The following is a 121,896-nucleotide window of genomic DNA, read 5'->3' as shown; positions in this document are numbered from 1 at the left end:
TCCATCAGCTACCAGCCCTGTCGCTTTACAGTCTCAGGGTCAGCAAAACCAGTGCTGCCCAAAACTGGCCCTGAGCTGCTGGCTCTTGAGAAAAAGGGGAGCTGCACAGTCCTGAAACACAGTCACCCACCAAGGTACATGTGAGCGTGAGTGGATAATGTCTGATACTCATTAAGTGTTGAACTGACGGTGATTGGGGCATACTCAGTAAACACTAAGGAGATCAAACCAATCCATCCTAACGGAAATCAGTCCTGAATATTCATTGGAACGACTGATGCTGAAGCTGAAGCTCCCATACTTTGGACACCTGATTCGAAGAACTGACTCAATGGAAAAGACCCTGATGCTGGGAAAGACTGAAGGCGGGAGGAGAAGGGGATGACAGAGGATGAGATGGTTGGATGGCATCACCGACTTGATGGACCTGAGTTTTAGCAAGCTCCAGGAATTGGTGAAGGACAGGGAAGCTTGGCATGCTGCAGTCCACGGGGTCCCAAAGAGTCCAACACAACTGAGCGACTGAACTGAACTGAGTAAATAAAATTCATTCAAATCATCATAGCCTGGCTACTAGGCAGTTTAAAGTCACACCAATTTCTCACATTCCTGCTGGATGGTGTGGCCCAGGCTTTGGGGGAAGACCTGCTTTTCTGCTGCAGAGACGGTTCTCCCCTGTGGTGCTGGCCCCAGGACTTGCTTCAACCTCTTTGGGTGAGTCTGTGCAGGAAGCCGGCGCGGGGATGGGTCAGCCTCATGCCCTCCGGCCTCCCTGCCCCTGCCCAGGTCCACAGCGGGCGTCAGTTACGCCTGGTCAGCCTGTTCCTGCTTCTCAGACGAGAATCAGAGCTGATGCTTGGGGCTCAAAGGAACCTTAGCAGCGCCAAGAAGCTGGTGCCAGACGGTGGGCCCAAGCTCATTGTACAGAAAAGGGAAGGCGGCGCTGCCGCCGTATCACCCCGAAAGCCAGTCCGCGCCTTCCTGCATTGTCATCAGAGCCCCGCGCACAGGTACCTCCAGCAGGAACTCAGCCAGAAGAAAGGGAAGGGCTTGAGTCCCCGCCCGCCACCCCGAGTCCCCGCCCGCCACCCCGAGTCCCCGCCCGCCACCCCAAGTCCCCGCCCACCTGGCCCCGCCCCCGAGTCCCGCGGAGCCCCGCGCTGCAGAGAGAAGAGCTTGGCCAGGGGGCGCCGGGAGCGACTTCCCGCAGCGAGGAGGGCCGGCCCCTCCCGCCCGCCGCACGTGACCTATGACCCCCACCCCCTCCCGGGAGCGTCTGAGCGGCCGCGTCTCTCCGCTTTGTTCGAACCCCTGCGCTCTCGCGGCCCCGCTTCCCTCGCCGCGCTGGGTGCCCGCCCGAGCGGCACCCTGCCTCCCGAGATCCGTGCCTGAGGCGCGTGTGGCGTGTGGACCGGGCCGGGTTCTCCCCGGAGCCGGAGGAGCAGAGAGGAAGCGCCCGCGGCTATGTCGTAGTCTCACTGCGGATCTCTCCGCCCTCAGCTGACGAGCTCTCACGAGCGCCAGAGGAACCGGCCAGAGGGTCCATCGTCCGTTAACGGGGCGACGCTCCCAGGCTTGGGCGCGGCTGCTCTCGGGGCGCGTCCAGGAAGAGCGCCTGCCGCGGGCGCACGGCCGGGGCGAGGCCCGATGGAAGGCGCAGGCTCCTTGTCCGATAGCCGCGCGCTGCCCGCCCGCTCCCTCTCCCTCCCAGCCCGGCGAGCACCAGCGCCCGGCGTCCTCCCCGCGCAGCACTCGGCCCCGGGAGGGAGGGAGCGAGGGCGTGCCCCGCACCGCTTCTGAGTCAGTCGCTCCGGGAGGCGGCGGGGGGGGGGGTGTCGGTACCCTTCGGGAGGCGGGGGGCGGGGTGCAATCCCGCCGTGGCCGAGCCTCTGCGGGAAGCCGGCGGTTGTTGCTATGACGACGCGGTGATCAGCCCGCGGACCCGGCCGCTCGTGCCTTCTTTCACACCGGTCGCCCTCAAGAGCAGCTGAGCTCACGTGTCTGACCTCTGAGGCTGCGTCCACACAGGGGCCAAGGAGAACTGGGAGAATCAGGATCCAACTTAGACAGCCCCTTGGGTACACGTCACCCAGCCCCCTCGTGCCAGTCCTAGGGGATGGGAGCGTGGCGGCGTCTCCGGGGAGGTGGCGGGGAGCGGGGAGGCCGCCCCCCGCCCCCGGGGACAGAGTGGAAGCAGGATGAAGAGACAGAGGTCAGGGTTTTCCCCACAGAGGAGGGGCAGAACGCTGCTGTCCCCTTTCAGGAGTCAGTGGACCCTGGGGAGGGCCTTGACAGCAAACAGGCAGTCGGTGCTGACCTGGGAAGAGAGTTAATGTCCAAGAAGGAGACCCCATGGAGCCAGTGATGGAGGGACAAGCTCCTGGGGGCATCATCGTGTGGGTGAGGCCAGAGGAACACAGGGCAGCACCTAAGAGATTGAATTCAAAGCACTGATTAAAATGCTTCAGCGTGAAAACTCAGTCCTCAGGGTCTTCCCGTTAAAAAGGGAGATAGAACATACATAATTCCTTTTCACAGAAATCAAGCAGGGTGCCAAGAACCTAGGAAGGGTGCTTCTTCCCTGCCTGCCAAACCCCTCCCCATGGCCATCACATGTCTCCAGACCTCTCAAGGTCTGTGAAGGAGCCAGTAATCTTGCCAGGGGCACAAGGTTCCTATCTGCCCACGCCCTCCACCAGCACCTTCCATTCTCCCCAGTGACTGGACCAGGACTGGCACCGTTTTCAGGCCAGGGAGACAGTGGAACCACCAGGAAGCAGCCCAGCCAGCATGGAAATAAACGTGTTGTCCAGGCCTTTGTATGTGGTGTTTGCTGCAGCAGCAATACTTTGATGCCATGAAATGGGTGCCAAGTAACAAACACTTCTATATGAGGTAAGGGTGGGCTGAAGGCTCAGGGAGCCCGTTAGAAGCCCGGATGGCCAGAGGGACCGCTGGACACAACAGCCCCCTGGGTTTGGCCACAAGTCCAGCTTTCCCCTTGTCCTCCTCACACAGGATGAGCCCGGTCTCTATGGAGGCTAATTTAGTTGGATGACGGTGCCTTACCGCCTCCCCCGACCCCTCAAGTCTGAACTTACGGATGGTCTTTGAAATCTTAACCGAGCATGAAGCAGATGGCCTCAGTCTGGCCAGGCGGGACCACGGGTGTGGGCGCCACCCTGGGCATTGGAGCAGTGGCTCTGGGGATGGGGCAGGTAGGCAGGGTGGGGGCCCTGCAAGGGGGCTGTGGTGTCTTCCCACTCGGGCTGCCTCCCAGCGTCAGGCGCCCTGGCTCTTCCCATGTGTGGCTCCACTTTCCCCGTCTTCACTTCCAGGACCCAGCCCCGGCAGTTCCTCCTGTGCCTGGGTGCTGGGGACCCAGAGGCTGAGCCACGGCGTCTGGAGGGGGAGACCCTAACTGCACTTCGAGGGGGCTGGAAGTCTCCTGGGGTCACAAGCAAAGAGGCCTCCACTGGAGGAGAGAAAAATGCACAAGTTTAGACAAAAACGTGCAGCCCACACTGAGGCAAACTTCTTGTTTGGCAAGTGGAAGGGCCAGGAAGAGCCTGAGAATGACCCTCCTGCACCCTCTGGAAGCCCCCAGGCCCATTAAGCCCATGGCTGTCTCCTCTGGGGCCACCTCAGGATCTGGGTAGATTGACCCAGTCCAGGTTAGAACCCACACGTGTGTTCACCCAGAGCGCAAATCACTACAGCCCAGTCCACAGCGCAGGCTCGTCCATAGGGACAAAGCTGAGGACAGAGGCTGCAGGCTTGGACGTCCTTTGTCCACCCTCTGGTAACAGAACCAGGGTGCAGGCTTGGGGTCAGACATGCCCCCTTTTGGGGCACAGGCTCAGCACCTTGGCCATGTCCATCACGAAGCGTGGTGACTCATTCCTGAGGGCAGCACAGGAGCAATGTGACATCAAAAGCAAAGGCAATAGAAGCAAAAACTAACAAGTGAGACTAAGTCAAAAGGAAGAACTTCTGCACAGAAAAGTAAGCCATCAATAAAATGAAAAGGCAACCTACAGAAATAGGGGAAATATCTGTTAAGTCATACATCCAATAGGGAGTTAATGTCCAAAATATATAAATAACTCATCAAACAGCAAAAAAAATCCCAAATAATCCAATTTAAAATTGACCAAAGGATCTGAATAGACATTTTTCCAAAGGAGACACACAGATGACCAATGGGTATGTATGAAAAGGTGTTCCACGTCAATAGTCACCAGGCAGGTGCAAATCAAACCACAGCAAGGTCTCACCCATGCCTGCTGGGATGGCCCTCAAAGAGACAGCAAACAAGTTTAAGTGAGGATGTGGAGAGAAGGGAAGCCTCATACACTGTTGGTGGGAATGCAAACTGGTGCAATCACTATGGGAAACAGAAAGCTAAACAGAACTACCATGTGATCCAGCAATCCCATTTCTGGGTATTATGTGAAGAAAATAAAAACAATAACTCGAAAAGACATCTACATTCTCACGTTCACTGCAGCATCGTTTACAATAGCTGATATGGAAGCAACCTAAGTGTCCATCGATGGATAAATGGATAAAGAAAATGATTAATAGATTAAGGTAATGTGAAACATTAGTCATTAAAAAAAACCAAAATCTTACCATTTGAGATAACATGGATGGACCTTGAGGGCCCTGCTAATTTTTCTTGTCTCACTTACATGTGGGACCTAAAAACAAAACAAACCAAACCAAGTTCACAGATACAACGAGCAGACTGGTGGTCGTCAGAGGCAGGGGTGAGTGGTGGGTGGAGGTTAAAGTAATTAAGACCTGGGGATGTACTGTATAGTATGGTGACTAACAATGCTGTATTTGAAAGCTACTGCGAGTAAATAAATGTTAAATGTTCTAATCACAAAAAATCATAGGGACCATTTCAGAATACACGTGTATCTAATCTTTACACTATACACCTGACACTACTGTTACTTGTTGATTACAACTCAGTAGTTTAAAAATTGCTTAATTCCACCTCTTAGGAAACATAAACCTCCAGGGAAACAGCTGGTGTCGGCTGTGGCATCCCATCAGCACAGGGGCTGGAGCCAGAGAGCAGCACATAGCCTGACCCTGCTTTCGGTGACACAGAGCCCACCAGCTGCCTGCTTTCTTTTCTGACCCACTGCCGGGGAGGCGTGTCTTCGGGAATCTGAACTGGGTCTCCTCTGGCTGCCCAAGACCCAAGGCCTGCCGACATCCGCAGGGCCCATGAGGGCCCCTCCCAGCCAGCACTGTCACCTGCCAGGTGCTGGGTGTGTTCCTCGGCCCAGGGGTTGTTCCTCGCGTGGAGGCCCACTGGCCCCTGGGTCGGCCAAGTGGGAGGCATGTGTGCATCTTGCTGATCTGCTGGCAGGTCCCACCGAGCAGATCAGGGAGCTTGCACTTCAAGTTCTAGGGGGGCTGGCTTGGGGACCCCACTTTGAGGACTGAGCATTTCATAGTAGGACGAGGATAAAGGTTAGGGGTGGGTTCGTCTGTCTGGACCAGGACCCCGAGGTCAACTGGTCGGCAGACAGGTGCAGACCAAAGGGGTCTGGATGTAGCCTCACCCCCTGGCCCCACCGAGCCCATCAGACCAGCCTCCCCAGGCTGGGGTAGAGCTAGAGCTTCAGCATGGCCCCAGGGGCTTCTGACAATGTTGAGCAGCTTGAAATCAGTCGATGCTCAGGGCGCTGGAATCCTGTCCACAGGTGTGTGTGTTCATCCCATGTACACATGAGCGTGTGCAGGCTCCACGGTTGTCTTAGGCAAATTCAGTGGGTTACACCTGCTGTGGACAATACCTACTGCACTGAAAAAGACCTGGTCTCTGAACAGACCTTGGGGAGGCCCAGAAGCCTGAGCTACTGCAGGCGTGGGATGGCTCCAAGGGATCAGCGTGGGCGCAGGCTACCGCTGAACTTTGGGTCAAGTCCGTCACAGTTTCTGAGGCTCACTTAGGATTTGAACATGATGGTCCCATCTCTACCCCAGGTGACTTTATGTGGGCATCTCCTGAGACAAGCCCATTTAACAGAAGAAACAGAAGAGCCCAACACAGGGATACTTATTCTCGTGGTAAACCTTGGATTTAACGAACTGTGTCCTTACCAATACTTGCCTGAGAGCCCACCCTGCAGGCTGACAACTGAGGCACGGGGCACAGCACTCCCACTGCAAGGACTTAGGAGACGATGGAACCCGGACTTCATTCTCACGACACACATGGGATCAGACAAAATACTATTTTTTTAAAAAATGCATTCTGGAAAATTATAATTTTAAAAAAGTCAAAAGAAAACCCAAACAGTGCCTAAATCTTTATTTTTCATAACCTACATTTTTTCAAATTAGACAGTTTTACACTGAATGACACAAAAGGAAACTTAAATTACCAATAGTTTACACATAAGCTTGATTCCAGTCTTAATGAAAAAAAGTAGAACAGAAACAGAAGCCCTGGCGAGGCATCCGTGGCCCTGTCCTCCTGCAAGCTGGCGCCACGGCTGCTCCTTCAGGCCCACTGTCCACTGCTCCTTGGACCTGGATGCACTCTGGCCACGCCTGCCCCGAGGCCGAAGCCCCAGTGTGGGCTCCACATGGCGCTGTGGTGACCACGTGGCAACATGACACATTTCTTGCCACACTAGCGACCACCAGTGGTGGTTACAGGAGGGCCTGATCAGAAACAGCACAACACGGACTCTCAGAGAGCAACGACTGTGCGAAATTCATGTGAAACAGGGCGGGGCTCTCCCCCACATCTCTCCAAACGACACTGCACAACTGTCCGAGGAGAACGCCGTCTGTGCCGCCGTCTCTGACTCTACCTGAGGGACTGCCCGCAGAGAGGTGCTACGTGGCAGGAAGCCAGACACCCCCGTGCTTTCTGAGTGGAAAATCTCAGGAACCTCAGAAAGGCGGGGTTGGGGGGCATTAGATGGCTATTTGGCATATCACCCTTGCTTAATTAAAAAGGATGCAATAAAAATGACATCCAAGTGAAGTCTGGACTCGAGGCTGCGGGAGCGGAGGCCTCATGTGACCGATGGGTCACACCACTTGGGGGCGCGGCTGCCATCACAGGGCCACACAGTGCGGATGGCCCTCCAGGGAGGAACCTGCTGCTACTGAAAACCAGTGTCTGGGCTCCACAGGGCGTGGACTTCGGGGCGACGTGCTGCATCGCTCCCTCCTCCAGCAGCCACATCACGGGGTCCTGGGCCTCTCCAGCTCTTCCTATAGCATGCACTGGTTTCGGTGGAATAGGTCAATCATTTCAAACTCTCTTAGTCAGCAATCTCACGACTACAATGAAGTAAATTCCCTGCTCCTTTCAGGGGCCTCAGAAACATGAGCACCGTGTGGGTGTCCAGGCCTTTGAACAAAGACGCTGCTCTCCAGGAGACGGGCCTGCTTTCCTTCGCAGGCGTGTCATGCTTATTAGCCATTTGTGATTCTAAAGAGATTATTTTTCACTTGCAGATCCTGCCAGTTTCCACTTTACAGATTATATTTTGAAAACGCTTTCACAATTAGCTGTGATTAGTACATACTTAACATACTTTAAGAAGAGCATGAAAACATTCGAAGGTTTTAATCAGACTTCCATCTCCCTTTCGCAGCAGCAAAGAGGCAGAAATCAGTTCAACACACCAGTACAAGAGAAAAAGAAAAAAAACTTCAACAAATTAAAATAATATTCAAACCACAACATTGAGTTTATCTACATCCAGGTCAATAGTAACATTTATAATATATCAATTTTTATCAGATTTTTCTCTTTAGGGTACCTTTTTAATATGTTCTGATTATTTACAACTGTACAAGCAAAGCACACACTCCCAAGTGCACATATTTAATACAGTATCGACTATTTGCATTTACAGGATTTTTCAACAATCTGAAAAAAGATCAACTGTGTAAGATCTTCCAAGTAAATTACAAACACGACTGCTAGTCCTTCCTACAGTGCTCACCCAGTGACACCGTGACAGCAGACCCCACTCATGCCAACCCAGGCCCATCTCAGAACTCTTAAGCTGTCCTATACAAAAGTTAAGGCAAAGTCATTTTCAAGTTTAAATAAAATTCAAGTCTTTAAATATTGGATGGAAATAATCTCTTAAAAAAAAAACCCTCAGTCTTATTAAATAACATTTTGTGGAATAAACTGTATGGTTACATTTAGCAGGAAATATTCTTATTTTAATGTCTGCTGCTTAGAATACTTAAAGAAAAAATTTAGGCATTTTAAAACAAAATAATTTATGTTAAACTTTATTATCAACTGCTAGCTTTAGTGCATGCGTGTTCTTGGAGAGCAGCACTTGGAGAAGGGATCACTGACCCTGTCTTGGAGGTAAGGAGAGTGGGCTGGGACCCTCCGCCACCAGAGGGCACCACGACCGCCTCCCCCACGATCCGCGCTGGGCCGGGAGGACCTGGGGGGCGGTGGCTGGGAGGACCCGGGAGGGGGGCCGGAAGGGCCAACTGCAAGCCAGGCTCCACGCCCTCCACACCTGCTTGCGGGAGCAAAACGGCAGGGTACAATTTCGCGGTAACATGTCAGTGGGCTACAAAGTTTATATTTCATTTGAGTTCTATTCACAATGTGCTTTGAGTTTATCTTACATAACAGCCACTTGAGACTAGAGTGAGGAGCTGGTTACTTGCTGGCAGGACAAGAGGGCTCTCGGGGCTGTGCAGGCTTACTCCGCCCAGTGGACCAAAACTGGACTCTGCTTAGAAAATGCTAGAACCACCTGTTAGGCTTCCGAGTGAAGGGCAGCTCCCAGGCCGGCGAGCCCCGCCCGCTCCCCCAGGCTGCGCTCACAGCATCACCTCAGTCCTCCTCCCTCGGTCCTCAGCTTCACCCAGCGGCCTGGACATCGCAGAGATACGCACTTGCTAACCAGTTATTTTAAAAAATGAAGTAGCATAGTTCCGCTTAATTTAGAAAAACTCACTATATATATATAGCTTGCATTCATAGCCACATGGAGGCTTAATAAAAAATATCAATTTGTTAGGATAAATGCATTTTCTATCCTGAAAAAAATCAGACTTATGCATCACCTCCAGTTAAGCACCAACCTAAAATAAGGTTTATATTAATTAAATCCTGAAAAATAGATTTTTTTCAAGAGGGGGGAAATCCGACTCATAGAAGAAAAATAACTTGCAGGCACCCTGTGGGCCTCATCTACACTGCAAGCTCCTAGCCAGCGGCTCACTCACGTCCGAGCGGGACAGTGCCTAGTTGTGGCGACCTCAGCTCCTCGCAGCCCTCCCAGACCTTGGTGCTCACTGAGGGGGCCTGGGTGGGGGGCTCTGTTCTCTGTGCGGACGCCGCCCCAAGCCCGGGGGTGACGGCCGGCGGCCCAGAGGCCTCCTCTGGTCTTTGGGTGGTCCTGGGCTGGACTTGGGGGCGGGGGGCTCTCTCTCCGTGACCTTCCTCTCTTCCTTCCCACAGCCGACCGGGTTTGGCTTCTGTTCTTTCTGGGGTTGCAACGGGGAAGACGGCGGCTCTCTACTTGTCCTCTGACAAATCTCTGCGTAGCTGGGTTTTCGCAATTCCTGGGAAACGGACAACTCTGGGGTTAGTGTGATGACACATGAGAATCAGGCTCACAGAGTCCGAGGTGCAAGTTTCCAACTGTAACCACGTTCAGAAGTATCTTAAATGAAGAGTTCCTGCATTTCAATAACTGAGTTTCCCCTGGAGCACAACTTTCCCTCCAAGACACTCTACAAATACTTTGTAAAAATGGATAAAAGGATAAAAGGCATAGAGAAGAAGAGTGCCGACTGAACTCCTTCCAGCCTCTGGCCTGTGGGGACTTCCGAGGCACAGACAAGCCCAAAGAGGCGGCAGACACCAGGCAGCTGCAATAATGAGAGCAGCAGTTGCTTTTGCCGGCCACGTGGCCTCCGGGACTGGGGAAGAGGATGGCCGGCCTGTGGGGGGGGCTGGAGGTGTGATGAAGGAAAGTCAGAGGTAACAACTTAAAAAAGGGGAGGGGGGGTTTCTAGGTAAGTGGAAGCATGAAGGCTAAATGACAGAAGAGGACACTTAAAAGTCTGTCATCTCCATCAACCATTTGTAACTTAAAAATGAAAGGAAGAGCAGTAGGGTGGGAGACGGGGGGGCCCTCTGATCCACAAGGCACAGGAGCTGGAAGCCGTGGCTCCTCGTACGATGAACAGCCACAGCGGTCAGCTGGAATTATCACCCAAGGCCTGGGTACCCTGTGCAGAGGGCCTGCTGTGCACGCGCGTGGCCGTCCCTTCTGGGAGCCCCTGAACATCCCCCCACCCCCGCGGGCACGTACCGAGGCGGCACCGTTCACCTGCACCGATTTACTTGCAGTGGTGTTCAGGGCCAGGGCGGGAGGTGGTCTGTCCACACTTGGGGTTTCCCTCTGCTTCTCTGCCACCTTGGCGTCCCTGGAAAGACGCCACCGGGCACACGCATGAGTGGACATGAGCGGGCAGCCCCGTGGAGGGCACCGGGCATGGGGCCCCGGGCACGGCCGGACTTACTCGGGCAGGCGGGCAGGGGAGGGGGTGCGCTCGCAGGCTGCGGACACGGCACAGGGAGCTGAGGGCTCTCGGGGGGGCACCGTGGGAAGAGTGTTCGTGCTGACGTCTGCATTCAGGCTCTGAAACCACGAAGAACAGTTCATCACCGCATAGAGGCACGTCCAGCAGGTCTCTGTCAATGATCTTAAACACACAGTGATGGTGTCCGCCGTCTTCGGGAGCAGGCGTGGGCCGACCCCGGGCAGAGTGGACACTGCAGCTGCCCCTTCTCTGGGGAGACCCTGCTGGTCTCCAGCCTTCCTGTGTGTGCGAGCACAGCGGCTGGTACACCCACTGTCCCAACAAGGACCAGACTGCACTCATCTGAGCTGCCGGCACCTGAACTCTCACATCTATGGTGCAGAGTCCCCAGCAGAGTCCAGCACGGCTCGGCCTCGCAGGGACATCAGCGCACAGCTCCACAATGACTGAACCTGAGCGCCTTGAGGGGTGAGGGTGGCAGTTCCCACCTGAATTCACCAGCAGCCCCTTAAAGCTGATCTGAACTCTCCTGACTCAACGGGAAGCAAAGAGACTTAGTCCGTTCGTTTAAGGCAGACACCTGGAGATGGGCAGTGACCACTCAAACACACAGTCATTTGTTAATTAAAAAAGGCAATAGAGCAAATAAAGAGCTGGAAGGGAGCCTGACTGCAAACAGGCCTTTTCTCAAAATCTCGTTCTTCAAAGCAGATAGAAAGTTCAGAAGTGAGAACTCTGGAGGGAACAGCACTGCTCTCCCCACCCAGGAGAACAGAGTTCAACCCCTGGGTCAGGTAGATACCTCTTCCTGGATGAGAGAATGGCTACCTAGGCACAGGGGAGGTGGTGACAGCGACCCGGGGGCCGTAAGAACCATCTCTCTCACGATTTTGTACTCAAGGGTGGTGGAAACACGGGCGTGGAAATGCCTCCTTTGTGTAAAAGCTCCCTCACACCCAGGGCACGTGGCGTGCTGCTGTGCTGTCAGAACCTGTCCCATCTGAGGCCTCCCAGGGCCCTACATGTCACCAAGGCCTTCTGCTGAGAAGCAGGGACATGGGCCCTCCCAGCTGGAATCAGGCTCAGACTTCTTAAAAGCAGCAATTCTTTACACAAGATAAATTTCGCACAAACTTGAAATGTAAAAATAATTTTTTTTTAAAGCTATTTTTGAAACAGGGTAGAAGCCTGCTTGTCCTGCTCCTCTGCCCACCTCAAGGGGAATGGGGTCCATGTGAAGCTAGGACTGGCTGCACCAACTCTGCCATCACTCCACGGGGCACTGACACCTCAAACATCACTATCTGGAATTTAAGGTATACAGTAACGTGCAGGGCACATCAAGTTTAGTAAGTGCTTCTCTCTAAAATAAAATGCGGAATCCTCTCAGTCTCGAAGGCTAAAAACAGGAGCAGTAAACACGCACCAGTATGAGACAAGTAAAAAGACCTGGCTTACAGGGCACCATGACCCTGCCTGGCACTGACGGGCTCTGCAGGGCTCTCCAGGTGCAGATGCTGTGGATGGGGTCTGCCAGGCAGTGCCTTCCCCAACCCAGAGTGGGGGATTCTGACTCAGATCCGGGGGCAGTAGGTGGTGTGATGGTGGCAAGGGGAAAGGACATGGGGGTGATGGTGGTGAGAGAGCCAGGCTGAGAGCTCAGCGGGGTGCTGGGCGAGGCGTTCCGGCCCCCCTGCCCTGATTCTGGCAGTAGCGCGGTCCCTCTACTGTTGCCGGCAGCAGAGCCACAGGGAGCGCCTGGGGCCCACGGTGCTCGTCATTCCCAGGGTGGAGTCACTGCTGAGGAGTGATCCCTAGGAGGTCACCGACAGCCCCCCGTATTACAGTAAAGTTGCTCAGGCTTCTGGTTATTCATGTAGATTATTCAAAACATGTTATTTCTGGCATGATTCAGATTTTTCTTTTTTACTCTGCTGATTTGGAAAATGAACGCAGGTCCTAAAAAGCAAGAATAATGACGCAACCTGCATTTCTATAGCCCAGCAGCACAGGGCTCTTTTCTGACCCTGCCGCTCAAAACCTGGGAGGTCACTTGCCCTCCATAAGCCTCTTCCACAAGTGGACACAGCATGCCTGTGAAGAGCAGGGGCAAGCATCAGGCTCGGACATCTTACCCTTTCTTTGGATGTTCCTGCGAGCAAGCCAGACAGCCTGTTCTCAAACAAGTCCTCCGTCTTCAAATGCCCCGCTGCCCCAGGCAGTGGGGGAAAGCTGGACAGGCCTAATTCGAAGCTGGGGGACGGCGGTCTGGGTGGCGTTGGAGACTGAGTCTGACTCCTCTGAAAGAGAGGAACACGGTACAGTTGCCCAGGGTGGCTGGGCAAGAGGGGCTCAGAAACACCTCCCTAGTCTCTGAGGTCCTCAACCCTGCCAACGTGGTCACCTATCAAAGGTCACCTGGTTAGGCAGCTTCATCCATGAAAGTGGAGCTGAAAAGGCAGAATGAACAGCAGGGCTCTGCCAGCCACGCTCAAACATGTGGTAAGAGCTGGGTGTGTGCGACACCCAGATCTCCAAGCAGCTGACACAGACCAGTGGGACACAGCAAAGTCCCAAGAGCCTGCATCTTGACATTAACCTTATTCACCTCCACCAAGTTCTGTGTTACCACAGCAGAATCTATAATCTAAGAAATAGAGGAGAAAGTAGAAGAAAACAAAAGTCACGCTCTCAACTCTGTATAACTTATGTTAGAAATTTCACAAGGATTTCCATTAAAAAAAGTTCAATAGAAAAGGGAGAGGGGGTTTTAGTTATCTGAAAATTAACTTATTGAAACCCCTAATATTTTTAAATCAGCATGTAAAAGCATGGTATTTAATAAGAGATTCTATCACACTCCCTGACTTCAAGAACGTAAACTCAGCATAATACTCGAGTAAAACTTTTAAGTCCAAGACCTCAGGAGAAAGGCAGCGATGTATTTTTTTACTGGAACGCCCCTAGTCAGCATACCAGCAGCCGTTCTGAGCACCCAGCTCCTGAGCTGAGAGAGATGGGGCGGAAAGGGGACATGAGCTTACACTGGGGAGAACACAGGTATTTTTAGCTGAATGGTGGGCTACTTGTACAGGAATCCATGTTCTCCTGGGGCTTACTTCACAGGAAAGGCCACTATTTCCCAAAAACTTAACACCAACAGGTATCTCTACAGAAGCAAAATCTAGAGAAACTGTGGTAGAGCTCAGGAGCCCAGGTCAAGGATGAAATCAAGCTGACCACTGCCCGAGTATGCTTTGGGCCTCTGGCCGTGTCTCCTCCGCGGCACTGGTGCCTACAGGCCGCCAACCTTGCTGCGCCCGTGCCCTCCGAATCAGGCTGCACTGTGCCCTGCAGCCCAGCACATGCTGGGTCATCCTCACCTCAAAGCAATTTTCAGAGGCTTCACTTTAAAGCTCTGCATGTTTCTGAGGTGAACCCAGCTTTTTGAAAGACGAGCATTTCTAGGAAGGAAGACCTGGCTTTTAGGACCAAAGAGGCAGCGTTTGAACATTTTTAGAGTCTGAATGGCTTTAGGTAAGGCATGAGTGCCATCCCTGGTCCTAGGGAGCGTGGCCTAGCCTCCAGTTCATGTCTGCCACCTGCCTCCAAGCTTCTCAGGTGCTCAGAACACCCAGTGTAGCGACAGGCTCACTGTCGAATACACACACCTGCACCACGTGCGTGGGCATCGGAGTGGTTCCAGGCGTGAACACACAGATCAGGAACACGACACAGAACGAGACCGGCACGGCGATAGGATACATTTCCCCCTGGAGATGATACAGTGAGCAGGGGGATGACTCCTGTGGGGTGACCGGGATCTCAAGAGACAGATGCCTGTTCTGTTGGTCCAAATGTACAGGAATTCATGCATTCCAACTGGAACCGACACAAACTGCCTTACCAAAGGAGTCACCAAAAACTAGACTGAACTGACAAATATGGTAAAATCAGGATGTTCACTTATTACCAATGAGCACTTTCTAAACTCTATGCAAATAAAAGCTATGTCCTGTAAGGGGAATGCATAACTCAATGGCTTGGGGAACTGCCTCAGGGTCTTCTCCAGCTTCCAAGTGAAGAGCTCTGCATAGAGAGCCCACATTCACAAGAATACTGCCCACATTGCCAGGTGCTCGCCCCCATCAGAGCCCTGCAGAGTGTCACCCAGAGGGAAGCTGCTCAGTCACTAAGCAGACACAGTCACCCCTGTACGCCCATCACTGATTTTGGGTTTGTCCTGACCGTAAGCTACAGTAGAAGGCACTGTGTAGAATGCTTTCTACACAGTGGGTACAGAGTAAAATATTTTGAATGAAAAACACTGATGAGCTAATTCCTACATGGGAGACGTTCACTCTGCTTGTCCAAACTCATGGTCCCAGTGATTTCAAAGTACACCACTACCTGGTTACCTGCACAGAAAGCACCCATCTTGGATGCGTGTGGATAGACCACACGTGTGCAAGGCGCCCCTGGGTGCACCTGTGTGTTGCACAGGGCACAGAGCAGCCAGCGGTTTCTCAGGAAACCAGCCATCACCTCCTCTTCAGAGCATCAAAAGGGGCCATTATCACCCAGCCGACACCACATGGCGAGAAAACCGCAGGACCACGTCTAAAAGCTCTTTCTCACACCTTCGTCAAACCTCATGCTTGTTCAGTGTAAGCGGGGTTGAAACGTCAGGCAAAAGCGGCAGGGCTCTGAGGTACTCACTGTGAACTTCTCCTCCCGCTTCTTCCGATAACCAAAGGAGCTCTTCCTAGAGAAGAGGAAAGCAGCAGACTGTGACCTTTTCCACTGGAAACAGATTTCACGGAGCACAGTGTGTGCATGCACGTTCAGTCTTCACGACTTTGTAATCTACTACAGATGCTTTAGATTCTAAAATCCCAATATTTTAAGCAAAACAAAAATTTTATAATAAAGAAGTAAAAGTGAGGTCTAGATAGGGATATAAAAGAAAACATTGATTTAAATTTAGAATTTTTGTTATGATATGAATATTCGAACATCCATTCAGCTGGAGTGGCAAGATGTGTAAAATCCAACATGGAGCTATAAAGGTGAATTGTGAAAAAAACAGCAATGACGATCCATCGGATTGATCATCCAAAGGCACAGTACCCAGGCCCTGGTCCACTCCCAAGCCCCCAGCCCTCACTCCACTGAACCACACGGGGCTTCCTCTCCTGTCTGCCAGCCTTTCACTCCATGGTTCCCAAGTCATGTTTCCAAGGTTCAAGGTCTAAATTGCTGGCTTCAGTGCCCTTCCCCAAACTCAGCTTAAGCCCAGCAACCTTCCGAATGGATGTCACGCAGGCCTGAGGGCACCAAGACACTTCACTGCCCTGACGGCTTCCATGGTCTGACAATCCATACAGCTGCCCAGCCAGGGTCGACACGTTAATGACCAGGACCCAGGGTCTGGCCCACCCTCGGTTCCCACGGAACCATGTCCTGTCACCACAATGGGACCAGCCAAGTCTCTACTCTAAAAGTAACCCTCTGAGTGACTATACAAGACCTTGGATAGCTATAGCCTTCCCTTTGATTTTCTGTGAGGGACATCTAAATTCACGGAATTTGACACGACTAATAGTTTTAAGTAGTGCCCACAGTACCTGTCCAACAGAAATCATGAGCACTCACCTCCCTCTGCCTAAGCCCGGGGAGGACTCGAAGCTGCTCTGTTCCACGCGCCCGAGCCCCACGTCTCTCTTGGCAAAAGCCGGAGGGTTCTGGAGCCGAGCTCGCGGCTGAGCCGTCTGCCTCACTTGTGGGCTGCGCACACCGTTCATCAAGCGGTCAGCAGTGAAGTTAAATATGGAAGGACTTTCCAGCAGCCCAGGCCCCCTCTCTGCACTGGGGATGGCATGGCGCAGGTGAGACTTACTAGGATTCCTGCAGACGAAATGTTTGTGCACGCTCAGTTCCCAAATGATCATGGTGTCAGGAAACAGGTGTGCCAACACAGAAACAGCTGAGCAGAAGTCTGCTCTCTACTTAGGAAAAATATTAGCAACGATATGTCTGGTAAAGCAAACCTAAACACAGCATCAATGTTCTGCGTGGCTGCAGCTACATCTGAATGAAAAGCAGACATGCACAGAGGCAGTGCACCCGTCCCCACGGGGCGCCAGGGCACGCACAGCAGGGAGCTCCGTGCTTGAGTCTCTCACCCCAATGGGCAGGGCTGCTTGTCACACCCACCGTCAGTGACCAGGGCACAGCCTCTCTGCTTAGTGTGACCACTGAGTATGATCACACGCACCTGCTAGCCTTTGGCAGTGCACAGTGTGGCAGCAACCTCCTGTTACAACACTGCAAAGACTGCAGCATTCCCCTTTCACAAACTTGCCTGCTCCTTGGAGGATACTGTCTGAGTGAAGCCAGAGGAGACGCGGCAGGTTTGAAGGTTGGAGACGTGAACCCATTTATAAATCCAGTATTTGGAAATGGCGTTACCTAGAAAACAGACTTCAGGTTGGTTAAATCTGGTAGTGGATGTTCACATCACACTTGGAGCGCTCACCGCGGAGAAGAGCGCTGGGCAGGATGACTGCCAATGGCCAAGGTGTCCTGAGAGCCCACAACAAGCCCTGGGAATCTGCCTCACACACATGGAAGGGAGCACCTGCCCAGAAGCCCACCCCCTGACCCCCACCTCCCTCGCTGAGCACAGGCGGAACACGGGACCCACTGGCTCGTTTCCAGAGTCCCAGTGCCCAGGCCAACACCCCCACTGCACCAACACCAAGCCAGCAACTCCTCGTTCCTGGTGACTTCAATAAAGTCCATCAGAGTCCTCAATCCTAGGGACAGTCAAGGATCTGTGTCATAATCATGGCCTCTGAGAGGCTGTTTTAACCTCACCTGCATGTAAGTCTTGCTCTGAGTATCATATTTTCAGGTCATTCATAATTATGCCCCAACTCACAATTCATGGTAATATACTATATACAAATATACTAACATATTATGTCAGAAAAAAATTAAACAGGGTCAAAGTATCCTTAAAAGAAACAATACTAAATATAATCTTAAAATGTAAAAAAAGCCTAAGTGCAGAATTTTAAATATCAGCCAATTGTTTTAAAAAATATAGTCACAAAAATAAGATAAAACTTAGTGTTGAAATGGTTCTTTTTAAAAAAAGATGAAGAGGGATCACTCCAGTTTTCTGGATTCTGAACTGTGGTTTCAAACACTTTCTGTGTAAACAACATTCCTTGATTGATCCAAGGCACTTAACCCCCAAGTACCACGCAGTTCCCGCCTACATTAAAATGAAAGGAAAAGTAAAAAAAGCTGGCGATTCCTCTTAATTAGAGCCAACTGAAAGCTATAATAATAGGATAACTAGAAACAGTTCCAGAGAAGGCTATGGCACCCCACTTCAGTACTCTTGCCTGGAAAATCCCATGGACGGAGGAGCCTGGTAGGCTGCAGTCCATGGGGTCGCGAAGAGTCGGACACAACTGAGTGACTTCACTTTCAGTTTTCACTTTCATGCATTGGAGAAGGAAATGGCAACCCACTCCAGTGTTCTTGCCTGGAGAATTCCAGGGACAGGGGAGCCTGGTGGGCTGCCGTCTATGGGGTCGCACAGAGTCGGACACGACTGAAGCGACTTAGCAGCAGCAGCAGCAGAAACAGTTCAAGATCAAAACAAAATCATTTGAAATTTTAAAAGAAAATGAAACCAACAAAAGGGAAATTAAGAGGGAGAAAGATGCAGTGAAAGCTGTGTTAGCATCTCTGAAGTTCTTAGAAACATACCCATCATACCAGAACTAGATTCTGAAGACTGTAAATCATGGAAGAACACTTGAGATGAATCACTTCATAAGTGCCATTTTACACGTAAAACTATGGAATTTAAGTAAGTGTGCTCAAGAGTTTAAATAAAAATAAACTGGTTGCTAAGGCAGCTGGTAACACAACTTGTTGAGAACTAACTGGCCCCACCTCGTTGCTCCTGCTCACAATGACACGACCTGTTTTAGAGCAGTTGCTGGGTCTCACATGGCCCAGCCAGACCAAAGGGACCAGCCACTTGTCCAGACTACTGATGCGGAGGTGAAGGACAAACGCAACTAGAGACAAAAGCACACAGTAGGCATCCTCTGGAGCAACCATTCACCCGAGAGTGATAGACACTGCCACAGCCCTCGTTTGCAAAAAAACCGAGCATCGGCAAAGCACATTGAAGCCTGCCATCCGTCCTCCATTGTTCAGGACTGTCACAAGCTTAGGAAACACCACTTTCCCCTTCAAACCACGTCCCACTGCACCCCTTCTGTGCTCAGAAGGACCCAGCTATCCCACAGCTCATGACCACATGTTGTGCTGCTCTCAGGGCTACATAGCTAGGAGAGGAAACACATAACTGCTGCTGCTAAGTCGCTTCAGTCATGTCCGACTCTGTGCGACCCCATAGACGGTAGCCCCCCAGGCTTCCCCGTCCCCGGGATTCTCCAGGCGAGAACACTGGAGTGGGTTGCCATTTCCTTCTCCAATGCATGAAAGTGAGAAGTGAAAGTGAAGTCGCTCAGTCATGTCCGACCCTTAGCGACCACATGGACTGCAGACTACCAGGCTCCTCCGTCCATGGGAGTTTCCCGGCAAGAGTACTGGAGTGGGTTGCCATTTCCTTCTCCGAAACACATGACAGGAGGGAGGCAAATGGGCAAAGGATGGGGACTGCATCATCAGCGATTTCTTCAAGTTTTTGCAGCTCTTTATTTATCTTCCAGTGAAACTGAAAACCCCCCACGGAGTGTCAAGGCCCATTTGACCGCACCACCAGAACAGGCATCAACCTAGAGGAAGGTCTCTACCGCCAGCCATCTGAACTGGCGTTCCCCTTAGAGGAAAGTCTCTATCACCCGCCATCTGAACTGGCATCCCTTTAGAGAAGGGCATCTACCGCCCAGCGCACCAAGGGTCTGCGACAGGAGCTCCAGCAAGGCCTACTCACCAAGGGCGGGTCAAGATAGCTGTGTGTCGCTGACCACGTCTGGGGAGCTATCAGGCTGTACAGAGGGAACTGCTGCTGGGGACTATAGACTGGAGGTAAGTAAAACGACGCCGTGTAGCGCTGCTGTGTGTAGAGGCTCATGTCCAGAGGCCTAAAGCCATTCTTTGGCAAAAACGTGTTTATAGCTATTGCCTTTGCCTTTATCCGTGCCTGTGTGAAAACACAGAAGTTTCTGTTATTAATTGAATACTTAAGGACACTGATCTGCAGGTAAAGCGTAACCAATGGTCTTGCTTACCTTAATTGGTTTTCCTTGAAAGGTTTTGACTTCTTCTCTCAGATATTTGTAAGCCTGAGGACAAAATCATCCATAATACCATTGCGTTAATCTTATAAGATGAACCTACAATTAATTCAGTACCTCAAGTAAGCAATTATGTAGTCAGAATATGGTGGATAGGACCTAGAACAAGGATTCTTCACTTTTTTTGGGTCATGGATTCCTTAAAAGACCTGGTAAGACCTATGGAGCCCCTACCCCAAATCCTCAAATTAGTATGTTATAAATTGATTACCCATCAATAAAGAGAAAAAAGGAAAAAAATTCTCACGAGCAGTATCTGTATATAATTTAAGTGTTGACAGAAAGCACACAGCATTTCACAGACCCTAGGCCAGGAGTCCTCACCCAGGAGAACACCAAACTCCTAAGTAATAACCCCATGGGCACTCAGAATCACATGGCTCGGCGTTGCGATGTTCAGAAGTCACTGCTTAGGCAGCTCCTTGCTCATCTCCAAGTTCTCCTATGTAGCTCTGAGGGCTCTGCATCCCCCGAGTCGGCCTCATGCCATGTTCTCCACGCTGGTGGGGGGCTGGAGAGGCGGCTGCCGCCTGCTCCACACACCTGCCTTCTCTCACCTCCCATCACCCTGCTTCTCCTGGTCCCTCTCTTTCCCTCCATTCAGATAAAACTTGTCTTTCAGGCTCCTCTCTCTCTCTCTCCTGAAGGCTCTGCAGGCTCACTATGCACACCTCACACTCCATGGCTGTTCCTCTACACAGGCAAGTGCTTCCTCTGAACACGATGCTTCCTTCCACGGCAGGGAGCTGTCTGAACTCCTGCCTCCCACAGGGCTCCTCAATGCCTTCTCATGCACCTCGTAACACAAGGCTGCCCAGGCAATGTTAGACTTAGGTACAAATTTCTCAAACACTTTTCCAAATATTGAAATCATTCTCTGTACAGAGATAAGAACAGAACCAGTTTTCCTAGGCTGCCCGTGTTACATGTCCTTAGAAAATAATGCCTATGCTCTGCACACTGTTACAAAACTGTCTACACACACACACCTATTTAGGATTTCCCTGCACTTCAGGTTCACTGCACATGGTGACTGGAGCTGTGAAATTAAAAGATGCTTGCTCCTTGGAAGAAAAGCTATGACAAACCTAGACAGCATATTAAAAAGCAGAGACATTACTTTGCCAACAAAGGTCTATCTAGTCAAAGCTATAGTTTTTCCAGTACTCATGTATGGATGTGAGAGTCGGACTATAAAGAAAGCTGAGCACCGAAGAATTGATGCTTTTGAACTGTGGTGTTGGAGAAGACTCTTGAGAGTCCCTTGGACTGCAAGGAGATCCAACCAGTCCATCCTAAAGGAGATCAGTCCTGAGTGTTCATTGGAAGGACTGATGTTGAAGCTGAAACTCCAAAAGTTTGGCCACCTGATGTGAAGAACTGACTCATTAGAAAAGATCCCGATGCTGGGAAAGATTGAAGGCGGAAGGAGAAGGGGATGACAGAGGATAAGATGGTTGGATGGCATCACTGACTCAATGGACATGAGTTCGAGTAAACTCTAGGAGCTGGTGATGGATAGGGAGGCCTGGCATGCTGTAGTCCATAGGGTTGCAAAGAGTCGGACACGACTGAGTGACTGAACTGAACTCACAGCCAATCGTCACCCCTGTGCCCACACTGAGCCCTATCGTGTACTGACTGCAAAGTGCTGGTAAACTGCACTTCACAGAGGGTATGGGGCAGGGGGTGCACAAGGAAGAACTTACCTGTTGTGCATCAGCTTCTGTTTCAAATGTAATAAACCAATTATCATTATAGGCAAATTCACAGTTTATAAATCTCGGTAAGTTATCTCCTTTAAATAGTGCTTCTACTTCCTACAGGAAACAGAAGTTAGAAATTAATTCTCAACTGTGCACCGTTTGTCTTCACTAAAGAAACACGAGGCCTGTTCTTAAGGACAGACGCTGAAAAGACAACCCCAGCTCACCGAAGTCCAGGGCTCTCTCGGTGGCTGAGGCATTTGACATAGCTTCCAGAATTACCATTGCCACAGGAAATAAGCTCACAAACCACTGACAGCTCTCCCAAACCCCAAGAGACCAGTAATTAAATTAACGGGAAAATACCAGTAGGCTAACAAGGACACAATTTAGAGTGGGAGAAAGGTAATTTAAGAAATCAATAAATGAGCTGGACTTTTGAGACTAACCAGAGTTACCTTCCCACATAAGATAAGTACAAACAAAAGATAAAATATATGAAATAATGGCTCTCAGACAGTGTACCTTGGGCTGTGCGGGACAGCATTCTTTAAGAAGAACAGGTACAGATGGTCTAAGAGCACCTGACTCATGGGTGGGGCTTCCAGGCTGTGGTGCCAGGAGGGTGGGCACAGGCCCGGTACAAAGCTACAGAGCTCAGGGGGTTCCCCCAGGGCTCTGTGCTTAGGACACAGTGACTTGGAGTGGAGAGAACCACCCCCCGCCCAAGTTCTCCAGGATCAGGGAGAGTCTCTAGCAGCCGGAGTGGAAAACGGAGCTCACTAGGGACCACAGGCGGAGCCCTCAGAAAGCACTGGCCCAGAGTGAGGCCAATCTGCTCCCACGGGTTCAAAGTCACTGAAGTTGAGTCGCAAACAGCTCAGGAACATGCACAGGAAGGAGCACAAAATACTCCGTACCCAAGAAAGTAAAACCCCCAACACCTGGCATCCATCCCAAATTTGCCAGGCGCACAAAGAAATAGAAAAATATTACCTACAGTGAAAAAAATCAACCACCAAATTAGACTGAGAAACGCATGGATACTGGCATGTTGGCTCAAGTTGAGCACAAGCCACACTGGTGTGCACAGCACCCCTCACCGTGAAAACACTTGCTCTGAGAGTTGAATGAATGTGTTCTCTGTCTCAACTTGGTGGTTTACTATTTTTACTTCAAAATGAGTAAGTATTGAAACCTTTTTTCTTTCTAACTTGTAAATACTGAAGTTACCATAAACTCTATTTTTTTTTTAATGTAAAATGTACAGTGAAATCTTGAGACCAAAAAGTGTTATAGTACGTATTTTTGGTTTCAAATACATCTCCCTAAAAATCATAGAACAAAGGAAAAAACATGCCCCTCAAAATCCAAGCGTCTTTCTGAGGAGAAATGACTTACTTCTACAGGGGTGGACTCAGGTATCTCACGTAGTATCACTATGCAACGGTTCTGATTTGGCCTCACTTTCTCTCCCTTTTCATCCACTTGGACTAAAGGTAAAGCTGTAAAGAGAAGAGAAACGGATGGTACACAGATATTAAAATAAATCCACCATCTGCACTCCACTGCGACGTGATGGAGATATTCCAGCAGGACATATACCATATTGCCAGGCACATTAAAGAAAGCTGTACACAATGGGGAAACCATCAAATCTGTGACAATTTAACACATAACCTATAGAAAGGTTCAGACCAATTTCACGTGTTACATTTAGGGGCTCTGGGGAGTCCTGAAGGAGTTGCGATGGAAGAAACTCTGTGACACAGGCCTTCCACAGCTTAAACTACCCAAGCCCATTACAATGCAAAACAAAGGCTTTCTCCTTTCTATAAGTCCCGTCTTCTTACAGCTTAATTCTGAACTCAGAGAAGCTGCCAAACACTCTTCCCTCAGCCTCCCCTGGTGATGGATCTTCCTCGACCACAGTCCACCGTCAAAACAAGGGTCAACACTCCCAGCCAGCATGGGGACAGGCTCAACTCAGGTATCATTAGCTTTTTACCTATCTCCTTTTTGTTAGGTTTTATTTTCTGGAGTCACTCTATTGAGAGTCTACCACAGGCAGACTTGGGTCACCACACAGTAACATCACAATCAGGGCCCAGAGCTGTGTGCCCCTGTGCAGACACACATTATCATCCCCAGGAGTGGAATCGTCATTTCATGATAGGTTCACTAATTTGAGAGTATGATAAGGGAATACTATGAAAAAGTTCAGGCTAATAAATTAGACAAGCTACATAAAATTGAAACATTCCTTAGCACCAAAGCTCAAGTTTGAGAAGTAGCATCTATGAGAGAAGAACGCTCAAGGCTCACAAGGTTTCTGGAAAATCCTACCAAACATTAAGAAAGAAATAACACCTATGCTAAACACTTAAGACAATACATTCCAATCCAGCCTATGAAGCCCAAATAAAAATACCAATAGACTCTTTTGAAAAACCAAAATGTTGATTCTGAAATTCACATGGAAATGCCAAGCACTTAGAAGAGCTAAGACCAAGCTGGAGATTCACAACTACTCTAAGAATGATGACACAGTGAAGCCAGTACCATCTGCATGCTGCAGCAACGGCATCAAGACAGACAGATGGAGGACAGATACATGGCCCAGAAAGAAACCACCAGGGAGTTTACCCCGACAACTGGCCAAAAGGCAGTGCCCTGGGGAAAGTGGAGACTTCTCAATAAATGGACTGGAATGGCAGCACATGCACATGCGAGCGGGTAGAGAGTCCACACCACATACAAAAATCAGCTGACAATGGACCACAGACCTAACAGTGTAAGCCCTAAAACTACGAACTTCTGGGAGAAAACCCCAGAAATGTGACCTTGGATCAAGCAAAGATTTCTTAGGTACAACACCAAAAGCAAGATCCAAAAAAGAAAAAAATTAATAAACTGGGCTATATAAACAATTCAAAACTCTACTTTTCAAAAAACACTATTAGGAGAACAAAGAGAAGCCACAGACTGGGAGAATATATTTGCAAACCATATTTCTAAGAAGGACTTAAATATAGATCACATATCTCAAGTTGCACACATACACATGGCCCTCAAATCTCAGCTGTAAGAAAACTAAAAAAATAAAAAGAAAACAGAAGTGAAGCATCTGCATAGACACCTCAGCAAAGAAGCACCTGAAAGATGGCTCGATGTCATCGGGTGCTAAATAAATAGAAATTAAAACCACAATGAGACCCCACCACACACCTGCTAAAAAACCTAGAATAGCCCCTCTGTGAAGGAGGCCTTGCAGGGGCACCAGGAGACCCTAGGCAGTGGTGTCTGTAACCCTGACCATGGTAAAGCTTTTGCTAGTGCACACAGGATGATCAACTCAACCGTACCCTTTAAATACATGTAGTTCACGATGTGTCAATTATATCTCAGGACAGTGGCTTTTAAAAACAAATAAAATGGTAAAGTTGTGGAACCTCTGTCTGCAAAGTGCACCAGGAAGTTCACACCTAAAATATCCACCCTCCCTGAATTCCCATGGGTCTCTGAAGTAACCGTGAAACTTCCCTTTGACATCGCCAAATGTCCAAGAAGTAACTTCATTCACAATCTGCTGTTAAGGAACAACACAATAATATATCACCAGTACTTCAGCAGGAAGCAGGAATTTGAAAGAACTCCTCTGATAGGGCATGCTGATTCACATGCACGCTCCTTCACCCTGAAGAGCTCTTGACTGCACCTTTCATTCACACTCTTCCCGCTAGCCCGTTTGACTCTCAGCACCCATAACGTAGGATACGCCTGAGGCTGTGGCTCCACAGCACACTGACGCCCAGTGCAACGTGCGCCTCACCAGACTGTCAGAAAGTCTCGAGGGTGACAAAGGCACCACTTGCTGTCAAGTCCTGAGCACCAATGGCTGTGCCTCTAACTGTCACGCTGGCCAGAAAAATGCCATCTGGACCATGGACGACACAGCCTGGACTGCAGTCCACTTACATCTCAGCACCTCGACGATCAGGTCCATGTCGGTGCTGAGCTTCTTGATGTGGTCCAGGTTAGCTACTGTGGTGATTGGCACGTACTGGTCACTGTCCATCTGCGATATAAGGTACATGTCACTAGCAAGGTTCTCCCTGCAGAAAGAAGACAATCTTTCTTAGTTCACAGCTTTTTAAAAAAATTTTTCACAGCTTTATTAAAAGGAAGCTTCATGAGAGGAATGAGTGTGTACGATGTGTTCTGTTATTTGCCATCTCTCTGACCTTGGGTCAATTTTGTCAGACACCTGGGAAAGCAGAGAGAGCAAGTGTACTGCACTTTATACAAAGTCAGTAAGCAAGTAAATCTTTATAAAAATTATTTCTAGCTTATCTTTGTTCTAAAAAAGTGTTTGAGAAACTTTTTAAAAATAGAAACACAACTTCTTAAAGTAAGGAAACCCAGCTGAGAGAATAAGAAAGTAAGAAAAATGTGAAAAAGCCAAGAAAAGCTGGTGCCCAGAGTGCTTGTGGTTCGGACTGAACAGCCGTCAGAAAGGCTATGGCTCCACCCCTGGCCTCCCAGCTTCTGCAGCAGAGGCTGGAAAAGCAGGAAAGTAACCAACAGCATAACCCATACCATCACCTGTGAGACTGACTATCTACAGCCCCACCCCCGAAGTCTGATTCCAGGAGCAGGGGATGGTGATAGGAGACCTTGACTTCCTACAGATGGAGGTACAGACACAGATGTTAACATGTGAAGTACTATATCTATACAGAGTACCAACACACAACACCTTAGGTACCAGGTGCTGGAAAAACACTACCATCCTTACCTAGACAAGCAGAATTCCAATGTCTTTTTAAGTACTTCCCGGGGGTCTTCCTGGCTTTCTGGTTGAGATTCATTCCCTCCTACATAAAGGCAAAGGAAAAATGGCTTAAATTCACCAAGCACTTGATTCAGTATAACAATTTTAATGGTTTCAATATACATAGTAATTTATCTACATCACAGCAAATATTAAAAAATTACTTTACAAGGAAATCATATAGGCAAACAAAATGAAACAAAAAAATCCCTTACCCCTCAAACAAAAATAGTTTCAAAAAATAACCTGAGGAGTAAGATTTATTAGCAAAGTTTAGCAGGTGCTTTTGTCTCAATTCAAAAAGGATTTTCAGGTGACCTAGAAGCAGACAAGATGCTAAAAATATAACAAAATATAAAGGAAATAAAGTAACTAAAGAGTTTGTAGACAGTACTATATAGATTTGCATGGCATAATAATAAAACATGCAGGATTTTCTAACAAGAGACACTTGCATTTTAAAAGTCAAAGTTAAAGACCATCAAAAAGCAAAGACAAAGTGGAAACATTGATGACAAAGACAGAGTACATGTTTTATATAAAGAGCTTCAACAAAATCTATCCCCCATCAGGAAAAAACCAAACCAAAACAAACAAAACTAATGGACCTAATGAGACTGAAAATTACAAATAGGCCTTGAAGCCACAGTCACATTCCATCCCTTCATCCAGAAAGGGCTCTACCGAGCACACATTCAAGTCCATACTGAATGGACAGCACTGTCTCCTTAGACACCTCCTGCATGCTGAGCACGGCTGCAGAGCTGCCTGTGTGTGTGCTGTGTGCTCACTCACGTCTGATCTCTGTGACCTGGTGAACTATAGCCCGCCAGGCTCCTCTGTCCATGGGATTCACCTGACAAGAATACTGGAGTGGGTTGCCATGCTTTTCTCCAGGGGATCTTTCTAACCCAGGGATCAAACCTATGTCTCCTGTATCTCCTGCACTGGCAGGGGGGTTCTTTACCACTGAGCCACCTGGGAAGCCCCAGTAGAGCTGCTTACTCAGCCTTAAAGAGGCAGTCTTTGCTCTTAGAAGGAGGCAATCAATAGCCAAACAAGCAAACAGTAAATAGGTAAAATCGGACACAAAGGAGAAAACCACAGGGCACAAGCAGATTCAACGCAGAAGGAATAATCAGCAAGCTCGAAAACAGGTCATGTGAAATTAGTCAGCTAGAGGAACACAAAGAAAAAAGAATGAAGAATAAGGAAGAAAGCCTACCTGACTTGTGATACACCACCAGCAGTATTTCTGTACACTAACAACAAACTATCCGAAGAAGAAACTAAAAAAGCAATCCCACTCACAACTGCAAGTGAAAGAATTAAATACCCAGGAATAAATCTAACCAAAAGGAGAAAGATCTGTAAGCTAGAAACCCGAAGCTACCGATGAAAGAAATTAAAGACAAATAAATGAAAACATATCCCCATGTTCTTGGCTTAGAAGAATACTGTGAAAATCTCCATGTAAAAATATCCCAAGCAATCTACAGATTCAATGCAATCAATCCTAATCAAAATTCCAATGGCGTTTTTTGCATAAGTACATCAAACAACCCTAGAATTTGCATGGAACCAAAAGACTCTGAATAGCGAAAGAAATCTTGAGTAAGAACAAAGTTGGAAGCATCACACTTCCTGACTCCAAACTACTTTGAAAAGCTATAGTTATCAAAAAAGTATGCTATTGGCATAAAACAGACATACAGACCAATGGAGTAGAACTGAGAACCCAGAGATAAACCCACATGATGTATGTGACCAGCTGATCTTCAACAAGGCTGCCAAGAATACTTAAGGGGAAAGGACAATTTCTTCAATAAATAATGTTGGGGAAAACTGACAGCCACATGCAAGAGAATTAATAGAACCCTTATCCTACCTCATATACAAAAACCAACTCAAAATGAATTAAAGACTTACATGTAAAAGCTGAAACTTAAAAGACTTACATGTAAGAGCTGAAACTGTGTAACTAAAAAAACAGAAACACCCAATGTAAAAAAAAATGTCCTAGACATCAGACTTGGCAACAATATTTTTGGATATGACACCTAAAGAACAGGCAACAAAAGCAAAAATAAACATGGGGACTACATTCCATTAAAAAGGTTCTGTACAGGAGAACAAGATGGCAGACGAGTAGGTGGACATGGAGTACATCTCTCTCCACGGATACATCAGGAATGCACCTTCAGACACAGAAGTGCATGCAGAACACTGGCTGAGAGCAGGTAGGAGGACCTGACCAGAGGAAAAGAATATACAGAAACCACGCAAAACTCAGTATCAAGCCCTGAGCCTCTGGAGTAGGAGCACTGACTCCAAGACTCTAGACTACCAGAGAACTAACCCTAGGGAGTATCAAAGAGAGAGAACTCACACAAAGGAAACCACTTGAATACAGACCTGGCATCACCCAACCACCAGTAGCACCCTGTGCAGGACTCCTCATCTAACCAACAAACAAAAATACAAACTCAATCATCAGCAGACAGGATTACCACCTCACTCAGCATTGCTCATCAGAAGAAAAACAAACAAACAAAAACTCAGCACAAATCTCACCCTATATGAAGCTTACACAAACCACTGGACCAACCTTAGGAGGGTAGAAACCAAAAGGAAGAAAGAATTCAACCCTGAAGCCTGGGAAAAGGAAACCTCAAACACAGTAAGTTAAAAAATAAAATAGTGAAAAGACAGAGAAATACTACACAAATGAAGGAACAAACTAGAAACACAGAAATCCAAATAAATGAAGAGGAAATAGGCAAACAACCTGAAAAAAAAAAATAGGCAAACAAACAATCTGAAAAAGAATTCAGAATAATGGTAGTAAAGATGATCAAAAACCTTGAAAACAAAATGGAGAAAATGCAAGAATCAATTAACAAGGACCCAGAAGAATTAAAAAATAAACATACAGAGACAAACAACACAACTACTGAAATTAAAAATATTCTAGAAGGAATCAATAACAGAATATCTGAAACAGAAGAACAAATCAGTGAGCTGGAAGATAAAATGGTGGAAATAACTTCTGAAGAGCAGAATAAAGTAAAAAGAATGAAAAGAACTGAGGATAGTCTCAGAGACCTCTCAGACAATATCAAATGCACCAACATTTCAATTATAAGGGTCCCAGAAGAAGAGAAAAAGAAAGGGTATGAGAAAACTTTTGAAGAGATTATAGTTGAAAATTTCCCCAACATGGAAAAGGAAATAGTCAATCAAGTCCAAGAGGCACAAAGAGTTTCATACGGGATAAACCTGAGGGGAAACATGACAAGACACATACTAATCTAACTAACAAAGACTAAACACAAAGAGAGGATATTAAAAGCAGCAAGGGAGAAGCAACAAGCAACATACAAGGGAAACCACGGACACTTAACAGCCGATCTTTCAGCAGAAACTCTGCAGGCCAGAAGGGAATGGCAGGATATATTTAAAGTACTGAAAGGGAAAAATCTACAACCAAGATTACTGTAACCAGCAAGGATCTCATTCAGAATTTATGGAGAAATGAAAAGCTTTTCAGACAAACAAAAGTTCAGAGACTGCAGTACCACCAAGCCAGCTTTACAAGAAATGTTGGACTTCTATAGTCAAAAAACACAAGAGAAGAAAAAAGATCTACAAAATCAACCCCAAACAATTAAGAAAATAGCAATAGGAAAATATATATAAATAATTACTTTAAATATAAATGGATTAAATGCTCCAACCAAAAGACACAGGTTGGCTGAATAGATACAAAAACCATATATATGCTGTCTACAAGAAACCCACTTCAGACCTAAAGACACATACAGACTGAAAGTGAGAGGATGGAAAAATATATTCCATACAAATGGGAAGCAAAAGAAAGCTGGAGTAGTAATCCTTGTATCAGACAAAATAGACCTTAAAGAAGATTACAAGAGATAAGGAAGGACACTACATAATGATCAGGGGATCAATCCACAAGGAAGACACCCTCTTGGGTGCAATATCTATGCACCCAACATAGGGGCACCTCAACACATAGGACAAACACTAACAGACATAAAAGGAGAAATTGACAGTAACACAATAATAGTAGGAGACTTTAACACCCCTCTCACACTAATGGACAGATCATCAAAAGGGAAAATTAATAAATACAAGTTTTAAATGATACATTAGATGAGATGGATCTCACTGATATCTTCAGGACATTCCATCCAAATGAAAAAGAATACACCATCTTCTCAACTGCACATGGAACATATTCCAGTATAGACCACATCTTGGGTCACAAATCAAACCTCAGTGAATTTAAGAAAACTGAAATTGTATCAAGCATCTTCTCCAATCACAATGCTATGAGAATAGATACCAATTACAAGAAAAAAACTGTAAGAAACACAAACACATGGAGATTAAACAACATGCAAATGACAATGAAAACATGACAGCTCCAAACCTATGGGATGCAGTGAAAGCAGCTCTGAGAGGGAAGTTTATAGCAATACAATCCCACCTCAAGAAACAAGAAAAACATCAAATGACAACCTAACTTTATACATAAAACAACTGGAAAAATACAAACAAAAAGCACCCAAAATTAGTAGTAGGAAAGAAATCATAAAGATCCAAGCAGAAATGAATGAAAAAGAAATTAAAGAAACAATAGTAAAGGTTAATAAAACTAAAAGCTGGTTCTTAGAGAAGATAAACAAAATTGACAAGCCTTTAGCTAGACTCATTAAGAAAAAAAGAGAGAAGGATCAAATTTAGAAATGAAAAAGAAGTCACAACAGACAATGCAGAAATACAAAGGACTGTAAGAGACTATTATGAACAACTATATGGCAATAAATGGATAACCTGGAAGAAATGCACAGATTCTTAGAAAAGTTCAATCTCCCAAGACTGAACCAGGAAGAAATAGAAATTACGAACAACCCAATTACAAGCACTGAAATTGAAGCTGTGATCAAAAATCTCCCAAAAAACAAAAGCCCAGGACCAGATGGCTTCACTGAAGAATTCTATCAAACATTTAGAGAAGATCTAATGCCTATTCTTCTAAAACTCTTTCACAAAATTACAGAGGAAGGAACACTTCCAACCTCATTCTATGTGGCCACCATCACCCTGATACCAAAACCAGACAAAGACAGCACAAAAAAAGAAAACTACAGGCCAATATCACTGATGAACATGGATGCAAAAATCCTCAACAAACTTTTAGCAAACAGAATTCAGTAACGCATCAAAAAGCTCACTCTCCCTGCTGCTGTGGAGCTGCGCGGAGGCGGAGGTTCGGGTGCATTCGAGATTCGGCTCCACCCATAACCCACCACCATGGCCGAGGATGGCATTGCTGCTGGAAGTGTAATGGACATTAATACCGCTCTGCAAGAGGTGCTGAACACCACCCTCATCCACGATAGATTAGCACGTGGAATTCATGAAGCTGCCAAAGCCTTAAATAAGCGCCAAGCCCATCTATGTGTGCTTGCATCCAAGTGTGATAAGCCTATGTATTTCAAGTTGGTGGAGGCCCTTTGTGTTGAGCATCAAATCAACCTGATTAATGTTGATGACAACAAGAAACTAGGGGAATGGGTAGGCCTCTATAAAACTGACAGAGAGGGAAAACCCCATAAAGTGGTTGGTTCCAGTTGTGTGGTGGTAAAGTACTATGGCAAAGTAATGTCTCTGCTTTTAAATATGCTATCTAGGTTGGCCATAACCTTCCTTCCAAGGAGTAAGCGTCTTTTAATTTCATGGCTGCAGTCACCATCAGCAGTGATTCTGGAGCCCAAAAAAATAAAGTCTGACACTGTTTCCCCATCTATTTCCCATGGAGTGATGGGACCAGATGCCATGATCTTAGTTTTCTGAACGTTGAGCTTTAAGCCAACTTTTTCACTCTCCTCCTTCACCTTCATCAAGAGGCTCTTTAGTTCTTCTTCACTCTCTGCCATAAGGGTGGTGTCATCCGCATATCTGAGGTTATTGCTATTTCTCCCGGAAATCTTGATTCCAGCTTGTGTTTCTTCCAGCCCAGCGTTTCTCATGATGTACTCTGCATATAAGTTAAATAAGCAGGGTGACAATATACAGCCTTGAGGGACTCCTTTTCCTATTTGGAACCAGTCTGTTGTTGCATGTCCAATTCTAACTGTTGCTTCCTGACCTGCATACAGGTTTCTTAAGAGACGGTCAAATGGTCTGGTATTCCCATCTCTTTCAGAATTTTCCACAGTTTATTGTGATCCACACAGTCAAAGGCTTTGGCATAGTCAATAAGGCAGAAATAGATGTTTTTCTGGAACTCTCTTGCTTTTTTGATGATCCAGCGGATGTTGGCAATTTGATCTCTGGTTCCTCTGCCTTTTCTAAAACCAGCTTGAACATCTGGAAGTTCACGGTTCACATATTGCCGAAGCCTGGCTTGGAGAATTTTGAGCATTACTTTACTAGCATGTGAGATGAGTGCAATTGTGCGGTAGTTTGAGCATTCTTTGGCATTGCCTTTCTTTGGGATTGGAACGAAAACTGACCTTTTCCAGTCCTGTGGCCACTGCTGAGTTTTCCAAATTTGCTGGCATATCAAGTGCAGCACTTTCACAGCATCACCTTTGAGGATTTGAAATAGCTCAACTGGAATTCCATCACCTCCACTAGCTTTGTTCGTAGTGATGCTTCCTAAGGCCCACTTGACTTCACATTCCAGGATGTCTGGCTCTAGGTGAGTGATCACACCATCGTGATTATCTGGGTCGTGAAGATCTTTTTTGTACAGTTCTTCTGTGTATTCTTGCCACCTCTTCTTAATATCTTCTGCTTCTCTTAGGTCCATACCATTTCTGTCCTTCATCGAGCCTATCTTTGCATGAAATGTTCCTTTGGTATCTCTAATTTTCTTGAAGAGATCTCTAGTCTTTCCCAATCTGTTGTTTTCCTCTATTTCTTTGCACTGATCGCTGAGGAAGGCTTTCTTATCTCTCCTTGCTATTCTTTGGAACTCTGCATTCAGATGGGAATATCTTTCCTTTTCTCCTTTGCTTTTCGCTTCTCTTCTCTTCCCAGCTATCTGTAAGGCCTCCTCAGACAGCCATTTTGCTTTTTTGCATTTCTTTTCCATGGGGATATTCTTGATCCCTGTCTCCTGTACGATGTCACAAACCTCTGTCCATAGTTCATCAGGCACTCTATCAGGTCTAGTCCCTTAAATCTATTTGTCGCTTCCACTGTATACTCATAAGGGATTTGATCTAGGTCATACCTGAATAGTCTAGTGGTTTTCCCTACTTTCTTCAATTTAAGTCTGAATTTGGCAATAAGGAGTTCATGATCTGAGCCACAGCCTGCTCCTGGTCTTGTTTTTGCTGACTGTATAGAGCTTCTCCATCTTTGGCTGCAAAGAATATAATCAATCTGATTTCGGTGTTGACCATCTGGTGATGTCTACGTGTAGAGTCTTCTCTTGTGCTGTTGGAAGAGGTTGTTTGCTATTACCAGTGCGTTCTTGTGGCAAAACTCTATTAGCCTTTGCCCTGCTTCATTCTGTACTCCAAGGCCAAACTTGCCTGTTACGCCACATGTTTCTTGACTTTCTACTTTTGCATTCCAGTCCCCTATAATGAAAAGGACATCTTTTTTGAGTGTTATTTCTAGAAGTTCTTGTAGGTCTTCATAGAACCGTTCAACTTCAGCTTCTTCGGCGTTACTGGTCAGGGCATAGACTTGGATTACCGTGATACTGAATGGTTTGCCTTGGAAATGAACAGAGATCATTCTGTCGTTTTTGAGATTGCATCCAAGTACTGCATTTTGGACTCTTTTGTTGACCATGATGGCTACTCCATTTCTTCTAAGGGATTCTTGCCCACAGTAGTAGATATAGTCAAGGCTATGGTTTTTCCAGTGGTCATGTATGGATGTGAGAGTTGGACGGTGAAGAAAGCTGAGCGCCGCAGAATTGATGCTTTTGAACTGTGGTGTTGGAGAAGACTCTTTAGAGTCCCTTGGACTGCAAGGAGATCCCATCAATCCATCCTAAAAGAGATCAATCCTGGGTGTTCATTGGAAGGTCTGATGTTGAAACTGAAACTCCAATACTTTGGCCACCTCATGCGAAGGGTTGACTCATTGGAAAAGACCCTAATGCTGGGTAGGATTGGGGGCGGGAGGAAAAGGGGACGACAGAGGATGAGATGGTTGGATGGCATCACCGACTCAATGAACATGGGTTTGGGTAGACTCCGGGAGTTGGTGATGGACAGAGAGGCCTGGCGTGCTGCAATTCATGGGGTCGCAGAGAGTCGGACACGACTGAGCGACTGAACTGAACTGAACTGAAAGTACTATGGCAGAGTCCCAGGCCAAGGATGTCATCAAGGAGTACTTCAAATGCAAGAAATGATGAAATAAAAAACTGAGTTCTTTAAAAAGAAAAAAAGCTCATACACCATGATCAAGTTGGTTTTATTCCAGGGATGCAAGGATTCTTTAGTACATGCAAATCAATCAATGTGATATACCATATTAACAAATTGAAAGATAAAAGCCATATGGTAATCTCAATAGATGCAGAAAAAGCCTTTGATAAAATTCAGCACCCGTTTATGATTAAAAGTCTTCAAAAAATGGGCATAGAAGGAACCTACCTCAACATAGTAAAGGCCATATATGATAAGCCTACAGCTAACATTATTTTCAGTGGTGAAAAACTGAATGCATTCCCTCAAGATCAGGAACAAGACAAAGGTGTCCACTTTCACCACTATTATTCAACATAGTTCTTGAAATCCTAGCTACAGCAATGAAAGAAGAAAAAGAAATAAAAGGAACCCAGATCGGAAAAGAAGTAAAGCTCGCACTGTTTGCAGATGACATGATACTGTACCTGGGAAACCCTAAAGATACTATCAGAAATTACTAGAGCTAATTACTAGTGAATTTAGCAAAGTTACAAGATACAAAATCAATACACAGAAATCATTTGCATTTCTATATACAACAATGAAAAATCAGAAAGAGAAATTTAGGAATCAATCCCATTCACCACTGCAACAAAAAGAATTAAATATCTAGGAATAAACTTACCTGAGACAAAAGAACTGTACAAAGAAAATTATAAGACACTAATGAAAGAAATCACAGACAACATAAACAGATGAAGAGATATTCCATGATCTTGGGTAGGAAAAATCAATATTGTGAAAATGACTATACTACCAAACATAATCTACAGATTCAATGCAATCCCTATCAAATTACCAATGGCATTTTTCACAGAACTAGAACAAAAAATTTCACAATTCATATGGAAACACAAAAAAACCCGAAATAGCCAAAGCAGTCTTGAAAAAGAAGAATGGAGCTGGAGGAATCAATCTTCCTGACTTTAGATTATACTACAAAGCTACAGACATTAAGATAGTATGGTACTGGCACAAAAACAGAAATATAAACCAATGGAACAAGATAGAAAACCCAGAAATAAACTCATGCACTTCTGGGTACCTTATTTTTGAAAAAGGAGGCAAGAATATACAATGGGGCAAAGACAGCCTCTTCAGTAAATGGTGCTGGGAAAACTGGACAGCTACATGTAAAAGAATGAAATTAGAATACTTTCTAACACCATACACAAAGATAAACTCAAAATGGATTAACGACCTAAACCTAAGACCAGAAATATAAAACTCTTAGAGGAAAACACAGGCAGAACACTTGGTGACATAAATCAAAGCAAGATTCTCTATGACCCACGTCCTAGAGTAACAGAAAGAAAAACAAAAGTAAACAAGTGGGACCTGATTAAACTTAATAGCTTTTGCACAGCAAAGGAAACTACAAGGAAGGTGAAAAGACAACCCTCAGAATGGGAGAAAATAATAGCAAATGAAACAACTGATAAAGGATTAATTTCCAAAATATAAAAGCAGCTCAAACAACTCAATGCCAGAAAAACAAACAACCCAATCAAAGAGCGGGAAAAGACTTAAACAGGCATTTCTCCAAAGAAGACAAAACAGATGGCTAACAAACACATGAAAAAATGCTCAACATCACTCATTACTGGAGAAATGCAAAACAAAACCACAATGAGATATCACCTCACACCGGTCAGAATGGCCATCATCAAAAAGTCTACAAACAATAAATATTGGAGAGGGTGTGGAGAAAACAGAACACTCTTGCACTGTTGGTGGGAATATAAACTGATACAACCACTATGGAAGACGGCATGGAGATTCCTTGGAACCAAAATTGAAAGACACATGCATACCATTGTTCAGTGAAGCACTATTTACAATAGCTAGAACATGGAAGCAACCTAGATGTCCATCAATAGATGAATGGATAAAGAAGTTGTGGTATATATACACAATGGAGTATTTATTCAGCCATAAAAAGGAATGCATTTGAGTCCGTTCTGATGAGACGGATGGACTTAGAACCTATTATAGAGAGTGAAGTGAGTAAGAAAGAGAAAGATAAATATTGTATTCTAATGCATATACACAGTATCTAGAAAAATGGTACTAAAGAATTTATTTATAGGGCAGCAATGGAGAAAACAGACATAGAGAATAGACTTATGGATATGGGAAGAGGGGAGGAGAGGATGAGATATATGGAAAGAGTAACATGGAAACTTACATTACCATACATAAAACAGATAGCCAGTGGGAATTTACTGTATGGCTCAGGAAACTCAAACACGGGCTCTGTATCAATCTAGAAGGGTGGGATAGGGCGGGAGATGGGAGGGAGGTTCAAAAAAGGAGGGGATATATGTATACCTATGGCTGATTCATGTTGAGGTTTGACAGAAAACAATAAAATTCTGTAAAGCAATTATCCTTCAATAAAAAAATAAATTTAAAAAAAATCTCAAAAAAAAAAAAGCTTTTGTACAGTAAAGAACACCATCAACAAAATGAAAAAACAACCTACTTAACAGGAGAAAATATTTACAAATCATGTACCTGATGAGGGGTTAATATCCAAAATACATAAGGAACTCATACTACTCAGTAGCAAAAAAACCAAAAAACAACCTATGATTAAAAGAAACAATGGGTAAAGGACTTAAATAGACATTTTTTTCAAAGAAGACATACAGATAGCCAAGCAGCACATGAGAAGATGTTCAACATCTCTCATCATTAGGGGACTACAAGTCAAAAACCAAAATGAGGATCACTGCTCACCTGTCAGAATTTTTGTTATGCAAAAAACAAGGTAACAAATAACAAGTGTGGCAAGGAGGTAAAGAAAAGGGAGCACTGCCCCACACCTCGCCCCGTGTATTACTGGTGGGGATGTAAACTGGCACAGCCACCATGGAAAAGTGTGGACATTCTTCATAAAATTAAAATAGCACAACCACATGATCCAGGAGTCCCACTACTGGGCATACACACAAAAGAAAGGAAATCAGAATATCAAAGATCTGTCTGTACTTCCATGTTCACACAAGGATTATTTATAATACCCAAGACGTAGAAACCACCCACATGTCTATCAATGGATGAATGGATAAAAAAATGTGCCGTGTGTGTGTGTGTGTGTGTGTGTGTGTATCTATATATAGTTCAGGGTGTAGAACAATGCAGGGACAGAGCATACCAGGAGGGTGCCCAGAGGCATGGGAAACCCCTGGAAGCAGGCACATATGGGGTCACAAAAGAGTCAGACACTATTTAGTGACTAAACAACAAATATACACACACAATATATACACAGAGGAGTATTATTCCACAAGAAACCCTGCCATATACAATAACATGGATGAATCTAGAGAATACTGTGCTAAATGAAATAAGTCAGAAAGAACCCCCCAAAACTACACAATGCCACTTATATGCAGAATCTAAAAAAGTTGTGAACATACAGAACCAGAGGGTACAGCCATGGCTGCCAGGGGCTAGAGGCAGGAAAGGAAAGATGCTGGTTTAAGAGTACAAACATTCAGTTGTAAGACATAAGCTCTGAGATTTACTGTACAGCATGGTGACTATAGTTAATAATGCTGTACTGTATACTTGAACTTTGCTAAGAGAGTAGATCTTAAGTGTTCTCAGCATTCCAATGGGAAAAAAAAGTATGTGAGGTGATTGCTATTAAACCATCATGTTGCTTATACACCTTAAGTATAATTAACATTTACTTGTCAATTACACCTAAATAAAAAGATAAAAAAAACTGTAACCTCCCCCCACTTTACTCATCATGACCTGTCTTCTCCATGGTGTGTTTCACCCTCTCACATTATATAATGTGAATATAAGTATATTCTGTGTATGACGACAGTCTGTCTCTGCCCGAATGGATGTAAGCACCCAGAGAGCAGGGGCTTTCACCAATCGTATGCAGAGTCCCAAGTACATCTGGCACATAGTGGATTTTAAATATCTTTTTTATTAAAAAAACAAATAAACAAACCAGTTTTCTAGATGTAGAGCATTAGCTCCTGAGAGAGACATAGGATGGCCCAGGCTCAGGGAGCAGACAGAAGCCCAAGGGTCCCTGAGTCCAGGGTGCAGGACAATGCAGGGACAGAGCACACCAGGAGGGCACTCAGAGGTGCAGGGAACCCCTGGAGGCAGGCGCATGTTCCCTGCATAACACAGGCAGGAGGATTCCTTGAGGCAGGGGAAGAATCACCTCAAAAGAAGGAAAGAGCTCACGCCTCCTGCTCTGCCCTCATGAACACCTCATGGACACTCCTAAAGTGTAGGCTGGCACAGTGACAGGACCACATGTAGAGGGGAAAAAAAGAGTAACTTCACAGTTGAGAAAGCTAATAATAAACCTACTTCAGCCAGCTGGTCACGGTCAACAACAGCAGCAATAAATCATGCTGGCAGTATGTACTCTTAATGTGATGGGATGAAAATGGCTCTTGACCTCTGTGGTATTCCTTCCCTCAAACCCACCATGATGAGAAAAACATCACACAAATTCCAGTATCATGCAAAATAACTGAGAAGAACTCCCCAAAATTATCAAGGTCATCAAAAACAAGTAACGTCTTGTGGGGGGCAACCTGACAAGCAGGACGTGCTTTGGGAAATTGCCTTGTTAACTCAAGGGTTAAGTCCAGGGCAACCTGCAAGCAGGATTGCTTTGGGAGCTGCCTTGTTAACTCAAGGGTCAAGTCCAGACATAGCTCTCTGTCCCGCCACCTCTTATTGTTTACTGGGGAAACTCCTTGCAGCTTTCTGGAGCATATCTGACGCAGGACAAATGGCTTTTATGACCTGAATCCTGGGATACAGAATCATGGGAAAGTCATGGGAGCTTGATTAATAGATTTATGTTCTTTAGGTGATTTCTGATGCATGTTATTTAGGTGATTTTTTGATGATAGTATTGTATAAGAATTTCCTGGTATAAGGGTATAAAATTCTGTGTGTAAAAATAAACAGGCATCACTGGCATTACAGGTTGCAGTGATCCTCTCAACCCCCGCTGTGTCTGTGTCTGTGTCTCTCTGTGTCTGTGTCTGTTTCTTTTCTCAGCCGAGGAATCCCGCGTCCGTGCCTACGTTGACTCGTCGGCTGGTCCCGACAAAGTGGCGCCCAACGTGGGGCTCGACGTTTAGGAGATTCTCGGCCCCTGCCCAAAGGCCTGGGCACAGGTACGCCTATCAAGCGTGAAGAAAAAGAAAAATAAGGTAGGGGCAGGTAGGTTTATAGTTGAGAGTAAAAAATGGGGCAAAATCATAGTCGTCAATTGTTTGTTCATATGTTATATGTAATGTTAAAAGACCGAGGGGTCAAAGTATCTAAACCTAAATTACGCACATTTTTGCAGTTTATTGAGCAAGTCTGTCCATGGTTCCCTGAGGAAGGAACTATGAGTTTAGAGATTTGGAAGAAGATTGGTAAGCAGATTCAAACACATTATTCACTTTATGGCCCTTCCAAAGTTCCAGTAGAAACTTTCTCATTGTGGACTTTAATTCGTGATTGCCTTGATTTTAGTCATGAAGAAGGTTCTAAAATTAATCAAATGGTTGATGAGGAGCCAATTTCTGCTGTTCCAGAGGGCCAAGACAAATTGGTCACTTTGTCCCATCTCGCAAAAACAGAGGATGGGCTATCCCCTTCTGATGAGGAAGATTTAGATGAGCAAGCAGCTGAATATCACCAGGATGATTGGGATTTGTTAGCTGAGGAGTCACCTCCTGCTGCTAATAAAATGGTGCAACAGTCCTGTTGTGCTCCTATGGAGCGTCTTACTTTAAAAGAACCACCTCCTCAAAAAATTGTGGTACCCGCTGCACCACCCGCTTATGCCGCTTCTATTATTGCTGGGTTGGATCCTCCTCCCGCTCAGGCCGCTGTGCAAGTTCAGGTTTTTTCCCCGTTACAGCAGGCCATTCACCAAGCATATAAAGATGGAGAAAATGTTTCTGGTTTCCCAGTTCTATTTCCAGTACTGGAAAATGCTGGTCAGCGATATTATGATCCTCTTCCCTTTAAACAGTTAAAAGAACTTAAAGTCGCCTGTGCACAATATGGGGCTACTGCACCTTTTACACAGGCTATGATTGAGAATTTAGGAGCCTTAAATCTGCCTCCTAATGACTGGAAACAAATCGCTCGTGCATGTCTTTCGGGCGGTGATTATTTATTGTGGAAATCAGAATTTGCAGAACAATGTCACAATATAGCTGAAATCAATCACAGACAAGGGATTCACACAACTTATGAAATGTTGGTAGGGGAAGGTGCATTTCAGGCTACCAATGCACAGCTGAATTATCAGCCAGGAGCATATCCTCAAATTTCCAACGCTGCACGACAGGCTTGGAGGAAATTGCCGTGTCCCTCTAATAGATCAGAGGATCTTGCAAAAATACGGCAGGGGCCTGACGAGCCCTATCAGGATTTTGTTGCCCGGCTTTTGGAAGCTGTGGGAAAAATAATGTCTGATGATCAAGCAGGTATGATTTTAACTAAGCAATTGGCCTATGAAAATGCTAACTCTGCCTGTCAGGCTGCCTTGCGGCCATATAGAAAGAAGGGGGCTTTGTCTGATTATATTCGTATTTGTGCTGATATTGGTCCATCTTATATGCAGAGAATTGCTATTGCAGCTGCTTTGCAAGGGAAAAGCATAAAAGAGGTATTATTTCAGCAACAGCGCAAAAAAGAGATGATGAAAAATTCGTCCAATGCTGGTTGTTATGCCTGCGGCCAAGCAGGACATCGAGCTGCAGCATGTCCTCAGAGGACTAATAAGAGAACAAGAGGTATAGCCCCGAATGTATGCCCTAGATGTAAGAGAGGAAGACACTGGGCAAAAGATTATAAGTCAAAAACAGATTCACAGGGCAATCCATTACCCCCCTTGCAGGGAAACTGGGTGAGGGGCCAGCCCCTGGCCCCGAAACAATGTTATGGGGCAATTCAGCAGACTTCTCCAGTCGAAAGCGCGTCTCAGACCTGTTTAGAGCCACCTCAGGCAGCGCCGGATTGGACTTGTGTGCCTCCTCCTACACAGTACTAACCCCTGAAATGGGAATTCAGACTATTGCTACTGGAGTATTTGGGCCATTGCCTGAAGGGACAGTAGGCTTGCTGTTAGGGAGAAGTAGTACCACTTTAAAGGGCCTTAGTGTCGCTCCAGGTGTTATAGATTCAGATTATCATGGAGAAATTAAAATTATGGCAGAATCACCTCGTACTATTAGTACTATTCATTCAGGACAAAGAATTACACAACTTGTTCTCCTCCCTCTTAAAATCACAGGGCGCGAGATTCAAAAGACACGTGGCACTGCTGCCTTTGGGTCTTCAGATGCCTATTGGATCCAAGCTATTAAAGAATCCAGGCCTGAGTTAGAGCTAAAAATTAATGAGAAAAAGTTTAAAGAGATTCTGGATACTGGAGCTGACGTATCTGTTATTGCTGAACATCATTGGCCCAGCGAATGGCCTAAACATATAGCTATTTCCACTTTACAAGAAATTGGGCAGTCCAGTAATCCTGAACAGAGTGCAGAGCTACTGCATTGGCAAGATCAAGATGGTCATCAAGGCGAGATGCGTCCTTACATACTACCTAGATTGCCAGTTAATCTTTGGAGAAGGGATGTTATGTCAAAAATGGGAGTCTTTCTTTACAGTCCAAGCAGTTCACAAATGTTTGATCAGGGTCTTTTGCCTCACCAAGGCCTGGGTAAGCATGGTCAGGGAAGAATTGCGCCAATTCAGCCTCAAAAGCTAGCACCAGGAGCAGGGTTAGGATATTTTTAGTGGGGACTACTGGTTGTCCTGTTACTCACGCTGATCCTATTGTTTGGAAAACTGAGGAGCCTGTGTGGGTAGATCAGTGGCCCCTAACTATAAAAAAAAATGCTGGCTGCGCAACAACTGGTACAGGAACAGTTAACTTTGGGCCATATAGAACCTTCTAATTCGCCATAGAATTCACCCATTTTTGTTATCAAAAAAAAATCTGAAAAATGGCGCTTATTGCAAGACCTTCGTCAGGTTAACAAAGCCATGCAGATCATGGGTGCTTTGCAGCCCGGGTTGCCTTCTCCAATGGCAATTCCTAGAAGAGCCCATATAATTATTATTGATTTAAAAGATTGCTTTTATACCATTCCCCTTGCACCTCAAGATTGTTATCGTTTTGCATTCAGTGTTCCTTCTGTTAACTTTTCACGACCCATGCAGAGGTATCAATGGAAGGTGTTGCCTCAAGGAATGGCTAATAGTCCTACGTTATGCCAAAAGTTTGTAGATGCAGCCCTAACAAGTGTGCGTGAAAGGTTTTCAGATGTCTACATGCTTCATTATATGGATGATATTCTTTTGGCTCATACTGATTATGCCTATTTATTAAAAGCCTTTTCTGAAGTAGAGATTGCATTAAAGTCTAGAGGTTTAATTATAGCTACTGAAAAAATTCAAACTTTTCCTCCATATTCTTATTTAGGCTTCCGTCTAGAAAAAGAAAAATTCTCTGTCCCTCATCTTCAGTTACGAAGAGATGGGTTACGCACTTTAAATGATTTTCAAAAGTTGCTGGGAGACATTAATTGGATACACCCTTACTTACGCCTCCCTACTGTAAGTTTGAAACCATTGTTTGATATTTTGAAAGGAGATTCATCACCTACGTCTCCTCGGCAACTAACATCACAAGGAGAGTTGGCTCTGCAAACTGTGGAAAGGGCACTTGCTGAACAATACACGGCATACTGTGATTACACCCGACCATGGGGATTATATATACTTGCTACTCAACATTCACCCACGGGAGTACTATATCAGGATAAGCCATTAAAATGGATTTATTTGGCAGCTTCTCCTGTGCGGGCCCTTGATTCCTACCATGTTCAGGTTGCTAGGGTAATTGCTAGAGGTCGAAAAGATTCTATTATGTATTTAGGCAAGGATCCCTCCTTTATATGTGTCCCTTTTTCATCTGAACAACAGAACTGGCTTTTCCAGTTCTCTGATGACTGGGTGCTTGCCTTAGCTGACTTCCCGGGACAATTAATTCAGCATTACCCAGCTGATAAGTTGTTGCAATTTGCTTTACAACATCCATTTGTTTTCCCTACTATTGTAAAAGAGCATCCTATTCCTAATGCTGTAACTATTTTTACCGATGGCTCTTCTAATGGTATAGCTAGTCTTGTTGTCGGTCAACAAACATTTTTTACTCAAACTACTTATGAATCAGCACAAGAAGTTGAGTTGTATGCGGTGCTGAGAGCTCTTCACACAGTTTCTTCTGCCTTTAATTTATACTCAGATAGTCATTATGTAGTCAGAGCCATGTCTGTCATAGAAACAGTCCCGCTGATTGGCTCAATTAAAACTTCAATATTTAATTTGTTTTTTCGTATCCAAAAGGCTATACAAACTCGTGTCAACCCCTGTTTCTTTGGCTATATACAAGCTCATTCAGCCCTGCCTGGACCCCTTGCTCAGGGTAATAAGATAGCAGATGCCCTGACAAAAAACATTTATTTTCAAGATGCAGCCTTAGCTGCCAAAGCTTCTCATGCCATACATCATCAAAATAGTCATTCTTTACGCTTGCAGTTTCACATTCCTAGAAAAACGGCACGACAAATTGTTAAAAGCTGTTCAACATGTCCTCAGTTCTTTGTTGTCCCCTCTTTTGGTGTCAACCCTCGTGGCCTCCGTCCTAATGATCTTTGGCAAATGGACGTTACTCATGTGGCTGAGTTTGGAAAGCTAAAATATCTTCATGTTACTATTGATACCTATTCTGGCTTCCTTATGGCTACAGCACTTTCCAGAGAGGCTAGTAAAAATTGTATTCAACACTGCCTCCGCTGTTTTGCTGCCATGGAAATACCCCGTGTTTTAAAAACTGATAATGGTCCTGGCTACACTAGACAAAAATTCCGTTCCTTTTGTACCACTTTTTCTATACTGCATAAAACTGGCATCCCTTATAATCTCAAGGGCAAAGAATTGTTGAACGAGCTCACTTAACCCTCAAACATCAACTGAAAAAACTAAAAAGGGAGAATTGGGTGCAGGGCAGTATCCCTTCTCTATTGAGCCACGCTTTATATGTTTTGAATTTTTTGACCTTCGATAATAAAGGCAATACTGCTGCCCAGCGTTTCTGGATGCAGGATCCACCACGGAAATACCCACTCGTACGATGGAAGGATCCTATGAACGGATCTTGGAATGGTCCTGATCCTGTGTTAATATGGGGGAGGGGCCATGTTTGTGTGTTCCCACAGAATGCCGAAGCGCCGCGCTGGCTCCCGGAGAGGCTGGTACGCACGTCAGAGGCAGTCCTTGACAGCCCAGATGAGGCGATTAATGGTCAACGATGATTCGTCTCTTCCATCACTACAGCAAGTACAAGCCCTTTTGAGGCTGGCCCAACAAGGGTCTGATCAACACACCTCTCCTTTAAGAGTGATGATTCAATTATTACTGCTTTTGCAAAATCTTTCTGATGCTCAGGGAAAGGTATACTGGGCCTATGTCCCTGACCCTCTCTTGTTACAGCCAGTCACCTGGGAGATGGCATTTATTCCTGTATATGTTAATGACACTATCACACTGGGAAGATCCTCGGATAAACATATTATTCCACAAAATGCTTCTCTAAATTATACAGGGTTCTCTGCAAAACTTCCCATATGTATGTATAAAAACTATAATGCTTCTAGCTGTCTTTTACTTACAGAAACCTTCTACAGAACCAAGATTGCTCAGAATACATGGATTCTACGTTTCCCATCAATAACAAGAAAGGCTGGACAGACCCAACAGCGGGATAGAACAGGGCCTAAAGATATTCCCTTTTGTGGACTTGGACTAGGGGAACAGCAGATTTATGTGCCTTGGACATCATGTAGAAATAAAACTGCTACCACGTATACCATCTATAATGAGACACAAAGGCTTTGGGACTGGGGTCCTGATTTGATGACTGCACAAGGGTATGGCTATCGAGAGCTTCATCCTCCCATTTGGAATCTCGGCGGTGATAAGATCTTCCAGACAGACCTGTGGAAGCTCGCTGCCGCTACAAGCAAGAAAGTGGGGTTGTCGTATACAGGCGCAAATAATCCTCTAAACACTAAAGTGAATGAGCCTTACAGATATCCTCGTGCTTGTGTATCTTTTCCCTTCATGATAATAATGGGGTCTGTTGCTGTTCGTAAACAATCTGGTATGTACAATATTACCTGTTTAAACTGTACATTGACAAATTGTATTCGAGGAATTGCTGACAATTCAGGCTTGCTTATTGTAAAGCAACCTCCTTTTGTTGTTGTCCCTGTAAATGTGTCAGAATCCTGGTATGAAGATACAGGAATAGAATTGTGGAAACGCCTGAATGATGCACTCTCCAGGCCTCGGAGAGGAATAGGTTTAGTTATACTAGGGGTAATCTCTCTGATAACGTTAATAGCATCCACTATTTCTGCTTCTATTGCTCTTAGTCAGTCTGTTCATACTGCTGCTTTTGTAGATGGGCTTGCCAAAAATGCATCCAATGCTTTAGGAATACAAGAGGATATTGATAAACGATTGGAAGATCGCTTAAATGCTCTGTATGATTCTGTATTATACTTAGGAGAACAAATGCAAGAGCTGAGGCTTAGGAGTAAATTGAGATGTCATGCTAATTATTATTGGATATGTGTCACTCAAAAAGAGTATAATGTATCAGATACACCGTGGCAACATATTAAAGCTCATCTTGCTGGAATATGGAGTCACGATAACCTCTCTATAGATTTGGTAAAGTTACATCGAGAAATTCTAAACATTGAAGATTCGCTCTCTCCAAACACTGATATTGGCTCCACTGTTAACGGATTATTAGAAGGGTTATTTTCCCATTTTCCTACCCTGAGTACATTTTGGCATTATATTCTCGGTCTTATGGTTGTACTGGCCGTTTTACTGCTGTTGATGTGTCTCATTCCATGCTGCATCAAGCGTTTAGCTTCAGAGCTGCTTAACATTAAAGCAGCTATTCATACTGATCATTTAAAGCACAAAATCAGTGCTTTAGTAAATAAATAAGGGGGAGACTGTGGGGGGCAACCTGACAAGCAGGACGTGCTTTGGGAAATTGCCTTGTTAACTCAAGGGTTAAGTCCAGGGCAACCTGCAAGCAGGATTGCTTTGAGAGCTGCCTTGTTAACTCAAGGGTCAAGTCCAGACATAGCTCTCTGTCCCGCCACCTCTTATTGTTTACTGGGGAAACTCCTTGCAGCTTTCTGGAGCATATCTGACGCAGGACAAATGGCTTTTATGACCTGAATCCTGGGATACAGAATCATGGGAAAGTCATGGGAGCTTGATTAATAGATTTATGTTCTTTAGGTGATTTCTGATGCATGTTATTTAGGTGATTTTTTGATGATAGTATTGTATAAGAATTTCCTGGTATAAGGGTATAAAATTCTGTGTGTAAAAATAAACAGGCATCACTGGCATTACAGGTTGCAGTGATCCTCTCAACCCCCGCTGTGTCTGTGTCTGTGTCTCTCTGTGTCTGTTTCTTTTCTCAGCCGAGGAATCCCGCGTCCGTGCCTACGTTGACTCGTCGGCTGGTCCCGACAACGTCTGAGAAGCTGTTACAGGCAACAGAGACTAAGAACACAAGTCCCTACATGTAACATGGTGTCCTGGGACAGAAAAATGTCAATACGTGAAATGTATCAATCCTGGTTCAGGAACTGTGGCAAATGCATCATATGAATATAAGGTGTTAACGGGAGAAAATGAATGCTGGGTCTGTGGGAACTCTTTGTACTCCATCTGCTCAATTTTCCTGTAAATCGAAAGCTATTCTAAAACAAATAGCAAGGTGAGAGGCTCAAATCTAACCATATCAATTACCATAGTAAAGGTTAACATTCTAAATGCCTGAATTAAAGGCAGAGACTACAGGATCTGACTTATTATCCAAATACTGGTTCTTTGAGATGAATAAAATTGACAAATGTCTACCCAGACTGACTAGGGGTAGGGGGGAAAGAAGACAGGAATTACCAACAACAGGAATTAGTGATATGACATGACAATGAATTTTATAGATACTAAAAGGATAAATAGAGTACTATGAGCAATTCTATGCAATAACTTGGACAATTTAGATGAAATGGACAGAGTATGTAAGTAAAGACATAAGAAACCAAAGCTCTCTCAAGAAGAAATACACCTGGGTAGCCCTATATAAAAAAACCAAACAAACTGGAGCTGACAACTTTCCCACAATCAATATCCTACACTCGGATGGCTTCATTTTTCATTTAAGGAAGAAATAAACTCTTCCCAAAAATTCAGTAGGAGGGAAAACATCAAAATAAAACTACAGACCAACATCCCTCATGAAAGCAGGCGTACAAATTCTAAGCAGAATTATGGCCAATCGAATCCAATAATATATGAGAAATGTATTACATCCTGACACAGTGAAGCATACCCCAGGAATTTAAGGTTGGTTAAACATTTTTTTAAAATCAATGTAATTCATCTTAACACACACATAAAAAGTACAATACAATACAAAAAAAAAAAATACAATCATTGCCACAGATGAAGAAAAAGCATGACAAATTCCTCTTTAACCGTTGTTCCTCCTTAAAACTCTCAGCAGATCGTAACACAAGGGGATCTGGTCTGCCCAGCAAAGGCCACAAACACAAAACCAAGAGCACCATTGTACTTAATGGCGAAAGACAATGCCCACCCCCGCCCCGCCATCAGTCAGACATTTTCTCTTACCACATCTGTTCACCTCTGTAATGAAAGTTCTATTTAGTGCAATGAGTCAAGATAAAGGAATAAAAGGAACTAGATTGGATAGGAAATAAAACTGGATTTACTAACAGATAACACCAGTCCATGTAGAACATTCAACGGAAACTACAAAATAGTTTCTAAAACTAATATGTGAGCTTAATAAGCTTTCAGGGTATGATACCAATTTATAAAAGTTAATATATTTCTATCTATTAGTAACAAATAGTTGCAGACTGAATTTTTAAGAACCATTTACAATAGTATTCTTGCCTGGAGAATCCCATGGACCAAGGAGCCTGGTAGGTTATAGTCCATGGGGTCACAAAGAATTGGACATGACTAAATGACTAACACACACTTTTTCAATAGCATCAAAAAATATGAAATACTTAATGATAAATTGAACAGAAGATGCGAAAAGCCAGCAGGCTGAAAACTGAAAAATACAGTCGAGAGAGATTAAAGATCTGAACAAGCAGAGACATACACCACGTCATGAACAGCAAGCTAAGATGTCAATCTTCTCCAACTCATCTACAGAGTCAATGAAATCCCAATAAAAATCTCAGCACGCTACAGAAATTGACCAGGTCACCTGAATTTGCATGGAAATAGAAAGGACCTGTAATAGCCAAAATAAGTCTGAAAAAGAACAAAACTGGAAGGGTAAATAATACTACCTGCTTTTAAAAATTATTTACAGTAATTAAAACAGTGTGGTTTTGTTGTCCAAACAGACTGATGGAGAAGAGACAGTCCAGGGACAAACCCACATACTCAGGGACAAACGATTCTGACAAAGGCACAAAGGCAATGCAGTGGGGAAGGGCAGGAGAGTCTGTCTGACAAATGCTACTGGAACAACTGCGTATCTATTAATACATGTGCTGGGGGGGAGGGGAAGAACTCTGCCTTCACACCTCACACCACATACAAAAATTAATTAAAAATGGACCACAGACCTGAAAAATGTAAAACCATGTAACTGGGACTTTCCTGGTAGTACAATGGTTAAGAATCTGCCTGCCAACGCATGAGACACGGGTTTGATCTAGGTCTGGCAAGATCCCACACGCTGCAGAGCAACTAAGCCCTCAGGCGGTAACTACTGCGCCTGAAGTGCTGCAGCTACTGAAGTTCATGCCCCTAGAGAAAAGTCCACGCATCGCAACTAAGAGCAGTTCTAACTGAGCCTGAGCGCTGCAACTACTGAAGTCCACACCCCTAGGGGAAAGTCCATGCCACAACCAAGAGCAGCTCCCACTCACCCCAACTAGAGAAAGCCTGCGCATAGCGATGAATAGCTGGTGCAGCCAAAAATAAATTTTAAATTAAAAAAAAAATACAACTTAAACAGTAGAAAACATTTGTGACCCTGGATTAAAGGATTTTGTAGGAACAACATGAAAAGCAAGGTCCATAACTTGACAATATAAAAGATTTTAAACTTTTGCTTTTCAAAAGATACTATTAGAACAAAAAGACAAGCCACAGACTGGAAGGATGTATTTGCAAGTTACATATCGATAAAGACTCTGTCCAAGGAACTCTCAACTCAATAATAAATCAATCCAATTAAGAAAATGGGCAAAAGACTTGAACAGACCCTTCACTGAAGAAACATACACACTTGAAAACATGTTTGACACCATTAGTCACTAGGGAAATGTGAAGTAAATCCACAGGAAGATTCTACTACCAACCTTTTGGAATGGTTAACATTAAAAAGACTGATGGTATCAAGTGCCAGCAATGGTGTGGAGCAGCAGGAGCTGTGACCACTGCAAGTAGGGGTGCAAGGGGACAGCTATGGAACACAGCTCTATCATTTCTTAAAAAGATAAACCAATGCCTAGTGGACGACCCATCTACTCCATTCCTGGGTATTTACCCAAAAGGAATGAAAACATATGTACACACAAAACCTTGTTTATAAATGTCCATTGTAGCCTTATTTGTAAGAGCCCCAACTGAAAACAATCCAAATATTCATCAACAGGTGAATAAAAAAACAAACTATGATAGATAATGGAATGGAACACTACTAGGTCCAAAAAGTAAAGGCCCCAAAATGTTACCACTTGAATGAATCTCAAAACAAGTAAGTAAAAAAGCTTCACAAAAAGAGCACATACTGTAAAACTCTCTTTACATACAATTCCAGACTCAAGTGCAGTGACAGAAAGCAGATGAGTGGTTGGCTGGGGCAGGGTGTGGGCGGGAGGAAGGGCACAGGCAGTCTCCGTGGTAGTGGACATGTCTCTGTCATGACTGGAGATGGTTTCTCAGGTGTATACCCAGCAAGTCCAACTAGAAGAATCAGCAAGTCAGTTCTAGAATGATCTGAATACTGCTTCAAGCTAAGGAAAATAAGCTTACAGAAAGCAAGGATATTCCAAACGTGATGTTTACGGTTCACCAGTGGTGCCTCATTAGTGCTCTACACCCCCAAGGTTGGCAGGTGTGAAATGGCCATCCAGGAGCTCGACTGCAGCGTTGTGGGGCCAGAGAGGCCCCTGCAAGTCTGAAAACATGAATTGAAAATGAGACCACTCTACATTGCAACACTTGTCTTCTTCAGCCACATCTGTCTATCTGCTCAGGAACAGACACAGAACAGGCAGAGAATTACATTTAAACAAGTCAGAGGCATCTGCTAAGCAATTATGAAGGAAGTTAGATGCAAGGAAGTAGTTGAAATGATGGTCTATGTAATCCAGGCAGAGTGAGGAGGGAAGTGAGGGGCCAGGTGGGGATGGGCACGTGGTCACAAAGGTCAGCAGCAATCGTGCAGACGAGGTCTTTCTGGGTCCCTTTCTAGGGGAAAATAAATATTTAACGTCAAACACACAGTACATAACTAAGAAACTTTCATATGTAACCCTACAGCTGGTGGTAAGAAAGGGAAGGCAGGCTTTCTCAGTCATGCAACCTTCTCTAGACAGTGACATGGGGGCCTGAACACAGTCCTTGTGCAGCCGCTCTGCTAAGTGTTGGCAGCCAATCTGGAGGAGCTTCTTTGCACTCACATTTGCCCATCTGACCATCAATAACAAGCGTGCAGCCTATTCCTCAGGTCTGCTGGGGTCTTAAAACTGTCTGGTCTTTTAGCTTAAGGCAGAAACAAAATCGGAGGTGAGCAACTGCTGTCCTATTACCTACAGGCATTTCTATGCTGGCCCACACCCTGGACCCCAAAAGAGAACTCCCTTCTTTTTCCTCTGAAATGCTTTAAATACCCCTTCACAAAGAACCACCTCCTCCTAGGTCTGACTCAATTTCAACATGAACGTTTCCTGTCTGCACTTCTCCTGGCGCTTTGCCTTCTCGTCAGTCTCATCTTCTCCTACTCAAATCTGACCTGCCTTTCGGGAACTGTTCAGGTCTTACATTCCCCCGAGGCCTCCAGACCAGCACTCCTCACCTCGGTATCAGCAGGAGAGTCAGTTTACAGAAGAATCAAAGGAACCAGTGAAAGGTACATTGTTTAGGGACAGGTTTAACAGGCAGAGACTTCCCTGGTGGCTCAGAGGTTAAAGCGTCTGCCTCCAATGCGGGAGACCTGGGTTCGATCCCTGGGTCGGGAAGATCCCCTGGAGAAGGAAATGGCAAACCACTCCAGTATTCTTGCCTGGAGAATCCCATGGACAGAGGAGCCTGGCGGGCTACAGTCCACGGGGTCGCAAAGAGTCGGACACGACTGAGCGACTTTCCTTAACAGGTAGAACTTTTAAAGCACATCAATGTCTGAACAGGGCGATGGTAGCCACTGACAGTACCTTTGCGCACAGAGGAGTGGACAGGAAACTGCACCAAGCATACATCCCAGCTCACTCCAGCCCCTCGTGCTCTGGCCTACTCTCCACTAGTGTGGAGAAGCATTGCAGTGGGGGAAGGGGGTGGGGTGCACACATTTAGAGGGAATGGAACCAGCTCGAACCCAACCCTTAAGGCTTCTGCTTCAGCACCGATGACAGGAGTATGTTTCAAATGAAAGGGGAAAAAAACTAATGAAATAGAGATAAATACCAGATGAAAAAATTGAAGTATTAGTAATAAGAATGCTAACTGAAGCTGGGAAAGGAATACATGAACACAGTGAGAATCTTAACAAGAAACTAGGAAATAATTTTAAAAAAAGAACCAGTCAGAGCTGAAGAATACAATAATGGAAATGAAAAACAGTGTAAGGACTGAAAGCAGATCAGGTAACACAGAAGAACTCACAAGCGACTAGGAAGACAGAATAACAGAAACCACCCAATAAGAACAGCAAAGAACCACTTCAGCTATTTTTAAAAATGAGGATAGTTTAAGGGGCCTCTGGGACAACATCAAGTATACTAAAATCACATTACAGAGGTTCCAGAAAAAGGAGAGATAGCGAAGAGGGTAAAATATGCATCTGATGAAATTATGGCTGGAAACTTCCCAAATCTGAAGAAGGGAACAGATATCAAGGAACAGGAAGTATGGAGGGTTTCATTCCAAACGAGATGGAACTCAGAGACCCACACCAAGACATGTCATAATTAAAATGGCAAAAATTACAGACAAAGAGGATTCTAAAGGAAGCAAGAGAAAAACAAGGAGTTACAATCAAGGGAACCCCCATAAGGCGATCAACTGATTTTTCAGCAGAAACTCTGCAGGCCAGAAGGGAGTGGCAGGATACATATCAATGGCTGAAAAGTAAAAACTTGCAACCTCCATTACTCTACCCAGGAAGATAATCATTTGGAATTGAAGAAAAGATTAAAGAGCTTCTCAGACATGAAAAAACTGAAAGAATTCATCAGTACTAAACCTGCACTGAAGAAATGTTGAAGGGTCTTCTCAAAGTGGAAAAGAAGAACCTATAGGAAAGGGAAACCCCACTAGGAAAGGCAGACACATAGCAACGACTGAAGATTATATACGTAAGTCAGTATGCAGATTGACACAAAAAACAAGATGTGGGGGAAGGGAGTAAAAGTGTAGATCTTTTAGAATGTGTCTGAACTTAAATGACTATCAGTCATTTCTATTAACAAGTAGATAAAGTTACAGGTCAACACATATGAGGAACACTGTAATCACAAATCAAAAACCTACAATAGCTACACAGAAGCTAGAGAGAAAAGAACACAAGCATGCCACCAAAGAAATCATCAAACCACAAGGGAAGAAATAAAAAAGAGGAAGAAATGAACAAAGAACTAAAAGTGCAACATAAAGAAGCCCATACTCTATATGAAAATGAAATCATAAAACAGCTTTACCTGTCTCACTACTTTCAGGCGGTGACTCATACTCTGAGTGGTCCAGACTCAAAGTGCTCATGGCTGTCTGGTCTGACTCCTGTAGATCTGACAGTGCAACATTCTCATGACTTTTGTCACCATCACCGTTGGTGTCCAATCCTGTAATTAAGAATTTCACCCCAAGAAGGTTAGAAGAACAGCTTTTTTTTAAAACAAAGACTTGCACCTGCAGTTACTGACCTTTTCAACTTGACTGTGAGAGACCTCAGGGTTCGTAAATACTGTCACCAACCATGACACAGATCTTAAACACTTTCCCAAAGGTGAACTCAAAGGAAACAAGATTGCAGCCCAGAGCAGAGGCCCAGCCCCGCCCACTCACCGAGGTGGCCGCAGCCAGGCGGCGCCTCCCAGACTGTGCTCACACCGCCGTCTGCAGCTCCACGCGCTTCCAGCTGTAACAGTGGAGTCCCCCATACTTTTGCATTAGGGTTTAGCTCCGAAACCTTGGCTGTTGGTACCTAAGAAAAAATGTGATGTATTTGTATCCAAATTTTGATCACTGCGATTTTACTTACTAATTCCGAGTTAGAACACATCCATGCTAGAGAATTTATGTGAAAAAGGCTGAACCTATTTACACATACTTTTAGGGAGAAATCAGGTGCAAAAGTGAACAAAGTTGATGCGCTCAGAACTCCACTCACCAGTAGATGTTAATTTCTTACCAAGTGAAAAGCTCAAGAAACGGGAATGAGAGTTCTACCTTCATGGGGTATCTGATCAACTTTTTAAACTGGTAACTCAGTTATTTCTCTGGTCCAGACTGCCCAACACAACTCACAGATTTGCAAATCTGAGGACCGATGGATAAAACTCTAAAATAAAGCTTGAACACTGCTAAAGGTTAAAGGCTGTAGAAAATGAAAGAGTCATGATGGAGAGGCGCCAGATGTGGACACCCTGTGACTGTGCCCATTTCTAGTCACGTGGTCCCCAGGCTGTTCCAAACACACTGACCCTCGACTCCCTGGGCTTGTTTGTTAGAACCTTCCTGGACGTCTGCTCGGCTGGCTCATGCCTTTGCGTCCCTCGGGGACTGCTGAGTTCCTTCCTGGCACATCTCACTAAACCCACCACCACCCTTGAATTTTCTCTCTCCTGCTTACAAACCCTGAAGAGTCCCCCAAATCTAAAAGAAGCTGATGCCCTGGGGCAGCCACCCCAATTCTTAAGCAAGCCTGGCCATGACCTGCATTCTCCAGGCACTGCACGTCATGACTCCACCAAGCAGGGCCAGGGCTGCAAAAGGGGGACAGGCTGGGTCCCAGGAGCCCAGGCAGCAGCTCCATGCTGGGAGCAGCCTCCTGGCACTACCCAGAGAGGCTGTTTCCAAGGCCAGTACACCATGATGAGACAACTAGGAAACAACGTGTGGGTTAACAACCTTTAAAAAAAAAAATAATAATAATAACAAATTCACTCTAGTTGGGGTGATTAACACTTGCAGTGAAAAAACTATTTGTGAAACTGAGGTAGCGGCTGATGTGGATAAAGTTATAGAGTATCCTCTGCCCATACCTCGAGGCATGGACAATAAACATCATGCCCAGAACCAGGCACCTACATGAGGGCTGATCTGGAGTCCTTCTAAATTTTAAGTACCAGACAGGACCAAGAACAGGGTACCCCTTCTCCTTCAAGAATGTTTCCCTCAAGAAGCACTGAGTCTTCAAGCTCCCTTCTTATGTCACATCTGAACTTTCAGCTCATTGCTGGACTCTGCTCCTGCACGTCCACTTATGTCTTCAACACACACTTCTGACGTCCTCAGTGAGTGCTGGGCACAGCACGAGGTGGTCCGGGAACAAGGCAGACAGGACTGCGCCAAGCACAGTAACAGACAACCTCCACACCTCATGGGCACCACTGCCCTCCTCAGCAGGTACACCTTTTCTCTCTGCTCTCTTTTTTTTTCAAATTCATGCCTTTATTTTTTCCTATACTAATACTCTCATAACCCACCTCTTCTGGTTACACCCAGTCTCGTTCTCCCACATGATACACATCAAGGTTTCCACCCACGGAACAGACCCCTGACCTCATGGACACACTATACATTCTCTAAATTCCTAACTCCAACCTGCACTTTGCACGAGGTCTTCCTCGTTTTTAGCACCACCTGTAGTTGGCTATACTGCATCACCAACACACATTTTACAGCTCACCAACACACACACACACAAACACACACAGTCCTGGAAGCACACTGCCCACAAACAGCATCCTAAGAGCCACACAGGCCTTGGGCTCCTCCCCCTCCACTCGCCCACAAGGCATGTCCTGTCCTCCCCATAGGCTCCCGGGCATCCACCCTGGGCACACTCTAAGGCACACACACTCTGGGCACACTGACACCTGCAGTCCTGAGCCCAGCAGGGAGTTTCCCGAGAAACATGTGCAAAGAACGAATGTTTCATGATGTAATAACATAAAATTCTACTTTCTAGTATGTGACAACTTGTGCAAGGTTTTATGCCACAGCTGACTGGAACACTACCCGTGTACAACTGACTACTTTTACAGTAGGAAACACTCAAATCCAAATCAGGCATCAGGGGCTTCACACAATCTCCAGCAGTCAGTCAGGATTCGAGGGATATTCTGAGGTATGACGGGGATGCAAGAATGGAGATGTGACAGGCAGCTGGGTGCCAGGCGCACCCCAGGCACGCACCTGAGTTGAGTCACGAGAGCCCCATGACACAAGTAAGGAAACCAAGGCAGAAGAAAGTTAAGTAACTCGCCCACAAAAATGATCCTAATTAGAAAACTGTGTTCTAATATCAAAAAACAAAACATTTATCAAGAGCTCACTAACTTCTTATAACTCACATGAGAAACACTTGTACTAAACACATTTCTTCAAAATGCAGCTATTTTCCTGCAGTCACAGGGACCTCCAACTGATCATCAACAACTCAAGTTTCATCTGTGTGGCTTCCTAAGTCTTATTTTTCCCCTGAAAAATCATGGCCAAGCAACAGTTGGTAGAACTAGCAGTGAGCTGACAATAATGGCCACATTCTGAAGCCATTCTACACAAATGACCACGTTACTCTTTGAAGAGTGCAGTATCCCCAAATTTCAACACTCAAAGAAACACTACCCCTCAGTGCTATGCTCCATTAACAAAAATAAATAACCTACCAACTCATAGACTTACATCTTCTGGCCAGGAAATGGAACCATCCCACTGACAAGTTAGTGAGTAGGAACCAGAAAACCGAGTATCAGAGGAGGGGGAGGCAGATGGAGAATGTAAGACAGGTGAGATATAGAAGGGAAAGAAGTGCCCATTTTCTAAAGTTTAAGTGAGCCTGGACTAGTCCTGGATTGGCATTAAGTTTAGCAACTCAGAGCAATTCAAAGGCTTCACAATCATGACATCTATAACTCTGGCTTGTTACCTGTAAAACAGCATAATAGCAGCTACTTATAGCTTAACGAGATGTCTGCACAGGCACTTTGAAGACCCAAGTTTTGAATAAAAAGCAGTACCAGTAAGTGTAGTGTGTCAGGTGAGCACACTGCCAGACACATGGCACAGAGCAGCACACACGCACCTCACCCTCCCATGCAAGAGCAGGAGCCGTGTGTGCTCCACCTGAGGGACAGATGTGGACAGCTGGGGCCAGCTGTCGGCCATGTCCACTGAGAGAAGCGGTTAAGTGGTGTTCGCCTCCAGAACCACTGAAGGAATAAAACTGATTAACTTGAACATAACTGTTTCGGGAAAAACTCCCAAATCTGAGCATGGAATGGAAAGAAAGGAGGTTAGTGGATAAATTATAGAATTTTGTTTCTACTTATTTGTTTCCATATAATAGGCATATTTGAGCCACATCTATCTGTTCACTATTACTATTTCTCTTGCCTAATACAACAAAAACCACTAAAAATAAACTGAATGAATGCGATTTTGTTAACTACAAGTATACATGTCCAAAGGACTGCATCAAGAACAAGACTAACTTCCTGTTTCTTGAATGTTTGCCTTTGTTACAGAAATTCTAGGAAGATGCTCAAACGACCTGCTCAGTGCAGGATCATGTGCTGGTTTGGTTCTCCCAAACCAGTGGGGCATGAGCAGTGAGGTTTCCAAAACTCTGCAGGTGCTTCTGATGAGAAGAGGGAACCAACATCCTGGAGCCAGTTAAAAGCACCAAGCGTACCTCCCTGGACGGCTGCCATGCAAAAGCAATAGAAAGCAGAGATTTCAACTTCTCTGTGTTCTCCAAGTGTAACCTTCTGCAGTGATTTTAAACACCCAATGGGCCAAATGTTTGTTCCACTCCACAAGGAGCAAGTGGCTAGGACAGGATGGATGAAGACAGGGTGGGGTGGCCTCCACAAACAGCCATGCCTGATGACCTGTACCATAGGCATTAGTGCTCCAAGTTCACACGTAGATTCTAGCTTCAATACACTAAGAGGGAACCGAATTCACACTCCGCACTTTGGAAATGGTTAAAGTGATGCTATATTAACTTTGTTTAATAACAACATTGAAACAACTAACAATTGTTTAGAATAAATCTTTGTTAATTCCAGTTAAAAAGCAAAATGAAAGATTAGCACATCACAGCAATAAAAACTGATACAGCATACTTACTAAGTGTGCACCTGTCTCTTGCCATCCCCAAATGACCGTATCTTCTGCCACTGGTAGCTGAAAAGGAGGCTTTTCCATCCAAAACAAAGACATCTCCAGGTCCTGGGGCTTACAGTGCAGGTCCTCACTAAAGATCTGCTCATCTTCTAAGGTGTCTTTCGTGACTGTATCAGTCCATGGACAGCCCGCTTGATATCTGCAACCATCTGCCGGCCCCTCAGAAAACATCTGACTTGCCACCTCCGCCATCGGGTAGCAGGAAAGTGCACTCAGAAACTGGGGGTGCTGATGCCCTGGGGGGGTCCGCAAATCCCCCTCAGACAGCTCTTCAGACACAAGCGACAGAGCAGGGTACTCACAATCTGGGATGGCCACCTCTCCGCTGTCACCTGGGACGACAGGAATCCCCTGCGGCCCGTCCACTTGGGCAGGGTAAACAACAGGCATGCAGGAGCACCCTGAACGAAAAACCCCTAACTCCACTCTTTCAGAAACCACCAAGCCCATGTCCCCTTGTAATGCAGGTCCCTGCGCCGTGGGCCTGGCACCCCTCTGGCTGAAAGGGCATGCGTGTGCGCTTGTTCCACACAGGCCTGCGTGGCTGGCAGTCCTGGGACCGCCACTGCCTTCCTGCAAACGGAGCACCTCCTCCTCTTCTCCACCAGTCAGCTCTGGCTCTCTCAGCCCTGATGCTCGCCCACCAGAGGGCTCAGGAGCGTCTCCAGATGACTGGGAGAGAACCTGCTTCGGCAGAGGGCTGCCACCACTGTACACAGGGCTCACCCACATGCCTTCTGAGTCCTGCACGCCTGGGGCCGAACTCTGGCTTACAGGTGGTGCAAGGCTGAGATCCTCATGACTGCCGTCATTCACTCGGTAGGTCTCACCGTTCCTTCCTGTGTGAGCTGTCTCAAAGTCAGGATTCTTTGCTCCACCAGAACTGACACGAGCAAGCACACCCTGACTGGGCACTGCTGTGCGTTTCTGTGCATTTGCTTCCCAGTCAAAGGCTGTTCGGGAGTCTACCTGGACCCTCTCTGTGGCAGCTGTCCTGGTGTCCCTGTGACTGGCTCTCGGGGGTTCCTGCTCAGCACTCTCTGGCCTGTGAGGGTCCTTCCCTGAGCTCTTCACACACGTCTCACCCTCCGTTTCACTCTCCTCTTCGGCGCAGGTGAAAACACCTGCAGAGGAAACAAGATCACCTGCAGGCCACCTGGAGCTGAGGAGGGACCTGCCGTGTGGAGGTGCTCCCTGCGAGTCTTGGAACATCCCTGGCCCAGCTGATGCCCACATTGCACACACCACGTTGCGGCTCTGGGCCCAGGCCTTGCTGGCCCTGGTGTTCACACTCAGGTCCACCTGGGTGGCAGCTCTCCACTCAGATGCCCTCTTACCACAAGCTTCATCTTCCAAAATGCTAGTGTCACCCTCATCCTGGTAAGATGGATGATTCTGAGACAGCAAAGACAAGCCGGCCTTGTCTGCACACGGGCCGCGTCCAGTTTCCACACTGCCGTCTCCCAGGCGCTGCTCCTCAAGCACCAAGGGCCCTGGGCCGTTGCCTCTGTGAGGGGCTGAGTCTTGAAAATTCGCACGACTGGGCAGACATCTAAAGGTCCCTGAAGTGATACATCTTCCTGAATTTAAACTGATTCTGTCTTGACTTACTGAAAGGATTCTGCAGTTTGATCTGCTAACATCTAAACTGGAACAATCGCTGTCTTTCAGTGGTTTTGCAGAGTTACCTGCTCCTTCCCTTCCAGAGTTTAAACTCTGATCTGCACGAGCTGTTATGGTCCCACAATCACCCTCTCTCTCAACATGTGAAGTGCCACTGATTACAGTACTCTGTGAATCAGTCACCAGACCCCCAGGCTGTGAACTGCCACGTGATCTCCCTTCAGGGATGGTGCATGCACTTACTAGGCAGTCAGCGTCTGCGTGGATGTTTACAGTGGAGAGTGTGCCCACATTACGGAATGTGCTCCTTTCTGTGTCAGCTTCAGGGAAGCTGGCGAAGGTCTGTGCCAGCAAGGCACCAAAGTCTGTGGCACAGGGTGGGTCACTGTTACTCACCAGGGCAGAACGAGGTTGAGCTTTCTCACTGAGAGCCCACGCTCTCTCCCTTGAGAGCGGCCTGCCCTGCAGGGGCAACTTTGCCCCAGGGGCCTCCGATCCCCCGGGCCCATGGCCAGCGCTGTCTGGTGGCTGGGCCCCTCTGTGGGCCCCCTCGGAGGTGACAGCTGGACAGCTCTGGGGAGCTGCAGCTGTTTCACACGCATGAGCACACAGCTCATCTCCACCTTCTGGGCCATCAGGATCAACAGCACAAATACTGTAAAACCTGCTCTCTCGGGAATTCCTACAACGTTTGCGGTCACCACAAACAAGATCTCTGCCTGCCCTCTCCTCACCACTCAGATCTGAGGAGTCAGCAGCACTACCAATATGAACAGTGACCAGCACCTTGTTCCCCACCTTGGAGTTTTCCCAGGTGGCTGGGCAGTGGCTGGGAAAGTTGTGGCCAAGGCCCTGGTCAGGGGGCGCTGGGGCTGGAGAGCAGGGCCTCTCACCAGCAGGGAGGCCCCCACACGGAGGGCTCCGGGCACCTTCACCACAGTGCCCCAAATCGGTGACATCAGGGTTCCCGTCAGCCTCACCTACGTGTCCAGACCCAGTAAAGAGCCCGGACGTGGGAGAGGAGTCCAGCAGCCGCCTGGGTGCTGGGCCCTGTCTGCGGGTCAGCCTTGCCAAAACCCCAGCCCACACGCTGTCCCTGTGTCCACTGCCAGGAAGCTCCTCATCTCCAAAGGCACTGAATAATGAAGATAAAGTTTTACTTATCTTGCTCTCCGGTTCCTTCTCCTCCACTGATTTTTGTAACAGGCCAGTTTTTTCATTGTCACTGTCATTACTTAATTCTTTGCGGAAGCAACAACCCATGTTCAAAAGTTCAAAAACTCACATAACAATGCCTGTTGCTTTCTGAGCCTCCACAAGTGCATCTCCCACTAACTTTCTATGGTTTCTGACAAGAAGCCGACACCCAGATCCCAAAAATAACCCTCGCACAACAGTCACATGTCCCTGCCACTCAAGTCCCAAATCCGAATCACAGGAGACCTGTCCAGTGGCCATCTCCTCATGCCCGACAGTCCAAACTGCACCCAGAGTCCAAACACACACATAACACAGAAGATCTTTCTGGCATTTTTCTTATTCTCATAAATCCAATAGAAAACTAATTAACATTATTATCCCAGCCAGAAGCAGTCACTACAGAGTTTGGCTTTTTCTACCCTGTTTCAGTATTCTCTGAATTGCATTTCACAGAATGGTGCCAACCAAAGGAGTTAACATACATATTCTCCAAAGGGAAACAACAGTAAAAATGTCTTCTTTAAAATTCTTAGGTTCTTATAGTTGTGGGTATTCAGTAATGATCATGCTAGGCACAAAACTGGAATGGTGTCCATTAAGAGATGTATATTGAAGGGTTCTTGGTGAATAGCATGCTATCTGGGGTTTGCATTAAAACATACCTGGCCTGAAAATAAAGAAGTAAATACATACAGACATAACACTTTCAAAAACCATGTGTGCAGAGGGGAGGAAAAAAAAGCAAAATACAAGGGCGGGAACTGTTCAAGTCAAGATGGGCACACTGAGGTTTATTACTGTATTTCTGCAGATGTTCAAAAGTTTTGGTAAAAAAAACCAGAAGGAGCAAGAGAAAGAGAGAAAGAAATCTACACCTGCAGTCCAGTCCAGGGACCCCTGAAAGTTCCCAAATGAAACCCTTCTTCGAGCATGAAGAGTGCAGTTATCCTGCATCCCATGGCCCAGAGCCAACAGCACCACAATGGGTCGGAACTTACTGCAGCATCTGTAAGCTTTGTTCTCTGTATAAGAGATTCTTTTTCTTACTATGATTCAAATATGACATTTTTAAAATAAAATAGTTCTGTTAATTCTTTTGTGAGAGAGATTTTCCTACATTAACCTACAAGTTATGGCTGGTGGACTACTAACATTTTATAAAACAGATAGTTTTTGATTAAAAAAAAAGTATAGGAATTCTACTTAAACATGATGATAGCAATTCAATCTGACCGTTCTACACTTTCCTCCCCCTGATTTCCAAATCTCATCATGCTTTGTAAAGCCACCCCTCTCAACTGTGCAGAACAACTCTGTCTTATACCCCACATGCCGCCCATTCTTCAAGCCTCTGGGAAAGCATCCTATCAGTAAATGCACCACTGACTCTCTCAAATTGGGATATCTGCAGGCTCTCTCAAAGATGCAAACACAAACATAGGTTTAAGAGTGCACTGTTGCTAGGCAACAACACTTAAACTGACCTAGTGAAAGCCGCTTAGTGGTGTCCGATCTGACTCTGTGACTCCATGGACTGTAGCCTGCCAGGCTCCTCTGTCCATGCAAGAACAGTGGCTGTTCCCTTCTCCAGGGGATCTTCCCAATCCAGGAATCAAACTGGGGTCTCCTACACTGCAGGTGGATTCTTTACCAGCTGAGCTATCAGGGAAGCCCTAACCCACTGAGAAAAGAACTGGATCTAGCACATCATAATTTCATTCATGCCCAGGGAAGGCTAGGTGACACCAAGGTGTACACAGAAGTATATCCATAAAAGCAATAGGAAGCTGTTCATTTGGCACTCGGTAGTTCAGGTTGCGGAAAACTCGAAGAAATTCTTGGTAATGTACCATGAGCACTTGGTGAAGGGGCGTTCATTTTAGTGAAATATCACCTGCCAGACTAAAAATGAATGCCACCAATTTGCATTATATAGGTTTCAGCAATCAAGTTTTATTTCTATAAGAATTACACGCAATAAGAATTTATCAGTCGTTCTATGTTATTAAAAAGAATTTAAATCAATGACAATCTTAAAAAAGTTCTCACTTAAAAGGTTATGAAAAATGTGGGGAAGAAGAGTAAGAAAATGTACATCTTTTAGAATGTGTTTGAGCTTACATGATGATCAGTATAAAGCAAGTAGATACAGTTATGGGTTAAATACTGGAAAACCAGGGTAACCACACATCAAAAAAATACAATGGATTCACAAAAACCAAAAAAAAAAAAAAAAAAAAAAACTCAGGCATAATAATGAAAGAAAACCATTAACCACAAAAGGAAAAACAAAAAGAAACAAAGAAAAATACAAAATTAACTGCAAAACAAGGTTTAAGATGGCAATAAATACATACTAATCAATAATTACTTTAAATGTCAATGGATTAAATGCTCCAATCAAAAGACAGTGTCAGACTGGATAATAAAACAACAACCAATAGTATACTACCTACAGGAGAGCACCTCAGGGCAAAAGACACATACAAACTGGAAATGAGACAGAAAAAGACATTTCATGCACATGGAAATGACAAGAAAGTGGGGTTGGCAATAGTCACATCAGACAAAATAGACTTTAAAACAAAAACCACAAAGAATGACAAAGTAGGACACCTATAAAAGCATCAACACAAGAGGTAGACATAATATTCGTTAACATATATGCACCCAATATAGGAGCACTTAATACACAAAACAAATACTACAAACATAAATAGAAAAAATGGATGGGAATATAGTAACAGTAGACTTTTAACATGCCACTGACATAAATGGATAGATCTTCCAGACAGAAAATAAGAAGGCAACAAAGATCCTGAATGACAAAACAGAACAATTAGATTTAACTGATATTTTCAGGATGTTACATCTAAAAAAACCAGAATACACATTCTTTTTAAGAGTGCATAGAACATTCTCTAGGGCACAAAACAAGCCTCAACAAACTGAATAGAATAGAAATTATTTCAAGGATCTTTCCTGACCACAATAGCGTAAAAGTAGAACATCAACCACAGAAAGAGAAAAGAGAAAAAAACAATTGCATAGAGACTAAACAACATGCTACTAAAAGACCACTGGGTCAACAATGAAATCAAAGAGGAAATTTTAGAATTACTTCAAAACAAATGACAAATGAAGACACAACCATACAAAAACTATGAGATGCAGCAAAAGCAGTTCTAAGAGGGAAGTTCATAGTGATACATGACTTCCACAAAAAAAAAACAAAAAAAAAAAAGCTCAAATAATCAACCTAATCTGTCACCTAAAGAATTAGAAAAGGAACAATAAACAGAACCGAAAGCTGGAAGATAGGAGGAAATAATAAAGATCAGAGAGGACACAGAGAATTAAGAAAAAGACCATAAAACCAAGAACTAGTTTGTTGAAAGGATAAACAAAAGTAACAAACCTCTGACCAGGCTCACCAAGAAGAAAAAAGAAATACAACAAAACAAAATAAGAAATGAAAGAGGAGAACTAACAACCAATACCATGGAAAACAAAACACTGTTAAAATATTATTATGAACAGTTATATGTCAACAAAACAGACAACTTAAAAGAAATGGACAAGTTTCTAGAAATACATAGCCCACTGAAACTAAGTGAAGAATTAGGTAACTTGTACAGACAGATCACTAGATGTGAAATACAATCTGCAATTTAAAAACAACAACAACGAACTCCATGCAAACAAGAGTCCAGGCCTGGATGACTTCTCCAGGGAACTCCACCTAACACACAAGGAAGAGCTGACACCTATGCTTCTCAAACTCCTCCAAACAACTGAAAAGAAAAGCACATTCTCAGTCATCCTACAAAGCCACCATCACCTCTGAAGGACATAAAACTTTTAAGACGGGCAAAAAATTATAGAAAGAAAAAAAGTATGCTGCTGCTGCTGCTGCTAAGTCGCTTCAGTCGTGTCCGACTCTGTGCAACCCCACAGACGGCAGCCCACCAGGCTCCGCCATCCCTGGGATTCTCCAAGCAAGAACACTGGAGTGGGTTGCCATTTCCTTCTCCAATGCATGAAAGTGAAAAGTGAAAGTGAAGTCGCTCAGTCGCGTCTGACAAAAGTATGAGAGTTGATTTTATTCTAAATGGCAACTCAGTTACTTTTTAATTGAATTTTTTATTTTAGGTAACTCAGTTACCTAATCCACATAAACTACAATAGCTTTAATATTATTTTCTATATCATTAGGTGAAGTTATTAAGTGAAAGTCACTCAGTCGTGTCTGACTCTTTGTGACCCCATGGACTAATTAATAATACAGTCTATGGAATTCTCCAGGCCAGAATACTGGAGTGGGTAGTCTTTCTCTTCTCCAGGGGATCTTCCCAACCCAGGAATTGAACTGAGGTCTCCTGCATTGCAGGCAGATTCTTTACCAGCTCAGCCACAGGGAATACAATAAAAAACCTATTTGTGGATTCCAAATTCACATCTCAGGCCCTAACCTCTCTAATTAGGACCAACTGGCACTAGTGACCTACTTCACTGCTCACTTAAATTTTTAACAGGTGGGTTTTCCGTCCACAAAGCTTTACTTCTCCAGTTTTTTCATCTCAAAATAAAACCATTATCCACAAAGTTGCTCAACTATCCCTCATCTATTTTTTCCTCACTCCAATCCCTACATCCAATCCATAAATTGGTGCCATTTATGGATTTCCAGAAAATCCAAAATCCATTCATTTCAGTCTAAGCCACCATCATTTCTCACCTTACTCACTAGTTCTTTAACTTGGTTTCTTTGCTTCTATTCTTGGTGGCAAGAATACACAGAAGAACTATACTAAAAAGATCTTCATGACCCAGATAACCACAATGGTGTGATCACCCACCTAGAGCGAGACATCTTGGAATGTGGAGTCAAGTGGGCCTTAGGAAGCATCACTATGAATAAAGCTAGTGGAGGTGATGGAATTCTAGTTGAGCTATTCCAAAACCTAAAAGATGATGCTGTTAATGTGCTGAACTCAATATGTCAGCAAATTTGGAAAACTCAGCAGTGGCCACAGGACTGGAAACAGTCAGTTTTCATTCCAATCCCAAAGAAAGGCAATGCCAAAGAACGTTCACACTACCGCACAATTGCACTCATCTCACATGCTAGCAAAGTAATGTTCAAAATTCTCCAAACCAGGCTTCAACACAATGTGAACCATGAGTTTCCAGATGTTCAAGCTGGATTTAGAAAAGGCAGAGGAACGAGAGATCAAATTGCCAACATCCACTGGATCATAGAAAAAGCAACAAAGTCCCAGAAAAACATCTACCTCTGCTTTATGGACTACACCAAAGCCTTTGACTGTGTGGATAAGAACAAACTGTGGAAAATTCTGAAAGAGATGGGAATACCAGACCACCTTACTTGCCTCCTGAGAAATCTGTATGCAGGTCAGAAAGCAACAGTTAGAACTGGTCATGGAACAACAGATTGATTGCAAATAGGGAAAGGAGTACGTCAAAGCTGTATACTGTCACCCTGCTTATTTAACTTACCTGCAGAGTACATCATGCGAAATGCTGGGCTGGATGATGCACAAGCTGGAATCAAGATTGCTGGGAGAAATATCAATAACTTCAGATACGCAGATGACACCAACCTTATGGCAAAAAAGGAAGAACTAAAGAGCCTCTTGATGAAAGTGAAAGAGGACAGTGAAAAAGTTGGCTTAAAGCTCAACGTTCAGAAAACTAAGATCATGGCATCTGGTCCCATCACTTCACGGCAAATAGATGGGGAAATAATGGAAACAGTGAGAGACTTTATTTTCTTGGGCTCCAAAATCACTGCAGATGGTGACTGCAGCCATGAAATTAAGACACTTGCTCCTTGGAAGAAAAGCTATGACAAACCTAGACTGCATATTAAAAAGCAGAGACGTTACTTTGCCAACAAAGGTCCATCTAGTCAAAGCTATGGTTTTTCCCATAGTCATGCATGGATGAGCGCCGAAGAATTGATGCTTTTGAACTGTGGTGTTGGAGAAGACTCTTGAGAGTCCCTTGGACTGCAAGGAGATCCAACCAGTCAATCCTAAAGGAAAGTAGTCCTGAATATTCATTGGAAGGACTGATGCTGAAGCTGAAACTCCAATACTTTGGCCACCTGATGTGATGAACTGACTCATTGGAAAAGACCCTAATGCTGGGAAAGACTGAAGGCAGGAGAAGGGGATGACAGAGGATGAGATGGTTGGATGGCATCACCGACTCGATGGACAAGAGTTTGAGCAAGTCCGGGAGTTGGTGACAGACAGGGAAGCCTGGTGTGCTGCAGTCCACGGGATCACAAAGAGTCGGACACAACTGAGTGACTGAACTGAACTGATTCTTGGCTCACTACAATATATTCTACTAGTACAATGAAGTCAAAGTAATCTTTTTATAAGTCATGCTATTCCCCACCTAAAATCCTCTAGCTCTATCCCAAATTAATTTCAACCACTCAGAGACAATGCAAAACTGTTCCCAAAGGCTGACAAGAGCTAGGTTTTGCTTCTGGTATTACTTTCTACTTGTTTCTCTTTCTAAAGGAAATAACACATGCCAAAGAGGATGCATCTCTTCTTGAGTCGGCTCTGAAGCCAGGCTGCCCAGGTTCAAATCCTAGACAGATGAGAAATCTTAGGGAAACTGCTAAAGCCTCTCTGCTCTCAGTTTCCTCCAATTAAGATCACTTTTTACACTCACTGATTGGCTAGACTTGCAAATAGTTACAACTCAATAAGGGTATTATTTGGGGGAGGAGATTAGCAGGGAGCTGTATAACAAACAATTGGCAGCGCCATGGCCTAAATGCAAACCTGCTCGTGAATTATTCAGATATTTATTTGAGCATTACTAAGGCCATTATCCTCCTACTTACACTGCATCCAACTCTAGGGGAAAGACTAAACCTTAAAAAAGACAGGTTCCCAAATCAGACCGCTAAGCACAGACACTTTGCAACTGCACAAACTGCAGACTACGAAGGGTCAATACTCAGAGCCACCACACCAACTCAGCTGTCCATACACAGGTGTGCCATTATAATGCTGGTTAGAAAAATGTTCAAAGCAATGCACTTATGATAGCAGGAAAAAAAGAAACACGTTCAATGTACCCAAAAACTGAACAGCTAAAGAAATGATGGCAAATCAACATAAAGAAAATACCACAGGGCAAGTACAAGGGTATATACAGATGAAGTCTCCTATGAGGGGAAAGCATGAGGTAAAATATGTAAATACATACTGTTTACAACTACATAAAAATGTATGTACTCTTTAACAAGATTCCTACTTTCTACAGAATGCAAATCTGTTATAAACTTTTAAAGAACACACATGTTGTGAGCCCAGATGGTCTCTTAATGATGATCCTTTCTAGTTCTAGTATTTAGTGATCCTATGAAAACCTAAAGTGTGCAAATACTCTGAAAAACTGGTGAGTAGAATACATATACTTTACAATACCAGGTGTCAGAGATGTGGTCTATGACACCAGGGGTATTGAGTAGCAGAGCTGGACCAAGAACCAGCCATGTAATACTCGATTATAAGACATGAACTCTTTACAATGACAAAGAAATCATGTGCAGGCAGCACTCGTTGCAAATCATTTCTCCACAGAAATGAATACTGAATGCCGGCTCAAGTGTTACACTTCTTTTCTAGGCAGGTCTTATCTCAATTGTTTCCCGCAACATAATTTTACAAAACAAGCAAACCTCAAACCAAAACCCACCCACAGAATCCAAATATCTAGTTTTATGCCCTAACATGGGTTTTAAACACATGTGAATATTGTATCAGACCACGAATCAACCAAGAGGAGGTGGGAGATTTGATCTAAAACAGTTTTTTAAATTTGTCAGTGATTTCTGTATAATGGTAACTCTTGTATTTGACTTTCAAATGACTTAAAATATTATAATATTCACTTAAAATCAGTGTAAAATATAATATGCAAAAACCCTGTATACATAATAGAATAATGATAAAATATAGTAGTTTGGAGGACACGCTTCATTTTTTAAAATTCTGCCTTATTACAAATATATCAACAAGCCAATCCTCGCCTTTAACTTCTACGTGAGCTGCTTATAAGTTGGGGTGTAGATGAGGCTGACTATAAATTTTGTAATATTACTTAAAGACTTAATTTTAAAATTCTGTAGGATTTATGAGATCACTTAGAAGACGGCCAGCCTAAACATGCCTGACTCCAAATGCATCTGATATATGAAAATGCAAACAGTGAAACCAACATTCTTAGTAAAAACTTAATATGACTTCCATGCTTTAAGAAATACAGGCTGTTGAAATGTAAAGTTAATCATACACACACTAGATGATCAGTGAACCATTAACACTGTAATGAACAGATGAAATTAATACACGCGGCACTCAGCTGTCTGTAGAGCTACACGCACACACTAGAAGAGAACACACAGTACTGACATACTGTTCCAAAGTGGGTCCTCCCCCACTCTCTTTTTGGGGAACCATTTTCTAATTTCTTTACAATTAATATTTTCTATAATGCATTGTCTGTGAGCTTTAGCTATGATTAATCTCTGAACTGAATTACCTGACTCAAAGCTGGAATGGAACTTGTCTGAGAAGTTGTCTGAGATATGGGACCATTCATCTGTAAAATTGAAAACACCAGACACACCATCACTACAATGCAAAGAAACACATTTTCAAACCATGGTAATTTAGCAAAACAAAACCCACTGAGAAAAGCACACTTATATGACAAATTTAATGAGATATTCAAAATGATGTAGGAGCCTTGAAATTTAAAATACTTTAAATTCTGACTGGTGTTATTCCTTGTCGTTTCAACTGGAAAAATTAAGAAAACCTACTTTTCCCAACATCATTTAGAAACTTTAAATATCATTGCCTGACATGATAATAGCTTACAATAAACAAATGCAGTCAAAATTTAAAATCTGTATTATAATTTCTAGTTAACTCTTTAAATAAATACCACCACAATGGCTATCATGTTATTAAAATATTTATAAATCACTGCCTTTATCTTAGTGATTTTAAATCCAAAGCTTTAAGTCTTAACAACTATAATGCCATGTTTTCTCTATCACCTAGAAATCTGAAATTTCCTCTACTAAGCAAGCCCTAAGTATACTCAGAATTTACCCCTATATTTAAGCATAAGTGTTCTGAGTAGAGTGCAGAGCCTGTTATCACAAGAGAAGAGGGTGCACGGGCCAGCATTGGCCTGGATGCCCACTCACCAGATGCGTGCTGTCTTTCCCTTCTTGGACTCGTTGGCCCTGCGGTTCAGCCACAACCTTAGCGTCCTGATCAGAAGTCATGAGCTGTTTACTTTGTGGCTCCACTGGGAGAAGTTCAATGTTAGCCAGAGAATCCTGTAAAACGACAGACAGTAAATTGGTAACTTGAAGTGCAGAGGGTATTTAATTCTAAAATGAAACTATTAAGCAGTTTTAAAATCCTCAAGTTTTCCAGGTCATATGTTTATCCCTCTGTGGTCTAAGTAGTTTAAAGAAATTTGCCCATAATGTTCACCTTTCACACCCAAGAAATTATATTTTTTTAAAAGAATAAGTTTCTTCTTCATATTAATTTGGTAACTATAATATCCTAAGATTTAGAAACCAAATGCTAACATATACAAACCCACTCATGTCCAGAAATTCATTTTTTAAAAACAGAAAATTACCAAAGTACAAGAACTCTAATTTGGGATTGATGAATCCCAAATCTATGTATATATAGAACTCTGTAACACTCCTAGAGGAAAACATAGGCAGAACACTCTGACATAAATCACAGCAATATCTTTCTTGATCCATCTCCCACAATAATGTAAATAAAAACAAAAAGAAACAAATAGGACCAACTTAAACTTAAAAGCTTTTGCTCAGCAAAGGAAACAATAAAACGAAAAGACAATCCACAGATTGAGAAAATATTTGCAAACAATGTAACCAACAAGGGATTAGTCTCCAAAATTTACAAACAGCTTAAGATACCTAACAGCATCAAAATAAACAATCCACTCAAAAAATGGGCAAAAGACCTGAAAAGACATTTCTCCAAAGATAAACAGATAAGCAACAGGTACATGAAAAGATGCCAACATGGCTAGTTATTCAGTTCAGTTCAGTCGCTCAGTCGTGTCCGACTCTTTGCGTCCCCATGAATCGCAGCACGCCAGGCCTCCCTGTCCATCACCAACTCCCGGAGTTTACCCAAACCCATGTTCATCGAGTCGGTGATGCCATCCAACCATCTCCTCCTCTGTCATGGCTAGTTATTAGATAAATGCAAATCAAAACTACAATGAGATATCACCCCACACCGGTCAGAATGGTTAAATACAAAAAAACCCACAAACAACAAATGCTGCAGAGGGTGTAGAGAGAGAGGAACCCTCCTACACTGCTGGTGGGAATGCTAACTGGTACAGCCACTATAGATAACAGTATGGAAGTTTCTTAAAAAACTAAGAACATGACCCTGTAATCCCACTCTTGGGCATATATCTGGAGAAAAACATGATTCGAAAGGTTATATGCACCCCAATGTTCTTTATAGCCCTGTTTACAGTGGCCAAGACATGGAAACAACCTAAATGTCCATCGACAGGGGAATGGATAAAGATGTGGTACATACAAATAACGGAATGTGTGTGTGTCCATGCTAAGTAGCTTCAGTTAAGACGGACTCTTTGTGACCCTATGGATTGTAGCCTGCCAGACTCCTCTATTTATGGGATTCTCCAGGCAAGTATACTGGAGCGCGCTGCCAGGCCCTGCTTCAGGGTATCTTCCCAACCCAGGGATTGAACCAGGGATCCTACATCTCCTGCACTGGCAGATGGGTTCTTAACCACTAGCGCCTAATTCACTCCGTATGACATTCTCTAGGTCCCTTTATGTTGCTGCAAATGGCATTATTTCATTCTTTTAATGACTGAATAATACATGATGGAATATTACTCAGCAATTAACAATGGAAACAGTGACAGACTTTATTTTCTTAGGCTCCAAAATCACTGCGGATGGTGATTGCAGCCATGAAATTAAAAGACGCTTGCCCCTTGGAAAAAAGCAATGACAAATCTAGACAGCATATTAAAAAGCAGAGACATTATTTTGCCTACAAAGATCCACAGAGTCAAAGCTATGATTTTTCCAGTAGTCGTGCATGGATGAGAAAGATGGACAATAAAAAAGGTTGGGCATCAAAGAACTGATGTCTTCGAACCACGGTACTGGAGAAGACTTTTGAGAATCCTTTGGACAGCAAGGAGATCAAACCAGTCAATCCTAAAGGAAATCAACCCTGAATATTCATTGAAAGGACTGATGATGAAGCTGAAACTCCAATACTTTGGCCACCTGATGCAAAGAGCCAACTTACTGGAAAATACTCTGATGTTGGGAAAGACTGAAGGCAGGAGGAGAAGGGGACGACAGAGGATGAGATGGTTGCAAGGCATCACCAACTCAATGTACATGAGTTTGAGCAAACTCCGGGAGATGGTGAGACAGGGAAACCTGGCATGCTGCAGTCCATGGGGTCGCAAAGAGTTGGAAACGACTGAGCGACTGAACAAAAATTAAAAAGAATGAAATAATGCTATTTGCAGCAACATGCAGGGACTGAGAGAGTATCACACTGAGTGAAGACAGACAGAGAAGGAGAAATCATATATATCCCCTGTATGTGGAATCTAAAAAGAAATGATACAAAAGAACTTACTTCAAAACACAAAGAGACTCACAGAAAACTAACTTATGGTTGCTAGGAGTGGAATGGCTAGTTAGGGACTTTGGGATGGACATGTATGCACTGCTTCATTTAAAATGGATAACCAACAAGCACCTACTGTGTAGCATGTGGAACTCTGCTCAATGTTATGTGCCAACTCAGATGGAAGGAAGGTTTGGGGGAAATGGATATACGTACGGCTGAGTCTCTTTGCTGTTCAGCTGAAACTACACAACATTGTTAATCAGCAATACCCCAATACAAAATAAAAAATTTAAAGTTTTGGAAAAAATAAAAGAAATTTATTTTTTAAGAACAGAAAATTACCAAATTAATAGAACTCCAATTTGGGACTGATGCATTCAAAATTTATGCATATATAGTTCTAGACCAGTCCATTTCATTTTCTTCCAGGAAAGCAGTAGCCTGGAGAAATAAGTTTGTTTTAAAGGAATCCCTTCACAGTCTTGATTAGGGGAAAGGCTAATAGAGTTTTGCCACGAGAATGCACTGGTAATAGCAAACACCCTCTTCCAACAACACAAGAGAAGACTCTACACATGGACATCACCAGATGGTCAACACTGAAATCAGATTGATTATATTCTTTGCAGCCAAAGATGGAGAAGCTCTATACAGTCAGCAAAAACAAGACCAGGAGCAGACTGTGGCTCAGATCATGAACTGCTTATTGCCAAATTCAGACTTAAATTGAAGAAAGTAGGGAAAAACCACTAGACCATTCAGGTATGACCTAGATCAAATCCCTTATGAGTATACAGTGGAAGCGACAAATAGATTTAAGGGACTAGACCTGATAGACAGAGTGTCTGATGAACTATGGACAGAGGTTTGTGACATCGTACAGGAGACAGGGATCAAGAAAATCCCCATGGAAAAGAAATGAAAAAAAGCAAAATGGCTGTCTGAAGAGGCCTTACAGATAGCTGGGAAGAGAAGAGAAGCGAAAAGCAAAGGAGAAAAGGAAAGATATTCCCATCTGAATGCCGAGTTCCAAAGAATAGCAAGGAGAGATAAGAAAGCCTTCCTCAGCGATCAGTGCAAAGAAATAGAGGAAAACAACAGATTGGGAAAGACTAGAGATCTCTTCAAGAAAATTAGAGATACCAAAGGAACATTTCATGCAAAGATGGGCTCGATGAAGGACAGAAATGGTATGGACCTAAGAGAAGCAGAAGATATTAAGAAGAGGTGGCAAGAATACGCAGAAGAACTGTACAAAAAAGATCTTCACGACCCAGATAATCACGATGGTGTGATCACTCACCTAGAGCCAGACATCCTGGAATGTGAAGTCAAGAGGGCCTTAGAAAGCATCACTACGAACAAAGCTAGTGGAGGTGATGGAATTCCAGTTGAGCTATTCCAAATCCTCAAAGGTGATGCTGTGAAAGTGCTGCACTCGGTATGCCAGCAAATTTGGAAAACTCAGCAGTGGCCACAGGACTGGAAAAGGTCAGTTTTCCTTCCAATCCCAAAGAAAGGCAATGCCAAAGAATGCTCAAACTACTGCACAATTGCACTCACCTCACATGCTAGTAAAGTAATGCTCAAAATTCTCCAAGCCAGGCTTCGGCAATACGTGAACCGTGAACTTCCAGATGTTCAAGCTGGTTTTAGAAAAGGCAGAGGAACCAGAGATCAAATTGCCAACATCCGCTGGATCATCGAAAAAGCAAGAGAGTTCCAGAAAAACATCTATTCCTGCTTTATTGACTATGCCAAAGCCTTTGACTGTGTGGATCACAATAAACTGTGGAAAATTCTGAAAGAGATGGGAATACCAGACCATCTGACCTGTCTCTCGAGAAACCTGTATGCAGGTCAGGAAGCAACAGTTAGAACTGGACATGGAACAACAGACTGGTTCCAAATAGGAAAAGGAGTCCGTCAAGGCTGTATATTGTCACCCTGCTTATTTAACTTATATGCAGAGTACATCATGAGAAACACTGGGCTGGAAGAAACACAAGCTGGAATCAAGATTTCCGGGAGAAATAGCAATAACCTCAGATATGCGGATGACACCACCCTTATGGCAGAGAGTGAAGAAGAACTAAAGAGCCTCTTGATGAAGGTGAAGGAGGAGAGTGAAAAAGTTGGCTTAAAGCTCAACGTTCAGAAAACTAAGATCATGGCATCTGGTCCCATCACTCCATGGGAAATAGATGGGGAAACAGTGGAAACAGTGTCAGACTTTATTTTTTTGGTCTCCAGAATCACTGCTGATGGTGACTGCAGCCATGAAATTAAAAGACGCTTACTCCTTGGAAGGAAGGTTATGGCCAACCTAGATAGCATATTTAAAAGCAGAGAAATTACTTTGCCAACAAAAGTCCGTCTAGTCAAGGCTATGGTTTTTCCAGTGGTCATGTATGGATGTGAGAGTTGGACGGTGAAGAAAGCTGAGCGCCACAGAATTGATGCTTTTGAACTGTGGTGTTGGAGAAGACTCTTGAGAGTCCCTTGGACTGCAAGGAGATCCAATCAATCCATCCGAAAAGAGATCAATCCTGGATGTTCATTGGAAGGACTGATGTTGAAGCTGAAACTCCAATACTTTGGCCACCTCATGGGAAGGGTTGACTCATTGGAAAAGACCCTAATGCTGGGTAGAATTGGGGGCAGGAGGAGAAGGGGACGACAGAGGATGAGATGGTTGGATGGCATCACCGACTCGATGAACATGGGTCTGGGCAGACTCCAGGAGTTGGTGATGGACAGAGAGGCCTGGCGTGCTGCAATTCATGGCGTTGCAAAGAGTCGGACACAACTGAGCAACTGAACTGAACTGAACTTCACAGTCTTGAAGCAAAGAAACCAAAAGCAATCTGAACACAGGGCAAAAGCATGCCAAGCAGCCTGCGTAAACCTTTCGCTTGGCTCAAGAGCTGGACATTGAACTTCATGTAATTTTCCCAAATTTCATGAAGTAACACTGGCTTAGAAGGGATACCAATTATCATGATTTTGTATTATGAGTGTCAGAACCACGGTTCTCAGACATCCAAGTGTGACTTAAGCGTTCCCTCTCTTCACTGTTAAGCTATGACTCCTCACAAGATAAAGAAGTTGATTTAACCCAGATTTTTCAAGCTGTTCTAAAAACACACAGCATCCAAGTTGCAGATAATTTTGAAAGCTGTTTTTGTCACTAGGTAAACCATTTAGGTTTTTAAGTTTCTATGATGGCACTTTCTATTCTCAATAACCTGTTTATGATAAATTCTCAAAACCCTTTATAATGAAATAATCTGATGATCAAAGGTGACCTAGTCCTATTGTCAACTGTATCATCAACCACAGAAGCACAGACTCACTGAAATGCTATAAGACAGACTTGGAAATGTTAACTAACAACAGAGGAGAAAGGTCTGAAACAAATCAGTTTCAGTGATACATGTTTTCCACAATGCAGAATGAATGACAAATATGTTAAACTGTAATCACCTGCAATGTGTTAAATTATAAAACTCCAGAAAATTATGATGTTGCCTGGTACCTGCACTGACAGTCACAGCAGGGAGGTGCAAATGCTTTGTTACACTATTAACTTGAGTATTAAGATTTTCAAAGGGGGAAAAAAATGTCTGGTTGAAAACAAGATACAGGACAGCCAAGAGAAAAAAATCAATTGCAAGAGTCCTTTATTATATATACTACCTATATTTTTTTCAGCCAGTCAGAAATTATGCCCTTTGTGACTGAAACAGCACACCACAGATAGGAAGTAGTCCTGCACAACAAACCCAGGATGTGATCTTACTGCAACCTTGCAGCAAACACAAGCACACAGGAAGGCCTAGGGGTTCTGTGAAGCTGGACCAGGAGCCTGGCTTCTTAAATACAAACGGGGACAAGATACACATACTGGCCCAACTATGGCTTTGTTTATATGGCTTTATCTGTTATGTTTAATAATGATAAATAAAATGAGACCCTAGCTTTTAGGGATGCATACTGAAACATTTCCAGGGGAGATAACGTGACGTGGGGCAGAGACATGGGGGTTCACAGGTGCTCTTCCTGGGAGAGGAAAAGGAGGGGTCATGATATGATCCTGTCTACTTCTGTATTTCTGAAACAGTGTATAAGCCAAGGTTGAAAGGGCAGCCATGGCAGCAGCTTAGTACAACAGTGGTTCTGCTTTGACCTGGGCACCCCCTATGAACAAACAATCTTCAAGTCATACACCCTGTCTCTAAATTACCAACATGACACACGCATTTTTTTTAAAAAACCCAACAATTGCTCAAGTTGCCAACTGGTGTTATACTGAGTAAATGGCACAGATACAAAGCACTGAAGTTAGACTTTATTATCAAATATCTCAATCTAAAATAAGACTTAAAGAATACTGACAACAATTCCAATAAAACACAAAATAACTTTATTACTTGTTTAAGAAACCAAAACTATTTTAAGACTTATAGCTATACAACCTATCGCTTCTTGGCATAAAACAGGTCTCAAGGTTGTGAAGAGAAACAGGCAAAGGGGGAAGAGATCTACTGTCAAAGCAAGCCGTTTCTCGGAGTAAGACCTGGTAACAGGACAACCCAATGGTGTTCAGAGGCAACTTTCACAAAAACTTAATGAGCTGAACAAAAGGGGTCATATTCCTGATTTGATTTCATTTTCTATTTACATGAAAAAACAAAGAGACATGAAATCAGAGCCCCACCCCCAAGTGGTCTCTAGGCTAGCAGACTTTGTTAATTCCGTCTCTCAAAGCTCCACCTCAGAAAGTTTTACTAACCTTATTAACTACTTGGGAGTGCATAGTTCTTAGTTCTGTTTCTAAACAATTCTTTGCACCCATACCCGAAATGTTTGTTTTATAAGTAAAAATTTATTTAGGTCTTCTTGGACACTCAAGTTCAGTTCAGTTCAGTTGCTGTTGTGTCCGACTCTTTGCGACCCCATGAACCGCAGCACGCCAGGCCTCCCTGTCCATCACCAACTCCCACAGTCCACCCAAACCATGTCCATCGAGTCAGTGATATCATCCAGCCATCTCATCCTCTGTTGTCCCCTTCTCCTCCTGCCCTCCATCTTTCCCAGCATCAGGGTCTTTTCCAATGAGTCAGCTCTGCGCATCAGGTGGCCAAAGTATTGGAGTTTCAGCTTCAACATCAGTCCTTCTGATGGACTGATCTCCTTTAGGATGGATTGATTGGATCTCCTTGCAGTCCAAGGGACTCTCAAGAGTCTTCTCCAACACCACAGTTCAAAAGCATCAATTCTTCGGTGCTCAGCTTTCTTTAGAGTCCAACTCTCACATCCATACATGACCACTGGAAAAACCATAGCCTTGACTAGACGGACATTTGTTGGCAAAGTAATGTCTCTGCTTTTTAATATGCTGTCTAGACGGGGGAGCCTGGTGGGCTGCCGTCTATGGGGTCACATAGAGTCAGTCAGACACAACTGAAGTGATTTAGCAGCAGCAGGTTGGTCATAACTTTCTCAAGACAATCCTTAAAAAAATATAAATCAATCTCAAACCTGACTGTATATCAAGTTGGTGGCATAAATATCCAAAGAAGAATTATTCTAAGTGATATTAAAATAAAATATTTGCACACAAAATCCTGAAAACTCACAAGAAAATCTTAAAATGCACTCAGGAGGATTATTCTTTGGGGCAAAATATTGGTATTATTTTAAAACCATTTTATGTATTATACACACACATACACACACTGTAATATAGTAAGAAAAATAAGAATTACATTAAGTACTCAGACTTTCAACATAAAAGGAAACACAAACATAAAATCAAACAAGCTAGGTAAAATCCACAGAATCATTTTATATTTACCGTAAATGTAACTTTTAAAATTTACAGTTGGCCCTTGAACTATGGGCGTTTTTGAGGTGCATGTGGGTCCACTTATATGCAGATTTTTTTTCTTTTCAATAAAATGGACATGCCCTGTGGTTGGCTGAATACAAAATGCAGAACCAGGGATACCCACGTACAGAACCCTGGGCAGGGAGGGCTGCGTGTCAAGTCACAAGTGGTTCTTCGACTGCTGGGGGTCAGCACCTCTAGCCCCGTGGGGTTCAAACTCAGCTGTATAGATTTTCTTGGGCTTTCACTATTTGCTCTACTAACATCCCCCTCCTATGCAGGGTCCTATTCTGGGATCCCACACTGCACTGAGCTGTCACTTCTCTCCAGTCTCCTCCAACCTGTGACACCTCCTCAGTCAGCCACGTTTTTGTGGAATGTTGGTCAATTTGAGATGAACCTGGGACGCCATACCAAGACGGCAAGGAAGCTCTCTAAGACTCCTGTGGTCCTGTCACAGAAGCAACAGGAAAGGAAGAGAGGGGCTCCTGATGGCCAGAGACAGAGAATGTGAGGGGCACAAAGAATGGATGGAGACAAACGTACAAAAGTCCACAGTGGTTACAGGCCACCACTACACGAGTGACCAGTGAAGGCTGTTAAGCCAACTCCTTTTTCCGAAGATTGCTCCAGGGAAACAAGCCATCAGCCTGACCTTGCTGGATGAGTATTTAGCACAACTAAAGACCAGGGTATGCTGTTCACTACACAGGAGTCACAGCTAAAAACAGGGTGAATGACAGAATCTGGAAATCACAACGTTGCTATAGCTAATGAAATGATCACTGATGTCTGCCAGAAAGGAGGGGAAGAGCTGACAGGGAGCTCAGAGGGACTTTTCAACCTGATGACTAATGTGCAACAAGTAGGTATTACACTCTTAACGGGATGAAGAGCATCAGGTAGATAAAGTATTTTTGCCAAAACAGAACCTGTGTTTAATCAAACTTCCAGACCCCACTCCTAATTTAAAGGAAACCCTAGAACAGTATGTGTTAAACAACACCAACGAATGTCACGAGCTAAACCCAAATTGTGGGGCATACTACAGACAGATGCCCCATTTCTACAGCAAACCTGAGACATGGAAAAAAATGGGAGATTTTTATTGATACAAAATGGAAAAGCTTTAACCAAAATAACCTTATGTATGAGAAATGTATCTGGACCCAGATGCAAATAAATTAAGTTAAAATGATATTTTTGACAGAAAAAATTGAATGTTGCCTGGGTGATCAAAGGTATTACAGAATGATTAATAATTTTGTTGAGTGCAATCAAGGTGCTGTGGCTTTTATTTTTAAATGTCTCATCTTTAAAAGATATAAACTAAAACACTACAGATGAAATTACACGTCTGGAATTTGCTTTGGAATACACGAATAACTTTTTTGTGAGTGTAAGGAAAGAGAATAAACAAAAATACAAGAACGCAGCAAGCTGATGGAAGCTCAACTGAGGTAATGGGTACCATACGAGGACTGCTACAATATCCTCCTTCTTCTAAAGTTAAATTCCATAATAAAAACGAACAAGACTCATCTAACTAAGATATAGTATCAACACACACCCAAAACTCCCCGTACTTAGGTCTATTTAAAATATATACTAATGAAACAATTCAACAATATGTAAACCATTTTCTAATAATACTCACGGCAGCTTTAGTCAAAAAAGGGGAAATAAACACTGAACTATAGAAAAGCAAAAAATAAAGCAATATAAATATTAAAAATATTCACCAAGATTATATAAAGTAAAAAAAGCAGGATATTAAAAAACTGTGGACAGTATAATTGCAACTATATTTTTAAAATTCATATAACTCTGTGAATATTTAAAAATGAAACAAACGAAACTAGAAGGAAGGACCCCAGATGACTAACAAAGTGTAGTTAAGATTAAAACTCAAGGATCATGTTCCACTTTGCTTCATTTCTGTAGGTTCAATTTTTTTTTAATAACTTACTATTTATATAATGACACATACTTAATAAAACTCATTGGCTGGCTGATTTCACGTTTATCAAACAACTACCTAATCCTTTAGGGTCGAGGAGAGTCTACAGAAAGAGCAGGTACTGACCCAGTTGCCAGTCAATACAGGTAATAAAACTGTCATTCAGTTATCACAACATTTTCTCATGTAATTCTACTATCAGTCTTGTTCTCTGAGACAAGGGGTCTCAAAGTGTGGTCTGGACCCCATGAGAGGTCCCAGAAGCCCTTTCTGGGGCCAAGAGGTTGAAAGGATCAATGCTGAATGTCCTTATTCTCTTCTCACAAAAGCACAGTGATTTCTGGTACAGGAACAAAGTTCAAGGTTACATGAGAAGACTATTAACATACTCCTCACTTTCCCAGCCACATACATGTGTGAAGCCAGATATCCCTCCTACATTTCCACCGAAGTAGCATGTCACTAACAGAGCAAATGCAGAAGCAGACAAGATTCCAGCCGCAATTCAATTAAATCACACATTAGAGAGATTCACAAAAATACGTAACAATGCCACTCTCATCATTAAATCACTTTTTGTTTTGGAAAAGAGTGCTATTTTTTCACAGGCAATATTATTTATATTACATGTAACGAGTTTGTTATTATTCTTCAAGAAAAATACATATTTAAAATTTCTAAGTCTTAATTTTTAACATAGAAAGAACCAAGTCATGTAAACAAAAGCTCTCAGGGACCTTCAATGTTTAAAAGTGTAATGAGGTCCTGAGCCCGCAAGGTTTAAGAACCACTGACAAAAGACACAACTAGTTCTGACTGACAAGTGCCTGGTGTTCACGGCTGGGAAGACATGCCACTCTCACGACGGCAACAGATCAACCCACAATCAATCGATCCACAGAGTCAATGCAATCCCCATCAAAATTCCACCAGCCTTTTTTGCAGAAACTGATGAACTGATCCTAAAATTCCTATGGAAATGCAAGAGACCCACAAAACAATCGTGAAAAGAACAAAGCTGGAAGACAGACCCTTCCTGATTTCAGAACTCACTCCAAAGCTACAGGAATCAAAAGTGTGGTGCTGGCCAAAAGACAGACAGATCAATGGAACAGAACTGAAAATCCAGATATAAACCCTTATACTCAGGGTCAATTATTTTCAAAAGGGTACCAAGACCACTCAATGCGGAAAAATACTCATTTCAACAAATGACGCTTGGACAACCGAATATCCACATGCAGGAGAATGGAGCTGGACCCCTAACTTACTCTCTATGCAAAGATTAACTCAAAATGAATTAAACATCCATGTGTAAGAGCCAAAACTGTAAAACTCAGAAGAAAATAGAGAAAGGCTTCAAGAAAATGTATTTGTGTTGATGGCTTCTTAGATTGGACACCAAAAGCACAAACAACAAAATAAGAAAATAAACTGGTCTTCATCAAAACTTTTGTGCTTCAAAGCATACCATCCAGAATGAGAAAGTATTTGCAAATTATACATCTGATAAGGAACACACAACTATGTAGAATAAATAATTCCTAAAACTAAGAGACAAGTTAAAAATGGGCAAAGAATCTGAATTGACATTTCTCCAAAGAAGATATAAAAATGGCCAATAAGCAGGTGAGAAGATGCCTAACATCGTAAGTAACTAGGGAAATGCAAATCAAAACACAAGATACCACTCACTGGCATGGCTATAATCAAAACGACAAATAGTAAGTATTGACAAAGGTGTGCAGAAATGAGTTCTTCTTCATTGCTGGTGGGAATCTAATAGCACACAGGCACTTGGGTGAACAGCTTCAAAATGTTTAAACCATTATGACTCAGCAACTGCACCTCTAGGTATGTACCCAAGGAACTGGCTTCCCTTCCTGGAGGCAGCCTCGAGTCCCCTTCTCAACCCGTCCTCATTACCCACAGCCTCTCTGCTCTTTACAACAAGGATCACTCTGAGCTTCTCAAAGGTATCCATGTATTTCTTCTTCTCATGAACAAGACATAACAGGACGATAAATCCCACCAACGATATGCTACAATTTACCCCAAAGAGATCTGCTCTGTCACTAACACTCTAATACATATGTTTTACTATCCTGTTGCCTAAATACTTTTTCTGTACTTGCAGCTAAGTATGCTAAGGTCTCTTCTGATGCCTAGTATCTGTGTGTGATCAAGAGGAATGAGTCAAGGAACAGAGCATGAGCAAAGAAGATGGTGGAGACAAGACGCTATCACAGAGACGTGTGTTCTGAGGGGTCCAGCATAATGACAGGGATCATTTTATTTAAAAAAAAAAAAAAAAGTAAATATTCAACTAGGTAAGTAAACAATTTTACCTAAACATGGAAAATGGATTGTTAATAACTTCAGAGATTGTCTTCATTAAATAGTGTGTGATCCCCTTTGAGAATTAGAAAAGTCAAAATCTGTTACTTTCCATGTCTACTTTGCAGACCTTTGAAACTGATAAAACTCATTAGAAAAGACAAAAATGGTCAAAAAAGCTAAATCAAATCATTAAAGCACAACCCTAGCATTTTGGGACTGGAAGAACATGTATTCGGGCTTCTCAGGTGGCTTAGTGATAAAAGAATCCGCCTGCCAAGGCAGGAGTTACAGGAGACCCTGGTTTGACCCCTGATTCGGGAAGATCCCCTGGCGGGAGGGCCTGGCAACCCACTCCAGTATTCTTGGCTGGGAAATCCCATGGACAGAGAAGCCTGGTGGGCTACAGTCTGTGAAGTCACAAAGAGTCAGATACAACTTAATTAAACAAAAACAACAATAAAATAAAACACCACAATGGCTGTTAGTTACTCACACATTTGCTTAGTGTTGCTGGCTGGGCTATTCTGTTTACCTCACAGCAGTCTGTGTCACCCTATAGTATCTAAAATGCACATTCCTGTCTCACGCCAGAATAACTTGTGAGTATCCTGGGGCAGATCAGCTATGTACCTTCCACAGCACATTACCAGATTATATACTTAACTGAATCTGTAGGCCTGAATGGTGGGGATGTCAACAGAAAAACGGATGAGGCTTCCAGGAGAGCTGTTACTCTTTGTTTTTAAGACTCACTATCTCTATGATGGTCCATTTTGTCCACGGAGTCATCTTAATGATGAATGAAAGAGAGCAACCCAATCTAACTGTAGTAGCTGTTTAATTACACTTTTAAACTGGCAGCCAGTATAGAAATATGTATGTCTAAACAGATGCTGCCAATCAAGTATGATTTTTAAAATTTCCTTTTATATATACATACCTATGCTTCTATCAAAAAAGAAAATAGGAGGAAAAGGTAACTCTTATTCATAGTTTGACCTGGTTCTGCTCCTAGGGAAGGCATAAAATCAAACACAATATGCAAAAACTTATTTCTTAGCTAAGTAAGAGTGGGAAAGCATCTACATGAGATGTATAACCTAAAAGTTACATTAAAAACTTTTTACACAAAGTGCTTTCAATTTAGAATTTAACTAGATAATACTACACAAAAAAATTTAAAAGGTCCCTTCCAGCTTTAAGGCTTAAAGTTGGTTTATGAAATCTTACCCCAGAGTAGTCAATTATTTGAAAAGATTATTTTACTAGGTTATAAGGAATTCTAAATAAACTATCTGAAACAACCAAAACAATATGGAGTGGATTTAAAAATTCTTCTTGGGACTCCTCTGGTGGTCCAGTGGCTAAGACTCCATACTCCCAATGCAGGGGTCCTGGGTTCAATCCCTGGTCAGGGCACTAGATCCCACATGCTGCAACCAAGAGACCAGGCACAGCCGAATAAATAAATTAAATATTTTTTAAAATAAAAATTCTTCTCTTACTCTGCATGTGGTTGTAATGGTTGTTCTGTAAAATTCTGGTAAACGTGAGTGCAAAGGGGAAAGGGAACACATTCTTAGAGTTACAGCCTTCTGCCCTCCAAGTGTAACTTCTTGCTTTTATCATGAGCTGCTTCTTTCCCAACAGAAGAGTATCTCCTAAAACAGTCACACACTTTTCCACCAGAGGGAGAAGAAAATGGAAAGTGCAAGCTTTGTTAACTGACATCTTTCTGGACACGACCAGCAAGTGCTGAGGCCAAGCCTACACCCTGCGCAGGACACAAGGCAGCACGTCGACACCACTCAGCCTAACATGGAAGGGGTAAAAAAACCCAGAATGATGTTCAATTTCACAGCTGAAAGGTTAACGGTCCTGAGTTCAGCCTGTTGAGAATGAACTCTGACCACCATTTGTCTGCTGCTCAACTTGTTTTCACCAAGAACTACCTCCCAGGTTGAAAGTGAAGGCCCCCCCCAGGGGCCAGATGTGGAGGTCTGGCCAGTAGTCTGCCAGGCGGAGAGACCTCCTAATTCTTTCCTGCCTCAGGGCCCTCACTTCTACCCCAAGTCCTTCTCACATCAGTCTGCTCAGCTGCTGCGAAGCCCCTTGCAGGTGAGCATCCACACCTCTGTCTCAGCCACACACTCACTGCACTGACAGTAAGCTCAATGCGTCTACACAGAGCAGGAAAACACCACTACTGCTGACCTTGCATGTGTAGAACCACCTTCTATAATTTATGTTTACCTTAGGGGACTGCGTATATGTAGTTTTGGTTTTTTAACTACAAAGCTTTGGTACTTTCAATCTGAACATGTGATCATTGAACATGAGATTATTGAAACTCTCCACAAAAATCTTCACTTTCTCTCATTTACACTGGAAAACAAAAAATGCTGATGGCCAAATACAGCATTTGGTACTAGCATACACTTGTACCAAAAGTCAGAATCAATACCACAAGTCTTTCAAGAGACCCAGAAGTCCTCTTCAAAAATAAACTCTCCACTGTGCATTTAACTCTTTTTCTAAGGGAAAAAGACTCATCTCATCCTTCTAATGAACTTTGGATTTCTTCAAGGACTGTCTATCACATTCTACTGTGTTTTCTAATTTGTAAGCGCATAACTGCAGTTTTTCATTTGAAAAAACATAATACTCTTTCAATACAAGAGGAAGACAGGGGTAGGGTAAGCAGCTCAGAACTCGGCGCTCTGAAGAAGAGCTGCACGCACTTCGGAGCTCCTCCAACCCTGTGCTGCTCAAACTGGGATGCGCTGACAATCCCGGAGGGCACCAAAGAACCAGAACTAGAGGCGGCACAACTGTTCCAAGTTCTGGAATCATATATAAATTTAGTAATTAAAGAAAAAAAAAAAAAGATCATACACTTCAGTGAAAGGGAAATATTCTACAACAACTATAATCTTACATAACTAACTCTTTCTCAAAAACTAGACCTCGAAAGTCAAGGCAAAGAACCCAAAAACATACAACCTACACCTAAGTCAACTTTAAGAGACTTAATGAAAATGAGTTTTTCTCTGCAGTTTCTACAGTTAAATCATGAACTTCCACTAATCAGCACAACTGCTTTGCACAAACTAAGAGACAAACTGAACCGGCTTTTGTAAGCAAACAACCCCGCCGGGAGGAGGAAGAGGACAGAGCGAGGCAGGGAGCAGCGCACCAGCCCCACACTGCTACCCCCAGGCAGCTGCTTCCACAGGAGAGCGTCCCCTGGAGCCTCCACCTCATTGGGCCTTCTGCTCTCAGCTCCGCATTTCAGTTAACACCATGTTACATTTCAGTGCATCTAAGCAAACATCCAGGGAACATTTTTTGACTTATGGATTCCTCATAAGTCAAAATCAACTGTTTAAAAAAATCCATCCTCATATAGAACAAATAAAAACGGACAATCCCCCAGTCTCAAAGAAATACACTACTTCATCTACCCCACTGCTCTAACTGGAAACCTGCAAATAAATTTTTAATCTTTCTCTCATATAAGCTTATCCCTCCTCACCTCCACTGTCACTAAACTGTTCCAACAACTATTATCTCTGAATGGAACCACAACCGTAACCTCCTAGGTCTCCCCCAGTCCCACCAACCCTTCTGCAGAATGATGCTCCTGAAGGAGATGACCTCTCACCCTCAGCGTGCACCCGCCACGCCATGCACTGTGATACCTGGAACCAACCAGCCAGGCCAGCTGGACCGTCACCCCCCATCCTCTGCACAAAGCCTGCGTTGCAAACCCTCTACAACCCAGCAAGGCAGCCGCCTCTCCATTATGGGAGGGTAGGCAAGTGTCTCCCTTCTTGACCCCTGCCCTCCTGATACAATACCCAGCAGAGCAGAATCCAGGGAAATATACTTAATCATTTTCATTTTCACCCACTAAACTTGTGGAAGGAAACTCCTTGTAGTTAAAACATAAAGTTCAAAAACTAAGATGATTCCAAGTGAAAGCTTCTGTTGCTGCATATTCCAGATGATGTGTTAATGTGGGGAAAACACAACATTCTTAGACAATGGTAAAACTACTGTGATTTCACTTTAATTTTTAGATACTCTCTAGGCTTTGTGAATGGGTGTGTGTGTTGTTCAGTCACTAAGTTGTGACTGACTCTCTGCAACCCCACGGACTGCAGGTCAGGCTTCCCTGTCCTTCACCATCTCCCACAGTTTGCTCAAATTCATGTCCACTGACTCAATGATGCCATCCACTCATCTCATTCTCTGTTGTCGCCTTCTCCTCCTGCCCTCAACCTTTCCAAGCATCAGGGTCTTTTCCAATGAGTCAGCTCTCTGCATCAGGTGGCCAAAGTACTGGAGCTTCAGCTTCAGTCCTCCCAATGAATATTCAGGACTGATTTCCTTTAGGATTGACTGGTTTGATCTCCTTGAAGACCAAGGGACTCTCAAGAGTCTTCTCCAGCACCACAATTCAAAAGCATCAATTCTTAGGCACTCACCCTTCTTTATGTTCCAACTTTCACATCCATACAGGCCTACTAGAAAAACTACAGCTTTAACTATATAGACCTTTGTGGGCAAAAGTGATGTTTTTGCTTTTTAATCTCCTGTCTAGGTTTTCATAGTTTTCTTTTCCTTCCAAGAAGCAAGTGTCTTTTAATTTTATGGCTGCAGTCACTGCAGTGATTTCAGAGCCCAAGAAAAGAAAATCTGTCACTGCTTCCACTCTTTCTGCATTTATTTGCTGTGATGAAGTGCTTAGAATGGATGCCATCACCTTCAGTTCAGTCGCTCAGTCGTGTCCGACTCTTTGCGACCCCATGAACCGCAGCACGCCAGGCCTCCCTGTCCATCACCAACTCCCAGAGTCCACCCAAACCCATGTCCATCGAGTCGATGATGCCATCCAACCATCTCATCCTCTGTCATCCCCTTCTCCTCCTGCCCTCAATCTTTCCCAGCATCAGGGTCTTTTCCAATGAGTCAGCTCTTTGCATCAGGTGGCCAAAGTACTGGAGTTTCAGCTTCAACATCAGTCCTTCCAATGAACACCCAGGAATGATCTCCTTTAGGATGGACTGGTTGGATCTCCTTGATGTCCAAGGGACTCTCAAGAGTCTTCTCCAACAACACAGTTCAAAAGCATCAGTTATTCTGGGCTCAGCTTTCTTTACAGTCCAACTTTCACATTCATACGTGACTAATGGGAAAACCATAGCTTTGACTAGATGGACCTTTGTTGACAAAGTAATGTCTCTGCTTTTTAATATGCTGTCTAGGTTGGTCATAACTTTCCTTCCAAGGAGTAAGCATCTTTTAATTTCATGGCTGCAGTCACCATCTGCAGTGATTTTGGAGCCCCCAAAAATAAAGTCATCACCTTAGTTTTTTGTATGTTGAATCTTAAGCCAGCTCTTTCACTACTCTCACCTTCATCAAGAGGCTCTTTAGTTCCTCTTCACTTTCTGCCATTAGAGTGGTATCATCTGCGTATCTGAGGTTGTTGATGTTTCTCCCAGCAATCTTGATACCACCTTGTGATTCATCCAGTCTGGTATTTCACATGATATTCTCTGCATTTAAGTTAAATGAACAGGGTGACAATATTCAGCCTGTTGTCCTCCATTCCCAATTTTGAACTAGTCTGTTGTCCCATGTCCAGTTCTACTTGTTGCTTCTTGACCTGCCTACAGGTTTCTCAGGAGACAGGTAAGGTGGTCTGGTATTCCCATCTCTTTAAGAATTTTCCAGTTTGTTGTGATCCACACAGTCAAAGGCTTTACTGTGGTCAATGAAGCAAAAGTAGATGTTTTTTCTGGAATTCCCTTGCTTTCTCTATGATCCAACAGATGTTGGCAACTTGATCTCTGGTTCCTCTGCCTTTTCTAAACCTGTTTGTACATCTGGAAGTTCTCTAAAGCCTAGTTTGAAGGATTTTGACCATAACTGTACTAGCATGTGAAATGAGTACAACTGTATGGTAGTCTGAATATTCTTTGGCATTGCCCTCCTTTGGAACTGGAATGAAAATTGACCTTTTGTAGTCCTGTGGCCACGGCTGAGTTTTCCAAATTTGCTGACATATTGAGTGCAACACTTAAACAGCATCATCTTTTAGGATTTTAAATAGCTCAGCTGTAATTCCATCACCTCCACTAGCTTTGTTCATAGTAATGCTTCCTAAGGCCCACTTGACTTCACATTCCAGGATGTCTGGTTCTAGGTGAGTGACCACACTAGTATGGTTATCCAGGTCATTAAGACTCTTCTTTGTAGTTTTTTCCTGTATTCTTGCCACCTCTTCTTTCTTCTGCCTCTCTTAGGTCCTTACAGTTTCTGTCGTTTATTGTGCCCATCTTTGCATGAAATTAGTATCTCCAATTTTCTTGAAGAGATTTCTCGTCTTTCTCATTCTGTTGTTTTCCTCTAAGTTTGTGTGTGTATATTTGTGTGTTTGTGTATGCATACACGTAAGTATGCACTTGGGGTCTAAACACAGAGAAAAGTTAAATGCAAAGTGATATTGACAGTAAAAAAGGGCATTTAATTCTCAAAATAACAACTCAGAGAAGAAGTTCCTAGGTGGCAAACACACAAGATCTACTATTAGTATTAAAAGTAGAAGTAAAAGATCCTTTTGAAAACACACTGAAAGTCATGAGTCCTTGCACTGGAAGAAGTGGATGGAGACAAGAAATATTAAACACCAACCCAGGAGCCTGAGGATTCTCCTCATGCAAGTCCACCTGTGCCACCCAGCAGGACATGGGAGGAGGACGTAACAGTGGGGACTCCGCTCCGCAGGGGTGATTTTACCTCCTGTGAGCATCTTTAGGGCACATCAGCACAGGGCATGTGCTCAAACAAGTGGCAGTGAGTCAGGCACTGGCCACAGGGAGCTATGAAACACAGAAGTCTCCCACTTTGCCAAAGTTCACTTGTACAAAGGGCCTATATTAGTCCTGTTTTTGCTAACCAAGAGATGTGAAGAGAATTTCTGCTTTTGTGAAAATCAAAACCAGCTTTCTGACTCTGTTTTGCAGCAAAGCTATAGAAGCAGCGCTCACTTGAGCAGTGAGCAACCCCTCTAAGTTCCTTCCCGGAGACACGAGACGCAGCATCCGGCCAACACCTGGCTGTGAGCTGTGTGCTTCTCTGAACACGATGCATCCTAAGGTAATTGCTTCTTTATTTTGGCTTATGGACGGTTCCATTTCCAGACAGGACAGCCGGAGAACCTGTGCAAAACTGAACTCAGAAAGTAGCAGTCACAGAGTCCAAGCACACTCTAACCACTAGCCTCAGAGATAAGGTGTGACAACTGAACACGCTCTCATGTTCGCCAAAAGGACAGCAAATCGGTTAATATTAAAATACGTCAAATACCCCCCAACAGGCAGTTCTCCTTAAAAAAGTGATACCATGTTTGAAAAAAAAAATTTACTTCCACAGTTATGAATTTAAAAAGATATACTACTTTGGATAATCTTTCAATCTGATATTCCAACATAACACTATCTCCACTTTATAAATAACTGGATCACAAGTCCTAGCCCACTTAGGATCATACTCTGACAGACAACAAAACAAGTAACATCACAACAAAAGTTCCAAGCAACTAGGAGAACCGGAATCAGCTCCAATAATTCTGAATTATTGCTCAGCAAGGTAAACAACCTTCTCTCAGTCTTGTCTTGTGGGCTACCACGATCTCAACAATCATCACTATAAAACTACCATTAAAACTTTCTAGTTAAAGCCAGCATTTCTGATGCTTAGCTATGCTGTGTTTACAGCTCTCAAATCTACCAGGTTACTAGACCTAAGACGCCTTTATGCAAGATACCCATGGTTTGAGCACTATTTGCAGTGGATTTGGAAGCAGAACTCAGGCAAACCCCATTTTCTGCTCTTCTCCCATTGTGTGGTATAAGGCACCTGTCTCTAGGCCTCAGTTTCCCAAGCGGCAAGGCAGGTGCTCCAAAGAACAAATGAGGGGAAGAGCCAGGACTCCGGGTCCAAGTCACAGTCTGTCCTCTGTGGAAGACGGCCCAGCTGCCTGCACTCAAGCCTCCAGTCCAGAACACTGCAGGCTGCGAAGGCACATATTTTAGCAAAGATGGCTGTGGTGGAGCTGGACTGAAGGCCTGAGTGGTGCTCAGGGCAGATCCCTGTTTGCACAGAAACAGACAGGCGGTGGGTGTGAACAGATGGGCACCGCTTCCAAAGCCTGAAGGCCAAGGCCTGCACCAGGCACAGATGTTAAGGTCTGAATGCTTCAGGAAGGAGGCCATGGAATTTAAATGAATTTCACTTAGGCTAGTTCTCAAAAGACAAGTCTGAATATATGATACAAACTAGAAGACCTGTTAGCACCTTGCTAACAGGAAGGATTTTAAATGGATTAAAGCTAATAGGTTAAACTATCTATAATGACAAAGAAAACCTTAATTTTCCTGGAATATATACATTAATTCAATGTTTTAAAAAGCACAGTTCAATGGCTGCTTTACAAATATGCTTTAAAAACAAGACAATAAAGTATTGACTGGGGCTTCCTTGGTGGTCCAGTGGCTAAGACTCTGCGTTCTCAATGCAGGGAGTCCAGGTTCGATCCCTGGTCAGGGAACTAGATCCCACGTGCTACAACTAAGAGTTCACAAGCCACAACTGAAAGATCCCATGTGCCACAACTAACACTTGGCACAGCCAAACAAATGCATGTTTTTTTTTAAAATGTTGACTCAAAATTCTATTAGTATACATAAAATTAACACTTTTACCACTTCAATTTTTCTTTTAAAATTCCTCTGTTCAGGTATAAACTGAAAAGTATCCCACTGAGTTCTATACTAGTGCCAAGGAGAACATAGCTTAGGGAGGAGACCAGAGTCACAGCCCTCACTTTGCCACCAGCCAACCATCTGTACTTCCAATTAATTCTACTTCTGTGGGCTTCCGTCTCTGAATCTTTAGAGCTCTAACATCCTAAGAAAATAACCACAATACTACACTTTTTTTCTTTCAGAAGTTGTTTTCAGAAGCTATTATCAAATCTCAGTTAATAAAATAATGTAGACCAAAATGCAAAATCTCAGAAAATGACTTACTTCAAAGTGTTATTTCATCCACACCAAACATTACATGAATAGTAAAAAAGGATTAAAGCTCCCCCTCAGTCTTATAATTACAGGCAGGTATCAATGGCATTAATAAAAAACAAACTACTCCATGTAACTGAATTAAGGCTGCTTTGTGTGTATTGGTAATTATTATTAAACACTTGGTACAGACAGACACTTGCTCCTTGAAAGGAAAGCTATGACAAACCTAGACAGCATATTAAAAACCAGAGACATCACTTTGCCCACAAAGGTTCATAGAGTCAAAGATATGGTTTTTCCAGTAGTCATGTATGGATATGAGAATTGGACCATAAAGAAGGCTGAACACCAAAGAACTGATGTTTTCAAATTGTGGTGCTGAAGAAGAAAGACTCTTCAGGGTTCCTGGGACTGCAAGGAGATCAAACCAATCAATCCTAAAGGAAATCAACCCTGAATATTCATTGGAAGGACTGATGCTGAAGCTGCAATACTTTGGCCACCTGATTTGAAGAGCCAACTCACTGGAAAAAACCCTGATGCTGGGAAAGACTGAAGGCAAGAAAAGGGGGGCGGCAGAGGACAAGACGGTTAGATAGCATCACCGACTCAATGGACATGAACTTGAACCAACTCGGGGGCAGTGGAGGACAGGGAAGCCTGGCATGCTGCAGTCCATGGGGTCGCAAAGAGCCAGACAGGACTTAGCGACTGAACAGCAACACTTACTCTTCGCCAATTATCAATAAGCCTAAACACATTCCACCCCAAACTGTAAACTCAAAGTTAATGATCCAGCTTTCATTTGCCCCACTCAGAATATTACCTAGCTAGCTCAGGAGTCTCTCCCGATCCATAGTTTGCATTCCATGCTTTTGGTCACCGAGGGTCAACCGTGGTCCAGAAACATCGAATGGAAAATCCCAGGAAAACAATGTATAAGTTTTCAATGGTGCACGTCTGTAGAGCGTGACGTGATCTTGCACGGTACCCATTCTTGCACTGTCCCGCCCAGACGTGACTCATACCTGTGTGCAGCGTACCCCACCTGTTAGTCACTCTGCTGCCGGCTGGTCATCAGATCAACTATCACAGTGTGACAGCGCTGGAGTTCAAGGGACTCTTATTTAATAACTGCCCCAAAAGGAAATGGCTGGATGGCATCATCAACTCAATGGACATGAGTTTGAACAGCTTGTGAGAAATGATGAAGGACAGGGAAGCCTGGCATGTAATCCATGGGGTCACAAAAAGTCAGATACAACTAAGCAACTGAACAACTACCACCAAAGCGCAAGAGTCATGATGTTGGCAATTGAGATATGCGAAACAGAAGCTGTAAAGTGCTTTCCTGAAGTGAAAAGGTAAAAGTTTCTGACGTAGTAAAGGAGAAAAATTGTATGCTGAGGTTAATATCTACATTATGAACACTGAAACTGTGAAGGAAAAAGAAATTTGTGCTAGTTTTTCTGTTGCACCTCAAAGTGAAAAAGTTATAGCCACAGTGCTTGAAAAATGACTAGCAAAGATGGAAAAGGCATTAAATTTGTATAAAGCATTTTGAGATCACACTCACATAATTTTTATTTTGGTATATGGTTATAATTGTCATATATTTTATTAATTATTGTTAATCTCTTACTGTGCCTAATCTGTAAATTAAACTTTACCCTAGGTATGTACATATAGGAAAGAATAGAATATACGTGGGTTATGGCATTACTCACAGCTTTAGGTATCCACCAGGGGTCTCTGAAAGTGTTCCCCACAGACAAGGGGGCATCACTATAATGTGATTTGTGGCCACACAGTGACTTTGGGAAAACACCTGACCTGCAGCGTTTTTATCTTGACCTATAATCTTGTGATTTCATGAAACACTTTAGGTTAAAAGATTAAAAACCTCCACAATAAAAACCATACTCTTGACATTCTAAACGTCAAAGGACAGTATGCTAAGAGTGTCCATGACAGAAAATACCAAACGTTATGGTCATTCAGGGTAAGGAAGTCCAAAAGGGAGGGGATATCTGTACACATATGGCTGACTCATTTGACTATACAGTAGAAACTAGCACAACATTGTACAGTTGGACCCTGGACAACTGTACAACACTGCACAGTCCATTGTCCATGGACTGCACAACACTGTGGAGTCCATGGGATTCTCGAGGCCAGAACACTGGAGTGGGTACCCTTTCCCTTCTCCAGGGGATCTTCCCAATCAGGGATCAAACCCAGGTCTCCCGCATTGTAGGCAGATTCTTTACCAGCTGAGCCACAAAGGAAGCCCTGTAAAAGCAACCATACTCCAATAAAAATTAATTTAAAAAAATAAAAATAAAAGTTATGGTCATTTAGGATCCCAAGGCACTCTTTTGCAGGGAAACATTTCACTCTTAACTGCAAGTTTCTCCAGGTCACAGACTTTCAAATTCTGTGTGCCTGAATGTTTCTGTAGTTTTATTTGACAATCCTATTTTCTACTTCCAGTCCTTTCATGATTAGGTTAACTCTCCTGCGCTGAGCCTTGAAAGAGAATGATTCCAGCAGAATGTAGGAAAACTCATCAACGTATACAAAGAAATGGGAAGAGCTATGAAAATCGAAGGGCCACACGCACAGGGAGCAAGTACTAGGCGCTGCTTCACTCACTGCATCTTTCCGTCTTCACTGACTGCCCTTCCCCTCCCTAGATGTTTCAGGTGTGAAGAAGCAAATACTGCTGATTCATAGTTACTCATTTGTGCAACGGTCTGTACTCCAAGTGACCCACGAAGGGAAACTGGAAATAGCATTCTAGTCTGACAGGAAGTATCACTAAAGATACAGATACGAACGCAAATGAAATAAGGACCTTACAATGCTAATGCTAATGCTCTCGCTTCAGTCGTGTCTGACTCTGTGCGACCCCATAGGCGGCAGCTCACCAGGCTCTGCCGTCCCTAGGATTCTCCAGGCAAGAATACTGGAGTGGGTTGCCATTTCTTTCTCCAGTGCATGAAAGGGAAAAGTGAAAGTGAAGTCGCTCAGTCGTGTCCGACTCTTAGCGACCCCATGGACTGTAGCCTACCAGGCTCCTCCGTCCATGGGATTTTCCAGGCAAGAGTACTGGAGTGGGGTGCCATTGCCTTCTCCGGACCTTATAACAGTACCAGGGAAAGTTTATCCCAAAGGGTTTCCACACTGAGCTTCTGCACTAAATGACAATCAGCTGCTTGATCTTTTCACCTTCTAAAAGTACAAGCAAAGATAAAATGCTCTTGCCTTGTCCAGATGTTTAAAAGGCAACTCTCTTCACAAGGACTTCAATTCTGCTTTTAAAGGTTGCTGGCATTCCCTGACCATGGGAGCTGTGAGAAGCCAGCCTGCAATGGATTACAGTACATGCTACATGCAATGTGTTTATAACACACACACACACACAGAGTCGACCCTTAACAACACAGGCCTGAACTATTCAGATCCACTTTTACATGGATTTTTTTTTCAATAAATGTACACTACAGTACTGCATGACCCAAGGCTGGTTGAGTCCACAGGAGTGGAACCACAGATACAGAGAACCAACCGGAAAGTTCTACTCCGATTTTCAACTGCACAGAGGACTGGCGCACCAACCCCTGTGTTGTCCAAGGGTCAACTGTACACCGCAAGACATTATACAGATAGTAAAATCTCAACAACAAAATACAGAGACACATGTAATCAATAAATGAATAAAAATGTTCAGAAAGTATAAAGTACTTAAAGAAGAGGTTTTAAAGAACTTGATCATTTTAAAAAATATTTGAAAAGGGAATGTTTAATATACTAAGAAAGAAATAACCACCACTGAAGCAACTTGTAAATCTATATCCAATTGGTCACTATGCTTTCAATCGCTGCATTTTCGAGCCTGACAATAAAACAAAGCTTCTCAAAATCTGAAAACAAAATGTTCTCGTTTTTCAGAGACATTTCTAAAAAAGGAATCTGTTAATTAGTCTGCCTTAATAAAAGCTGAAATAACAAATATACTTTAATCAAGTGAGAAATGCTAGCAGACTTAAGGCATATTTTTGAAGTATCTTTTACACACACACGATTATCTGCAATACAAGTGAAAGGGATTCTAAGCAACGTATTCTTCATTTAGACCAGGGCTTGGACTGTTCCACTGTGATAAACACAAGTGAAAGCAAGAGGGCTTGCCACCCTGGGGCCAAGTAATACCAGTCTATGTGCAGCCATCCCTCCCTGTGGACACAACTCTCAGTAAAGCAGAAGGACCACTTAAAAGAGGCAATCCTGGTCACCCAATTCTCCAGTTTAAAGCCCCCTGACTGCGCCCCACTGTTCTTAGGAGAAAGAGCACAGTTCTCACCCACGCCAGGAGCTCCAGACACCCAGAACCCCCTGCTGCCTCACTCACCTCCCCTGGGGGCAGCCTCTCCAAAGGAGTTCTGAGCTCAGCCCGGAAGCCCCCACCCCACTCCCCTTCATCGTTCGAGGCTACATGATGACCTCCTGGCACAACATGACTGACTGTCTCCCTGCCTCACAGTGAGGACTGCTTATCCCTTTTTGTTCATCAGTACAACCGTGGTATTTACTCATCAATTATTTAATGGACACCATGTTCTAAGGTCTGGGTTCACAGCAATGAACAGAAGAGACACAAACCTTCGACTGCAGAGTTTACATTCAAGTACAAGACAGAAGGTACATGAAATACAGAAACTACAAGGCATATTATAACAAGGTACTAAGTGATACAAACAAAAACAAAGCAGGAAAGGGGGATGAGGGGTGTCTGCCACCCTCCATGCAAAATACACACGACTGTCCTGATGGGGCTGCTCAAGAAAGTGTGCGGTGGAGAGTACTCAACAAGATTCAGGTACAAAAGCTTCAAGAGTCCAAATGCAGGTCTATTTCACTTCAAGTGAAACAATTCACGGTATTACTTCCTTCTAGACCACAAGCCTTAGAGAAAAGCTCTGGTATCATTCATCTTTGTACTGCTAATGTCTGGTTGATCAAAGAAGGCATGAATGAAGCCTTTCCTCTCAGCAGTCCTGCTTTTGCATCAGGTCCTGGAGCAATGATTCTCAATAGAGAATAAAAAATGGAAAAATCCACTCAGGTTTAAAAATACGTTTTCATTATTGTAACTGCTTTGTTTTTAGCTGATATAATTTAAGGCAAAATAAAGAAATTTGTTCTCAAAAGGTGCATATTTTTAAAGACTGAGAAAGAATATCATCAAGAGATCACCTAGTTAAATCATTCCACCTACAATACTGTATGCATTGCATATAGCTATCAAGTCTGTTTACATTTTGTTAAGTATGATGTTTTATGCATTTTCTATTGAATTCTTTTCTAGTAAAGATTTTCCTGTTTGTTCATGAAAGCATGCAAAAAATTCTTCTAGAACTGAAGTAGGAAGTGTCTTATCCCTCCAGTAAAACAAAATTTACAACTTCTGTAGCGTATGTGGTCCTGGGCTGGGCAGAGGTTAGGGACATAAAATGATCTTGCCCACAAGGAGCTTATGTTAATTAATTAGTGCAATGCCTTGCAGTGCTACGGAAACAGAAAAGTGCTCAGCACAACCTTAAAAATTAAGGCAAGGATTCCTGAAATACCTTTATAAAGATGGGTTAAGGAGCGAAGTTAAAAAAAAAGAAAAAAAAGATCTTCAACGTCAGGTAAAGAAATTAGAGACAGCAAAGACAACTCGAAGGTTTGGGGGAAGGGCTGTGGTCAGCACAGGCCAGGAGAAAGAAAGCAGAGGTGGCAAGGCCCCTGGGTACATCTTAGTTAGGTGGCGGACAGTCACTGAGGAGTTTTCAAAAAGGCCTTTAAAGCTTCAGGATATGCCTTTAAAGCAATCTCTGGCTACAAAGTGACAAAAATGGTGTGTGCAAATAAAAATGAGCATTTTATTTTTATCACACAAATAAATACCACCCTAATTTATCAGTTTTTGAGCCAAAACTTTTGCCTGTCATATTTCATAAAGAACATTTTCGGTGAAGACTGAATTTAAGTTAAGTAGGAAGTGCCCTCCATGTTACAGAATGCACTCTGTGGCCCAGGTCTCGCTACAGCAGGGAAGCAGGGCTGACACTGAAGAGGGAACCAGACCACGACAGAATGCACAACAGGCACCACTCACCTGCAACCCTTCCTGAGTACAAAGGCGCCACAACAGCCTCACTAGAAAATATGGCCAAAGAGTTTATAAAGGCACTGAAGTGACAAAAGGTACAGGGCTCTGTGGGTGAGGAGGGTGAGAAGGAAGGAGAAACAAGCTGAGTCAATCATTTTGCCTGATCGTAAGACATTTACACATGGGAAAAATAAAAGTGTTAGAACATGAAGAAAAAAACATTTCCATGTTGGAATTATTCTCCCTCTTTTAGTAAAAGAACCTAATGGTTATCTACCTTACAATGCCACATTCTAATAAAGAAATTCATTTTGTAATCAAGATAACTTCAGAAGTAGCTCAGCTCCAAACATATCACAAGTGCAACAATTAGGAGCAAAAAGTTCAGACTGAACTAAATTAAAATCTGGTCTGGTGAGTTTAACCCTCTCAGAAGGCTGTGCCTCCTTTACTGTGCTCTAAAATTAGCTCTTACAGAAAAAGGAGAACTCTTTACAGGAATGAACTTTTACAAAAAGAGCATAAATGACCCAACCCTGCAGCAGTGTCTGTTTAACAATGTACTTTTAATAAACACAACTTTACTGCTTGTTTTCTTCTCTTCATTAGAAAAGTTGAATCAATGGTCTCATAGGAGTAATCACAATATATGTGATTTTCTTGCATTTACCAATCTGAAAAAAAATCCTTAAATATGAGAGAACTCTGCTACAGAGTACAAGCATGAAACCCAATTTGAAACTTGTGTCTTACACATTAGGATGAAAGCAAATGAGATTTAAATATATATACAAAGCTTTTTGCAACCTCAAGGAATCATCATAAAGATAATACAAGTTACTTAAATTAGAAGACCTAGATTATAATCCTTGTTTTTGCTATGGAAAGTATTAACTCCAGCAGGACCCTTTGAAATAATGGTGAAAGGAGTTTGTTGGCCACTTCTTGGTGGGTAACATCAACTGCAGCTCTATCACTGTAAAAACCTGTAAGATTGCTGAAATCTATGTAGAGTAGTGGGGCTACTTTAAGGCATTGTTTCTCTTTATTACCATCAAAAACACGATGCTCCTATCTTGCACTTCAGTATGTATTTTAGAGTTACTTTATGATACATGAAGGCTGCTTCATTAAAAACAAGTGTAAACACTTCTTTCCACAGATTTTAAACATGCATTTATGAAAATTTGTGCTTATCTGTGAAAACTGTACTAGTATGAATAAATTCTCCAAACCTCAATTTTTTAGAAGTACAATCCCTAGGAATATTAAATAAAATCAAAATTTTCCCTAAAGGTGCTGCCATTTAATTCCAGCTATTCTTCATCTGCCCAAATGCATGTGATAAACCAAAAAACAAAAAATTCTGTTAATAAATTAAAATTGATAGTCACCAAAGAATATTGACAACAGTAATAAGGTAAACACCATTTCCAAATTCTAAATAAGAACTTAACAATACAACAAAATATTAAAAACAGCCAACATCAACATGTTACAAACAGCCCTATGAAGCTGTTATTATTACTATCCCTCTTTCAGATATGAAGAAAGTGAAGCACCCAGAGGGTAATTTCTCATCAATAAGAAACCATGTCTACCTCTCTTCACACGCCCATTTTTTCACCTTAAAAAGTCAACTCATATCAACTTTTCAAAATACAGAATGAAATTTATTTCTAAGTGTAAGTTTCGAAGCGAAGTACACAAATCAAATGTTTGGTTGATTAATAAACTTGCTAATCTGATGCCTTTGAGAAAGTATTCCACCGTAGCAACTCAAGCAAAGTTCTATCAAGCGATTTCATGTAGCCTGATTACAAAACTGCCTTGCAGAATATTAAGTACAGAGAAAAATGACAAGCCACAACCATTTCAATTTCTGTAAACTACCCCGACTGTAAATTAGAAGGAGCCAGGTAGGTGGGAAAGTATGCAAATTGCACACTGTACATACTGACCTCCACAGAAATGAACATCACTCCTTCCCACTGTGGTCTTTGCAAACTACAACTGAGAACCTACTTCAAAAGCATTTTATATACTTAACACAAAATGAGACACCGGATAATTATAAGAAAAACTTTAAAAGGGAGAAAAACTTGAATGCTTACAATATTCGTCTTCACGTTGGTATTATCTTTTTTAAAAACCCTGACAGAAACTCATTTCCCTGTACAGTTCAGGGAAATCTTCGCGTTCCTTCCGTTCTCCAAAACTTGAAGCTTCCACTTAACACTTAGGGCAAGTTACAGCGCAGCCAAGCAAAGGGTCTCGAACGCACAGGATAGCTACCCTACAGAAAATCTCCTCAAGTTTCAACTCAGCCTAAATTAAAGACTATTTTACGTAGAAATGAGGGGGAAAGCAAGATGACCTGCACGGAAAATTGCAATACAAAATTACAGTGAAGTCTGAACAAGTCTTAAGTTTTACGTTCTGATTGGACACGATTGAGTAGCAGGTGGTGAGAGATTCCCGACCTGCCCCTTCCTCGAGCACAGGGCATCTTTAGAATTTTTTCCCATTTTTTCCAGACTGCGTGTGCTTAAGCCTCTCAGAGGAGAGTGGGCGCGTCCCAAGCACACCCGAAGCAACAGGATTCCACTTCCTGGTCCGAGGGACCCGGGCCCTCCCCGCCCGGCCAGCCGCGATCCCGGGCCCGGGCGGAGGGCAGGGCGAGGCCGCCGCAGTGCGGGCTGGACGGCTGCGCTGCCCGGACCCTGCCCCGGCCCCCAAGACCTCGGCACGGCCCTGCCCGGACCCAACCCTGCCCGCCGCCCCGACGTGGCCCCGGCGCGCACCCAGGCCCCTCGGCCCGCGCCCCGGCCCGGCCGCGCCAGCCCGGCCCTGCCCGGCCGCGTCCTCCGGGAAGATGGCGGCCCGTGACAGACGGGCGCGGCGCGGGTCCGAGGCGGCGGCCGGGCGCGGCGGGAGCGTGAGCGGGGAAGAGCGGCCCGCCCGCCGCGAGGCTCACCTGTCAGCGCCGCCACCGCCGCCGCCCGGCCGCCGACCGCCGCAACCCCGGTGCCCGGCGACCGCGCCACACGCGGACGGGCTGTGAGGGAGGGGCGGGAGCAGGGGCGCGGCCGGCCCGGACGAGCGGCGGGGGTCGGAGCGGCGCGGGCTGGCGGCGAGACAGCAGCGGCTCCTTCCCGTTTCAGGCCGAAAAGGTCTCAACCTCGCGACTCCAGAGCCCCAACGCTCCTTCCCGTTCGCATGAGAACACACAGCTCCCGCTTCCGGGACCTGCCGGAAGTCCCTCCCCTCGCGCTCGCGCGCCCGCTACTCCCCACTCGGTCCGCCGACAGGCGCTCGGCGCCCTTACGTCATGTCGACACGGCGTCTCGATTGGCCTCGCGCGGCTCCGGGTCCGCCCCCTCCTCTAGGCCTCTGGGCGCGCGTGCCCCTGCCGGTGGCGCCTGTGATTGGTGGGGGCGCGCACGCAGACCCGCCCCGCGCACGTAGCCCCCGCCCCCGCCCGCGCACGCTGTCTGCTCCGCCCCCCGCCTTAAGGGGAAAGAGGCGCGTCGGCTGGGGTCCCTGACTCCACCTCTTTCACTCAGGGACCGTAACTGCGGACGCCAGTCACCCTAAAGCCCTGAGCCCGCCCCTGTTAGCGACCCAAGTTCCCCTCGGCCCCAGACCCCGGCTCCTCACCCTCTCACCGATATCAGACTCCGCCCCGAGACTGTATGGCTGTTCAGTGGTTGGGTCGAGAGAGACCCCAAAGCGCGCTCTGGAGAAGGGGAAGGCGGCGCCCACTGCCCGTCAACCGGCTACGTTCTCCGGGCTTTCAGAGAAAATGCCGAAGACTGGGGACGTCTTCCCAAACCCGAGCTGGTGCCATCTACTCGACCCGTTCTGAGGGTAGGGGAAACGAAGTGAAGTGTGTTCACCGGTTTTAAGCCTGATTGCCGGCGTGCCTGCTGCGCCTGGACGTGCGTTGTGCAGACATGCATGCGGCCTGAAGGCTGCTCAGGGTCCCCGGTCCAGCCTCACCCGCGCACCGGCGCCTCTTAGCTCTGCCTTCTGAGGGCCCAGACACCCCCAAGGCGCGCCTCGGACTTCGACTTCAGGACTGGGAAGATGACGTATCGACACCGGTGCTGGGCGCTGACTTTCTGCTTTGAGATACGTTGTCACACCCCCTCTCTGAGAAACTTGCCGTTTCACTAGTGCTACTCGTGGCAATGTCCCTAAGATAATCACGTAAGACAGAGTTTCTCTAAGATTCAAAGCATGTCTCAATATATATTTCAAGGGCAGAAAGTCACCTTTGGCTTTCACTTACAAAGAGGACCTGTTGCCTACGTTGCGGAGCCCTTCTGAGGGACCTCTACATGGGACCTCCCAGACTGGGGCCCAGGAAGTCATCCCTAGGCGCAGTGATGTGGTCGTCCTTTGAAAGCTCGGGAACCCTCCGAAGTTGGCAAGTTAGACCTCCATTTTGTCTGCCTGTATCTGCGTCTGGCAGAAATTTTGATGCACGGATAAATTCCTGTACAAAAGACACTAAAGGATAGGAGAATGCTTTATATTAAAATGACGTCTATAATTTCCATTAGCAAAGGCGAAAAGGAAAGATATTCCTATCTGAATGCAGAGTTCCAAAGAATAGCAAGGAGAGATAAGAAAGCCTTCCTCAGCGATCAGTGCAAACAAATAGAGGAAAACAACAGAATGGGAAAGACTAGAGATCTCTTCAAGAAAATTAGAGATACCAAGGGAATATTTCATGCAAAGATGGGCTTGATAAAGGACAGAAATGCAGAAGAAGCAGAAGATATTAAGAAGAGGTGGCAAGAATACACAGAAGAGCTGTACAAAAAAGATCTTCACATCCCAGTTAATCACCTAGAGCCAGACATCCTGGAATGTGAAGTCCAGTAGGCCTTAGAAAGCATCACTACAAACAAAGCTAGTGGAGGTGATGGAATTCCAGTTGAGCTATTTCAAATCCTGAAAGATGATGCTGTGAAAGTGCTGCATTCAATATGCCAACAAATATGGAAAACTCAGCAGTGGCCACAGGACTGGAAAAGGTCAGTTTTCATTCCAATCCCAAAGAAAGGCAATGCCAAAGAATGCTCAAACTACCGCACAATTGCACTCATCTCACACGCTAGTAAAGTAATGCTCAAAATTCTCCAAGCCCTGCTTCAGCGATATGTGAACCGTGAATTTCCAGATGTTCAAGGTGGTTTTAGAAAAAGCAGAGGAACCAGAGATCAAATTGCCAACATCTGCTGGATCATCAAAAAACCAAGAGAGTTCCAGAAAAACATCTACCTCTGCTTTATTGACTATGCCAAAGCCTTTGATCACAATAAACTGTGGAAAATTCTGAAAGAGATGGGCATACCAGACCACCTGACCTGCCTCTTGAGAAACCTGTATGCAGGTCAGGAAGCAACAGTTAGAACAGGACATGGAACAACAGACTGGTTCCAAATAGGAAAAGGAGTATGTCAAGGCTGTATATTGTCACCCTACTTATTTAACTTATATGCGGAGTACATCATGAGAAACGCTGGGCTGGAAGAAGCACAATCTGGAATCAAGATTGCCAGAAGAAATATCAATAACCTCAGATATGCAGATGACACCACCCTTATGGCAGAAAGGGAAGAAGAACTAAAGAGCCTCTTGATGAAAGTGAAAGAGGAGAGTGAAAAAGTTGGCTTAAAGCTCAACATTCAGAAAACTAAGATCATGGCATCTGGTCCCATCACTTCATGGCAAATAGATGGAGAAACAGTGGAAACAGTGTCAGACTTTATATTTTCAGCTCCAAAATCACTGCAGATGGTGATTGCAGCCATGAAAGTAAAAGATGCTTACTCCTTGGAAGGAAAGTTATGACCAACCTAGATAGCATATTTAAAAGCAGAGAAATTACTTTGCCAACAAAGGTCAGTCTAGTCAAGCTATGGTTTTTCCAGTGGTCATGTATGGACTATAAAGAAAGCTGAGCCCCAAAGAATTGATGCTTTTGAACTGTGGTGTTGGAGAAGACTCTTGAGAGTCGCTTGGACTCCAAGAAGATCCAACCAGTCCATCCTAAAGGAGATCAGTCCTGGGTGTTCATTAGAAGGACTGATGTTGAAGCTGAAACTCCAATACTTTGGCCACCTGATGCAAAGGGCTGACTCATTGGAAAAGACCCTGATGCTGGGAAAGATTGAGGGCAGGAGAAGAGGGCGACAGAGGATAAGATGCTTGGATGGCATCACCAGCTCAATGAACATGGGTTTGGGTGGACTGTGGGAGTTGGTGATGGACAAGGAGGCCTGGCGTGCTGTGGTTCATGGAGTTGCAAAGAGTCAGACATGACTGAGTGACTGAACTGAACTGAACTGAACTGAACAGTGGATAAATATGATGGACCCATCTTAACTGAGGGTGAAAGTTGGCATTTCCAGTAATGGTGTCCTGCTGATGTCACGTGATATCGGTTATGTCATGTTCCAGTCAAGCCCAAACTAACCATGATGGACAATCACAAACTCAAACTGAGGGCATGCTACAAAACTGTCACTCTTCAAAAATATGAGGGCAGCGGACTTCCCTGGCAGTCCCTGGTTAGAACTCGGCACTTTTGCGGCAGACAGCTAGGGTTCAACCCCTGATCCAGGAACTAAGATCCCACAACCCTCACAGTGCAGCCATAAAAGGCAGTGAAAAGTTGTGGAACTTTTCAAAATTTAAGGAGACTAAGGAGACATGGCAACTAAATGTAATGTATGATCCAAGACTAGATCCTTGATCAGAATAAAATTTACTATAGAGATCATAATTAGAATCTCAGTATGGAGTCTTCCAATCTTACAATCAAAGTTCAATTTTCCAAATTGGACTTATTCGTAAATTGTTTTATGGCTCAGTAAGAAGATGTCTTTGATCTTAGAAGATATAAACTGACGTATTTAGAGGTGAGGGATCAAGACATCTGCAAGTTTCTCTCTGTCAGGATACATTTAACAGGAGGCTTCCTGTGTGCTGTTTTCAGTCTTGCATGAATTCTATGTTCCTTAACAGCACCTGAATACAGGTGCCAGAGGGCTGGCAAGCCGTTTTCGGGGATAATAGAAATTCATGTATCTCATTCGTATGGAAAGTCCATACGGTGAACAACAGCCATTTACAACTCTCTTCCTTTCTGACATGTAAAGTAACTTTTACAACCCCCTCTCTTGAGAATGATTCTAGCCTCTGGCTTTCTAGATGACTTCTTAGATTTTTGATCCCTGTCTCTGCTGAAAAGGGCTATCTTATAAGAGAGTATATATATGCCCACAATATGTTGAATAAACACCTTTGTTCCATCAGAGCACTGGTCCCCGTGTCTTTCCTTATTTTCTCTCTCTCTCTCCTCACTCTCGCTCTCGCTCTAGCTGTCTCCCCCTCTCCCTTTCAGGCTGCTTCCATGGAGCACAGGTGTCCACCGTGTCTACTTACTTGCCCGGGCTTTCAAGACCTCTTCGAGAGGGTGCCCTGAGCCTACGTAGATGGTGCTAGCTCTTTGTCCTAGAGTTATATTGGCATACTGTGTAAACCAGGAAATATCAGCCTCTTTTCTTCATTCTTTCACTTTCTTATCGGTCGACTCTGTACCCTCAAGTTCCGGTCCATTAAAGGACCACAGCACTCTCAAATAGTTTAGTGGAATACACACATACACACTTAACACAGAAAGAGAATACAACAGAACCTTAATTGGTGAACTAGGTGTGGGATATGTAAGTGTTTGCAACTTGCCTGTAGATATAAGGCTCGTCAAGCAGAAAGTTTTGCTTTAGATACATATTTGTTGTTGTTTAGTGGTCAATCGTGTCTGACTCTTTGCAATACCATGGACTGTAGCCTGCCAGGCTCTGTCAAGGGAATTTTTCAGGCAAGAATACTGGAGTGGGTAGCCATTCCCTTCTCCAGGGGATCTTCCCCACTCAAATCTGGGTCTCCTGCATTGCAGGAAGATTCTTTACCATCTCTGCCACCAGGGAAGCCCTTAGACATATACACTGAAGTATTTGTGAAAGACACTGTATTATGTATAGCTAGCATCTGATTCCAAACCATCTAAAGGAAGGTGGTCAGCAGGAATACATAAGAAATAATGGGACAAGCTAATGTGTTGAAAATTGTTGAAAGCTGTTGATGGATACGTGGGGGCTCATGAAACTCTTCTCCCTACTTTTGAATATGTTTTTAAATTCCTCATGATAATAAAAATATGGTGATAAAATGGAGGGTTTCAATTCATTACAAATATTCCATGAGCACGTGTGGCCCAAAAAGCAGTCAGAGAGGAGGACTGCATTTCCCAGGATGCTCCACAGCCCTCCCTCAGGAGGAACAATACGGCCAAACCTCTGGGTCTGGAAACTGAGAGGCCGGGAGGGTGGGACAGAGTTGTGTCCACAGGTGCCAGCCCCCAGGGGGAGAAGGCCTGAGGGCCTCCAGGGGAGATGAGTTTTGGCAACAAGAGCCATATCTAGACAGAGTTTCTGGGAACTTTTCTGTGTAGCATACTTTGTAACACCCTGGAGCTAGTTCCTAGTAGAGACCTAGTAGATGCTTCTGTAGTTGGATTGTATTTTTCTTTGAAAGTAGCTCTGTTCTCAGCCAAAGGTGCTTCCTGTAATGGCAGCTTAAATTCCTACTATTTTTGGCAATATCTTCTTGGATAGTTGACCTACATACTCCCATCTGCACTGAGGCGAATGTGTCACTCCAGGCCTCAGAAAAGATGATGTTTTCACTATGATTGCTGCCTGCCTGTCACTCTCATTGAAAGCAAGATGAGTGGATGAATAATGAGAGACGTCCCCATTTGGATGTTTCAGGCAGAGAACTAGACTTAAGAAGCATGCTGTTTTTATTAGATTGAGAAAGTTTTGACTTCCTGGAGATCTGGCAAAGTGCACATTCTCCTCAGCCCCACATCAATGTCCCTCAGAGGTGTTCCTCTAAGGGGAAGGAAGGTTGCTGTCTAGACACCCTTGTCTCCAGAGTTCTAGACTGTGTGTGGCTACCACCTGACGCTGCTTTGTGTTCTTCTCTGTGGCACTCCTGGCTTCCTTGGACCATCTTCCCCAGGCTGGAGATGGCCCCACACACTCTAGGATGGAGCACGAGTGCCAGGGGTGCTGTGATGGGTTCTCAGGCGTCTCCTGAGAAGCGTGCCTCTCACCCCCACCCCCACCCCAGGCTCCTCTGAGGAGGACCCCTCAGTACTTTAAGAGCTGGGCAGCTCCTGTTGCTGCCTAGTGGTGATGAGCTGTCAGGGTCAAGGGAGGGAGCCTCTAAACAGAGTTAGCCCCCTTACCACAACCACCTGGAGGGGCCTGAGGTTACCCCCCCTGATCCTGAACTGACTGGAGTTTTCTGAGCACACTGAGCCACTCCACCTCTGTGTGTTTCCCTTCTGAGACTCCCCTCTTCCTTCCGGCTGGTTGTCTTCCACAGTTTCCACGACTCAGCTCAGACCCTTTGACCTCTCCAGGAAGCCTTCTCTGAATACCTGTCCCAGCCCCTCCCCGGGGTGTCAGGGCCATCCATGGCTCTGCATCACAGTTCCTGCTGCATTGAGTAGGAGCACCAGTTTGTGTGGTCGTTTATCTCCTCCTTAGAAATTTTGCAAATGCAGGAACTTCATTCATCCTCATTGTTGTTCACAGTGACGGGTCATTCATAGATGTCTGCTGAACTGAACTCATTCCAGCTCTGTGAGCTCACCCACCAGCCCCTGGCAGATTTTTGTCCTTTCTCAGTGAGCTGCTTCTGACACCATTCACCACAATGAGTCCAGCGGGCTTGGAATCCTTATCATTTGCACATTTCCCCCCGCCTAGATTCCATGGTAATAGCTATTTTTGTTTCCTTGTTTATTTGTTTTGATATCATAACCTTTGGAGAAGGAAATGGCAACCCATTCCAGTATCCTTGCCTGGAGAATTCCATGGACAGAGGAGCCTGGCAGTTTGCAGTCCATGGGATTGCAAAGAGTCAGACACGACTGAGTGACTTAACACAATGACCATCATAACCTTAAATACCATATACTACAGTTGTGTGGCTGAGTATTTTCCACACATCAGCATTTTCCTCTGGATATATTTTTAGTCACTTTGATCAGACTTGGGAGACTGTTTCCTTGACTTGATTAGCGCAACACTTAAGTCTCATCAGAAGCACAGCCGTCACTGTCAGACACAGAACACCAGGCCTGCCGCTGCAGCCTGAGGGACAACTGGAGTTCCATTTGGAGGTATCTTTGAACTCACTGTGTAGCCATCATGAGCAAAGCTCACCCTCCCAAGTTGAAGAAACTTATGGACAAGACGTTATCACCAAAATTAAAAGGTGGCAGACATGTCCAAGGAATATTGTGGGGATTTGACCCTTTATGAAATTTGTGATGGATAACTGTGTGGAAGTGGCAACTGGTGGGCAACACAACAGTACTGGGATGGTGGCAATATGAGGAAATAGCGTCACCATGTTAGAAGCCTGGGAAGGAGTACGAACAATGGCTATGTCACCAGAGAAATCAACAGCATGCATCCCCTCTCCACACTTCACTATGAGAAAAATTGACTCGGGTACATTTTCTTACTGAACTTTTTTGTTAAATAAGCTTTCATAATAGTCATCAAACAAAAAAAAGAAACATGGCAGGCACCACAGTTGGAGTTGCCACCAAGAAAGTGAGTCTAAACCAGTGTATGTCCATTCTTTTTACCTTCAGTTTGTAAGGGTAACATCTTCTGACCTTGTCCCCTGACTCTGGGTGTATTACCCTGTTTGAATACACAATCTCCACACATTTGTTAACATGAACAAATATGCAACATCTACACACATAAAGACAAATATGCATCTCAAATTTTTCATTATGTCAGATGTTTCAATTTATCTTTTTCTTTGGAAATATCTCCTCACATTCAGGATTAGAATATTTCTCTAACAACCAAGTTTCATCAAAGTCCTAGTGAAATAGCCATTGTCTTACATATGGGAAAAGTGAGCTAATGTAGGGTTTTCATGCTTTCGAAAAAAAAAAACCAAGACCCGTAGTAAGAAATACATTTTATAGTACAAACCATTATGCACACGTGCACGTGCGCACATACACACACACACACGTACACACACATACACATGAAGCCAAAGTTTCATGAAATATTGTTAATGGTGGCACATCTTTGTGAATGTACTTAATGCCACAGATTGTACACTTAAAAATGATTAAAATGGTAAATTTTATGTTATATATATTTTACCACAGTTTTTTAAAAGTTCTATGAGATAATATTTACTCTTACTTTATGCCATTTTCTTTGATCTCTTCTATTTTTGTTAATTCTAGTCATCATCCTTTAAGTTGATTTGTGACTCACCATGATCACAACGGGCTGGTGAAATGCTGACCTGAGGACCTGGAAGCTGAACTTGTTCACTCCATTTTCATACAGTTTACTGGGCTCATGGCTTTTCCAAAGCATTTGAAATAGCTGCTGCTCCAATGTTCCTGCCTGGAGAACCCCATGGATGGAGGAGCCTGGCAGGCTACAGTCCATAGGGTTTCGAGAGTTGGACATGACTGAGAAACTTTAATTATCACTATTCAGTTCAGTTCAGTTGCTCAGTTGTGTCCGACTCTTTGCAACTCCATGAACCGCAGCACGCCAGGTCTCCCTGTCCATCACCAACTCCCAGAGTTTACTCAAACTCATGTCCATTGAGTCGGTGATGCCATCCAGCCTTCTCATCCTCTGTTGTCCCCTTTTCCTCCTGCCCTCAATCTTTCCCAGCATCAGGGTCTTTTCCAATGAGTCAGTTCTTCGAATCAGGTGGCCAAAGTATTGGAGTTTCAGCTTCAGCATCAGTCCTTCCAATGAATATTCAGGACTGATTTCCTTTAGGATTTACTGGTTGGATGTCCTTGCAGTCCAAGGGACTCTCAAGAGTCTTCTCCAACACCACAGTTCAAAAGCATCAATTCTGCGATGCTCAGCTTTCTTTATAGTCCAACTCTCTCATCCGTACATGACTACTGGAAAAAACATAGCCTTGACTAGATGGACTTTTGTAATTATTACTGTGAATAAAAAGGAGTGAGTAAAATCAAGCTAGCAATTCCCTGTATACGTGTGTATGAAACTGAATGAAAACTGAAACATTCACTCAGTGGTGTTCAACTCTTTGTAACCCTGTGAACTATAGCCCATCAGGCTCCTCTGGGATTTTCCAGGCAAAAATACTAAGTGCATTGCCATTTCCTTTTCCAGAGGGTCTTCTCCACACAGATCTCCTGCATTGCAGGCAGACTCTTTACAGTCTGAGCCACCAGGGAAGTCCATGTGTGTATAAGTCACTATTTTTGAAAGCCAAGTTTGGGGCCATGTTTAGAAAATATGATGTAATTGTATAAATTATATCTTAACTTGCAAATCTTCCCTTCTTTAATTTGATGTCTGTAAGTATGTGATTCTGTTGATTACTATTTTTATCCTTAGCACTAGAGGTTATAAATTCTGAAAGCATCTTCAGGGATCAGAGAGTGAACAGAAACATGGGGACTGGCTGGGGTGACATAAGGGAGTTTGCCCAGCCTGGAGGTGCTCAGAGTCCATTAAAAACAAACACGCAAACTGCTGTGTCCATGGGGGTCTTTATGTAACCCACAGCCTGTGTTTGAGATCTCACTTACACACAGTTGTTTCAAGAGGTTTGACCATGAAAGCAAAGAAGGGGGAAGAAGTAGCAGGTTCAGGGAGTGACCATGGAGTGACAGGAGAGACTTTTAAGAAGCAGAAGACTTGAGTGCACAGAATGGGAGCATAGCAAACATCACAGCAGTGTACTGAACTGTTGCAATCCTGCTTTTGGATCTGTAATATTAATACTGAAGAGGGTGTTATTTGTAGTTCCTGTCAGTAATGCAGAATTTTATCCAGCACTCCATAGTGCTTTTATATAATATTAGTAATTATGACTGCCATGTCTTTACCATTTTGAATGTATAAGATGTTTACCACTGCACAGTCTCATATCCCTAAAATGACAGTGGAATGTCAATTACCATCATTTCCACTGTATAGATAAGGAAAGGGAACCCAGAGAGGTAAACTAACCTGCCAGCAAGTGGAAACCCAGACCTCCAGACTCTGTACATTTTCCACCGCCCCATACTGTGTTCCACATCTCTGCCCACAGAACGGAGGTCCAATCATGGAAATCTCACATCTCACTAGGTGGAAATTTTTTCTGCTATACCTTACCTAATGTGGCAAAGTGGAAGACAAATAACTTTCTATATAAAGAAGCAATCAAACTTGCACTCCCTTCAGCAGCACATATACTAAAATTGGAATGATACAGAGAAGCTTTGCCCAAGGATGAGATGCAAATTTGTGAAGCATTCCATATATTTAGGACCTACTGTATACCACAGGGACTTCTGCCCAATAATCTGAAATGACCTATATGAGAAAGGAATCTAGAAGGGAGTTGATGTATGCATGTACAACCGATTCACTTTGTTATACACCTGAAACTAACATTACATTGTAATCAACTATGCTCCAATAAAAATTTTTTTAAAAACCTACAGAAAATTGTTATAAGAAAAAAAGAAAAAGAATTAACCAGGCTTATTATAATACTCTCTGATAAAATTTAGCCAGACTGCAACATATATGCTCAGAGGAGAATAGCTTCATTTCTATTGGAAGAAAAAGGGGTCCCCTAGCCCTAAGCACACATTCAGATGAATCACAGCCCAAGCTCACTTGTTGACCCAGCCTCCTGAGATGCCCAGCCTGAGAACTACCCGCCTACACCTCTTTCACGAGCCTGACTCCTTTTTGAAATGGTGAACTGGAACTAACAGGACCTAACAGAAACAGAAGAGATTAAAAAGATGTGGCAAGAATACACAGAACTATACAAAAGCACAATGGAGTAGTCACTCACCAGAGCCAGACATCTGGAATGTGAAGTCAAAAGGGCCTTAGGAAACATTACTATGAACAAATGGGCCTTAGGAAACATTACTATGTGACAGAATTCCAGTTGAGCTATTTAAAATCCTAAAAGATGATGCTGTTAAAGTGCTGCACAAAATATGTCAGCAAATTTGGAAAACTCAGCAGTGGCCACAGTACTGGAAAAGGTCAGTTTTCATTCCAATCACAAAGGAGGACAATGCCAAAGAATGCTCAAACTACCCATACAACTGGACTCATTTCACATGCTAGTACAGTTATGCTCAAAATCCTTCAAGCTAAGCTTTTGCAGTACATGCACCAAAATGCCCAGATGTACAAGCTGGGTTTAGAAAAGGCAGAGGAACCAGAGATTGAATTGCCAACAATCACTGGATCATAGAGAAAGCAAGGGAATTTCAGAAAAACATCTACTTCTGCTTCATTGTTTATGCTAAAGCCTTTGACTATGTGGATCACAACAAACTGTGGAAAATTCTTAAAGAGATGCAAATACCAGACCACCTTACCTGTCTCCTGAGAAACCTGTATGCAGGTCAAGAAGCAACAGTTAGAACCAGACATGGAGCAATGGACTAGTTCAGAATTGGGAAAGGAGTATGACAAGGCTGGATACTGTCACCTTGCTTCTTTAACTTCTATGTAGAGTACATCATTCAAAACGCCAGGCTGGATGACTCACAAGCTAGAATCAAGATTGCCGGGAGAAATACCAACAACCTCAGATAAGCAGATGATATCATTTTAATGGCAGAAACTGAAGAGGAACTAAAGAGCCCATCAATGAACGTGAAAGAGGAGAGTGAAAAAACTAGCTTGGAACTCAACATTCAAAAAGTTAAGATCATGGTATCCAGTCCCTTCACTTCATGGCAAATAGAAGGAGAAAAGTAGAAGCAGTGACAGACTTTATTTTCTTGGGATCCAAAATCACTGCTGACAGTGACTGCAGCCATGAAATTAAAAGATGCTTGCTCCTTGGAAGGGAAGCTATGAGAAACCTAGACAGTGTGTTAAACAGCAGAGGCATCACTTTGCCAACGAAGGTTCATATAATCAAAGCTATGGTTTTTCCAGTAGTCGTGTACAGATGTGAGAGTTGGACCATAAAGAGGGGTGAGTGCCTAAGAATTGATGCTTTTGAACTATGGTACTGGAGAAGACTCTTGAGAGTCCCTTGGACAATAAGGAGATGAAACCAGTCAATCCTAAAGGAAATCAACCCTGAATATTCATTGGAAGGACTGATGCTGAAGCTTCAATACTTTGGCTACCTGAATTGAAGAGCTGACTCACTGGCAAAGACCTTGATGTTAGGAAAGATCGAAGGCAGGAGGAGGCAGCAGAGATGAGATGGTTTGATAGCATCACTGACTCTATGGACATGAATTTGATCAAACTCCAGAAGATAGCAAAGGAAAGGGGAGCCTTGCATACTGAAGTCCATGAGGTTGCAAAAAGTTGGACATGACTCAGCGACTGAATGACAGTAACAATCTGTTATGGTTTGAATATGTTCACCCAGAATTTATATGTATGGTTGTGTTTAGAAATGAGGCGTCTAAGGAAATGGTTAAGGTTCAAAGCAGCCATAAGGGTGGGGACTTGCGAAAAGAGACATGGAGAGCTCTGGGTGCCCCCTCCCCTCAGGGCTGACCGAGGAAGGGCCAAGCGAGGACGAGGACAGGGCCAGAAGGCGGCTAGGAAGCAGGCTTTTCAGTGAACGAATTGGCTAGGATCTTGATCTTGCACTTCTGGCCTCCAGCACTGTGAGAAAATAAATTTCTTCTATTGAATCCATCCAGTCTACAGTACTTACAGCCAGGAAAATCACAGTGATGAAAGAATTGACCCCTTGGGGAAAAGTCTATAAATATTACTTGCTTCCTGGTACTTTTCTAAATGTATCTGTTCTCAAGTTAACACCACATTTTAGAATACTGAAAATCAACTACTAAAAATAAAAGTAGACTTTTAATTTCCACATTCTGCAGGAAAATTTCTGGAAAGGCCTTTACATTCCTTATCCTCCTCACAGATTGTGTGTTTTATATCAGCTCTTAATTACAGAGGCTGGTGTTTAAATGAATATATAAAGATTTACAAAGATTTTTAAGTAGTCGAATTTGAGAATAATTGTTATTCTTATGAATAGGTATACATTTGTCCAAATTGCTTTTCTGGTAACTTTTAGGGTGATTCGCATGGTGGTCTCTCCAGTTGTTAAAAGAATCCTAAAAGACCAGAGGAGCAAGCATTTCCTGTCAGATCTGTCCTCTAGCGACTGTGTCTGCGTGACAGTTGGCCACATAAGTGCAAAGAGCACTGATCTGTGGGCCCCGGTTCTAAATAGCATCCAGGAAATTATTTCAAGTTATTAATGTCCATTTCTCCCATTTGTTGAATCAAAGGATTGAACTATGCTATGACTAAACAGAGCAGCTACATTAGATTTTAGAAAAACACTAAAAAAATATACCCTTCTTAAAAAAATAAATGTAGGGATAATGACTTCAGTCCAAGCTAACTGGAAAGGAAAACTGTCATAATTTTGACTCTGAAATACTTTTATCCGCTGAGTTCCTTCTTTAGGGTGAAAAGGAAGCAAGAGCCAGCATTTCATCATCAAAACCAGTATATCTTGCCAATACGCAAACAAAAAAACGTTTTGTTCTGCTTCTTTCAGGCATGGAAAAAATATGACTCAGTTCTGTCCTTAGTACAAGTGGCAGAGGCACTGTGGTGACTCACATTTCCAACCAGAGGGCATGAGCCTTGGGTCATGGTCAGTGGTGGTCCACACTGAGACACCAGGAACCAGGGAGGAAGTCTGTGACCCTGTGGAATCAAGAGGGAAGTAGGCTGTGGCCCTGGCAGGGAGGTTAAGAAGTCTCAGATATTCTTGACTGACTGATGAACAGTGGTTCCTTTAAATGTAAAAAGCTCCTAAATCATGAGGTTGGTATACAATTTTTAAAAATTAATTAATCGAAGTGTCTTAACTCTTGACATGGTCAGATGGCTGATGGTGTGATGGTGACTGGTGGAAGACTTCTCGAGGCGGAGTCCGCAACAGTACATTCACTGTGTTGACAGGCAGGTCTCCACTCTGGACGGACAGGGGGAAAATGCCTCCCAAGTGCAGAAAGCACACTGCCTTCCTGTTTCTTTATTAAACTTTTCATTTGGAGGGAATTGTATTAATAGCTTCCCGTGCCGAGAGCTCAGAGGCCCCTCTCCCCAGTTCCCCCATGGTGGCAGAACACACAGTTGGAGGGCAGCATTCCCCCAGACACCGATGCTGATGAAGGCACAGGGCACTCCATCACCAGGGGTCCCACTCACTGAGTCGTTAGAGGCACACCACTTCCTCCTCAGTCCTGGCAGCCACTGATGTCTCCTCCATTTCCACAATTCTTTTCATTTCAAGAATGTCCTATAAATGGAATTGTACGGTTTGTAACCTTTTGGCATTCACTTCTTTCATTCAGCATAATTCTCTGAAGAGTCGTTCAGATGGTTGTATGTCTGCATCAATAGTTCATTCCTTTTTGTCACGGAGCGCTATTCCATGGAATGGATGGACCACAGTTTTACCATTCACTCATGGAAGACAACTGGGTTGTTTTCATAGGGCTATTACAGACAAAGCTGCTGTGGACGCTTGTGTACAGGTTTCTGTGTGAACGTAAGTCTTCATCTCTGTTGGATAAACACCCAGGAATGTAATTACTGGGTTGCATGCTTAGTTGCATGTTCAGTTTGTTAAGAAACAGCCAAACTGTTTTCCAGAGTGTTTGCACCAGTTTATATCTCCACCAGCAGGAAATGGGTGATCAGGTTTCGCCCTTTCCTCCCCAGCACTGGGTGCTGCCATCATTTTTAATTTTTGCCATTCCGGTAAGTGTACAGTGATAACTCCTTGTGGTTTTAACTTGTATTTCCATAATGGTTCTTTACGTTGAACATTTTTTCCTATGCTTATTTGCCATCAGTGTATCCCCTTCAGTGAAATATCTTTTCATATTTTTTGCCCATTTTCTAATAGGATCATTTGTTTGTTACTGCTGAGTTGAATTTTGAGAGTTCTTTATGTAGTTGAGATACTAGTCCTTTATTGGACATTTACTTTGTGAACATTTTCTCCCAGTGTATGGGTTTGTCTTTTCATCTTGTTAGCATGGTCTTTTGCAAAAGATGGAGTGGGAGGGCCTTTCAGGAAGGGCTTTGGGTTGTGCACAAGCATAGCACAATGATTGCTTTTCTTGTCAGCAACACACAGAATGTTTGACAGGCAAGGAGACTGACAGATGATAATAATACCTCACATGTGGCTCTTTGCGCCAAATCTTATCCTTTAGTTCCTTTTAGGCAAAGGGGCTTCCTCTACTCACTTTGGCTTGGACGATGGGAAACTTCAACTTTTAATTTTTGCTGAGAGAAGCCAAACTTTTAAGTGAGAAATGTGGTATGTGGTAAATACTTTCACAAACATTTCCTAAAGGTAATCAAGAGAGAAATAAAAATGGAACATCCATTGAGAAAGGTCTTAAAGTAAGACCATTGCTTATTTTGAAATTCCTCCTTGAAACTCAGACAGTTCCATTAAGATATGTTAGTTGGCCAATGCCACCATTCTTTTCACATTCAGGAAAGTTCAGGAATATTTTCAGTTACAAAATCACTGGGAAATCTGATGGCAAGTATACGCCTCCATAATTGGCAGGGTTTTGTCCTCATGTGCTCTGTGTGGGTGCCCGAGAAGGCCTCTCCTCTCTGCCTTCGAGGTTGCTTTCAACCTTCTGGGGAGGTGATAAGCATTTTTACTTCCTCTCACACCTTTCCTTAAAACAGTAAGACCTTTCTATTTCTTGAAAGCATGTCTCTTCCTCTACTGTTGCCCCATGCCTGGAATAATTTTCAGTTACACAGTTACAGGGTCTGAGCAGGCCTGCTGACATGCAAGGCCTGGTATCCAGCGCCACAACCTCAGCAGCTGCAGGGTCTGGACGGTGTGACTGTTCCTGGGGCTCTTTCCCACTCAGGGATTGAACCTGGGTCTCCTGCATTGCTTCCCTGGTGGCTCAGACAGTAAAGCGTCTGCCTACAATGCGGGAGACCCGGGTTCAATCCCTGGGTCGGGAAGATCTCCTGGAGAAGGAAATGGCAACCCACTCCAGTATTCTTGCCTGAAAAATCCCATGGACAGAGGAACCTGGTAGGCTACAGTCTGTGGGGTCACAAAGAGTCGGACACGACTGAGTGACTTCACTTTCACTCCTGCATTGCAGGCGGGTTCTTTACTGCTGAGCCACCAGGGAAGCCCCAAACCAACACTCCTATTGCCTAATTCACCATCACTGTACATTAGATCTGCACACAGAGACACTTTGATTTGCCCGCAGTGTGTTAGGCAAGTCAATGGAGAGTAGAAATACCCTTGGTGACACTGTTCTGAACATCATGGGTGAATTAACTCTGGGTCTGTGGCTCACTTGTAACTCGAGGCCCCCAAGCAGTACGTCAGGAAGCACTTCCTTCATGGATGGAAAGCCTCGAGAGTCACTGGCTCCCTCCTGCCTGTAAAAGCCTGCGCTCAGCACCGCTGCAGACACTCCTATGTGGAGAGGCCACGCATGGTCGTCTGCCTCAGGCTGTGTTTATTCCTGGGGAATAGTGACTCATCAGCTGCTGAAAATATTGCGACTTTGGTTTTTTTGTGACAGCCTCTCCACATTTCCTTCCTGCAGGGCCATTTCATTTAATTACAGCATAATAGTAAACTGTGGCTATTCTGTACATCCGCACTGAGCAGATTTACATTTTTTGTTGTCAGTGGGAGCTGCTTGAAGAAAACACGTGGCATTCGCTTGTGGCGTTCTCGCAGCTGTAGGCACACAGCACTGTTCTTTGCTCCTTGGGGGCTGTCGTCCGTCTTTCCTCTGCCAGGACTGCTCACCCCTCCGCCAGGTCCAGAGGGGACCTCAGGTGTGTCCAGAGGGGACTGTGTGCTGCAGTAAGCCGATGGACGGGTGGTGATGGAAAGGAAGTGCCTCCTCTTTCTTCATCTTTATGCCTGCTAGTTGTGAACTCCAGAATTTTCTAGAATTCCACCTAAAGACAGAGTTAGCCCAGTGAGAAAGGATACAGAACTGAAATACAAACACTGACTCGTTCATGATCCAGAATCACTTACCACGTCAATACGCTGACCTCTTGTTTCATCTGGGTTTTTTCATCTATATATAGTTTCATCTTTACCCATAGGTTCTTTGCAGATCAAAGGAAAAAAGAAGACAGCAGGCACAACAGAGGCAGCCACGTCGGCTACAAATGCTCCTAAAGCTCTCTTCACTTATAAACCTGGGCAGACCCCCAGGGGCCCCCAAGGCCCCTCAGATGTGTAAGGACACAAGGACCACAGGCAGAACTGGAATAAGGAGCCCCAGAGGCTGTGGTGCTGAAGCCAGGAACAGGCAAGAACTTTAAAAATGTGAAACCAGTAGACCCTTCGGAGACTTTCAGGACAGTATTGTGTACATGAAAGAAGAACGGACTGCCAGGAGGAACACCACTATAAGAAAGAGTTGCAGGGAATTTTAAACATAGTTTTTATTTTGTTAATTTTTTATTATAAATATTTTTTATTTTTTCAAGGTATTATGGGTTATTTTTGCAGTCTTCAAAATTAGGTGGTTGACTCTTGGTTTGAAAAACAACAAAAATCCTCTACTATATAGTCTGTACTCAACATGAAGAGGTGGGAATAAAATATAATTTTTAAAAGAAATAAGTTACAAAATTCAAAGGACCAACCTAATAACAGAATGGACTCAGGTATGTGAATTCCAGGTACAGAGTGTGTTTGAGGGAATCCAGACTATGCAGTAAAAGCACAGGTGAGGGGGTTTCTGCTTTCATCAATGGGGGAACAGTAAATCTGCTCAGCTTCCCTGAAAACACCTGGAGAGGCCACGAGTTAAAAATCTGGGAAATGCAGAAGGACTAACCAAGATCTGGGGAAGATGGGGAAGAGGGGCTGAGCAGGTGGAGCTGGCACCCAGGAATGAGGGGCTGGGGCGGAGCTGCCTGCAGGCTGACTCGGAGCTGACCCTCAAGGCCAGGAGCAGGTCACCCCATAGAGACCATCCTGGCTGTGTGGCTCCGGGGCTCCCAAACACTCTCCAGCCCTCACACGGCACCCCTGTCCTCCTTGGGGCCACAGGACACAGCTCATTGCTCCTGCATGGTCCCGGGTTGCTCTGTGGGCACGGGAAGAGTGGAGAGGTGGCCATTCACCAAGAAGGTGTGCCGGTCACTGGCTCAGCAGGCAGGCAGCTTCATGCAGCCCAGGTGCAGACGGAGGAGGGAGGGCTGTCGGCAGGGACCCGTGAGGAAAGACGCACCGTTGGCCATGGCAGGTGGGGACTTGTGCCCAGAAAGCATGTGTGGCTGTGAGGAGCACGGACATGCATCTGGACTTGGAGGTCAGAGGGTCTCTCTGAGGAGTTGGGGGGAAGTAAGGCTGTTCCGGGGGAGGTCAGGGCTCCAGGGGGCCGGCGGTGGGGGCTGAGCAGCCGGCACAGGGTGTTTCAAAGTCAGAGAGGCAGCGAGGGGAGGGCAGCTGCAGGAGCTGGGACTCAGGTGCCTGTCAGACACACGTCCTGTGGCAGGTCTTCCTTCCAGTACCTTCCGCCCAAGCACTGACCCCACAAGGTGATGTGGGGTCTGCATCCCTAACCCTGGGACCTGGGGAGGGTCCCAGTGATGGTGGAGATGGCGCTGCCACCTTGCTGGGCTTCCCTGGTGGCTCAGACAGTAAAGAACCCACCTGCAATGCAGGAGATCTAGGTTCAGTCCCTGGGTGGGAAAGATCCCCTGGAGGAGGGCATGGCAACCCACTCCAGTGTTCTGGCCTGAAGAATCCCATGGACAGAGGAGCCTGGCGGGCTATAGTCTATGGGGTCACAAAGAGTCGGACATGACTGAGCGACTAAGCATAGCACAGCCGGTGGCAGGAGGGGCAGGGCCTCCCAGGGGCCCAGCTCTGGGAGCACTCACGTTGCTCTGCAGGGCCTGGAGGGAGCTTGAGGTCTGATAGCCCAGGCCAAGCTCCTGGCTGGCCCCTGGGAGCCGGACCCCATCAGGCATGTGCTGCCTGGAGCAGAGCTGGCTGGGCTGCGGCTTGTTCCAGCTGGGCTGCGGCTTGTTTCTCACCGGCAGGGACTGTGACTGTGCGGGCACACGGCCACTCAGGACGGTAGGTCGGGAGTGGAGGGGGGGTGAGTGGTGACACAGCAAGGAAGTAGGGGGCCCCAGGGTCTCTGCGGGGGAGCTGCACCCCTTCTATTGTCGTGGTCACCCGGCTGCTGCAATGTCCGGCTTGGCTGATGGAGCCTCTGTCCTGAAGGCCTGTAATGCCACAGCTGCCACGGTGTGCAGAGGCAGACGGTGGTGTTTTTGTCCACATTTCACAGGTCAGCCTTGGACAGACAGAAATCATGACTTGCTTCTCATTGTGCAAACCCAGCAGCAAGGAGGGCTTCACAGACACTCTGGTAGGGGATCCGATCTGTCACGGTGGCAGACACTTTGTTGAGATGATTGTGTGTTTTTGTAAATTAATTATTTATTGCGGCTGCACTGGATCTTCGTCGCTGCTCGAGGGCTTTCTCTGGTTGCAGTGAATGAGGACAACTCTTCCTTGCAGGCCTGGGCTTCTCACTGGGTGGCTTCTTTTGCTGTGGAGCTTGGGCTCTAGGGCGTGCAGGCTTTCTCTAGTTGTGGTGCATGGCCTTCTGGTCGTGGTGGCTTCTCTTGCTGCGGGGCACAGGCTCTGTGGGACTTCAGTAGCCGCAGCCTGTGGGCTCTACAGGCTCAGTAGTGGTGACGTGTGGGGTTTAGCCGCCCACGGCATGTGGGGTCTTCCTGGACCTGGGATGGAACTTGTGGCCCCTGCATTGGCAGGCAGATTCCTACCCGCTGCTGCTGCTGCTGCTGCTAAGTCGCTTCAGTCGTGTCCGACTCTGTGCGACCCCATAGACGGCAGCCATTTCCTTCTCCAGTGCATGAAAGGGAAAAGTGAAAGTGAAGTCGCTCAGTCGTGTCCAACT

At 44.2% G+C, this 121,896-nt stretch overlaps 2 protein-coding genes, 1 non-coding gene and 2 pseudogenes across 9 annotated transcripts; 4 read left to right on the top strand and 1 right to left on the bottom strand.

The window, feature by feature from the left end:
* Window positions 1-6,320: 6,320 nt before the first annotated feature.
* On the bottom strand, window positions 6,321-102,006 carry LARP4B (La ribonucleoprotein 4B). Of its 7 annotated transcripts, XM_081560677.1 has the most exons (20): window positions 101,746-102,006; window positions 70,830-70,964; window positions 70,154-70,213; window positions 58,679-59,859; window positions 54,386-54,524; window positions 54,022-54,162; window positions 26,436-26,514; window positions 25,616-25,752; window positions 23,039-23,142; window positions 21,641-21,751; window positions 19,866-19,919; window positions 19,568-19,777; window positions 16,946-17,052; window positions 16,237-16,488; window positions 15,301-15,346; window positions 14,253-14,354; window positions 12,717-12,881; window positions 10,561-10,679; window positions 10,350-10,464; window positions 6,321-9,594 (listed from the first exon to the last, which is right to left on the bottom strand). In XM_081560677.1, exons 4-20 carry the CDS (start codon window positions 59,465-59,467, stop codon window positions 9,322-9,324), a joined length of 2,943 nt encoding a protein of 980 aa, XP_081416803.1. In that variant the 5' UTR covers window positions 59,468-59,859; window positions 70,154-70,213; window positions 70,830-70,964; window positions 101,746-102,006; the 3' UTR covers window positions 6,321-9,321. The 7 variants fall into 7 exon arrangements, with proteins under 7 accessions (XP_081416803.1, XP_081416804.1, XP_081416805.1 ...); XM_081560678.1 differs by lacking the exon at window positions 14,253-14,354; XM_081560679.1 differs by lacking the exon at window positions 58,679-59,859.
* On the top strand, window positions 31,812-34,881 carry LOC145533411 (small ribosomal subunit protein eS12-like). Its single transcript, XM_081560684.1, has 2 exons — window positions 31,812-32,164; window positions 34,821-34,881. Exons 1-2 carry the CDS (start codon window positions 31,812-31,814, stop codon window positions 34,879-34,881), a joined length of 414 nt encoding a protein of 137 aa, XP_081416810.1.
* On the top strand, window positions 92,061-92,133 carry TRNAE-CUC (transfer RNA glutamic acid (anticodon CUC)). The gene has a single exon. It is a non-coding gene; the product is annotated as a tRNA-Glu (tRNA).
* A 7,063-nt stretch (window positions 102,007-109,069) lies between the features above and the next one.
* Window positions 109,070-109,392, top strand: LOC145530969 (small nuclear ribonucleoprotein G pseudogene; annotated as a pseudogene).
* A 2,721-nt stretch (window positions 109,393-112,113) lies between these two features.
* On the top strand, window positions 112,114-112,209 carry LOC145533572 (U6 spliceosomal RNA; annotated as a pseudogene).
* The last annotated feature ends 9,687 nt before the right edge of the window (window positions 112,210-121,896 follow it).

The sequence above is a fragment of the Giraffa tippelskirchi genome, chromosome 13 (assembly GCF_054371585.1).
Source record: "Giraffa tippelskirchi isolate mGirTip1 chromosome 13, T2T-mGirTip1v1.2.pri, whole genome shotgun sequence".
Lineage (NCBI taxonomy): Eukaryota > Metazoa > Chordata > Mammalia > Artiodactyla > Giraffidae > Giraffa > Giraffa tippelskirchi.
Note: the sequence above shows the minus strand (reverse complement) of the source record. Positions and strands in the feature narration are given on the sequence as shown.

Excerpts from the sequence above, each read along its gene's own strand:
- LOC145533411 (XM_081560684.1), top strand. The coding sequence starts at position 31,812 with ATGGCCGAGGATGGCATTGCTGCTGGAAGTGTAATGGACATTAATACC. Across the intron at positions 32,165-34,820 it reads AAGTACTATGGCAAAGTAAT|TACTATGGCAGAGTCCCAGG; the intron begins GTCTCTGCTTTT and ends CTGAACTGAAAG.
- LARP4B (XM_081560677.1), bottom strand. The coding sequence starts at position 59,467 with ATGTGGGTGAGCCCTGTGTACAGTGGTGGCAGCCCTCTGCCGAAGCAG. Across the intron at positions 19,778-19,865 it reads TTCAAGGAAAACCAATTAAG|GCACGGATAAAGGCAAAGGC; the intron begins GTAAGCAAGACC and ends GTTTTCACACAG. Across the intron at positions 14,355-15,300 it reads AGCGGGAGGAGAAGTTCACA|GGGGAAATGTATCCTATCGC; the intron begins GTGAGTACCTCA and ends TATCATCTCCAG.